At 54.3% G+C, this 137430-nt stretch overlaps 7 protein-coding genes across 18 annotated transcripts; 3 read left to right on the top strand and 4 right to left on the bottom strand.

Annotated features, from left to right (window-relative positions):
* Positions 1 to 8792: 8792 nt before the first annotated feature.
* FAM234A (family with sequence similarity 234 member A) lies at positions 8793 to 39912 on the top strand. Of its 4 annotated transcripts, none has more exons than XM_079945671.1 (13): positions 8793 to 8872; positions 28347 to 28394; positions 28711 to 29008; positions 35232 to 35351; positions 35588 to 35779; positions 36562 to 36692; positions 36922 to 37054; positions 37209 to 37338; positions 37687 to 37827; positions 38079 to 38154; positions 38292 to 38447; positions 38737 to 38839; positions 38927 to 39911. In XM_079945671.1, exons 3-13 carry the CDS (start codon positions 28744 to 28746, stop codon positions 39136 to 39138), a joined length of 1659 nt encoding a protein of 552 aa, XP_079801797.1. In that variant the 5' UTR covers positions 8793 to 8872; positions 28347 to 28394; positions 28711 to 28743; the 3' UTR covers positions 39139 to 39911. The 4 variants fall into 4 exon arrangements, with proteins under 4 accessions (XP_079801797.1, XP_079801799.1, XP_079801798.1 ...); XM_079945673.1 differs by lacking the exon at positions 8793 to 8872 and adding an exon at positions 8884 to 9124 and having other exon boundaries at positions 38927 to 39912; XM_079945672.1 differs by lacking the exon at positions 8793 to 8872 and adding an exon at positions 21741 to 21752 and having other exon boundaries at positions 38927 to 39912.
* A 164-nt stretch (positions 39913 to 40076) lies between these two features.
* On the bottom strand, positions 40077 to 50298 carry RGS11 (regulator of G protein signaling 11). Of its 3 annotated transcripts, XM_079945676.1 has the most exons (18): positions 50082 to 50298; positions 49618 to 49714; positions 49491 to 49541; positions 49238 to 49344; positions 48555 to 48606; positions 48375 to 48433; positions 48087 to 48163; positions 47840 to 47921; positions 46607 to 46675; positions 45646 to 45675; positions 45502 to 45563; positions 45270 to 45383; positions 45076 to 45191; positions 44895 to 44982; positions 44671 to 44809; positions 41787 to 41869; positions 41606 to 41708; positions 40077 to 40356 (listed from the first exon to the last, which is right to left on the bottom strand). In XM_079945676.1, the coding sequence occupies exons 1-17, from the start codon at positions 50142 to 50144 to the stop codon at positions 41606 to 41608; spliced, it is 1392 nt and encodes a 463-aa protein (XP_079801802.1). In that variant the 5' UTR covers positions 50145 to 50298; the 3' UTR covers positions 40077 to 40356. The 3 variants fall into 3 exon arrangements, with proteins under 3 accessions (XP_079801802.1, XP_079801801.1, XP_079801800.1); XM_079945675.1 differs by having other exon boundaries at positions 44895 to 45191; positions 45646 to 45693; positions 49217 to 49344; XM_079945674.1 differs by having other exon boundaries at positions 41606 to 41869; positions 44895 to 45191.
* Positions 50299 to 52555: 2257 nt separating this feature from the next.
* On the top strand, positions 52556 to 55047 carry ARHGDIG (Rho GDP dissociation inhibitor gamma). Of its 2 annotated transcripts, XM_079945966.1 has the most exons (6): positions 52556 to 52678; positions 53748 to 53927; positions 54005 to 54088; positions 54340 to 54416; positions 54498 to 54561; positions 54657 to 55047. In XM_079945966.1, the coding sequence occupies exons 1-6, from the start codon at positions 52606 to 52608 to the stop codon at positions 54854 to 54856; spliced, it is 678 nt and encodes a 225-aa protein (XP_079802092.1). In that variant the 5' UTR covers positions 52556 to 52605; the 3' UTR covers positions 54857 to 55047. The 2 variants fall into 2 exon arrangements, with proteins under 2 accessions (XP_079802092.1, XP_079802091.1); XM_079945965.1 differs by having other exon boundaries at positions 54340 to 54561.
* A 149-nt stretch (positions 55048 to 55196) lies between these two features.
* PDIA2 (protein disulfide isomerase family A member 2) lies at positions 55197 to 58195 on the top strand. The gene is made up of 10 exons (XM_079945964.1): positions 55197 to 55422; positions 56042 to 56248; positions 56318 to 56451; positions 56530 to 56667; positions 56750 to 56866; positions 56956 to 57081; positions 57159 to 57356; positions 57450 to 57570; positions 57643 to 57824; positions 57960 to 58195. Exons 1-10 carry the CDS (start codon positions 55212 to 55214, stop codon positions 58179 to 58181), a joined length of 1656 nt encoding a protein of 551 aa, XP_079802090.1. The 5' UTR covers positions 55197 to 55211; the 3' UTR covers positions 58182 to 58195.
* A 421-nt stretch (positions 58196 to 58616) lies between these two features.
* On the bottom strand, positions 58617 to 112197 carry AXIN1 (axin 1). 2 transcript variants are annotated; one of them, XM_079945962.1, is made up of 11 exons: positions 112070 to 112197; positions 107273 to 108233; positions 78427 to 78567; positions 75003 to 75099; positions 70242 to 70379; positions 66655 to 67181; positions 65965 to 66135; positions 63691 to 63936; positions 61870 to 61977; positions 60068 to 60235; positions 58617 to 59439 (listed from the first exon to the last, which is right to left on the bottom strand). In XM_079945962.1, exons 2-11 carry the CDS (start codon positions 108148 to 108150, stop codon positions 59313 to 59315), a joined length of 2601 nt encoding a protein of 866 aa, XP_079802088.1. In that variant the 5' UTR covers positions 108151 to 108233; positions 112070 to 112197; the 3' UTR covers positions 58617 to 59312. The 2 variants fall into 2 exon arrangements, with proteins under 2 accessions (XP_079802088.1, XP_079802089.1); XM_079945963.1 differs by lacking the exon at positions 61870 to 61977.
* A 10631-nt stretch (positions 112198 to 122828) lies between these two features.
* On the bottom strand, positions 122829 to 126754 carry MRPL28 (mitochondrial ribosomal protein L28). 2 transcript variants are annotated; one of them, XM_079946323.1, is made up of 6 exons: positions 126694 to 126754; positions 126026 to 126323; positions 125187 to 125339; positions 124732 to 124866; positions 124550 to 124636; positions 122829 to 123941 (listed from the first exon to the last, which is right to left on the bottom strand). In XM_079946323.1, exons 2-6 carry the CDS (start codon positions 126311 to 126313, stop codon positions 123834 to 123836), a joined length of 771 nt encoding a protein of 256 aa, XP_079802449.1. In that variant the 5' UTR covers positions 126314 to 126323; positions 126694 to 126754; the 3' UTR covers positions 122829 to 123833. The 2 variants fall into 2 exon arrangements, with proteins under 2 accessions (XP_079802449.1, XP_079802450.1); XM_079946324.1 differs by lacking the exon at positions 126694 to 126754 and adding an exon at positions 126654 to 126675.
* Positions 126755 to 128150: 1396 nt separating this feature from the next.
* PGAP6 (post-GPI attachment to proteins 6) lies at positions 128151 to 137371 on the bottom strand. 4 transcript variants are annotated; one of them, XM_079946321.1, is made up of 13 exons: positions 137128 to 137371; positions 133434 to 133611; positions 133160 to 133352; positions 132760 to 132887; positions 132291 to 132559; positions 131888 to 132207; positions 131401 to 131488; positions 131202 to 131325; positions 130648 to 130784; positions 130062 to 130240; positions 129847 to 129993; positions 128904 to 129020; positions 128151 to 128555 (listed from the first exon to the last, which is right to left on the bottom strand). In XM_079946321.1, exons 1-13 carry the CDS (start codon positions 137252 to 137254, stop codon positions 128259 to 128261), a joined length of 2304 nt encoding a protein of 767 aa, XP_079802447.1. In that variant the 5' UTR covers positions 137255 to 137371; the 3' UTR covers positions 128151 to 128258. The 4 variants fall into 4 exon arrangements, with proteins under 4 accessions (XP_079802447.1, XP_079802446.1, XP_079802445.1 ...); XM_079946320.1 differs by having other exon boundaries at positions 131202 to 131488; positions 132760 to 132854; XM_079946319.1 differs by having other exon boundaries at positions 131202 to 131488.
* Positions 137372 to 137430: the final 59 nt, after the last annotated feature.

Raw genomic sequence — 137430 nt, forward strand, 5'->3', positions numbered from 1 at the left:
GACCACAACAGTGAGAGGCCCGCGTACCGCAAAAATACAAAACAAAACAAGGAAATAAATCCCGTGTTTTCTTTCTAGCCGTGAAACTGGGAATGTATCCTTTAGCTACTCTCAGACTTTTTTTACACCTGTGAAAATGGTGCCTGTCACATGACTTGTGAAAGTTAAATGAAGCATGGAGTTCCTGTTAGGTTCTGTGACTACTACTTGGTGGTGGTCCCTGAGTTCACAGTCTGCCATCCACCAAGACTGCTCTAGCCCTGGCCACTTCCGAGACTGACAATGAGCCTCTGACACATGCGTACAGCGGACAGTAGGGGACCGTGATTCATACCATTGGAACTGCCCACATATCCAGATGTGTATTTGCTTGTTCCGACTGCAGTGCCCTCACACCCAAAGGTCTGCAGGATGCCTGATTTACTGACATGGAATCCTGCACAACTTTGTCTCATATAAAGAAATCCATTTTATGGTAAAGCAGGTCAATTATTTATTTCTGTGTAGCAAGCTGCTTCAAAACTCGGTGGTGTAAAACAAAAATGATTTATTATTTCTCATTATTCTGTGGAGTTCAGGCAGGGCTTAGCTGGGCCCTGGGCTCTCTGCTCTAGGTGATTTGGCTTGGTTCACAAAATTGCTTGTATGAAACTGGGCTGAGCAAAGATCCAAAAAGGCTACACTGATGATCTGGCCCCTCTGTGGTTCTCCATGTGGCTTCTGTATCTGTACATGACATCATAACATTCTGAAGTCTAGCCCAGCTTACTACATAGTATGGCAGCTGGCTGCCCCAGGGGAAGGAGTGGAAGCTGTCAGTCCTTTTAAGGCCTAGGCTGAGACCCCCAGAACTCTCCTTCTACCATTACCTATTGGTCAAAGCAAGTCAAAAGGTGGGACTGCCCTGGTAGTCCAGTGGGCAAGACTCCACACTTCCAATGCAGGGGACACGGGTTTGATCCCTGATCAGGGAACTAAGATGCTATATGCCATGCGGCATCGTGCAAAAAAAAAAAAAAGTTTGTGATTTAGTTAATAACAATGTACTAATGTTAATTTCTTAGTTTTGACAAATGTATCATAGTTATGTAAGATATGAACCCAAGGAGAATCTTGGGTAAGGGTATATGGGAATGTTTGTACTATTTTTGCAATTTTTCTGTAAATCTAAAATCTTTCCAAAATTAAAATTTATTTTAAAAATAGTATGTAGAAACAAATTCAAACAAGTTATTATCACAATAACTACAAAGAGATTAAATTTATTAGTTAAAAGAGAAAATCAAATAGGATTTCATGATAATCCATTTTTATGCTATTTAGAAGCAATACACTTGAAATACAAAGATGTGTAAAGGTTGAAAGTAAAAGTGTGGGAAAATATGTAGGCTAACACCAACATAAACAAAGCTGATATAGTTACAGTATAAGGTTTAAAGGAAAAAATATTAAGTATGGAGAAGTCATTGTATTGAAAAGGGTTTTGTTCACAGTAAGATTCAACTATTTTAATCTTGCATGCATCTAATCAAATAGCCTCAAAATATGCAAACCAGGGCTTCCCTGGTGGCGCAGTGGTTGAGAATCCACCTGCCGATGCAGGGGACACGGGTTCGTGCCCCGGTCCGGAAAGATGCCACATGCCGCGGAGCGGCTGGTCCCGTGAGCCATGGCCGCTGGGCCTGCGCGTCCGGAGCCTGTGCTCCGCAACGGGAGACGCCGCAGCAGTGAGAGGCCCAAGTACCACAAAAAAAAAAAAAAAAAAAAAAAATGCAAACCAAAAGATGACAGAACTGCAGGAAAAACAAATACACCATCACAAAAGTGGATTTCAATATACACCTTTTAAAGTGTTTTGACTAACACAACATTGTAAATCAACTATACTTCAATTTTAAAAAAATGTAGGGGGCTTCCCTGGTGGCGCAGTGGTTAAGAATCTGCTGTCAACACAGGGGACACAGGTTTGAGCCCTGGTCCGGGAAGATGCCACATGCTGCAGAGCAACTAAGCCCATGCGCCACAACTACTGAGCCTGCGCTCTAGAGCCCGTGAGCCACAACTACTGAGCCCATGCACCACAACTACTGAAGCCTGTGCGCCTAGAGCCCGTGCTTCGCAACAAGAGAAGCCACCGCAATGAGAAGCCCGTGCACTGCAACAAAGAGTAGCCCCCACTTGCTGCAACTAGAGAAAGCCCGCGTGCAGCAACGAGACCCAATGCAGCCAAAAATAAATAAATGTATTTTTTTTAAAAAAGAAGGAAATGTAGGGAATTCCCTGGCAGTCCAGTGGAGGTACTTTCACTGTAGGGGCCCAGGGTTCAACCCCTGGTCAAGGTACTAAGATCCTGCAAGCTGCGTGGTACGGCACCCCCACCCCCCCCAAAAAAGTAAATGTATAGTCTTAAATGCTTAAAATATTGTTTTAAAGGCAGTAATTTCATGACCTAACAAGCATTCAACTTGAGTTAGAAAAGGAAAAACACAACATGACTGAATAAAGCAGAAAGGAGATTACTAAAAGAAGACAGAAATCAACATAAAAGAAAACAAACATACAATAGAAAGGATCAACTGGGCCAAAAGGTGGTGTTTTGTTTTTCTGAGGTTTTTCTTTTGGCTGCGTTGGGTCTGTTGCTGCGCGCAGACTTTCTCTACTTGAAGCGAGTGGGGGCTACTCTTTGTTACGGTTCACAGGCTTCTCATTGTGGTGGCTTCTCTTGTTGCGGAGCACGGGCTCTAGGGCTCTAGGTGCACAGGCTTCAGTAGTTGTGGCATGCCAGCTCGGTAGTTGTGACTCACAGGCTTAGTTGCTCCGCGGCATGTGGGATCTTCCCGGACCAGGGATCGAACCGTGTCCCCTGAATTGGCGGGCGGATTCTCAACCACTGTGCCACCAGGGAAGTCCCAAAAGGTGGGGGGGGTTTTGTTGGGTTTTTTTTTTGCAGTACGCGGGCCTCTCACTGTTGTGGCCTCTCCCATTGCGGAGCACAGGCTCCGGACGTGCAGGCTCAATGGCCATGGCTCACGGGCCCAGCCGCTCCGCAGCATGTGGGATCTTCCCGGACCGGGGCACAAACCTGTTTCCCCTGCATTGGCAGGCGGACTCTCAACCACTGCACCACCAGGGAAGCCCCAAAAGGTGGTTTTTTGAAGAGACTAACAACATAGACAAACTTCTGGTGAAACTGATGAAAAAAAGAAAAGAGAGAGAGATAGCACAAAGCAAAGAATAAAATGGGAGTGTAACCACAATGAGAGAAGGAATTAAAAACTAAGAGAACACTATGAACTTTATGCCACTATATTTGAAGCCTTGTATTAAATGGAAAATTCCTGGGAAAATATAATATTAAGATGGACACAATAATAACAATAAAGTCAGAACTGCCATGTAATTGTTAAATAAACTAGAAGAGTAATTTAAAATCTTTCTCAGGCCCCTTGCAGCAGTTTGTGTGATGGCTGAAAAAGCATCTGAACTGCAAGAAGAGAATGATGATGGCCAGCAGGTTCATGTGATGCCTAGGAGAGACCTTGACAGTCCACAGGAGCAGGTAGGCAGAGGCAGCCAGCGTTGGTCCAACCTTCTCACAGTGGGGTCTTGCTACAGCTCTAGGAAGAGGAGAAAGAAGACCCCCAGAGAGGAGGAGACTGCTGACCATGGAAAAAACAAATAAAACACTAAGATACACTTAATAAAATTAAGTTCTAACTCTAAATATTACAATGTATGTGAAAGTACAAAGGAAAAAAACACACACTTGTATGCTAGGGAAAATTCTATTTTGCTTTCTCTAAATTATAATTTTTCTCAAGAGTCAAAAGGCTGTTATTGTGCTTCATTTTAAGAACAGCAAGTCAGAAACGTCAAAAATTTAAAGTGTCATCCATCTTGGGGCAAAAACCAGACTTATGCTATCAGTCTTTAAAAGCCTTAAGCCTGGATTTCCCCGGTGGCTCAGTGGATAAGACTAAGAAGTCCACATGCCGCAACTGAAAAAAAAAGAAAAAGAAAAAGAAAAAAAAATCCTGCATGTCGCAACTAAGAGCCAGCGCAGCCAAAATTAAAAAAAAAAAAAAAAAATGTTGCTCTCCATCTGGCTCTACAATGATTAGGTGACCAGCCACTGCAGTTGCTGACCTTCAACACACCCTGAAAGAAGTTCAGGGCCAAGATCAGGAACAAGGCCCTCTGTGCTCTGGGAAAACTGGCAGAACAGGCCTTCAGATAGGTAGGTATTTTCATTACAAAACTTTATGAACCCAATTTCTTGCATCTTTTCATACCTAGAAAAGCAGTAAAATAATTAACAGAGACATCTGCCCCTCATGACTAGCAGCAGTCTCTACCAAGATGTATGCTTGATTGCACATTACTCCCCTCACCAAAAGCATGTACATAATATATACTGACCCCGCCCCCCAGCCCCGCCCCATTCCAAAGTTCAGAGCTCACTGACCGGCTGTCTCTCCTGCTACAGTCCTCAGTAAGCCGCAAATAAAACTGAACTCACAGCTCTCATGTTGTGTGTGTGGTTTGTTGTGTTTTTTTTCAGTTGACATTACCCAGAACGTCACCTCAGTATCTGAAGTTTCCCTCTGTCCCCTCCTCCTCTAATAAGTTGGGGTTTTATGCACCAGCATCAAGGTATTAATAAATCTTATTTAAAAATTTTTCCTCAAAGAATGCATCAGGCCCACCTAGTTTTATTGGTGAAAGACTGGTTTTCTACCCAACTTTTTAAAGGAACAGACCATTCTAATCCACAACCCTTTCTGAAAAATATAAAATGATTAAATATTCCCCAATTCATTCTATGAGGCCAACAGTGGCCATGGCCCACGGGCCCAGCCGCTCCGCGGCATGTGGGATCCTCCTGGACCGGGGCACAAACCCGTATCCCCTGCATCGGCAGGCGGACTCTCAACCACTGCGCCACCAGGGAAGCCCGAGGCCAATAAAATCTTGATAGCAAAACTAGACAAGGATAGTAAAATAAAGTGCTGTATAATCCAACCTCACTCATAAACATAGAGCCAAACATTCTAAACAATATCAGCAAATGAAATCCAGCAACATGTAAAAGGATAATAGGCCATAAGCAAATTGGTTTAATCTAGGCATACAAGGATCAGTTATCTTTAGAAAGTTAATAGCATTTACCACATTAAAAGATTAAAGGAGAGGAAAAAAAGATTAAAGGTGAAAAACTGCATAATCATCACAAGAGATGCAGAAAAAAAACACTTAATAAAATTCAATGCACATTGATGATGTAGATGAAAAATTAACCAATCAACCTGAGAAAGAAATGAAACATTTTATCTGAGCCAAATTTGAGGACTATAACCCAGGAAGAGCAACTCAGAAAGCTCTGAGAACTGTTCTGCCCATTAGAAGTAAAGGAACAGTTCTTTAAGTTTTTTGAGACAGAGGGCTGTACATCAAATGACATATTATTGACAGTTTACATGATCCAGATCTAAGTGTCATTGTGGTAGGTCATGTGGTCCCGTACAAGATCAAGAAAGAATGTTATCTTTTAAGGAGTCCTCTTGTGGGTGCTAGGAGAACGCTGCTGTTTATGGCTGAGCAGGTATTTCTGCAGATGCGGAGGTTTGGTCGATGCATAATGCAGATATACAATGCACAGTGGTGGGGAGACAGGAGGCAAAGGGCAGAGAAGAATTTTTTATGATTAAATTTTTCTTGTCTTGCCATAAAATATGAATTTTATTTCACAACAATAAAAAAAACTCTTAGGGAATTAGGAATAGAAGGAAACATTTCTAACCTGTTAAAGAGTATCTACAAAAAAAAAATCCTACAGCAAATGGTCAACTATTGTAAATATTCTCTTTAAAATCAGGAACAGGACAAAGATGCACACTACTGCTTCTATTTATCAGCTCAGAATGGCAAGAAAAATAAAGACATAAGGATTAAGGGGGAAGAAACAAAATTGTCTTTATTCAGATTATATGATTATATTCCGAGAAAGTTCAAAAGAATCCACCAACAAAGTATTAAAGATATTCTTAGAATGGTTGCTGGTTAAAAAAAAATATGTAAATCTTTGCACTATTTCGATATGCCAACAATGGAAAATGTAATATTTTTTAAAGACACTGTTTTTTTTGACTGCACCTCACGGCTTGTGGGATCTTAGTTCCTCAACAAGGGATCGAACCCGTGCCCCCTGCAATGGAAGCACAGAGTACTAACCACTGGACTGCCAGGGAATGCCCAAGAAAATATTATCAATAGCATTGAAAACCGCAAAATGCCATCTAACAAAAGAAATAAAAATCTTACTGTAAGACATCACAGAAGGCCTAAATTAAGTGCAGAGAGAGTCTGAGCCCGTGTTCTTTTTTATTTATTTATTTATAGCTGCATTGGGTCTTTGCTGCTGCGCAAAGGCTTCCTCTAGCTGTGGTGAGCAGGGTTTACTCCTCGTTGCGCTTCGTTGCAGTGTGTGGGCTTCTCATTGCGGTGGGTTCCCTTGTTGCAGAGCACGGGCTCTAGGTGAGCAGGCTTCAGTAGCTGCAGCATGCGGGCTCAGTAGTTGTGGCTTGCAGGCTCTGGAGCACAGGCTCAGTAGTTGTGGCACAGGGGCTTAGCTGCTCTGCGGCATGTGGGATCTTCCCAGACCAGGGCTCAAACCCGTGTCCCCTGCACTGGCAAGTGGATTCTGAACCACTGCGCCACCAGGGAAATCCTGAGCCCGCGTTCTATGTAAGAAGATAAATCATGTCACTTCTCCAGTGTGATTTACAGATTGGGGACCATTCTACTGAAAAGCCCTACAGAGTTCTTTTGTGGAACTTGGCCTGATTGTGATTTTGACCGAAGAATGAATGGCTGAAGCTTTCCAGAAGAAAAATAAGGTGGAGGGACCTGTCCAACCAGGTATCACGAGTTACTATAAAGGTATTGTAATTGAGATTGTGTGGCACCTGCACGCCAGAAGAGAATGTAATGATCCCAGGAAGAAGCTGTGGGCATTAAAGACTTCCCTCCACTTCCCAGTGCTCCGGTAAAAAGCCCTAGTCCCCTGAGACTCTTCAGATAGTTAGGAGAAAGAAGTCTGTAGTAATTTGTCTAGTTAATTGCTGTGATTCAAAAGTATAATAACTTGCCTTATCTTTCTGAGAGGGTCAAGTAGTTTCAGGCTGGCTTAGGTGCCCAGGTACCCTGGGGCTGCCTGGGCCTGGAGAGATTCATCTAAATATCAAAATACTTGAGTCCAGAGGGGATCCTTTCAGGAGATGAGGAGGACAGATGTCTCTTTCCCTTTATGAACAGATGGAAGTCATTCCTCTGAATCCCTCACCTAGGGATGTTGTGTCAGTCCACTCACAAAGGAAAAATTTCCATCAGTTCTCAATGGGTTGGGTCGGGGGAGGCCTGTGGGAGGTGTGAGGGATGTTTCATACTTACTATTACTGTGGGGTAATTAACAAGAAACCTGGTTTGATGCAGAACACCTTGTGTGAGCATTAGGACAAAGTTATCAATAATGAAGCTGAGGACTTCCCTGGTGGCGCAGTGGTTAAGAATCGCCTGCCAATGCAGGGGACACACGGGTTTGAGCCCTGGTCTGGGAAAATCCCACATGCCGCGGAGCAACTAAGCCCGTGCGCCACAACTACTGAGGCTGCGTTCTAGAGCCTGCAAGCCACAACTACTGAAGCCCGCGTTCTAGAGCCCGTGCTCCGCAACAAGAGAAGCCACCGCAATGAGAAGCCTGCGCACCACAACGAAGAGTAGCCCCCACTCAACACAACTAGAAAAAGCCCGCGTGCAGCAATGCAGACAAAAATAAATAAATAACTTTATTTTAAAAAAATAATAGGGGCTTCCCTGGTGGCGCAGTGGTTGAGAATCTGCCTGCCAATGCAGGGGACAGTGGTTCGGGCCCTGGTCCGGGAGGATCCCACATGCCGCGGAGCAACCAACCCCGCGAGCCACAACTACTGAGGTCCGCGCCTACAGCCCATGCTCCACAACGGGAGAGGCCGCCGCAATGAGAAGCCCGTGCACCACAACAAAGAACAAAAGCAGCCAAAATAAATAGATTAAATAAATTTAAATAAATAAATAAAAATTAAATTAAAAAAATAGAGCTGAATTTTAAAAACCCAACAGAAACTCATGCATATACATTGTTTTTTAAAAAATATGCCAGATCGTTGGGGTAAAGAGGGACTAACTCAATAAATGACATTAGCACTCCTGGTTATCCAAATGGAAAAAAAAAAAATGAAGTTACCTTCTTACCCCATACTAAAGCTATTCCAAGTTGAATTAAGGACTTAAATGTTAAAATCAAAACTTTAAAAAAACATTAGGAAAATACGTGGGAGAGTAAGGGGGTAGGAAAGGATTCCTTAAACAAGACACAGAAAGTACTAACCATAAAATATTGGCACTTTTTTAATATTAAAGTGAAAAGAGACGCAAACCGAGATTTTTACAACACACGCCACCGACAAAAACTTAATATCCAATACAGGGCGCCAGGAAACAACACGAAAAGACAAGCCTTTCAGCAGAAACCTGGACCAACGACCAGAACAGGCACTTCCGGAAGAGGAAACGTCAGGCCAACGCAAGTAAAACCAACTAAAGATGTTCGAACGCGCTAACAACCGCGGAACCGGAGCGGACCGGCAGCAACCCCAAGGCAATCTGCGGGACTGTCACTACCGTCCGCGTTGCTCAGCAACCGAGCCGGCCGTGGGGCGGGGCCTGAGCGCGCTTTCCGCCCCGCCCGACCGGAAGTGACGCCGGGAGCGGGGCCGAGCAGCCTGGTGGCGGCGCGGGCAGCGGCTCTGGCATCCTCGGGAGGGCGCGGCGGCGGGTGAGTAGCGCGTCCTCTTCCTTCTCGCGCGTGCGCTCCGCGGCCTCGCGCGGGTCCACCTCTTCCCTCTCGGGCCGTGTCTCTCCGCGTCGGCGCGGGGCCCCGGGAGACCCCAGCCCCAAGAGCCCGCCCGTGCTCTCGCCCACCGCCCAGCGTTGGAGTCCGTGCGTGTCCGCGCCGCGCTGTGGGTGGAGGAGCTACGCGGGAGCCGGGCAGCGCAGCGGGTTGGCAGGACCGACTGCCGCAGCCTGGGTTTGTGTGGCGCTCAGTTCAGCCCCGCTTTCCCCCAAAGACAGGATTTAACTCCCATTAGGAACCTTCCCACCCCAGTTGGCTGCATAGGAGGCAAGCTAGCCATCGCTGCACTGGTTGCCTGGAAGTAATTAAAAATATACTAATACTAAAATAGTATGTCCATGAGCTGCCTCTCGCCAGGGTCAGGTATGCATGTCCTCTTTCTAGGACGGCGTCTGTTTGACGACTGGCTCAGTAATCCAAAGCTCAGCTGACGGTTACTCACCTATAGAGGTGATTGCTCCCTACAGCCTGTCTTACTAAGCAAAAGCAAAGCAGAGTTTAAAAGCGGGGAAGAACGCTGTCAGTCTGTGAGAGTTCTCACTTCCCCCATGACTTGATTGCCTGGGAGCTGACTGATAGGTTATCAGGGTATAGACAACTGCAAATACTTGCAACTCCGTGATTTCAGCTGAGGAGCTTGTGTGATGTGCTCACCTACCCCTAGGCTGCTAATGCTCTTCTGAGCCTCAACCAGATGGCTCCATTGCTCTCTTTGCACTTTCCCTGTGAGCCTGAAGTTACAGCAGCCTAGATGAACTCAGCAAGTACTGAGTGTCTGCTGGGTGCCAGGCATATAGCACTCATCAAGACAGAATTCCTGTCCTCAAGGAGCTTCAATTCTATGGGAGGATACAGATAATAAGTAAGATAAGTAAGCAAAATATGGAGCATGCTAAAGAGAGAATACGGATCAGGAAAGAGTGAAATGGAAATGACCCTGTTATCAATGAAGTGGACATTTATTTGGGCATTTTACCAGTTCTCTGAGTCCTTGTTGCACGGATTGGAGTGCTTTTGGCTTCAAGTGTCAAGCGTCCATTAAAACTAGATCAACCTCTGGAGGCATTCCACCTACTTTCACTTAGGAAAGTCCAGGGGACCAGAAATAGATGGGGCCAGGGGCTTAAATGAGATCATCAGGATTTAGTGATGGAGTGTGGGGGTCTTACTACCATCCTCTCACACACTTTCTCTTTGACCTGTTTCTCTCTATGTTGCCTTTCTTCTTCTCAGGTTCCTGCCTCTGCTCTACCTGCTTGTATTAGTTATCTGCTGCTCCGTAACAAATCAACATCAATGATGTTTTAATGGATTAAAACATCAAAAATTTATTACCAGTTTCTGTGGGTCAGGAATTCAGGAGTGAATTAGGTGATTATAGTTCAAGGACTCTCATGGGATTCTTTTTTTTTTTTTTTTTTTTTTGCCACTCCACGCAACATGCAAAATCTTAGTTCCCCGACCAGGGATCGAACCCATGTCCCTTGCATTGGGAGCATGGAGTCTTAACCACTGGACTGCCAGGGAAGTCCCAAAGGACTCTATGGGGTTACCACCAAGATATTGGCTGGGGACGCAGTCATTTAAAGTCTTGATTGGGACCAGAGGGTCTGACTTCAAGACAGTCCACTCACTCAAGGCCTCAGTTCCTTACTGGCTGGCTGTTGGCTGGAATCCTTATTTCCTAGCCACAGGGCCCACGTGCTCACATGTCGTTGTCTTCCCTCAGAGCAAGCGATAAGAGAGGAGAGAGAGGACGGTGGAAGTCACCATGGTTTTTATGATCTAATTTTGGAATTTTGCTGCTGCTCCTGCCATATTCTGTTTGCTGGCATCACTAGGTACTAAACACTCCACTTTTGAAGGGAGGCACATCAAAGAGCTTGTGAACATATTTTAAAACCACTCCTGTGGGAAAAGAGTGCCTATTCCTGTAATTCCAGTTGCAGTTCCAGATCTAGTATTCAGTTGGGTCCTAATCATGTGAATCTGATTAGTTAGCTAGCCCTGGGTAAGGAGCCCTCCCCAAAGTTACCAGAACCACACTAAGCTTGTGGGAAAGTGGATTTACCCAAAGAAAGCCCAGGTGCTGTTACAGAGAGAAGGAGTGGATGTCGGGTAGTCAAATTGACCCCTATGTCTGATACATGCTATCTATTTCAAATCAGTTAGAAAAGTTTACAAGCAGAGCATAGCAAGAATTGGACATTTATTCAGACAGGTGAATGTGTATGTTTATTTTATGCCGTGCACTATGCTTTGTCCTGGGAAGACAAAGGCAATAAACGAGTGATGCCCTCCGAAGTTCTTCACCATCTGGGGGTAGGTCTCACCAGTGGCTCAGTGGGTATGGAGCAGTGGTGGGCGGTGGGTGGGTGGGGGACTGGTTTGAGTGGGCTATGAAGGCCCAGTAGGAGTTACTGGTAGGTCAGCCTTGTGATGGGGGAACAGACGTTGGGTATAGGGTTTGGGAAGACATGATACTAGAGGTAGGCGATAGCCAGGTGGTGGAAATACCTGCAGGCAAACTCAGGTGGCTGAGCTTTGTTCTAAAGTTGTGAAGCGTCAGTCAAGAGTTTCAAGCAGGGGAATGAAATGATCAGGAGATATTAGAAAGATGTCTCTTGCAGCATCAAGGAAGGTTTGAGAGGGCTACAGAAATCCAGGTGAGAAGTTATAAAAATACGATCTAAAGTAGCGGCCGTTGAAAGGAGGGGTTCAACTGAAGAGATACGTCAGAATCTACAGGGTTTGTGGTTGTTGCAAAATTTACTACGTACCTCACCCGAAATCAGTCTTTAGAAAAACCACAAACTTAGTGAGTTTTGTTCCCACTCTGACTTTGTAAAATCCTTCATGGAGCTTAGGTTGTCTGGATGTAGTGTCCAAAAAGAAGAATGCTGATTCCTAAATGAATAACCAGGAAGCAGATATTGAGAGATCAAGTGGCATATCTCTAACTTTTTAAAAATTGGAGCAAATTTTTTAAGAAATTGGAGGTGGGGCATGGGAGAGAAGTGTGGTCTGTAGATGGAAAAGGTTGGCTCTGTGTTGGTAATTGTTGAAGCTGGGTCGTGGATGAATGGGGCTGGTGGTCTCTACTTTCATGAATATTTAAACATTTATGTGACAACAGGTTTTTAAAAAATAAAGGTAAATAAGTAAACTTAAGGCATATTTATAGGGTTGATCAAAAGTGATCAAGTAAGAATTATACTTTATCTTCTTAAGAGCTTCTGCTGTCCTTAATGTAAGGACAAGAAGAAACACTGATTTGTGGGGGAATCAAAGGAAATTGGATCTTCCTTAGAACTCATGAAAAAAGCTTACTCCATGTTATTTTACAGACAAACCTACAAAACTTGTTCTGTGTAACAGTTGCTTGTCTGAAATTCTGGTAGCCATTTCTCCGTAACTCCCTTTTAGGTGGTATGTGAGCTGCCCTCAATTACTCTGAAAGTTTTGCATCTCGTGGAGAGGAACTGTGTGCTGAGGTTCAGGTCCTAAGCACTGACCTGCCTGTGAAACACTTGCCTTTAACCGGGAACCATGCATGACCTTAAAATTTGTTCTCATTTGAAAGATGATTAAGGGCCTATTGTCTGTCTTGAGATTATTGTTTGGTGAAGAGAAGAAGTAGTTGTTCGGCTGTAAACGGCTGAACACTGTAGCCGTCATTGTCTGACTTTTGCTTTGCTCAGCCGAAAACCCAGTCTGCCCAGTTGGGTTCTGTGGGCGTCTCTCACATGCCTCTGGTTGAAGTGCTGTCAGAACACTTGGGCCACTGGGCCAGGACACAGGCCTCCTAACGTATAAGACATTCCTAAACCATTTGTATATGTCACAGCTGGCTTTGGGGACGAGCATTTGAGCACTCACACTATAAGATCGGTTTGTGGGGCTTCCCTGGTGGCGCAGTGGTTGAGAGTCCGCCTGTCGATGCAGGCGACGCGGGTTCGTGCCCCGGTCTGGGAGGATCCCACATGCCGCGGAGCCTGCGCTTCCGGAGCCTGCGCTTTCGGAGCCTGTGCTCCGCAACAGAAGAGGCCACAACAGTGAGAGGCCCGCGTACCAGAAAAAAAAAAAAAAAAAAGATCGGTTTGTGATTACAGGTCATGAGGTCTGTGCATCCAGACAAGCTCTTGAATGAAGAACTTGATGGGCCTTATCTCACCTTCTTGTCAAGGAATGGCTCCCAAAAGCTCTCTCCCGCGTTTCACTGACACTTAGTTTAACTGACACTTACTAAGTGTCTGTCGTTTGTTTAGCACCAGGGAAGTCCTGCTGCCCTAAAATAGCTCTCGGTCAGAGGCTGTGGGAGGAGTATTATGGGTGCTTTGAAAGAAAAAGTTCGAGTTCTCAGGTGGAAGGTGGCCTTCCTGGTCCGCGGTGCTCACGTAGGCTTGATGGTAGTCCAGCCAAGGCTCGGAGCACTGAGAGGGCCTCCTGGCAGGAGGACCATCCTGAGGGAAGACTTGAAAATCCGGATCCCTGGGAGTTCCCTGGTGGTACAGAAGTTAGGACTCTGCGCTTACACTGCTGAGGGTGCAAGTTCAGTCCCTGGTGGGGAACTAAGATGCCATAAGCCGCCTGGCACAGACAAAAAAAAAAAAAGAAAAGAAAAGAAAACCAGGATCCCTTACTGGTCAAATCACAGCAAGGCCAAGTGGACAACGGCGATTTGCAGATAAAACACATGCCCAGTGGATACATGACAAGATGCAGTATGTTTTGTCCAATGTAATTTCTGTCCTCTAGAAAAGTAACCCCGCTGAGTGTGAACTAGGGGTGAGAGCTCCCCAGTGGAAAGAAAGAAATCTGCTCCACTCTCAGCTGCACCTTCAGAGTCACCCTGGACCATATCAGTACACAGTCCAAGAGTGGTAAACTGATCTTTTCATGGTTTAATCCAGTGACAAAATCCTTTCAGTTTCTATTACTAACTGGTGAAGCTAGATAGTAAAGTTAATCTATAATCAGAGTCTTTTCCTAAGTATTCCTTACATATTTTCTCCATTTAAAAAGCTCATCTGCACAACATTGTAAATCAACTACACTCCAATAAAAATTAAAAAAAAAATAATAAAAAATTAAAAAGCTCATCTGCTGTTTCCTCCAAGCCTCTCCTCTGCCTGTTTAAATGTATTTTCTCTCTGTGTGTTTTCTAATTTGCAGGTACCTTTGATTAAAATAATGTCTACTTTGTGAAATTGTCACCCTAGTGAGATCAAGTAATACGAGAAGTAGCTATTCCTGTGTGAGTGGAGGAAGGTGTTCTCTGTCTGGGCAAATAGAAGTGGGCTACTCCTTCCGTATTCTGTCACAGAGCTGACTGTAGTACCAAGTTCTCAAAATTCTCAGCTAAAACCAGAGTTAAGATTTTAAGGCATCCAGTTTAAACTGAACAAAAATTTTACTTAGTTTAAACCAATTTTTAAAATACGCAAACTACCTTTCCAGTGGAAGTGCTTAATTTTCAAAGTCTGATCTCTTTGATTCGTTGTCCGAAAAGAATTCTGTAAAATTGAAAATTTAAAAATTGGGGGTGGTGGTGCATCTCTTATTAAAGTCCCCTGAAGTGATCTTTTCTCCCCCCCCCAAAAAAAAAAACTTACCAAATTTTAGTTTAAAAAGGTTAAACCCCCTACTTTCATAATATCTGTAGAATTGTCAGTTATTTGTTGGGGCAATTTTCCCTTTTCCCTCTGCCCTTGTTAGAATCTTTTTTTTTTTTAAGATTTACTTTTATTTATTTTTAGCTGCATTGGGTCTTCGTTGCTACATGCGGGCTTTCTCTAGTTGTGGCGAGCGGTGGCTACTCTTTGTTGCGGTGCGCGGGCTTCTCAATGTGGTGGCTTCCCTTGTTGCGGAGCATGGACTCTAGGTGTGTGGATTTCAGTAGCTGCAGCATGCAGACTCAGTATTTGTGGCTCGCGGGCTCTAGAGCGCAGGCTCAGTAGTTGTGGCGCACGGGGTTAGTTGCTCTGCGGCATGTGGGATTTTCCCGGACCAGGGATCGAACCCACTTGCCCTGCATTGGCAGGCAGATTCTTATGCACTGAGACACCAGCAAAGTCCCTGCCCTTGTTAGAATCTTTTTTTTTAACAGCATCATTGCTTATTTATTCTCAGTGTCTCACCTGTTAGAATCTTTATGCTTTCTTTATCCATCAAAAAAAGTTAGAGACATTTTTATTTTTGAATTTTCTGTTCTCTCTGTCTCAGTAAACTGTTCTCAGAGAAAGAGCTCTTGGAGAAAAAGGAGTTATTTCCTTTATGCAAATACTGCGTATTCCTGCCCCTCCAAATGTTAATTGTTACTGGGCTTTACTGTCCTTCCCCAGGAGGCAGGAGGGCAGGTTTGGCCTTGAGCAGACACACCCGCAGGTGTGTGGCCCTTTGAAAAGCTGTACACAGGGATTGCATGTTTATCTCAAGCAGGTTATTCTTAGACTCATACCTTTTACCCTAATATGTATCATATTGATACATTTTCTTTCTCATCTCTCACATTTTTCTTCATTTCTTTTTTGTTTCATTTTACTTGACATTTAAGTCAAAAAGTGTGCTGCATAGTCATCATTTCAGAAGCTCAGAAGTGGCAGGAGAAAATCCCAGTCAGTGACTGTCTGGAAATCCTGTAAACCAATTTCTGATCTCTGTCCTTAAGACCACGAGCTAGTTAGAAATGACAGAAAAGGACATTAGATGCAAATGAGGTAAAGATACAAGTCTCTTAACCTCAGAGTCTTTCCCTTTATTATCTTTTCTTCATTTGTTGTGTCCTAACAGCTTTTGTTTTAAGTGAAAACTTCATTCCTTTTCAGTACCTGGGAAGTGTGTTCCTTTAATTTTCTGTATATGTGTACAAATGTGCATTGTGTTTCCCTTAAGATCTGCTGCCCTGATGTTCCCCAGGACCCCTGTTCTCCAGACTTCTCACATTGAGTTTAGCTAACACAGAAATATGCGTTTTTATGCCCAGGTTGGACTTCCAGAAGCCTGTCTTTCCAATGGGCCTGTTACTTAGAGCCCATAGGCCGGTGGCTATGGGTCTTTTCTGTGCTGGCCAACGAGGAACTAGTAAACACACCTGATTTCAGGGATGTGCTTTATTCTAGGTTATGGTTGCAACTGCTTCATTGCTGTATTGGAGGCAAAAGACTTTTTTTAAGTTTCTATTACTTCTTTATGTGGAATTTAACGACAGCAGCTTCAATTTGAAACAAAAAGGAAAAAAGCCTGGAGTTCACAGACTTAGTGATTCGGCTTAGGGATAACCCTTTGCGTCTGCTGGGGTCAGGTTGGCACCTTGAGCTGCCTGTGTGCCTTTGGTGTGAGCCTTCTGCCACAACACCTGGGCTCAGGATCAGGCGTGTCCTCAGTGTTGGCGGCGCTGGGGCCCCGCCGTCGCCACAAGCGCTCCCCTGCTGTCCGGGCGGTCCTGCTCCCGGGCCCTCCGTGACCTCGGGCACCTGCGTGGTACTGTACATGTTCCCGGGTGTCACTGTACACGAGCAGCAAGGAACCACACGGACCTTTTCCCCACAGTGGGAAGGGAAGTGATTGCCGTGGGGAGTTTGCAGAAAGGCTGTAATTATTTTGAAATAGTGGCAGGTTGGGGGTTGGCTGTTCTTTTGGATGTCCTCGTAGAACTGCTCTGTGGTTGATGTTCTGCCAAGAACAAGCAGAACAAAACAGAAACAGTTCCCACCTCTGGAGCAGAAGCTTCATGATCGGGCGGTTCTGAGGTGTCGCCGGGCCCTGGGGAAGCTCTGACCCCCCTCCCTTGCTCAAAGTTTGTTTGTTTGTTTGTTTGTTTTTGCGGTACGCGGGACTCTCACTGTTGTGGCCTTTCCCATTGCGGAGCACAGGCTCCAGACGTGCGGGCTTAGCGGCCATGGCTCACAGGCCCAGCCGCTCCACGGCATGTGGGATCTTCCCAGACCGGGGCATGAACCCATGTCCCCTGCATCGACAGGTGGACTCTCAACCACTGCGCCACCAGGGAAGCCCTCAAAGTTTGTTTTTTTAAATTATTTTTAATTAATTTTTAAAATTTATTTATTTATTATTTATTTATTTTTGACTGCGTTGGGTCTTCGTTGCGCGCAGGCTTTCTCTAGTTGCGGCGAGCAGGAGCTACTCTTTGTTGCGGTGTGCGAGCTTCTCGTTGCGGTCGCTTCTCTTGTTGCGGAGCACATGGGCTCAGTAGTTGTGGCTCGTGGGCTCTAGAGCACAGGCTCAGTAGTTGTGGTGCACAGGCTTAGTTGCTCCACTGCATGTGGGATCTTCCCGGACCAGGGCTCGAACCGATGTCCCCTGCATTGGCAGGCGGATTCTCAACCACTGTGCCACCAGGGAAGCCCCTCAAGGGTTTTTATTATTTTTTTAAAACTGTTTATTAGGAACTAATTATAGACTCACAAGATATTACAAAAAGCTTGAAGTGCTTTCCCCTGGGCCTGGTGGTGACGTCCCTGGGGCTAGCGCATTATCAGAGGTGGGAGCTAGATGTTGGCACAGTGCTGATCACTGTGCCGCAGACCTGCCCCATTCCTGTTTTGCCAGTTCTCACACGGACTCCCTTGTCTGTGTGTCTGATGATATAAGAGTCTATCACATGTGGACGTTTGTGCAGCCAGCAGCACAGTTGGCACGTGGACCGACCCCCCTGACACGGGCCCATCCTCACTGCCCCTCCCCACCCGGCACTGCGGTCCCACCGCCTGCCCTTAGGGACCCAGCTGAGGGGGAGGATTCTCGAGGTGTCAGATAGAGAGGTTATCATCTCTCCCTCTGTCCAACTCAGTTTGTTTTTAGGTGAATAAAGTTTTGTTACTTGAGTTGGTTATGCTGGGTATGCCCTCCCTACCCAGCTTTCTCTCCTGAAGAATAGAAACCTTCCCTGGAGAAGGATCACAGTATCTTTCACCTATCTGTTATGAAGTATCTTTAACTTGGAACTCTGTTAATGATTAAAAGGAAAAAAAAAGAAATTATTCAGAGTAATGCAAGTGAGCCAGTGATTTCTGCGGGAACAGTGAGTGAAGTCCTTGCTCTTAGAGGGATGACGGGAAGCAGCACTTAGGACCAGTTCTGCTTCAACCTCCAGTCGGAAAACACCAGAGCTGGAGCGTCCCGAGCCGTCCCTGCGCTGGGACCCTCCGTCTGGAGGGCATTGTTGCCTCGCAGGAGCTGAAATGGCTGCTGTGTCTTCTGCCCTTTGGCCCTCGTCTTGCTGCCACCCTTCTGCATGAAGCCCGTCAAATATTCAAAGATGTTACAAAGCACAATTCAGTATTTCACTTTTTGTAATTTTTTATTACTGACCCCAGTATAAAAATAACGCTGTGAGGTCAGGCTTTGCCCGAGGTGAGGGCTGTGGCCATTGGTGTTGTTCACAGTGCAGTGTCCTGAGGCCTGGGGTCTGCGTGGCTCAACCCACAGGACTGGGAAAGCCCAGGTGTGACGTTTCCCCACTGCTTCTCTACGTTTGAGAGCTGTGTTTCTTTGGGGCCAGTTTGTGCTTGGTGTTGTCTCCAGACTTCTCCAGGGAGCTGGTGAGAGCGTGTAGTGGAGAGAAAGGGTCCCAGCCGAGGGGGCTGGGTTGCCCAGCCTGTCCTCGGAGGGTCCCCCTGAGAGAGCCTGGGGGCGGCAGGGCCTGGTGCCAGCGGCTGTGTCTGAACCAGACTGCCCCCACGGCCATGGGCCCGACGGAGCCTCAGCCACCTTGCATCCCTGGCGTCCACCCGTTTTCTGAGTTTGACTCTCTGGTCTCCCCATTCATTCTGGACACTGTCTAATCTCTTTCCAACAAATTCTCTTTCTGCCTACACTAGCTAAAGTGTTTTTGGCAAACAGGAACCTTGACTGGTGTAGAGAGGTTGGGTAGATGCCCGGGTGCCTCGGATGGGAGGGGGTCTCTGCCCGGGTGCCTCGGATGGGAGGGGGTCTCCAGTCCCAGCCCCTGCTCTAGACTACACCGCCACCTGTGGTGACTTAGATTAGATAGGGAATCATTCCTAAATTGTGACCTCCCTTTTAAACAAGTATCCCCACTGCCAAGAAAAAAAAAAGCCAGACTGGCTTTGGGTCACATTTGGTTATAAGAACCAGAAAAGGCTTCATAAATAAGATGGCATTTTCCATGGGCCTTGAGGAGTGGGTAGGGTTTGAAAGGAAAGGATGTTTTAGGTGGACTTAGACACAGGGAAGTGTTAGGATTAGGCTTTTCAGGGACACCGGAGGGTCTGCAACCCGTCATGGGGGCCACAGCTGTGGGGGTAGCGGGTGACAACCTCCCAAACACAGTTTTTTGATTTATGCTCTTTGGACACTTGAAGGGCTTACATGTAGGTAAAGGGATTAGATATTATTCCAAAGCACAGAATCTGGATCAGGGGACGGTTACAGGAGAGCAGATTTTAGTTCAGAATATGGCAAATTCCTAGTAACCAGGACTGTGCAGCATGTAGGGCTTGGCTCCATATTCCAGGAGTGGAGGTGTCCCCAGAAGGGACAGGAAAAGGCCAAGAAAGCAGTGTTCCCACTTCATTCATGTGCCACTCAGGATTGTGCCATACTCGCAGCATAACTACACAGTTATTTTTATTTAGTACTTTTCTTTAATCAACTCACTTTTTCTAGTTAAATACACTTTAAGAGAAAACACCAGAGAGGCCAGGGGCACAGAGCTGGAGGAGGGAGCCATGTCCAGAGTCCCCATGGCCTGGGCTGTAGCTCTCCCACCCCGGATTCTCACAGCTGTGCTGCTGCCCCAGAAACCAAAAACCAAAATAATGGCTGAACATATCCACCACTTGGCAAAAGATGTAAACCTACAGGTTCAGGAAGCTGAGCAAACCTTTAGCGGGATAAACCCAAAGAAACCCATGGCAAGACACATTGTAATTAAACTTCTGAAAACTAAAGACAAAGAAAATTTGGAAGTAGCAAGAGAGATTGACATCTTAGTTATGGGGAGAAACAATTCAAAGGACAGCAGATTTCTCACTGGAAACCGTGAAGGCCAGAAAGAAGTGGCATCATGTTTTTCAAGGGCTGAAAGAAAAGAACCTATCAAATGTCAAGCACTGAATTCTATATCTGGGGAATTATTCATCAGGAATGATGGAGAAATAAAGACATTATCATGTGAAGGAAAATAAATTGGTTGCCAGCAAACCTGCTCTAAGAGAATGACTGAAGGAGGTTCTTGAAACGTAAAGGAAATGTTAAGAGAAGCATTCTTGGAACATTAGGAAGAAAGAAAGAACAACAGAAAAAGCAAAAATATGAGTAAATATAATAGACTTTCGTTCTCTTGAGTCTTCTAAATTATGTTTCATGAATGAAGCAAAAATATAACACTGATGTGTAGATGTATGTAGAGGAGATATTTAACACAATTCTATTATACACAGACTGGTAAAGGCTTAAAGCAGGGATGTGAGGTCTCCACACTTCACTTGAACTAGGAAAATGCTGACAGCAGGAGACTGTGTTAAGTTAGGTGTGTCTAATAATGTCCAGATCAACCACTAAAAATCTTCAGCGAAACATGCTAAAGCACCTAGATAAATAAAACTAGAATTGTAAATAATATTTCCCTTATTCATAAAGTAATCCACAGGAAGTCAGGAAGAACAAAAGTGAGAAACAAAAAACAGAGAACAAACAACAAAAGGCAGAATAAAGGCCTAATATATGGATAATTTCCTTAAAAGTAAGTGGTCTGAAAATACAGATTTGCAGAGTGGATTTGAAAAAAAAAAAAAAAAGATCCAGGGACTTGCCTGTCAGTCCAGTGGTTAGGACTCAGTGCTTTCAGTGCCGTGGCCCAGGTTCGATCCCTGGTCAGGGAACTAAGATCCTGCAAGCCGTGTGGCACTGCCAAAAGAAAAAAAAAAGATCCCTGTGCTGTCTAAAAAAAACCTACTTCAAATGTATGATATAGGTAGATTGAAAATAAAAGCATGGAAAAAGATATACCATGCAAACATTAAGAGACGATAAGAAGAGCTATTAATGTCAGATAAGACTTTAGAGCGAGAATTACTTGGGGACGGGGGGGGGGGTATTGTGCAATGATAAAAAGGCTGAGCCACACAGAAAATACAGCAATCCTACATATGTGAGCAACAAACTACAAAGCTGCCATTTCTTTAAAAACTGAGTTGGCTGTCTGTATCCCCTGTTCCCCATCCGTGAATTCAACCAGCTGCAGATTGGAAGTATTCCAGGCGGAAAAATCCAGAAAGTTCCAAAAAGTGAAACTTGAGTTCAATGCACACTGGCAACTGTCTACATAGCATTTACAGTGTACTGGGTATTATAGGTTATCTAGAGATGATTTAAGGTGTATGGCGAGAGGTGTGTGTGTAGGGTTATGTGCATCCCATTTGATGTAAGGGACTTGAGCATCTGTGGATACTGAGGGACGACTACTCAGCAATACAAGGAATCAACTGTATTCATACAGCAGCAACACAGAGGGACCTCAAGGGCATTGTGTTGAGTGAAAAAAGCCAATTTCAAAGTTCACATACTATGTTATTGCATTTCCATAACATTCCCCAAATGACAAAATTTTAGAAATGAAGAACGGGTTGGTGGTTGCCAGGGGAGAGGGATGGTGGGTGTGGCTCTTTGTGGTGATGGAATATAGTTCTGTATCTTGATATACATGAATTTACACAGGGAACGCCATAGCATAGAACTACGACGTCGCTCTCCTGGTTTTGATACGGTTCTGCAGTTGTGCTGTAACCGCTGGGGAAGGCTGAGACGGGGCTTCTCGGTATGATCTTCGCAACTTCCTATAAAGCAGTAATTTCAAAATAAACAGTTAAGGAAAGAACCTTTATCAGTTACCGGAAGTCTAAGACCACTGTCACCATAAACGGAAAGACATCCGTGAAAAAATACAGAGATAACTAGAAATAAAAATATTCACCTGGCACCACCTAAATTGTCTTGTGTGCTGCCAGTGGTGTAGGACCCAGGCTTTGTGAAGCCCCCTTACGGAGGGGTGGGAGGTCATGGGACTTCACTGGAGGACTTGGGACCCTTCAGTGCAAAGAAACTGTGTTCCTTAGTGAAGTTCAGGTTCTCAGGATCTCAAATATAGACCCTCAACTCCTTGGGCAGCTCCAGGCTTGAAACACTTCGTTTAACAGGAAAAGAGGGCGCTGGTGAGATGCCTGAGGTCTCTGTGTCTGGAGAAGAGGAGCAGCAGCACAGGGAGAGGGTGGTGACAACGATGGAGGGAGTCGCCCCCCTGCGCCCCCGCCGCACACTGAGCCCCCAGCTTTACATGCACTACCCAAACCTTCCCAACAACCTAATAGGAAAAAGAAACTGAGGAAAGCCACAATCCAGAGGCAGAGCTCACTACCAAACCCAGCTTCAAAATCTGCTCTTTCTCGCCATCCTGTACCCTTACGTACATGCATTTAGGGTTCTTTTATTTTGGTGCTAATCTCTCTCTCTCTTTCTCTTTTTTAACCACCAAAGCATTTTTATTTTTGTCACTTGACAACGTACACAACAGTGGAATTGTACTATTACTTTGCTTGACTTCCTTAAATATTACTTAAGTAGGCATGTACGTTTAAGAAAAGTAATACCTTGAAGTATTCTGTAAACACAACCCCTCTCAATATGTTTTCCTGCTTTGTTTCATACATAAATAGCATTTTACAAAGTTATGAATAAAACTCTGAACTCTTATGGCCCAGAAGTGTGTGTAGATTCTGGAGCTTGACAAGATGTTCTCTTTATGATTTTATAGCTAACATACACTATTTTTAAAAATTGAAGTATAGTTGATTTATAATGTGTTAATTTCTGCTGTACAGCAAAGTGATTCAGTTATACATATATATATGTATATGCCTTTTTAAATATTATTTTCCATTATGGTTTATTATAAGATATTGACTATAGTTCTGTGTGCTATACAGTGAGACTTTGTTGTTTATCCAGTCTATATATAAAAGCTTACATGTGCTGACCCCAAACTCCCAATCCATCCCTCCTCCAACCCCCTCCCCCTTGATAATCACCAGTCTTCCTCTGTGATTCTGTTTCTGTTTCATAGATAGGTTCATTTGCGGCATATTTTAGATTCCACATATAAGTGATATCATATGGTATTTGTCCTCTCTTTCTGACTTCACTTAGTATGATAATCTGTAGTTGCATCCATGTTGCTGCAAATGGCATCATTTCATTCTTTTTTATGGCCGAGTGGTATTCCAGTATATATATGTACTGCATTTTCTTTATCCATTCGTCTGTCAATGGACATTTAGGTTGTTTCCATGTCTTGGCTATTGTAAATAGCATTGCTGTGAACATTGGGGTGCATGTATCTTTTTTTTTTTTTTTTGGCCTCACCGCACAGCTGGCAGGATCTTAGTTCCCCAACCAGGGATTGAACCCAGGCCACCGCAGTGAAAGCGCTGAGTCCTAACCACTGGACCATCAGGGAATTCCCTGTATCTTTTTTTCTTTAATAAATTTATTTTATTTATTTTATTTTTGGCTGCGTTGGGTCTTCGTTGCTGCACGTGGGCCTTGTCTAGTTGCAGCAAGTGGGGGCTACTCTTCGTTGCGGTGTGCAGGCTTCTCATTGCGGTGGCTTCTCTTGTTGTGGAGCCTGGGCTCTAGGCGCATGGGCTTCAGTATTGTGGCCTATGGGCTCAGTAGTTGTGGTTCACGGGCTTAGTTGTTCCACGGCATGTGGGATCTTCCCGGACCAGGACTCGAACCCGTGTCCCCTGCATTGACAGGTGGATTCTTAACCACTGTGCCACCAGGGAAGCCCCATTCCCTGTATCTTTTTGAATTATAGTTTTGTCTGGGTATATACCCAGGAGTGGGATTGCTGGATCATATGGTAATTCTGTTTTAGTCTTCTGAGGAACCTCCACACTGTTTTCCACAGTGGCTGTAATGTGTGCTGTTTGCAGTGTTTACCATGGGTCAAATGACTTATCATCACAAGTTACTGCACGAGTTCTGCCAACGACAGACCTTCCAGTTCACTTAGTAAAGATGCCATGTGTTAAAAAGTCAAAATGGGGACTTCCTTGGTGGTCCAGTGGTTAAGACTCCGTGCTCCCAATGCAGGGGGCGTGGGTTCAATCCTTGGTCAGGGAACTAGATCCCGCATGCCGCAATTAAAAGATTCCCGCATGCCACAGATAAAGATCCTGCATGCTGCAATGAAGAGCCTGCGCAGCCAAATAAATAAATAAATAGATAAATATATATATATTTTAAAGTCAAACTGGCCAAGAGACATCATTATTATTTATTTTATTTATTTATTTTTCTGGCTGCACCACATGGCGTGTGGAACTTCCCCAACCAGGGATCGAACCCAGGCCCCCTGCATTGGGAGCGTGGAGTCTTACCCACTGGACCACCAGGGAAGTCCTCCCATGAAATTCTGTTACAGGAACAGAATCAATACGCTCCTAAATTTTCCAAATTTTATTTTGAACCACCACTTTGATTAGTTAAAACTTCCAGAATAAAAATAATGACACACAAAAATGATCTTAGAAAGGCACACTTACCATTCCTGGCACAGAACATTTGATTTTTAGTTTTTGAATGACTGGAAGTCATTATTCCTTAAGAAAATATTAACGTATTTGTTGAAAGTGATTTATTAGGTAAGTGAAAATGAATCTTGCACATTGGCTGTTTCATTTTATATAATGAGTAATTTTTTAGGTCTTCACTTATAGGGTGTAAAACTTAGAAAAACATTCTCTAATATGCTTATGAGAATTAAATGATTCAAGCTACAAATAAATACTAAGCTAAGATTGAGGTGGGGATCCCATTGGCGATTTTATTTTATTATTTTTGTAAATTTATTTATGGCTGCATTGGGTCTTTGTTGCTGCGCGCAGGCTTTCTCTAGTTGCGGCGAGCTGGGGCTATTCTTCGTTGCAGTGTGCCGGCTTCTCATTGCGGTGGCTTCTCTTGTTGTGGAGCACAGGCTCTAGGCGCATGGGCTTCAGTAGTTGTGGCACACGGGCTCAGTAGTTGCGGCTCGTGGGCTCTAGAACACAGCCTCAGTAGTCGTGACACACAGGCTTACTTGCTCCGTGGCATGTGGGATCTTCCCAGACCAGGGCTCAAACCTGTGTCCCCTGCATTGGCAGGCGGATTCTTAACTGCTGCACTACCAGGGAAGTCCCCTCATTGGCGATTTTAAACGAGTTTCTCACAAATTCTTTTTGATCTCAGATCAGTTTATGACCTCAACAGATGTCTTAGTGGCTCATTCACAGTTTTAGAAGCCAACGTCTGCTGGTTAAAAAGGTGGCTCCTGCGGGGATGTTTATCACAACATGGCCCTGGACCAGGTCAGCCCGCGGGGTGCTGGTCTCGCGGGACTGCCTTGGCCCCTGCAGAGGGAGCTGGCCTCCTGAAGCCTCTGTCCGTCCACCATCAGGTCTGTGATGGGTCTTATTTTGTCCTCCCCTGCATGCGGGCTTGGCCAGACCGTAGGTGCTGACCTGACTCCCCAGCTGTGTTGCTAAGGACCGTTTGGAGAGAGTTTCCCTTTCTGCTTCTACATCCAGATGGGTGGTAGCGTGGGGAGGGGGTTCTCTCTGCCCTCACTGGGGGACCAATAGCATTCCTTGTGTTCCCTCCATGACGCACCATTGGTCTGACTTAACAAGGAAACCTGTGTAGCAGGGACTAGAGAATAGTTTGGGCTCATATTTCCTTTAATTTTCAGAGGTCAGGTTTATAACTCGATTATTCTACTCACATTTTAAAACACACTTTATGGTTTTCAGTGCACAGAATATTTCTGGAGGGAGCCGTGAGAAACTCGTGCCGCGCTTCTGCTCCTGAGCCTGGGGCTACGGAGGAAGGGCAGTTATGCTTCTATATCTTTCACACGTTGTATCACGTAAATTTATTGCTGACTTAAAAAAAAACCCAAACTACATCAGTAACTGTTTTGCACTGTCCTTGTTTCTTCCAAACTACATCAGTAACCGTTTTGCACTGTCCTTGTTTCTTAGCTTAGGGAGTGAAAGACTGACTAGGAAAAGGAGTGGTTTAACTTACTGGCTTGGGGTCATCGGCATTGGGGTTTACTTTACTAAGCTTGCCGAGAACTCCAAGGACAAGAACCCCCAGGCAGCTGGATGGAAGGAAGGTGCTCTTCCTCCCTTTTATTTGCTTTCCTCCAGGCTGGCAATGGGGAGGTGGCGTCTCCATGGCAGGGCAGGAGGCAGGAAGAATCTAGCCATGTGGTGGTGAGAGTGGGGTGACCACAGCAAAAGGGCAGACTCTTGGGCCAGCGCTTTTTCCCAGGTGGCTAGACCTGGGAGTCGCCTTCTGCCCGGCCCCACCCAGACAGGCTGATTTGATCGGGTGGTGAATGTGCCCAAGGTGAGGATCGTGGCTCAGGAGGGACCTCTGTGCTCACCCCACTGCGTTCACAGACTGCCTGGTTGCATTTCACCAGCGCTTTGCAATCCCCACATGCGCCTGCGTTTGTGAAAGCGGATTCCCTGTGCAGACCTGGTCTCCAGGTGTGCCAGCCGCAAACGAGGTCTGGGAAACAGGTTTGTAAGTGGGATGTGAGTGGTTGTCATTTTGAGCAGGTGCCCTCATGCTTGCACAGCCGTGGTTCAGAGAGCTTGAGTTTCTGGCCCAACGTTCTAAAGCTCTTACAAAAGAGAACTTTATAGATAGAGCTTTTAAAATCAGTAATTTTAGCATTCTGGTCTCTCATTCAGTTTTCTTTGCTTTGCTAAAAGAATCTACGCATGTTAAATATTTCACACTCCCCTCGCTGGGACCACAGAGGCTGGATGCGCCAGGTAGATCCAGGCTCTGCTGCCGGCTCTTTCCCGTCCCTCCCAGACGGGCCCCCACCTCCCGCCCCACGGGTAAGATGCTTGGGCTTGAGGAGGCCCCTGGTCATGAGTCCTTGTTTGATTTCCTGTGTCCAGCTCATTACCTCGACAGGCTCACCTTTTCTGACTGCAGGATGTTAAAACTCATGTCTCAGCACTAGGGGGAGGCACAGAGATTTGTTTGGTTTTCTTTTTAAATTGTAACATACACACAACATGAACTTTACCATTACTGACATTTAGTACACGCGTTGGGTTTTGCAGCCATTGTTACCATCCCAGAAGGAAGGCTCACCTATTAGCACTCCCCCCAGCCCCTGGCACCCACTTATCTACTTTCTGCCTCCAGGGATCTGCCTGTTCTGGACATTTCGTATAAATGGAGTCGTACGATACGTGACCTTCTGTGTCTGTATAATCTCACCAAGCGTCATGTTTTTGAGGTTTGTCCATGCTATCGCCTGTGTCAGAGCTTCACTCCTTTTCATGGCTGTGTAATAGTCCACAGTGTGGGCAGACCCCATTCTGTTTATCCATCACCTGTTGATGGATAGTGGGGTTATTCAGAACAATGAAGCTCAGAGCATTTGTGTAAGTCCCTGTTCTCGGGTCTCCTGGAAAAACACCTAGGAGTGGAGCTGCTGGGTCGGACAGTTGCCCCGTATTTGATCGTCTGAGGAACCGCCAGGCCGTTTCCACAGCGGCTGCCGTGCTTCCTCCTCACCGCTGTGCACGACTGTGTTTCCCAGGGTCTCTATCTCCTCACCCACCCCTGCCATTTTACATTTTATTACCAAAGCTGCTCTAGTGGCTGTGTACACAGGCTTTTAAGTGAATTATTTTTATTAAATAATAGAGAAAAACAGTTAAAGTCAGAAGGTAAAACGTTTATAGAGAAAACCAGCATTCTGTTGTCTCTTCCTGCCTCCCTAACCCACCCCTTCCCAGAGGGAGCCCTTCCCGCTGTCCTGGTTTTAACCACTGGCACAGCCTCCCTCTCATGTAGATGAGGCTTATAACCCACTCAGACCCTTTGATCCCTTGCACCCTCTCAATATAATTTGTGTTAGTTAGGACACTGGTTTGGCTGTTTAAAAAGGACCAAAATAACAAATACCTTGCCTTACGCCAGGCAGAAGTTTGTTTCTTTCTCGCACGATGAAGAGCACAAAGCTTGGTGATGAAGGTTTCCAGCCGTCAGGCCCACTCTGTCTGTGGTTCAACTTCAGAAGTGTTTTCCGTCTTATTTTCCGAGGTGGCCGCCCTGGGTTTCCTCCCCGACACGCCCAGTGCTGCCAGCAGGGGGGGCAGGAAGGAGGGAGGTCGTCCCGCATCCCCCCCACCCCCCCCAGCCCCGGCGTGACTTTATCTTGTTACCAATAATAATTAGCTTGAGTGAGCGCTCACTGTGTCAGATGCTGTTATAAGTGCTTCTGTGCATTTACTGCTTTAACCCTCAGAGTCTTGTAAACACTGTTTTCCTTTCACAGGGAAGGACACAGGTGCGGTCAGACCTTGCAGCTCGCTTGGGTCACCCGGTGAGTAAGTACAGCCCCCTCCCTGGGGGGCTGACCCCGACTCGGGTTGGGAGGCCGGTCAGAGGTGCCTCAGTTAATAGTTAATGTTTAATGCATGCTCTGCTGTAGTCTAGCCCCGCCAGCCTGCCCAGGTCAGCAGGCAGGAGCTGCAGAGCGTAGAGGGAAACCCGTCCTGCGTGCTGCCTCTGTGCACCCACTGCCCTCTGAGTTTGAGGCCTTCTCCAGTGGAGTCTGTGACACCCTTTCTTGGGCTGATGGGCCGCAGTCACAGCCGCCCCTGGGGCTCCTGACCACCTCTCCTGTGTCGCCACCACAGTGGCCAAGAGGTGAGCTTGGGGGTGTGCACACGATGACGGACGGCAAGGACTTAGAAGCCGAGATCCACCCCCTGAAGAACGAGAACAGGAAGGTGCAGGAACATCTGGGAAACCCAGCGGGAAAGGAAACCAGCGTGAAGCCGCCCCCGCAGTCCCGCCTCTCCCGGTGCCGGACGGTGGCCTTTTTTCTTTCGCTGTTTGTCTGCCTTTTCGTGGTGTTCGTGGTTTCCTTCATCATCCCATGTCCAGACCGGCTGGCGTCACAGGGGGTGTGGAGGATCGATTACAAGGCAGCAGGTGCGGGCGGCTTGTGGGGCAGGGGCGCTGAGTATCCCTGGGTCCCCTGGAGTCTGGGGGCCGGGGGCCGCCTCTCATGGAAACAGGAGCATCCTCAGGAAGGACGGGCGGGGGGTCAGGAAAGGAAAGTGGCCCATTTGGTTACTTTTCTGAATTAAAAAAACATAGTAAAACAGAGCAACTGGCAGAATAGATGTAGCGAAGACTGATCTAAATGTGAAAACCAGGCAGCAGATTTGTGGCTGGGTCTCCCTGACGTGCTCCAGCCGAGTTTCCAGTCCGCCCCACCGCAGTTGAGCACACTTGATTTCTCTCTCGTAAAATCTTGGCCTTATGGAAGCTGCTGAGTCAGCTTTCCTCTGGGCACTTCCCTGCCTGTTGGGAGTTGTGCCCGTATCGGCGGGCGTGGGTGCTGACAGCCTCGCAATGTTTCTTTGCACAGACTTGAAGCCCTCTCTGGTGGCATAAGGGGAATTTCTTGTTTAAGCCCCACTGACGGTCAATTTTGTTCAGAATTTGGTGCCTAATCTTGAGAGGGTGAAGTAATACATGTTTGTGTTTATTTTTGGCAGCTTAATTGAGATATAATTTATTATCATAATATTCACTTGCTTTGAGTATACGATTCGATGATTCTTAGTCAGTTTAAGACTTGAGCACTGGGACTTCCCTGGTGGTCCAGTGGTAAAGAATCTGCCTTACAATGCAGGGGACGCGGGTTCAATCCCTGATCAGGGAACTAAGATCCCACGTGCCGCGGGACAACTAAGCCCACGAGCCACAGCTACTGAGAGCCCACGTGCCGCAACTAAGACCCGACGCAGCCAAAAATAAATAAATAAATTAATTAAAGAACTATTATTTAAAAAAATAATAAAATAGAATAAACTTGTTTAAAAAAAAAGAGAGACTTGAGCACCTGTGCAGCTGTCGCCACAATCCAGTGTTTAGCACATCCATCATCTCTACACGATTCCTTGCCCGCAGGCCCCAGCCCCGACTCCAGCCCTGGAGCTGCCAGTGGGCTTGCCATCTCTATACACTTGCTGTTCCTGGACGTTTCGTGTAAATGAAATCATGTAAGATGCATCTTTGGCCTCTCTCACTTACATGAGTTCATCCATGTGGTAGTGTGTTCCTTTGTGTGGACAGACCAGAGTATTCATCCATTGACCAGTTGGTGAATGTTTGCATTGTTTTCAGTTTTTGACTGTTAATGAGTAACACTGCTGTGAATATTTGTGTACAAATCTTTGTGTGGACATATGTCTTATTTCTCTTGGGTAGGTTGCCAGGAGCAGAACTCTTGAACCTCGTGGTAAGTTTGTGTTTGACTCTTGTCACTGCCAGGCCTTCCCCAGAAGCTGCACCGTTTCATGTCCCCACTGGCTGTGTGGGAGAGGATTCTGGCTTCTCCACATCCTAGCCAACACTTGTCATTATCTTTTTTTTTTAATTAATTAATTTGTTTGTTTGTTTTTGGCTGCATTGGGTCTTTGTTGCTGCACAAGGGCTTTCTCTAGTTGCAGTGAGCGAGGGCCACTCCTCGCCGCCGTCACAGGCTTCTCATTGCGGTGGCTTCTCTTGTTGTAGAGCACGGGCTCCAGGCGTGCAGGTTTCAGCAGTTGTGGTGCACGGGCCCAGCTGCTCCGCGGCATGTGGGATCCTCCCGGACCAGGGCTTGAACCCATGTCCCCTGCATTGGCAGGTGGATTCTTAACCACTGCACCACCAGGGAAATCTCTTGTCTTTTTTAGTGTAGCCTTCCTAGTGGGTGTGAAGTGGTACCTAACTGCATTTATAGTCTGCGTTTCCCTGGTGACTAATGATGTTCACATGGGTTATTAGCCATTCTTACGTCATCTTTGGTAATTGTCTATTCAAATCTTCCGCTCACTTAAAAATATAATTGTTTTATTATTGAGTTATAAAAGTTCTTTTAACACAAGATTGTAAATCAACTGTATGTCAATAAAAAAATTTTAAGTTCTTTATATGTTCCAGGTACAAGTCTTTCATCACATATGTGATTTGTGAATATTTGTGACCCATCTGGGGCTTGTCTTTTTATTTTCTATAGTGTTTAGCATGGGTTTTGTTTTTGGGGTCTAAGAACTCTCTGCCTAATGTGAGGTCATGAAGATTTTCTCCTGTTTTTTCTTTGAGAAGCTTTAGAGTTCTCACTGTGCCGTTTAGGTCTGTGATCCATTTCGAGGTGGTTTTTTGTGTAGAGTGTTTGGTGGAAGCAAGTGGCAGGATTTCTAGAAATGGTCACACATGCCTCCCTCCCAGCAGGACCGTCTCAGAGGCATAAGGGCACCTCCCTGCTCTCGGCACTGATGCTGCAGAGCTCCCGTGAGTCTGGGGGTGGGAGGCGTGCATGTCGACAGTGTCGGGAACGTGGTCCTTCCCCCACTGAGTGGCCTGGCGCCTTTGCTGAAACGCATTCAACCATCAGTTGTGTTCTGTCCTTCTGCGTCCTTACACCAGTGCCGCATCGTCTTGATTTCCACAGCTCCACAGACGGAAGTCTTCCAACTCTATTCCTTTATTTCTCCTCAACATTGTTTTGGCTCTTTGGGTCCTTGGCATTTTTATAAAATTTTAGGAGCAGCTTGTCAATTTCTGTAAAAAAGGCTTCTTGGGTTTTAACAGAAATTGTGTAGAATCTATAAATTAGTTTGGGTAGAGTTGCATCATAACAGTATCCAACCTTGCATTCCCCGTGTAGGGAGTTTTACAGTGTTCAGTGGGCAAGTCCTGCACTTCTTTTGTTAAATTTATTCCAAAATGTTCTCTTTTTTTTTTATGAGTACTTTTATCTAAGCATATTTTTTAATTTTATTGAAGTATAGTTGATTTACAGTGTTGTGTTAATTTCTGCTTTGCAGTAAAATGAGTCAGTTGTACATATATATATTCTTTTTCATATTCTTTCCATTATGGTTTATCCCAGGATATTGAATATAGTTCCCTGTACTATGCAGTAGGACCTTGTTGTTTATCCATCCTATACATAATAGTTTGTGTCTGCTAACCCCAAACTCCCAATCCACCCCTCCCCCACCACTGAATATTCTCTTTGATGCTCTTGTGATAGGAATTGTTGTGTGAATTTAATTTTCAAGTTCCCTTTGGTAGTTTATAGAAACACTGCTGGTTATTATATGGACCTTTTAAATTGTGGCCTTGAACTCATTAACTAGACTAGTAGGGGTGTATGTGTGTATTTAGAATTTCCTACGTACAGAATCATGCAATATGCAAAAAAAACGAGAGAGAGACGGTTTTACTTCTTCCTTCCCTTTTATTTCTTTTTCTTGCCTGATTTCATTGCTCGAATCTCCAGTACAATGTCGAACAGATGAGGTGAGAGCAGGTATCTTCCTCCCAATCTTGGGAATAAAACATTACATGTTTCAGCAGTAGGTGTGCTAATAGCTGTAGGCTTTTTGTAGATGCCCTTTATCTGTTTGGGTTTTTATAATGAAAAGGTGTTGGGTTTTGTCAAATGCTTTTTCTCTGTCAGACAACTGTGTGGTTTTTGTCCTTTATTCTGTGAACCTGGCATATCACCTTGATTTTCAGATGTTAAATCAACCTTGCGTTCCTGAGGTATAACCCACTAGATCATGTTGTACCATCACTTCTTCAGGTTGCTGGGTCCAGTTTGCTAGTTTGTGTCTGTATTAGTGAGGGATATTGAACATAGCTTTCCCTCCCTCCCTTTCTTCCCTTTCTTTCTTTCCTTCTTTCATTCTTTCTTTTTTTAGATTATTAGCCCCATTTTATTTTATTTTTTTGGCCATGCCACACGGCTTGTGGGATCTTAGTTCCATGACCAGGGATCGAACCCATGCCCCCTGCAGTAGAAGCATGGAGTTCTAACCTCTGAGCCTTCAGTGAATTCCCAAACACAGCTTTCTTTTCTGGTGATGACTTTGTCCTCATAGACGTGGAGAGAGCAAGGGCCCTCTCTCGTCTCTCCTGATGGTGGGTGAAGCCTTCAGACTGCCCGGAATATGTGGGGTCTTATCAGAACCAACTAGGGTGTCTCACTTTCTGGCCCATCTCCCTATGTGTATCTCACCCTGGAGCTGGCTCCAAAGTTGGCCTCCCCTTGGTCTGCCCCGGAGATCACTCCTGTTTTCAGCCCCCCTGGCAGGAAGCTGCTGCTTTCTAATCTCACCCAGTGTGGTACCTGGCTGATGGAGGGTGAGCATGGGAGCAGCCCAAGGTGAAAGGCCCCAGATGTCCTCTGTTCCAACCCACGGCTCAATAGTGTTTCTTAAATCAGTGTTTCTTGATTTAAGGTGTGCCTTCAGTCTGGTTCCAGTGTCCTGAAATGGGTGCTTTTGACAACTTTGCCTCATTTTACTGTTATTTTTGGAAGAGAGGATTTGTTTGCCAAGCTCTTCACTCCATGATTCTGGAAGTCTTGTGTCTGGTATTCAGTTTTATTTTTAATTATGGTAAAATACACATCACCCAAAAATCGCCATTTTAAAGTGAACAAATAAGTGGCATTCAAACATTCACAACGCTGCACTGACCATCATCACTCTTTTCAAAACCTTTATCATCTCAAACAGATATTCTGTGCCCATCACTCTTTTCAAAACCTTTATCATCTCAAACACAGCAGCTCCCATCCTGCCCTCCTGTCCACCCTCAGGTAACCTCTGTTCCACTTTAGTCTCTAGAATATGCCTGTTCTAAGTACCTCACATAACTGGAATTGTCTGTCTTTTTGTGACTGGCTAATTTCACTGAGCATAATGTCCTCGAGGTTCATCCATGTTGTAGCGTGTTGCAGACTTCATTTCTTTTTATGGGTGAATAATACTCCATTGTATGGATGGATCACATTTTGTTTATCTATTCTTCTATCCATGGACACGGGTTATTTTCACCTTTTGGCTGTTGTAAATAATGCTTCTTTGAACATTCATGTACAAGTAACTGTCTGAGTCCCTGCTTTCATAATTTTATTTTTATTTTTGGCTGTGTTGGGTCTTCGTTGCTGTGCACTGGTTTTCTCTAGTTGCTGTGAGTGGTGGCTGCTTTTCGTTGCGGTGCGTGGGCTTCTCATTGCGGTGGCTTCTCTTGTTGTAGAGCACCGGTTCTAGGGGCCCGGGCTTCAGTAGTTGCAGCACATGGGCTCAGTAGTTGCGGCACGCAGGCCCCAGAGCATTTGGGCTTCGGTAGTTGCATCACGTGGGCTCAGTACTTGTGGCGCACAGGCTGTAGGGCACACGGGCTCAGTAGTTGTGGCTCGCAGGCTCAGTAGTTGTGGCACACAGGCTTAGTTGCTCCGAGGCATGTGGGATCTTCCCGGACCAGGGATTGAACTCGTGTCCCCTGCATTGGCATGCGGATTCTTAACTACTGCGCCACCAGGGAGGTCCCCTCATGGTTTTGGTCTGCATTTCCCTTATTACTAGTGATGTTGAGCATCTTTTCATGTGTTTATGGACTATTTGTATATCTTCTTAGGAGAAACATCTATTCAAGTCTTTTGCCCATTTTTGAATTGGGTTGTTTGCTTTGTTGTTGGGTTGTAGGAGTTCTTTGTATATTCTGGATATTAATCCCTTATCAGAGGTATGGTTTGCAAATATTTTCTCCCCTTCTGTGGTCTGTCTTTTCACTCCCTCGATGGTGTCCTTTGATGAAATACAATTTACTTATTTTTTTCTTTTCCTGCCTGTGCTTTTGGTGTCATATCCAAGAAATCATTGCCAAAACCAATCCCTATGTTTTCTTCTAAGAGTTTTACAGTTTCAGCTGTTAAGTTTAGGTCTTTGATCCATTTTGAATTCATTTTTGTATATGGAGTGAGGTAAGGGCCTCATTTTGTTCCTTTGGTGTTTGATTTTAAAGCATGTAGTTTATCATTTGAGTCCTTGAATGAAGGAAGAGGTAGCCCCTGTGAGTGTGGACATGTGGACTCCAGACCCCAGTCTGATTGGGGAGGGACTTGGCCCTGAGCAGAAGGTGTGCAGAACGTCCATTTGTGATGCCCAGGTGTCCTTAACAACGGACACCCAAGTGATGAAGAATTGCTGCTGCTCTGAAGGGGTGTGGGGCTGCCAGCCCACGAGGAAGCAGCGCTTCCCTGTGGTTGCTCCGTGGGCAGCTGCACCTGGCACTAGCCCCACGGCGCCCAGAGTGGGGCGCGTCAGGCCTGGCCTGGGAAAGTAGCTGGTGGTTTCCTTTTCAGTTGCCTATGACTTTCTGGCCACAGAAGACGTGAACAAGGACAGGATCCAGGATGTTCTCTTTCTTTATAAAAACACCAACAGCAGCAGAAGCAATTTCAGCCTCTCCTGTGCTGATGAAGGTAATTTTGTTTTTACCCAAAAAATGAGCTCCCTGCAGGAGGAGGAATCCCCTCGCCCTCTCGGTTTTGGGGGAAGCAGTTGGTGGAATTTCTGGGAACTTTCATGTCACTCACCTTCCTCACTGGGCTGCTGACCCCATGGGGTCAACACCAGGGATCCAGGGACAGAGCCCAGGGCAGGGCCACAGCACGAGGCCGGCACGCTCAGCCCTGCAGACCTGGGTCTCTCCCTCCAGGCTTTTCCTCCCCCTGCACCTTCGTGGCCGCTGTGTCGGGGGCCAACGGCACCGTCCTCTGGGAGAGGCCCGTGGCCCAGAACAGGGCCCTTGTGGAGTGCGGTGTCCCCCAGCCGAGGGGCAGCGGGGCGTCTTCTGCCTGCATCATCCTCGGCAGACCTGGCCCTTTCATTGCGGTAGACTCGGTCACAGGTAGGCTGCTTCCTGTGTCCCCCAGGCCTCCGCACACGGGTCCGATGCCAGGATGCTCTGAGGAGGGTCAGCCCGGGCTCTTGTGGGCGGTGTGGCTGGATAGGAAGGAAGGCACGGGTGGGAGGGGGACGCCCCATGAGGAGTCACACTTCACTGTCGTCCCCTCCTAAGTCCCGCCTGTGCCTGCGGCATGGCACCTGGAGGGGGTGGGGGCATTGCTGATGCCCGCTCATTGGGCAGGCCCCGGGGATGGGGTGTGTGGGCCTGGCTAGCTCGAGCCCCGAGACCTGCCTTAAGGCAACAGGACCTGGTCCTTTTCCGAAGCCCTAAGGAATTCTGTGCCTTGATGCTAGGTTTGGGGGTAGCAGCACTTCCTTTGTAAGTTGTGGTTTTAAGAGTAGGGAGGAGAATAAAGAGCAAGCTGGAAATATTTTGAGAAGAGAAGAATCTGACTAAACACGGGCGTGGGCAGATCATACTCGGGTCACATGCTGTCAGGTCAGGACCTCAGTCCCCGGGTCCGTCCACAAGGCTGCACTTTCATTCTCGTCCTGTGCACGGGGCAGAGGCTGCATGTGTGACCCCAGTGGGCGGCAGGGAGGCCAGGCCCTGCCCATCTGAGGGGGAGGATCTGCGTCAGCCAAACACTGGAAACAGGATGAGAAGAAAGGAGGGGGCTGTGCTGCCCCAAAGCGACGCTGCTGACACGTGCCTGTGGGCGCCAGGCGGCTACACGCATGTCTTTTTCCATGGCAGCACACGGGCCCTGTGCTTGGTTTTAGGGGAGACCCTGTGGAGCCATCCCAGCAGCTTCGGGGGGAACGTGTCCGTCCTGAGCCCTCTGCTCCAGGTGCCTGACATCGATGCTGACGGGGTCCCAGACCTGCTGGTCCTCACCCAGGAGGAGAACCAGGTACAGCTCTCGTTCCAGCCACTGGCCTCCCCCGCTGCCCCGAGCTCGGGTGCCTGCAGACCCAGCGGGCACTTCTGGGCCCCCCAAGAGTGGCAGAGAGTGCGCTTCCCACTGGTGCCATGGGCACAGCTCTGAGGATGGTGCGGGCGGCCCCACGTCTCCTGGCATCAGACACTGTAGGTTCGACCCAGTGGGTGGGCCTGCTCCCCTTCTCCTCCGTGTGCTGCAGGTCAATGGCTACGTCTATTCAGGCGGCACCGGGCAGCAAGTCGGCCCCCCGGGCAGCCTGGGTGTGGACGGGACCAGCGGCTCCATCCTCTATGTCACCAGTGCAGGTGCCCACTACGTCCTCATCCCCTGCGGTACGTGGCATCCGCTGCCCCAGGGTGGCCTCCCTCGTGGGCCTGCTGGCACCTGGGAGGAAGCAGGTGTGGGGCTGGTGGCTCCCGCTGTCGTTCCAGGGACTGGAAGTCATCACCCGCTGACAGGTCACGCAAGGCTCTTCTTTGTTCACAGGCACCTCCCTCTGCAGCCACTCAGTGAAGGGCCTGTATGAGAAGGCCACCGGGAGGGAGAGCTCGCTCAAGAGCGACCCCCTCTGGGAGGGCAGGCTCAACGCCACCTCCCGCAGGCTGCAGGAGCACAGGTCGGGGGTGTGGGCGCCTGTGCGCGGGGCCCCGGGTGCGAGGAGGAGCCGTAGGGCGGGCACAGGGCCCTTACTTTGTGTCAGGTGTCTGAGGTCGTCCTGGGCTCAGACTCAGTAAACCAGCAAACAGAAGACAAATAAAAACGGGGGAGAAGATGGCCCCCCCGCCCCCGGGCTCACTGGTCCCTGCATCCGGTGAGGGCCTTCCTTGTAGTTTGAAACTGGAGAAGTAAGAAAGATGAGGCTGAGCCCTGGGAGCCTGAGGGAAACAGCCCGGCAGGCATCGCTGGGGAGGGTCCCGTCCCCAACCCTACCCGGGGCCCTATCCCGTCCCTCCTGCCCATGTAGCTCGGGAGCTGTCCGCTACCTGATGAACGTTCCGGGGAAGGTGGGTGAGGACCTGCTTCTTGTGAGTTCCGAGGCCTGCGTGCTGCTGGACGGGCAGGAGCTGGTGCCCAGGTGGACCCTCGGTGCAGCCCAGGTCCTGAGGTATGGGGTCCTTCTCCAGGGAGCTGGGTACCCCAGCGTGTCCCCCCACCCCCACCCCTGGCAGCCCTGGGGACAAGGCCCGTATGCTTCTGCCAGAGGCCACTGCCTGTCACCTGGTGCTACCCTGCCCTTGGGGAGGAGAGTGAGACCCCCTGGCGTCAAAGCTCCGGCCCGTGCAGGTGCGGCCGCAGCCTATCCCAGGTGTCTCCTTCAGAGGCCCGTGTGAGCCCTCCTCTCCACTCTCCTTCCAGAAAACCCATCCTCGGCTACTACAAACCCGACACCCCAGCCATGGTCATTGAGAACGGGACCGGCTCCGAGAGACAGGTTGCGGCACTTGCTCCTGGGTCTCACCTTTGCCCGTAGCTGAGGGAAGCTGGTCTGAGCCATAGGCTGAGCGGGGACCAGAGGCTTCGGTGAGCCGCCCTCTGGGACGCAACCCTGTGCTGCCCCTCCCTCTGCAGATCCTGCTCCTGGACCTCAGCTCTGGGGCTGTCCTGTGGAGCCAGGCTCTCCCAGGCCTCCCCAGGGACCCGCGGTCCGCCAGCCTTCCCACCGCAGACCACCGCTCCGCCTTCTTCTTCTGGGGCCTCCACGAGCTGGCTGGTGCCAACCAGACGGTACAGTCTTGGGTCCTGGTTTGTGGCATGGGGTGGAGCCGGTGGCTGGGTGAGTGCAGATAGATAGAAGCCATGCAGGGTGGGCAGGAAAAGGGGGTCTGGGCTTTCTGGGAGGAAGTGGGTGCGAGGGGTGGCAGCTAGAAGACAACCGAGAAGGGTCAGGGTCAGGTGGGGAAGAGGGGCGGGAGGTGGGTGTTTTGTGGGACGCCGGCGGACACAGCTCTGGGTGTGGTCCCAGTCAGGAGCGTCCAGGAGGGTCAGCCTCATGCCCCCACTGCACTCCCTGCAGGAGCGCGGAGCCGCCGGGCACCACCTGTACATGTTCCACCCCACGCAGCCCGGAGTCCTGCTGGAACTGGCCAACATCTCCACCCCTATTGTCACCTTCCAGGGTGAGTGTGCCCCGCATGGGCCCGGGCCGCCAGCCATGGGAGGCCTGTGCTGGCTGGTCCCGGGACCTGATGGCCATGTCCCCACAGTGGTTCTGCTTGAGCCGAGCCGCCACGCTGCCTACATTCTCCTGACGGGCCCGGCCAGCCCGGATCCACCCGGCCTGGTCTCTGTGGCCAAACACAAGGTGCGGGACCTCATCCCGAGCAGCAAGGTAGTCCGCCTGGCTGAGGGTGGCCCCGACAGCGACCAGGCCGTCAGGGACCGGTTCTCTCGCCTACGGTACCGGAACGAGGCCTAGACGTGGTTTGGCCAGAGCCCGAAGCGGAGGTGGCTGCCGAAATTTCACATCCTGGGAAGTCAGCCCTTCACTGGCTCGGTCTGCACGCCGACTCCCGACCTGGTGACCTGGCGACGCTCTCCACTGGGCCCGTTACCCCAGGGACGTGCCAGGGCCTCTCCCCTCTCCCGCCAGCATGCCAGGTCCTCACTCAGGTCCCCACTCCGAGCCCCACCCAGGTCTCCCTGGGCAGAGCCTGTGCTGGCAGCAGCTCACCCTCACTCCTCCATGCCTGGCCAGAGCCTTGGCTGCAGAATCCCCTCCCTCTTTCTGTCTGAGCCTTGCCTTCTCTGCACTGTCTCCCTGGGGTCGTGGAGCTCAGAGGGTGGTGGGCCCTGGTGGCTTGACGCAGGCCTACACCCTGGTGTGGTTGGTGGTAACTCGCCCTGGAGAGCCCATGACAGGGCCCATGAGGAATGGGTCCTGGGAGGATGTGACAGATGGGCTGCCTTGAGCTGTGAGGGTCCCGAGGACCTGGCCCCAGGATGTGCCCTGGGGTCAGCGTGCACCCCTGGGTACACACTGGAGCTCCTTGTCCCTCAGGGATCCCTGCACCCCTGGGTGTAGCCAGCGGCCCCTCCTTCCTGGTGCTTGGACACCCCCCCACAGTCGGTGTCACCTGATGCAAGACTCACCTCTGTGCCTTGGTCACCCCAGACCCGCCTGGTGCTGTGGGACACAGCCGTGCCCGGACAAAAGCAAGCAGCCTGATGACCGCGGGTGCCTCGGGAAGAAATCAGAATAAACACTGGTTTTGCACTGTCTGGAAAGCCCCATGTGTGCCTGTGTTTGTCTGCTGGATCAGTGGGAAAGGCTGCTGGGGAGGTGAGGCCAGCACCCACACCACCCAATCAATCAGAGGCTGGGAGCGTCCAGCACGGCCTCCAAGTGCATCTCAGGTCTGTGGTTCCCGCCCTGCTCACCCACAGCAGGCTAGGGCAGCCTGTGGGCACTCTCCCACCCGGGACAGGCAGGGGGTCCCCCCCAGCACCTGTGTCCTCCAGGACTGAGCTCTGGTAGCCGCCCAGGCAGCAGGAGCCCAGGGGGCTTCAGTGAGACAAAGGTTTGGGTTACCAAAGTGATGGGGGCTGTTGTGGAGAATCCTGCAGGAATTTCCTGAAGGCGCTTACGTGTGACAAGCCTGCTTCCAGAACCAGGTCTGTTTCTCCTTGTGAAGGCCTGGGAGGCAACAACAAGGCTGAGGTTGAGGGGTTGGATTCCGTGTCCCTGTGAGAAGCCACCCGGGCCCAAGGGCCCAGGTCTGGGTCCACAGCGGAGGATGGAGGAGCCGGCTCTGGGCAGGGACCAGCCTTTAGGTTCCAGGATGATGTGCAGGAGTTTGGGGTCTGGGCCGCCCCGGAGACAACCTCACCAGTGCAGCCTGGACTTGTAAATAAAGCCTGCACTGTGCTCCCTGTCACTGTGACGTCATAGGGCACAGCTGACCCTGGAGAGGCTGGGTTCAACACCAGACAGCCTCCTAGACTCTGTGCTCACTCTCCCCTGGAAGACTCAGGCATCCGTGTGCCACCAGAGCACAAGCTCCCCACTGTCTCCCCAAGTCTGCAGCCTGAGCCCAGCCCAAGGCCTACAGACCCCACACAAGGGATCCTCCACCCACTGCCTCTGACACCTGAACTTCCTGTTGTCCTTCACCACCTCCCTCACCAGTGCATTCCTCACCCACATGCCACACGTGCGTGCACACCCACCACAAGCACATCCACCACATGTGCACCCACCACGATTCGGACCACAGCAGGACAGGCTCGGAGTGAGGACCCAAAGGTCTTTTATTTCTGCGCTGGGAGCGGGAGGGTGTGGGCAGCCCTGAGGGAGGGGTGGCGCTGCCCCAGCTGAGCCAGTCTGGCTGTACTCCCAAAGGAGCAGCTGAGTCTCGGGGGGCCCTCGGAGTGGGGACTCCCTGGTGTCTTTCCCCAGAGGCTCTGCCGCCCTGGCTGTGAACCAGGGCTGGCTGTTGGAGGAGCAACGATGCTGGAGCCATCTCTGTACAACACCGGGGAGAAGCCATGGGCCTCGGGTGGCCACGGAGGTGGAGAGGCCACGGCCCAGTGGGAGCAGCACCTCCCCCTGCATGCCCACGCGCCCTGCTGGAAGCCACCTGACTATGAATCTTGCCCGGGGAGTCACCAGCGGGGTGGGAACCGGCGTGGAATGCCAGGTGTGCTGCCATCTTGTCTCAGTCCAGGGCACCCCTGCCCTGGGAATCAGCACCCGAACAGCCCCTTCTGGGGGAGGGTGTGACAAGGGGAAAGGTGGAAGCCACAGAGGTCGGTGCCCCCGTAAGGCCGGGCGCTCGGGTTCTGAGGGGACTCCCGCGCCAGGGAGTCTCAGTGGCTGCAAGGACCCTGGGCAAGAGGAGTTGATGAGGGCAAGATGGCCCCATTCTGCCCCTGCCCAGGCCCACCTAGGCCTCCCCGTCACCACCCGAGGGCTCCCTGGAGGCAGAGGCAGGAAGGAGAGCAGGGCTGGGGCTGGAATGGCGCGGCTTCCGCATGAACGGGAACACCCTGTGGAGACGAAGGGGCCTGAGCACAGGGCGCCACCCCCGGCATCCCACCTGCCTCCCTGGGCACCACCTGGCTGACCGTCGCTTGGTCTCCGGGGGCACCACGGCCTCCGCCAGCAGGTCTTTGTACAAATCCGACTTCAGGAACCTCGGGTAGGAGTCCTGCAACAGACAGCATCTGGGCCTGATCCCTTCCCACTCCTGGTCTCAGCCAGCACTGCCCAGGCTCCTCCAAGGGCGGGGCCCACAGTGGACTGGGCCGGAGCAGCCTCCCCAGACCAGCCCAAACCGGGTCGGGCTCAGGGAGACGAGCCCCCAACCACGCAGGAGCCCGGTGCCCACACGGGGAGTGAACGTGGCGCCTCCTGCGACAGGGAACCGGTGTCACTAGTTCTTGCAGACGCACAGAGTGAGGCTGGGCATGTGGAGCGGGACAAAGGCAAGGTCGACAAATCCACGGGATTCAATAAAGAGGGACAGGAATCTACGAACCCAGGTGCTTATGTTTTAAAAAGAAAAATACACATTTTAAATTGTTAACTTCTGGTGGAGGGACAGGGGTATAAACAAGATTTAGTTGAATGTACTTTGTAGATTGGATTTTGAAGCTGTGTAGATATTTTATGTAATTATAAAATAAATAAGCAACCCCCAAACACTGAAGGGGGACAAGTGAAGCTGGGCGTCCAGCGGGCGACACCACCCTAGCCACACGTAACCGAGTGTCCAAGGGGCGTCTGAGGGGCTGTGGACAAATGACCGAATAAACAAACAGTAAACGACTCTCAGTCACTGTGAATGGTAGTGTCGTGCTGCTCAGCTGAGCTACTGAGTGAATCTCGAGAAAAAGCAAGTGAGTGAGTATGTTGGCACCACTGAAAACCCAGATGTTCAGTAGGGGAATGAGGAGAGAGAGAGAGAGGCCAAAGAGGTTAAGGAAACTCTATAATCCTGATTCCGAATTAGAAATATCAGTATGAACTCCTGGTATGTTTTATTTAAAACACGTATTTCCTGATTCTGTCCACTGAAAGTCCTGGGAACCATGACCACCCCTGGCACTATGACGGGTCTGATGTGCAGGTCATGGTTTCTGAACACCACCCCCGAGGGAGGGCTGAGGGCCCGAGGAATGGCTGGCTTTAGGTCTGGAGTAGGACAGCCCCTTAGAAAGCTAGGAAGTACCATAGATTTCGGACACGTCACAGGACTCAAGAGCAATCAGCCGGAGAGGGTGGGACCTCTGCACATCCCATGAGACAAGGACTGAAAGGGATTGAAACCCATCAAATATGGTCAAAACGTGAATTTACAATGGTATTAAAAGCATCCGAACCTCACTGACTACCCTTGGCAGATACCAGGGGTCCAACTGCTTATTTTGAAAAGTGGTACTTAAAGAAGGAATCAAGGGACTTCCCTGGTAGTCCAGTGGTAAAGAATCTGCTTTCCAATGCAGGGGACGCAAGTTTGATCCCTGGTCAGGCAACTAGGATCCCACATGCAGCAGGACATCTAAGCCCACGTGCCACACCTCCAGAGCCCATGCGCTCTGGAACCCGAGCGCCACAACTAGAGAAGAGAAAACCCACACGCCACAACTAGAGAGAAGCCCGTGTGCCACAATGAAGACCCGATGCAGCCAAAAAAATTAGGAAAAAAAATATTTAAAAATAATTATGTTTAGGACTTCCCTGGTGGTGCAGTGGTTAAGAATTCACCTGCCAACGCAGGGGACACGGGTTCAACCCCGGTCTGGGAAGATCCCACATGCCGCGGAGCAACTAAGCCCATGCGCCACAACTACTGAAGCCCGCGCACCTAGAGCCTGTGCTCCGCAACAAGAGAAGCCACCACAATGAGAAGCCCGCTCACCGCAACGAAGAGTAGCCCCCGCCCGCCGCAACTAGAGAAAGCCCGCGCACAGCAGCAACAGACCCCAACGCAGCCATAAATAAATAAATAAATATGTTTAAAGGAGGAATCAAGCCTCGGTCCTGCCTTTCCTCTATGATCGGTACCACTGGGCCAGCAACGAGCAGAGAGAGGAGGCGTCAGAACAGGGAGGCAGTGATGGGTTAGAACATCCCATACCCTCATGAAATCATGGATCTGGGCCAGACTGTCAAGGCTGCTTTCACCACAAAAGAGAGAGAGCTGGACTGACATCCCTCCTGAGTGGAGAACACATCGGACACCACCTCTGAAGTAACTATTCCCGACCAAACCGAACCAACAACAACAAAACTGAAAACAATGTGATCAAGGAACACAGTGTCCACAGAAGCTGGAGAAAGGAGCACGGATTCTCCCCTGGAGGCTCCAGAAGAAACCAGTCTGCTCTCACCCTGATCTCAGCCCCGAGACCCCATCAGGCTTCTACACTCCACAGCACAGAGAATAAGCAGCAGCGGGAAACTAGCCTGAGGTCACATGGGGAAGGGGACGCGACTGGCCACTCGAGGGCATTGAGTAAATACTGCTGGTGTTTCGTGTGTGATGCTGGCCTCTGCAGCCATGTTGAACGGGAAGCGGTGGCCGTGTCCTTTAAGGGAACTTCCTGCAATACCTACAGACAGGAAGTCTGGAAATGGCTTTAAAGTCGCGGGGCGGGGTGGTGGTGTGTGGTAGGCCACTGGACAGGATGGACCGTGAGTCCAGATGGGCCCCGAGTCGACAGTTTGTGAAGGTGGGCTGTAGGTACGTGGGGATTCGTCATTTACTTTTTGTTCATATTTGACCTTTTCCACGTTAGAACACTTTACAACCACGGCTGGACAAGCCCTGCAGCTGCCCTGAGCCTCGGTTTGCTGCTCTGTAAAGCGCAGTGTGAGCTGCGGGACTAAGCTGGCAGGAGCCACGGGGAGCAGGTGCGGACCAGCCTCTGAGCTGTGGCCACTGAAGCCACCTGACACTGGCTTGGGGCGGGGGGGGGGGGGGGCGGCGAGGGAGGAGGCGCCTACCTTCTTCATCAGCATGTAGATATGCAGCTGGGCATCGTCCAGCACATGGCGGTGCGGCCGGCCCAGGCCCACCAGCGTCCGCTCCATCGTCCGGCTGTCAATGTTGACCCAGCGGGCAGCACCGGGGGCCAGGAACTGCCTGGCATGGGAGAGAGGAGCCCCGGTGGGTCTGGGCCATTTGGGCTGGCCGCTGCCCGCCCCCCGCCCCACCCTGCGGCACTCACTGGTACACGGCGTCCACCAGGGCGGGGACCTGGGCCTGCCCTCCGTGGCGCAGCTCCTCACAGGCCTCCCAGAAGCTGAGGTTCTCAGCTGGGGGTCCGGGCACGGGGTCAGGCCCACCCCATGCTGGTGGAAACCTGGGGGGGGGGGCTCGAGCAGGGAGCAGGGGCGGGGGCTTCTCACCACTGAACTCTTTACTGAGAAAGTCCATGAAATGGGCCCGTCCCACAGGGTCTTCCAAGAGTTCCCGGAAGCTGAAGGCCCACTGCTCCACACGGAGCCTTGTGGGCACGGCCGCGCTGGGGGAGGGGCGGGTGGGTCAGGAGCACGAGGAAGGCAGGGGCACACCTGCAGCTCCTGGCCCACCCCGGGCTCACCTGGGTGCATTCATGGCCCAGTAGGTATCGTTGTCTGTGACCCAGGGGTTGCTGGGCAGGCACCCCGACATGATGGGGTCGTGCGGCCCACGCTGGCTGCTAAATTTCAGGTACCTGGGGGTGGAGGGTGGTGCCAGGGCCAGTGCAGGGAGTGCTGTGGGGACGAGGGCACTGGAGGAGGGGTTTGGGCTCTGGGCTGGGGGTCTCCAGCCACCACCCCCATCCCACTCACGCCTCGAGGCAGACGGAAGACTTCACCCGGGCCCTGCCCAGTGCCTTTCGTAAGCACTCGACCTAAGATGGGAGACCTGTGAGGGGCGCCGGGGCTGGGAGCCACCAGCCCACCCCTCCCCTCCCTTCTGCCCCCAGGACCTACCTCCCGCCTGTAGAAATCCACGGTCTTGGTCTGGAAGGGGCCAGTGGGCTGCAGTTAGAAGGCAGGTCCCTATAGGGACTGACATCCCACCCCTGCCCTGCCCTCCGGAGCCCTGGCCTCTAATGCAGGGGTCTGACTTTCCAGGACGCCTCCTGGGGCCTCAAGTCTGGACGTTTCGGGGTGTTCACCAAGCCCTCAGGTGCTCAAAGTTGCCTTGAGTTTCCCCAACTGTCACTATTTCATGTTTTCAAATGTACTGAAGGGAAGGGAGGGCAGACAGCACCCTCAGGATGCTTGTGGTGCCAACCTCTCCTCTCAGCTATCTGCGTGACTTTGCTGGAAATCACAAACCTGTGACCGTGAACTATGATTTTGAAGTCAGGAAGATGTTTTCTCAGAAAAGTACTAGATGACTCCGCTCTATGTTTTGGGTGTCGTGGGATCTGACCGAGGACTCTGCTGCTACAAAGTTCGGACACGTGTCCTGGTCCAATTCCATCCAGTTTGGAGGCTTTGGAGGCGCATGGTTCATTCGGCCCTGGTTGCTCGGGCCCGTGGCCCTGCTCGCCACCCCTCCAAGTCCCCACAGACCCTGATGCTGCCCTAGCCTGGGGGAAAAGACCCCCTCCCCCCATAGGGTCTACTGTACTTACTTGCACCCAGGGCGGCAGGTGGGAGGTGAGAGAGAGCGAGAGTTAGCAGGGGGCTGGGAGTCGGGGCAGTGAGCTGGGGAGCAAAGCAGGAGACTTGGAGTGACTGAATCATGGGACATTTGGATGGACAAGTGGACAGGTGGGTGGGCAGCCCCCAAGCAGTCCCCTAGTGGTGGAGTGGGTGGAGTGGTGGGGTAAAGTGGCAGGGGGGGAGGTGGAGGGGTTAAGGGAGGTGGGGGCACATGGAGCGGAGGGCACTGTGCAGGGGTGGGGAGTGGGCTGGGGGTGTGTGCATGCAGGGTCCTCACCATCTGCACTCGCCCAGCAGTGCAGGAATTCCGCTCTGGACCTTGCTCCAGCACGCTGGGGACCCCGGGCTGCAGAGGGGGGATGAGATGAAGCGGGGGCACAGCTCAGGCAGGCTGCTGAGACCCTCCTAACCCCATACACTGAAGCTCTGCGCCCATGTCAGGCCCTAATGTGGAAACATGCTCAGGGGAACTCGGGACCTGTATGCTCTCTGCCCATCCCCACCCCAGGGCACCCTCCCTGTCTAGCCCACCCTGGTCCCCTCTCCAGCCCCTCACCCAGCTCCTGGCTCCTAAAGCGAAGTCTGTGACCTGCCCCCAAGCCCTTGTTCTTCCTCGCCTCAGCCAAACTCACCTCCGAGCTCCTGGCTGCTCAGGCCAGAACCCCAGCCCTACCTGAGACAGCCCCTCTGGCCGCACCTCGTCCTGACCACCCCGTCCCCAGACACACATGCCTCCCCGGAGGCCACGGGCGCCATTACTGGTCCCTCCACAGGACCACCGCCGGCCCTCAGCCCACTGCTCAGCCTTGGCCACACCCACTCCACCCTCAACGCCTGAGACCCCGTGACCCTCAGGTGGAAGATTAAGGGTCATTTTCCCAGAGGCACTACCCACACCTGATGAGGTAATCAGGCCCCTGGGTTCCTCTCTGTTTTTCTTCGTGGAGTATTTTCCCCCGGAGCTTCTATTCAGGGTCCGCTGTGACTGCCCCTCACAGCACACATCTGTGTCTACTGGTCTCTCCACTGCCCCGCACAGTAGGGGGACCTCAACCCACCTGCCAGGCCCACGGATCTGGGTAAGGCCTGACCCAGGCCAGCACCCCAGAAGCTCTTGGCCTATGACCTCAGTCCCTCATGCTGCAGCTGAGCCTGCCCCCACTCACCTCCCCCAACCCCAAGGGCCTTCAGGTGCCCTCACTCACCACCACACACCCCCCACCCCCACCCCACCCAGGGCCTTCAGGTGCCCACATTCTGCTTCCTTAGACCCAGAGAGAAGCTGCTGTGTCCTAGTCTGTGGGTGGGGGCAGCTCAGGCCTGGCCTTGTGACCTCTGGGTTCTCATGAACCACAGAAAAAGAACTTCCTGTCACCTGACAGGATCCCTAAAAGCATGTCCTTCCCAGGGGTCAGAAAGCAGGTCCTCCTCAGCGAGCACCTGAGGAGGCACACTGACCGCTAGCAGGACTCCGCTGCTGTCCAAGGACCACCCCCCACAAGGGGCTCACCGGGGGCCTGTTCACCAGCCAGTACGTCTGCTCCTGGCATGCGATGACCAGCCTGTCCCCCTTCCTGCGCTGCTTAGCTGCCCTGGGGGGGGGTAGGCAGAGCTGGGGGGACACTGTACCCACCACCTCACCCCCCACTTCAGGCCGAGGCCTGGGCAGGCAGCCAAGCCTGTGTGTGCTGTTTCTGGTCCCAGGGCTGCCAGTGCCTGGGCCGGGGGCGTGCGGGGCATGCAGGGCGTGGTCTCACCACAGCTGCTCTCTCGCCTGCATCACTACCAGGTCCCACGTGTGGCTGATCTTCCTGTGCAGCTGGTCATAGTGCTCCTGCGGAGTGTTGAGGTCTCCAGCGGGAAACTCCCTCCGGTGCCCAGCTCTGGGGTGTGGACTTCCCACCTCCCCTCTGAGACCACCTAGGGTGTTTGTGCTTGTGTATCCACATCACCCTGGGGTCTGGGCTGTGTGCTCTAGGGCCACAAGTAGGGACTGGGTTCCTCTGGCTGGATTCAGCCTGGGAGGGGTGGGGAGGGTGTCCCACCTTTTCGTGGTCAAACAGGCCCCCCCGCTTTCGGATGTTCTTCTTGGCCAGGTAGATGGCTGGAAGGACAGGGCACAGGTTGCAGAGGAGCAATGTCAGCTCCCCCTCCCCTGTGGCATCCCACCTGCAGCCACCAGTCCTGGGAGTTTGTCCCTGGCTAGCCCACCCCTCCTCACTCACCATAGTCCAGCTCAGCGGCTGGCCACAGGGTGCTCATCCAGAAATAGGGCGTCTGGTGTGGTGCAAGGACAAAGGTATCTGTGACCTTCTGGGCCTTCCCCGCCCCAAGAGTCATCCCCACCCTCTCAGCTCCCTTGGGAGGAGACTGGGCTGGCTGGGGGGTATCTTCCCACTGTCCCAAGGCTCAGCTGACCATCCACCATTCCGTCCACCTGGACCGAGCTGCGCTTGGTTCACTGACTCTGGGCTCCCTGCCCAGGCCCAGGAGGTAGTTGTAGTGCTGGGGGGGTGGGGACTGAGGGCAGGCCCTGCCAGGGTCCCTGGTGTGGCCAGGGAGGGCAGGAGGGGGGGCTCCATCATGATTGAGGACGCACACTGAGGTGCAGGGATCCTGTCCTTAGGCCCCTTCTTCAGGGCTGGGGCCTAAGGACCCCGGGTAAGCTGGTGGAGTCCTCTGCAGGTACTACCCCTTATGGGGCCCTGCTAAAGGTCCCTCCCCTTAACTTGGTCTTTCTGTCACAGGGACGCTTCCAGTCCAGGCCTTTTGGGGAGGGGGCAGTGGACCACAAGATCTGCAGTGACATCACAGGTCCTGCTCCTGCCCCAGCCCCACCCCTTCCAGGAGTGTCTGCCAAGGCGCTGCCTGGTGGGATGGGTCCTACCTGCTCCCAGTTGAGCCTGACCTGAAACCTATAGGGCGTTTCATCCAGCCGGAGCTCGAGGTGGCAGGGGTCTCGCAGTGGGTATAGGTAGCCATGCCGCACTAGGAGGGTGCCCAGGTGCAGGGCCTCTGGGGAGCAAGGTGGTGAATTCTTAGTGGGGGGAGCCGAGCCGGGTCCCCCAGCACAGTGGGCTTGGCCCCAGCCCTAGGCCATCAGCACAGCGACCCCAGGGCCGGGTATGGGGTGCAGGAAGAGCAGCGGGCTGACCCCTTACCCTCCTCTGTGATGCAGTACTTGTGGATCAACCACTCCATGATGTCGTTGCCTGCATAGCAGAGACTGGGGTAGGGGGAGGCCGAGGCAGGGCCGGCACACCCCGCCCCACCCCTGCAACACCTCACCAGTCACTGCGTGAGGAATGACGGTGATGAGCAGGCGCTGGCTCCGCATCTTCACGCCCTGGTCGGGGTCCTGCATACTCACGACCATCCGCTCCATCTGGGCAAAGGAGGTTGAGGGCCTGCGGTGGCCTCCTACCCCACCCCCATATCCAGATGCCCCGGAACAGCCCGGGATGCGCCGGATCAGTGTGCTTGAAGGAGATTAACGCTCACTGATGGTGGGATTTCAGGCCGTGGCTGACCGCGGAGGCGAGGGGGGGCGCGAGCGAGCGGCGACCCCAACCCCGGGGTCTCCGCCGCCCCACCCCGCTCACACAGTGCCATCGCCTCAGACCCGCGTCCACACTCGCGCGCTCGCGTAGTGTCCACACTCGCGTGCACCCGCACTCACTCCTCTCCTGCCCCTCCCGGCCTCGCGTGTCGGGAAATCGGGGGGCGGGGGCGGGCGGGATCCCGGCACCCACCTTGCTCAGATGCGGCCTCTGCGCGCGGCGGAGCCCGCCGTGGGACGCGGGGCCGGCGGCCATGGCTGAGGCAGGCCCAGCGGGGCGAGGGTGTCCGGCCGCCCCGCCCCGCCCCTCCCCTCCCCTCGCCTCCTCTCCCGGGCCGCCGCCCCGCCCGCGAGTTAACCCTCCGCAGCGCGGGGTCTGGGGTCTGGGGACGCGCGTCCGATCATCCACCTCGAGCAGGATCCCCTCACGTCACGAGAAACCGAGGCCCGTGCCCGCGGGAGCTTGCCTGGAGCTTCGAGAGGGGGCTTGGACCCACCCGGACAGCGTGGGGGGAATCAGCCTCTGCTGGGACGGCGGTGGGGGAGGCTCAGAGGTGGGGTGGGAACTCAGGGAAAGGATGGGGACTCAGAAAAGGGGAGAGGGGACTTGTGGGAAAGGAGGGCTGGGGTGGAGGATAACCGTTTAGGGTCACTGTAACCCCTCCCCCATACCCACCTCCTGTGTGGCGCCCCAGGATGTGGGCGACCAGTGGTTCAGGGGCTGTAAGGTCTGGGTGAGGGGTCGAACTGCCCTAGGAGTGTGTCCCTGCAACTGTGACACTGTCCCTGCCACATGCAGGTGCTACCGGGCTGGTATGACACTGCGTGGCTGCATAGGTGTGCTGGGCGGGGGCCCTTGAGGCCTGGGGAAATATGGCAGGCAGCTCACTTCCCCTCTGCTGCACCGATGATGCCTGGGGCACCAGTTGGGGAACAGACAGAGACCCCACCCGGGTTACCCCGAAACTGTGGGAGACTGTGGGAGGGGGCTTTACTGGGAGAGAAGGTCTCAACACCTGCCCCCCAAGATTCGTGGGCAGCCTCTGGGCTCAGGGCCCAGCCTGGCCGTTTCTCTCCCTCCTCCAACAGCTTGGCCACCCACACCCCTTTTGTTGGGGCCATTTTAAAGTGGTGCAAACAGGTCTATTTCTGATTTTTAGGTGCTTGGGGCAGGGCAGGATGTCGGGGTTAGCCTTTGGCCAGAGCCTCCGACATGGCCATCTGAACCCATTTCCAGTGCAGGCAAAGCCATGTCCAGGCTGAGCTGGGGCAGGGGTACTGGAGGGGTGTTCTACCCTTCCCAGGTGCCATTCTCCTTTACATGCCAGTGAAATTCTCTCACCCAGCCCCACCCACACAGGTGGGGTCAGGCTGGCACCAGGCCTGGCTGTCCTCTCTTCATGGATGGGCTTCTAGAGAGGCTGAAGGCCCCCAGAGGCCAGAGCTATCCCCAGCCTGGGGACAAGTGGCTTCCCTGACCACCCCAGGGAAGGGGCAGCAGGATGTGACCCTAGAAGGGCTGGGCTCCAGCTGGGGAGATCCTGCCTTGGAAAGACTGTGGGCAGGTGCGGCTCCAAGGGGGACAGTCCCCACCCTAGCACACGTGCCTCCCGCACCCACGGCCTGCTGGCCTCCTTCTCAGATAGGGGGCTCCTTTGGGCCAGGGCAGATCTGATCCTTGGGTGTCCTCAGAAATGGGGGGGCGGAGGGGTGTAAGGAAGCAGGGGGACTCTAGCTGGTGTTCTGCCTCCCCCTCCACTTTGACCCAGCTGTCCCCAGCCTCAGGTCCAGCTCACCCCTGCCCCTGCCCCGCTGACCCCCATCCACCTATCACAAGGTCTGTTTAGGCATCAAGACCAGAGGCCCCTTCTGTGCGCCCCTCTCAGCACTCCACCACCCCGTTCTGTTTCAGATCAGTGTCCTTTTCTCCCCAAGGACGGGGGCCTCTGAGCATAGAGCATGCAAAGACACCTCCACCCCCCGCCATGCTCACACAGCCCAGTCAATAAACACTGGAATAATGGCTGTGTCTCCAGACTGCACCTCACTGTGTGTGTGGACACTGGCCCCTCCGTGCTGATGCCTGTGAACCTCTGGGGTGCGGGGCCAGGAGGCTGTGCATACACACACAGCATCCCCCACCCCACAAGGCTGGGCAGACTCCAGGAGTCCCCTCTGCCCAGACATAAATAAGCTCCAGCGGGGGTGGGAGTAGGGGGAGGGTGAGGGACTGTCGGGCCCCAGGTGCGGCCTGCGCTGCCTGCAGGTAACGAGAGCCTGGGGACTTGGTGGGGGGGACGCACCTGCTCCACTCGCGCCCCCAGCCCCACCAGCCCCGCCCAGAGGGCTTCCCCAGAGACTCCCCAGACTCCGGGCGGCGCCACGGGGTGGGGCAGCCCTGATGGCCAGAGCCGGGTGCAGGCGGGGCGGGATGCTGGGACCGTGACTGCGGCGGCTGTGCGGGGTCCCAGTGCGCCCGCGGCGGGGACGACCGAGTGCCGGCGCCAAGCGGGCGACACGCGCGTCTCTGCGGGGCTGCGCGGGGTCCGCGGAGCGGCTGGGGGCGCGCGGCGCGGGCGCGGCGCTGGGCGCGGGGGGCGCTCCCGGCCGGGATGAGCTCACCGCAGTCGCGCCGGGGCTGAGCGCCGAGCCGGGCGGCGGCGGGGCGGGCGGCGGCTCCTCGGCGGCTCGGCGGCGGGGCCGGGCCGCGGGCCACCATGCTGGGCCTGGACGCGTGTGAGCTGGGGGCGCAGCTGCTGGAGCTGCTCCGGCTGGCGCTGTGCGCCCGAGGTGAGCGGGCCGTGGCCAGGGCGGCCACGTGGGCGGGGGGCTCAGCCCGGGGCGCGGCGGCTTCTCCCCCGCGGAAACTTTGGGGGCGCTCGTGGGGACCTCGCGGCGGGGTCCCCCGGCAGGGCTCTGGTGGGGGTGGGGGGCTTCGTCCAGGCCAGACACTCATGGGGCAAGGGATCAAGAGTGGGCGGGTCTGTTTGTGAAGCCAGGGTAGCAGGGGGGCCCTCTCCCCGTGGGAACCTGCCCCTGAGGTCCCATCTCCCTTGGGTGGGGCTGGGGCTCCTTCAGGGAGGGTGTGGATCCCGGGAAAGACTGGAGCGCAGTGGGCAGGGACTCGGAAAGACCCTGCCCCAAGGCACCATGGGAGCTTCTCCTAGGACTGTGGGAAGGGCTCAGAAAGACCCCTGCGTTAAGGCGCCAGGGGAAGGGGCTTAGCTGACTGGGTCTGGAGGCACCTGGGGAGGTGGCCTCGGAGCATAAGTTGAGGGGTTTAGAGAGAACCACCCCTACCCTTCAGGAGCATTATGGGGAGGAACTCCCAAGACTGTGGGGAGGCATTCAGGGAACGCAGTCCCTGAGCAGGGTGGTGGGGACCCTGAGAGGTGTCCGAGAGCCTTATGGGAATATGGGAAGAGGCCTAGGGCACTGGGGACCCTAGAGAGCAGCGAAAAGGCAGAGCCTCTGCTCTAGAGAAGACCTCAGCGGTCACCACTCTGTAGTGGTGGACCCTATCCCTTGGGGCTGTCCCCCATTTGGGGTCTTCCTTCCCCCTACAGTCAGGGAGGGGCCTGGGATGAATGGGTGGGGCAGGAGGATGCAGCTGGAGCCTCCAGGGATCACCTGCCTCCATCTCTTGGGAGGCTTCTCCACTCCCCAGGCCCTTCCCCAAGAGGCTGGGTTTGGGCGCTGCTCTGCATCTTCTCGGCCCACCCCTCTCCCAGAGCTCTCACCGGACTCCTGTTAAGTTCCTTCCTTTGGGCAGTGGGAGGTCCAGCTGGCCAGACGGCAGGCTCCAGCAAATGCCAGGTCAGCTGGCAGCAGCTGCTCACACACCCTCCCCGACCCCCAGTCCTTCTGACGGACAAGGAGAAGGGGCAGCTGCCGCCAGATGAGGTGCTGGATGAGGCCGTGCCAGAGTACCGGGCCCCGGGGAGGAAAAGCCTCCTGGAGATCCAGCAGCTGGACCCGGACGACGAGAGCCTGGTTAATTACAAGCGGGCGTTGCTGGGGCCTGAGCCGCCTGCCGTGGGTATGCCTATGCCCTGGGCTGGGGTGGGGAGGGTGGGTTAGGGTTAGGGCACCTGTACACTTCTGGTTTCTCTTCAGACCCAAGCCTGCCCAACGTGCAGGTGACCAGCCTGACACTGATGTCTGAGCAGGCCCCAGGGCCCATCACCATGGACCTCACAGGTAACTCCCAGGATGCCTGGTGCAACCCTGAGCCCCAGGCAGGGACCTCACAGGTAACCCCCTCCGCAAAATACAAACTGATCTTTGGGGTAGAGACCTGGGCTCGTTGCCATGTACCTCTTAGGACCCCCCCATGCCCAATCCCAAGTACTCAGACCTAGACCTCACAGGTACAGGCCCCCCATGGGGGCTCCTGGGGCAGGGTCTCAGCCATCACAGGAGTTCACACTTAGCTGCACTTTCCCTAACAGGGGAGTTGGCTGCGCTGAAAAACCGGGTGTTTGTCCTGAAGGAGGGTGTTGATTACAAAGTGAAGATTACCTTCAAGGTGAGGGAGCTGTCACGAGGGACACCAGCCAGCCACAGGCCCAGCCCCCCCAGGTTCCCCCTAACACCGTCTGTCCTTCAGGTCAATAAGGAGATCGTCAGTGGCCTCAAGTGTCTGCATCACACCTACCGCCAGGGCCTGCGAGGTGAGGGCTGCGTGGAGGGGGCAGCCCAGGGGGAAGGCTCGGGGTGGGGGCCAGTGGGGCAGAGGGCAGCCCCTGACACCCTCGCCCTCCCCCAGTGGACAAAGCCGTCTACATGGTGGGCAGCTATGGCCCGAGCGCCCAGGAGTACGAGTTTGTGACTCCGTTAGAGGAAGCGCCCCGGGGCGTGCTGGTGCGGGGTGCCTACGTGGTCACGTCCTTCTTCACCGATGACGACAGGACCCCCCACCTGTCCTGGGAGTGGGGCCTCCACATCTGCCAGGACTGGGAGAGCTGAGTGCCCCCTGCCCCAGGGCTGTGTTCCCACTTGCGGTCCTGGTCTCCCCCACCTCTGTCAGTCGCTGCAAGGGACCCCTGACCATTCCCCGGCCCCCTCAGTGGCCAGACCCCCCTGCCCTCTGTCCTGTCCCGGGATGTCCCCTCCCCAGGCCTGGCACTGTGCCCTGAACAGTCCTATTAAACGTTGCTCTGTCTTGGTGCCCTCGGTGTCGCCTGTCTGCCTCCCCGCCCCCGGGGTGGGGGGGGCCTCCCAGCCTTATCTTCCCTGCAACCAGGCTTGCGTGCCACGTGGCGGCAGCTGCTTGGCCCCCCACCCCCTTATCTGCCCCTGCCCCGTGGGCCCCGGCACTGCCATGGACGGCCAGCTCCTGCCAGTGCTGCTGCTGCTGCTTGGGGCCTCAGGCCTGTGGGGACAGGGGCCAGGGCCCGAGGGTCCCTTGGAGGAGCCCCCTGAGGAGGAGCCCCCAGAGGAGGAGCCCCCGGAGGAGGATGGGATCTTGGTGCTGAGCCGGCAGACCCTTGGCCTGGCCTTGCGGGAGCACCCTGCCCTGCTGGTGGAGTTCTGTGAGTGCTTGGGGCCAGTGGGGCTGGGAGACCCGCAGGGGCCACCTGGGGGGTTCTACCCCCCCATGCCAGGGCCACTCGCCCCCACCGTGCTCCTGGAGCTCTGTCAGAAGATACCCGAGGCACATCCCTGGGGCTGAGCTGGGCCTGGGGGTCCAGCCTCACAGTGGCGAAGGGCACAGGTGCAGGGGAGACCCACGGTCATTGTCCTTCTACAAACTCTTCCGTAAAGGGCCAGCTAGCATTCAGGCTTGCACATTCTTCCGGGTTTTTACAAGCTTTTCACACGTGAGAGCCATTCTTAGCCAGCAGGCCTCAACAGGCAGATGGCCGGGCGCCGGCCTCAGGGGGCGGCAACGGAAAATTCCTCCTAAATTCAGTCAGGACAGTACTGGCCACTGCCTCCCCAAGCTGGGGGCCTTGAGGAGGCTGGTCTGCGGCGCTTGGGCTCCATGTGGCCAAGGCTCAGGTGGGCCCCTGATGAGGGAGGTGTGGACAGGACATGCTTGCTCCCTGCTGGGCCTGACTGGCCCCAAGGTCGGCCAGCTCTGGCCGGGCGGGAGCAGGGGCTGCGGCTGGGGCCATGGAGGCCTGGGGCACTCATGGTCCTGTCCCCCAGACGCCCCGTGGTGTGGGCACTGCAAGGCACTGGCCCCTGAGTACAGCAAGGCGGCTGCCCTGCTGGCAGCAGAGTCGGCCAAAGTCAGGCTGGCCAAGGTGGACGGGCCCGCGGAGCCAGAGTTGGCCGAGGAGTTTGCGGTGACAAAGTACCCCACGCTCAAGTTCTTCCTTGACGGGAACCACACGCACCCGGAGGAGTACACTGGTGCGGGGAGTGGGCATGGGTGGGTGGGCGGGTGGCAGGGCTGGCCCAGGCTGACGGGAATCTCTGCAGGCCCCTGGGAGGCCGAGGGCATCGCTGAGTGGCTGAGGCGGCGGGTGGGGCCCAGTGCCACGAGGCTGGAGGATGAGGAGGGCGCTCAAGCGCTGATAGATGCCCGGGATGTGGTGGTCATTGGCTTCTTCCAGGTGAGCTGGTGGCATGAGGGCCGGGCCTGGGAGCAGGGTCTGTGAGGCCAGTCAGCCTCATAGGCTCGGGCCCCTTAGGACCTGCAGGACAAGGATGTGGCTACCTTCCTGGCCCTGGCCCAGGATGCCCTGGACATGAGCTTTGGCCTCACCAACCAGCCTCAGCTCTTTCAGAAGTTCGGCCTCACCAAGGACACCGTGGTCCTCTTCAAAAAGGTGGGTCAGGTCCAGAGTCAGGGCGGAAATGGGGGTCGGAGTCAGGGCGATGGCTCCTGCTGACCCACCCGGCACTGTCCAGTATGACGAGGGGCGGGCAGACTTCCCAGTGGATGAGGAGCTGGGCCTGGACCAAGGGGATCTGTCACGCTTCCTCCTCACACACAGCATGCACCTGGTCACGGAGTTCAACAGCCAGGTGAGTGGGGCTGGAGGGCAGATGCGGGTGGGAGCGGAGGATGGGAGGCGAGCGCGGGAGCAGCCCATGAGCGCCACTTGCCCCCGCAGACGTCCCGTAAGATCTTTGCAGCCGGGATCCTTAACCACTTGCTGCTGTTCGTCAACCAGACGCTGGCCCCCCACCGGGAGCTGCTGGCGGGCTTCCGGGAGGCAGCTCCCAGCTTCCGCGGGCAGGTACTGGCTCAGCCCACGGGTAAGGGGTGAGGTGGCAGTGGGGAGGCGGGGCGCCTACGCGGACTCCCTGCTGGCAGGTGCTGTTTGTGGTGGTGGATGTGGGTGCCAGCAACGACCATGTGCTCCAGTACTTCGGCCTCAAGGCCGAGGAGGCCCCCACCCTACGCTTCATCAACATTGAGACCACCAAGAAGTACATGCCTGCGGACAGGGGGCCAGTCACCGCCACCTCGGTTGCAGCCTTCTGCCACGCAGTCCTGGGTGGGGAGGTCAAGGTCTGCTGCTGGACTGCCCAGTTGGGGGGTGGGAGTGGGAGCAGCGGCTCTTGGGAGAGACCCCCCAATAAAGCACCTGGCCGGTTCTCCCAGCCTTATCGCTTGAGCCAGGAGGTCCCCCCCGACTGGGACCAGCGGCCAGTCAAGACCCTCGTGGGCAAGAATTTCGAGCAGGTGGCTTTTGATGAAACCAAGAACGTGTTTATCAAGTTCTGTGAGTGCAGAGGGCAGTGGGCTAGTGGGCAGCAGCGACCCTGCTGGCTGTGCTGATGCCTCCCTGTCCTAGATGCCCCATGGTGCACCCACTGCAAAGAGATGGCCCCGGCCTGGGAGGCACTGGCTGAGAAGTACAGGGACCACGAGGACATCGTCATCGCCGAGCTGGATGCCACGGCCAATGAGCTGGAGGCCCTCCCTGTGCACAGCTTCCCCACCCTCAAGTACTTCCCGGCGGGGCCCGGTCGGAAGGTGAGGCAGGACCCCATCCTTGGTCTGGGCTCAGTCTAGGCTCTTCAGACCTCGGCTGGAGATGCGGCGTGGCCTCGGAGGGCTGGCCTTAGACCCTGGACGGTGTGTCCCCCAGACCCGCCCGTCCTTCCTCAGGTGATTGAATACAAAGGCACCAGGGACCTGGAGACCTTCTCCAAGTTTCTGGACAGCGGGGGTGAGCTGCCTGCAGAGGAGCCCACGGAGGTGCCCGGAGCCCCCTTCCCGGTGGGTGTCTCTGTCCCAAGGCTCCAGGTCTCTGGAGGAGTCCTCTGGATGCGTGACTGTGACATGGGCTGGGCTGGGCTGAGGGTGCAGCTTCCAGCTGGGTCTCTATGACCCTTTCCAGGAGATGCCAGAAAACACCACGGAGCCCAAAGATGAGCTGTAGTTGCACCGCGTCAGCGCCCACCTGGGGAGCCGTGTCCCTTGGTGCCCATGGAAGCTGTGGGCTGTGAATAAAGAACTCTGGTCCTGGACTGTGTGTGTGGTTCCTGAGCAAGGCAGGCCCCCTGGCCCTTGGTTTGGGCCCAATCTCAGCCTCCTGGGTCCTTCACATCTTGGATGGAAGATGGGTCCCTGGCTCAGGTCTGAGGCTCCACTGGGGCAGAAAGGGGGAGCATGGCATTGCTGCCGGCTTCAGGCCCACTCTCTCTCCCAAGCTCTGCTAGCGTTGCTAAACGGCACCCCCTCCCCGCCACAGAGGCTGGCCTGACTTCCTTTGGTGGCTGGGAGACAGGGCACACATCCCAGGAGCCAGCCGAGGGGCATTCCCACCAGCCACATTGGACAGGTGCAGTCCACAGCCAGGGAAGATTCAAAAATGGTTTTATTTCATTATTATCCAAGTACCTTTGAAAAGATAATTGTACAAGTCAGCGCATGAAAAACGGGCTTGGGGCAGCCCCTCCCCGCTGGCCCAGGCCTGAGAAATGTACATATTTACATGGGCCCTTAGGAGGAAGGGGCCCGGGACCCGCTGAGCCCACGCTTGGGCCTCGGTGCTCCGTCGCCGGGTCCACACAGTGAGGCAAGAGACAAGCTGTGTTGAAGGCACTCGGTGACATGTACAATGGACAGAGGCCCCACAGGGCCCCCTGCACCCCGGCTCTGGGACAGGCCTGACCAGGGCAGGCCATGGCGGGCGAGTCCCAGAAGGAGAAGCAGAGCCTGTGGGGTGAGCGCCGGGGGCGTCCGCGGTTAGCAGCAGGGGGCCGCGGGGGAGGGTCTCAAGGCGGCCCCATGGTGGGCTCCCTGCTGGGTGGGCTCTTGAGTGTCCTGCAGAGGAGTGGGTGGAAGCCTGTGGGACCCCAGAGGGACCCCCCGCCCTCCTGGACACAGATGGACCAAAGGGGCGGCAGCTGTGAGGCGGGCAGCACCTGGCCTTCCGCCAGCAGCCGTGTGTCTGCCACACTCTTGCAACCCGGCACAGGCCCTCGTGGTGCGCAGCGCGGAGGCCAGGCCCGCCCGTCAGTCCACCTTCTCCACCTTGCCGATGACCTTCTCCTCGAAGACGGGCAGCACGGCCCCATCCTCACGCACCTCCTCGAACACCACACCGCATTCGAACTCGTCGCTCACCTTCTTGAAGTAGTATCTGCGGGTGGGAGGGGCGGTGAGGGCGGCAGCGTCCGGCAGTTTGGCGGCCGCCCCTGACACCTCCTGCAGGGCACGCGAGCCGGTTCTGCCCGGTGCCTGAGTGCCGGTGCTTGACACGTGCAGTGACCACATGCAGGGTCTCTGCCCCGGCCTCTAGGTGCTGTGGGGGAGGAGTGGGTGGGCGTGGGGTTTCTGTCCTCTCCACTGGGCTAAAGCGCCTGCACTCGGCCCAAGGCCCCTCCAGTGGCCACAGCAAACCACCCAGGCAGGCCCACAGTGGGCTGACTCCAGCCGAGACCCCATGGGCCCCACCCGACCTACAGAGCCCAATGAGGAGCCTGCAGGGGCTGGTCTCAGGCCGGCAGGGCTGGGCAGCCCAGGGCAGACCTGTGGAGGATGGTTAGGAGGCTGAGACGAGGCCGACTCAGGTCACACCAGCACAGGGATCAACAGACCCTCCAGACCCCTTGCTCGGCCTGGAGCCCTCAGTCACTTGAGATCACCCATGCCCCATCTGTCGTGGGGCTCACGCCGACAGCCCGTGGCCAGACACGTGGAGGCAAGGACTCAACGAGGCACGAGCACACAGCACTGTCTCCTGAGCTGACCCCACCAATGCCTCTCACCTGTAGTTGCCTTTCTTGGTCAGCAGCTCCTTGAACTGGCCCAGGGTGACCGCACGGCCCCTCACCAGGGTCCGGTAGGGGATGGGCTCCCCACAGAAATAGTAGGCCACGACGATGCTGTCACACGACTGGGCACTCCCACCGCCTGCCTTCCTCTGCGATTTTGTCCTGGGGGGCGGAGAAGCAGCGGTGACTGCTGGGCCCCAGGCACCCCAGTAAACGACAGAGCAGGGCCTACAGGGTGGGCTGTGCCACGCTCAGAAGTGCCACACATCCACAGGCCCCGATGCCCAGCCCACCCACATAGCCACGTCCAGCCCCGGGGGGCTCACCCCACATGGTGCCTCAGCCCAGGTTTCCAGTCCTGTGCCAGCCACAGGCCCTGACCCAGGCGGACAGCGGCTCGTCGCCTGCCCGCCAACCGTCCGACCGGCGCCTCGGCCTGCCCACCACCCACGAGGCCCTGGTCTCACTGTGGCTTGAACTGCCTGGCGGGCAGCACCCACTACCCAGACCACGTGAAGTTGGGCGAGCAGGCTTCTCAGAGCCAGAACCCACAGCAGATGCCTCTGCTGGGCTGCATGAGACAGCCAGGCCACAGAACCCGCCACAGCCACCGCCTCGAGGCTGGGCTAAACTGCTCATGTCCTAGTAAGGCCTACAGCCCCAAACTTCAGAAACACCTAAGGCCAGGGACTGGACGAATAGAACTGTGACGGATCCTGACACGGATCTGCCTCATGGCAGAGAGCTTGTCACGAGACCATAAGCAGCAGCCAGCCACACTTCCAGAGACCGCTGAGGCCAGCAGCGCCTCCTGCCCAGGCTGAGGCAGCACCCGTCTCCTCCAGCGTCCTGTCCTGTGACCGCTCCAGAGCTGCGCCGGTGGAGCCTGGCACAGCCCTTGCGCTGGCCAGCTGGGCGTGTCAGTGTCATGTCAGGAAGGCCACCTGAGCTTACAGCAGGCTCTACTCTCCCTGGGGACCCCCCCACCCCGGTGCTCCTGGGCACAGAGCAGGCTGTCACCTCAGCTGTGTGGCCATCCACTGCCTGAGCCAGGCTCCCAGCGCCCGCTTCCCTTCCCTCAGGCCTGCAACCTCAAGCCCAGGCTGTCCTGGGAGCCCAGCTGGGGTTCCTGTGGGGTCCATTCTCTGCAGAAGGGATGCCGAGTCCCTGCTTCTCCAGGGGCCACTGGAGGAGTGACCTATGGGGAGGCCGTGAGCCCCTCAGCACACTCAGCCGGGTGTGATGAAGTACTGTCTGGGGTCAGCCCGGCAAGGCTGAGGTGGGGGCCCCTTCCTTCTTCTCTGTCTTGAGCAGAAGTGCAGGGACAGGGTGGCCAGCACTGTCTACATATGGCCCTTGGCTCCCCAGTGCCCAGCCTGGCCCACGCATGCCCAGGGAGACGACCCGCAGGTGCCTGTGGTCCACGTGAGAACAGAGCCCGCTTGCTGTGCACAAGTGCCCGGGGCTGACGCTTCCGGTCAGCAGTGCCAGGGGAGTCAGGGCTGCAGCCCTGAACCCATCAAGCCAGGCAGGTCGCTGACCAGCGAGTCCCAAGGCCTGGTGGGGACGTGAGGCCAGAGTGCGGGAGGCGAGTGGACCTCCTCTCTGGCCCGTTGGTCACTTGTCACCACGTGGACGGTCAGACGGTTCCTTTGACAGAGATACACTTGCAGACCCAGCTCTTCAGGTGCAGTGCCTGAGCTCCCATCGTGGGTACAGCTGCGCCACTGCAGCACCTGGCCGGCGGTGCAGTATGGCTGGGCAGTACCGGGAAGACCCGGGGGGAGCGCACGTACTCTGTCTCGGAGAGCTCCAGGTCGGACACCGCTGGCACCACGCTCAGCACGGGCGTGCACGCTGGCCTGACACAGGAGCGCCCCCGCTGGATGACCTCCTGCACATACCTAGGGAACAACGGCGTCAGTGAGCCGCATGGGCCTGGGCAGGGCCTCCAGCAGCAGTTGGCGGTGACCACAGGAGACCAGCGGGAAGACGGAGCAGGGGCTCCCAAGACGCTCTGTCACCACAGATGAGGCTCCCACTGTGTGCAGCGGACAGGACACCAAAGCCCTCCTTGGGTTGTGGAGCAGGGCGGGAGGATCAGGGCTCCATCAGGATGAGTCGAGAGGCCGATGCTGCTTCCATCCATCCAGGGTTCCCAGACCCTCATCTGGGCAGAGCCTCGGGCACCGGGAACATGCTGGGGTCCTGTCACTTCATGCACACTCAGAGGAGCCTTCGCCTTCCAAGAGGAGCTGCCCTGGCCTCCTCCCTGGGGTGCAGCTCTTCCTACTCGGCACTCGACACAGACCTGGGCTCTGGAGCGCGGCCGCTGCTCTGTCTGAAGGGGACTCGCTGCCTGGCAGCTCCTCTCCCAGTGGCCTTCCACCCCGGGGGCGATGCTCTGTGGCCCTGACACAACTTCTACCTTCACCGGCCTGGGTGGAGGTCACCCCACGAGGGGGGCCCAGCTCTCTGGTCTGTAGCCATTTACAAAAGGCCCACGTGCCCTAGACTGACCACCGTGGAGGTGCCAGAGCCGCCCATGTGCTCAGCTCAGCATCACCAGCCAGACAGGATGTGCCGCTGGGCAGGGCCTGTGAATACTCACAGGAAGAACAGACAGCGGGCAGCAAGGATGATGGGCCAGGAAGCCCCTGCAGGGGGTCCTCACGGCAGCGAGGGTGTCCACACGCCCTGGCCCCCACGGTGGCCCCGCTGCTGCCCCGCTGGCCTCCAGCTTACAGGCTAGCATCAGGCGAGGCCACCTGCACAAGCCTGCTCCCCGGCTCTATGCTGACGAGCGAGATCACGGGGTGTGAGACAGCTAGGCGTAAACATGGTCACCTTCAGTGACCCGGGGGATACATGCGGGCTTCCAGCTATGCCCAAGACGGACGCTGGGCAGGGTCTGCACCCTGACGCCAGCTTCCCCAGAGCAGCACGGACCCAAACACGGTGAGGCCAGACCCCAGATGCCCAGCTGACCGAGGGCAATGGGAGCCAGTAACATCCAAGAAAAACAGTGGCTGCAGTTTGATGACCACACTCTCCAGATTTCCAGGCCCCTCAGAGACCCTGATCCACCTGGGAATCCTGATGGGTCAGCAGGCCCGGGAAAGTGACCTCAAGGGCCGAGCTGCAAGGACCCAGCCTGGAGGGACGACCTGTCCCCCATAAAGGGGAGGCCTTCCTGGCCCCCTGGGGCCACCCTGGCCCTGAAGGCCAAGCAGGGCACAGTGAGGAGGGCTGTGGGGCTGGGGTCTTTCCAGGAGAAGAGTTTACACCCACACACATCTCAGCACCAACGTCCTGCCTGCACATGACATCGGGGCTCCCCTCCATGTAGCTGTGAACCACATGTTTCGGGCCCCCTTCGTGGAGGCAGCTGGGAGCCCCCAGGACCACCCCCTCCTGGCTCAGCCAGCACAGCAGCCAATGGTCATCTGACTGTGACCTCCAGCGGTCCCAAGGTAAGGGCGAGTGAGCGCATGTGCAGGGCAGTTGCGACACAGAAAGGGCTCCCCCTCCCTCCCCAGAGGGACAGTGTGATGACCACCTGCCCTCCCAGCCCTCGGCCACACAGCAGGCAGCCCTGCTCTCCCGAGGTCCCGTACCTCTGCCTCGAGGGCGCCTTGCTGGCCCTCTTCTCCTCCTCCTCCAGGCGCCGGCGGGCCTCCTCCAGCTGCGTCAGAGGGTTGGGGGCCGGGTTGGGCGGCATCGTGGGGTCCTGGATGAAGAGATGCGAGGGCTGCACGGAGGTCCGGAGCTGGGCGCTGACCCAGGGGTGCACGGCCCCGGGGCGCTCGATGGACAAGGGCCGGGAGCTCTCGTGGGCCTGCTGCTTTTTTGTCCCGGACGACCTGTGGGGCCAGAGAACAAGGTGAGCAGCGCCCACACCCCTCACGGCCCCCTGCACCGCGAACGTACAGTCCTTCCTGGAAACTTGTGTATTGAAATATAAATCACATCCTATGTGAATACTTTTTTTTTTCTGCTTCCCCATGAAAACTTCTTTTAAAGAAAAGTTTTCAGTGTTATTGAAAAGTATTTTGATATTAAAATAAGTGCTCTTTGTGAAAAACCTGAAACAGTCAGGAAATTCAAAGAAAAAAATAAATGTAATTCAGCAACAGCCACTCTCGGTATATTCAGTGTATTTCCTTCTCCATTAAAAACACCTGACACAGGGACTTCCCTGGTGGCACAGTGGTTAGGAATCCGCCTGCCAATGCAGGGTACATGGGTTCGAGCCCTGGTCCAGGAAGATCCCACATGCCGTGGAACAACTAAGCCCACGCGCCACAACTACTGAAGCACCCGTGTCCTAGAGCCCATGCTCCACAACAAGAGAAGCCTATGGCAACGAGAAGCCTGCTCGCCGCAACTAGAGAAAGCCTCTGCGCAGCAACGAAGAACCAACGCAGCCCAATATAAATAAGTTAAAAAGAAAAACAAAAATACTTGATGTAATTAGCATAATTCTGAACATGTGATCTTTCCTGATTTCCCCCTCCACATGACATCACGCTCCCCATCATCAGACACTGAGAATGTGCTTTACATTTGTGTGACCTGCCATCACTCAATCACTGAATGGAATTCAAGTGAAAACATCTGCCTCTCTCAGCTAGGCTGGAGGCCTCAGAAAGGGGGGCTTAGCCCCAGGAGCAAAAAGGAGGGAATCCCAAGAAGGGGCCCTGGGGAGAGTTGGTTGACCCAGTGCCCTTGTGATGCCAGAACTGCCCAGGGAATGTACCCCAGGGGGAGGTGGACTCCTCCTAAAAAGTCCCACAAGGCCGGCCACAGGGAGACCTCACCCCGTCCCCTACCCCTCACTCCCTGGCCCCACCTTCCCCCCATTCTCCCCTCTACGGGCCTCACCTCCCCTGGGCCCACAGATCCCAAGAAGTGCCTGGTGGAGACACTGCAGCATCAGCATTTGACAGAACCTGCAGCCCAGCCAGAGGGCAGGAGCCTTCCAAACCCAGGAGGCTGTTTCTAGACTCTCACTCTTTACCCACAGAAGCCCTCCAACCCTCCATTTGGGGTTGGGGGAGCAGCCAAGGACACAGCCAGTCCTTGTGAAAATCGCAAAAGAGAGAAATCCAGAGAAGCCAAAAATCCATCCCCACCAGAGCAAGAGAGGGGCTCCCAGAGAGGCCCCCCACCAGGTCAGGCTCTGTGACTGCAAAGGGTCTGCACACTGGCAGGGGGCTTGTTCCAAGGTTACGTGGACCTTGGAACATGTTGCCACGGGAACAAGGGACCCGTGTTACCAATGACCTGCCTCCCCTACCTCACACACACCACTCGGCCCTTCCCAGGAAGGCCCAGGAACAGCGAGGGCCAGGGAAGTCCGCCCATGGGCCGACCCCACCAGCCTCAGGCCCCCCGCCCAGCCCTGTCCCCACCATGAAGGGGACAGGGGTGACACTGAGACCGACACAGAGCTCAGAGGGATGCAGACCAGATGAGAACTGCCGCCGGCAGCCGGAGGACAAGCAGGTCAGGCCCATAAGGTTCCTTGTGCAGGCCCTGCCTTAGCTCCTTCTCAAAGGAGGGCAGCCACATGGCAGGAGGCCCCTCCCCGGTGGGGTGGGGGGGGCTGCAGCAACTTCAGACTGACCCCACCAGTGGGTACTCCTGCCCAGGACACTGAAGCTCATTGACGACCCCCACCCCATCACAGGGTCCCCACAGGGAGGCGTTGACCTCATGCTCCCATGGACTGGACCTAATTCCAAGGAATTCCTGCTTCCATGGCATGTGGCTTGCACTAAGACCAGCTGCTCAGGATGCTGGCAGAGGGGCGCTAGAGGCTGGCAGGGTGGCTCTGGACGCCTGCGCCCACAACCGCACAGGGCCCACGCCCCCACACGGCTTCTCACCCGTGGCCAGCCTTCCGGTGCCTGCTGATCTCCTTCTCGCCCTCGATGATCCACTGCATGATTTTCTGGTTCTTCTCTGCATCCTCAGAGGGGCCTGGTGCCTCCACGCTGGTGCTCTTCCCCGACTCAGCCTTCTTGGAGTTTCTTTTGGAGGTCATGCTTGCCTTCCCGCTGCAAGAGCAAGACCCGGGTCACCTGCTACTTCAGCTGGCCCAATGCTGGACAGCTGGCCCAGACCCTCATGGCTATGGGAGGGTGGCCTGGAAGGGCCCCTCCCTGAACGTGGGGCCTCTGCACTGGCTCTGCGGGCATGAGTGGGGTTGTTTTGGCAGACTCTATGGTGGGAAGGAAAGGAAGGAAGGTGTCTGGGCAGCATGGGCCGGGAGGGTTGGAGCCAAGGTGGCAGCATCCAGGGCCTGGCCACCCCTCCTCACCCAGACACTGCCCTCCGAAACAGGTGCATCTGACCTGACCATGCTTCAAGGCTGGAGCTCCAGCGGCCAGTGCACCCAGGTGCCTGCTGTCTCTGTGGCTGACCCTGATTTAATGACTTTTAAAGGGGAATCCTGGCTTGAAGGCTGAACAGAGGCCACAGTAGATACGGCCTCTCGCCTTGACCCCTTTTTCCTGGAGACACACACAGCCTCACTGACACAGATGCAGAAGGAGGGAACCGCCGCCAACACTCACCTGTAGGCCAGGCTGTCACTGGTGGTGGGGGCGGCGCCCATGCTCTCCACGTGGCTTCGGGGCTTGGCCGCGTGGCCGTGCAGCTCTGGGCCCCACGCGAAGCTGCTCTGGACCCGGCGGGAGGCCTCGGCCTCGGCAGGCTCCTTGGGCCTAGCTGAGCCATGGTGGCCGTGGTGGTGGCCGTGTCTGTGGAGGTGCAGGCCAGCTGTGTCCAGCTTCGCCCCCGACTTGGGCACGTGCTTTCCATGCCCGGGCACTGTGCCTCCTAGCGCTCCCATCTTGGGCATGTGCGCACTGTCCGGGGAGCGGTGGCCGGGCCCTGGTGACTGGCAGCCCGGTGTCCTCATGACTCGCTGCACATGCTCGTCCAGGATGCTCTCTGGGTTCTCCTCGTGTGCATCCCGCAGCCCCACACAGCTCACATCCGCATAGCGGGGTGGGAAGTGGTGCCAGGCCGGGGCTGAAGGCAGCTTATGACTGGCCCCTGGGGGGCCAGAGGACACATCACCATCCTCACCTTCTTCCTCCTGTGGGGACAAGGCCACATGTTACCTCTCGGCACTGGCCGCACTGCGGAAACCCCACGCTTGGGGAGACAAATCACAAGCAAGCAAAGGCCAGGAGCCCTGAGCCTGGGATGAGACCCTGAGCCTGAGGTGAGGTGCTGGAGGGGCCGCCCGACCCAGAGCGGCCCCCAGAGCCCCTCCTGTCCCTGCTGAGTCCTGAGCAAGTGCAGCTGGGCTCTGGGCAGTCTGCACGGCAAGACGGTGCAGACGGATGGAGGCTGGGCTCACCACCCGAGTGTGGCGGGTACGCGGTGAGGAGGGGCACAATGCCAGTGCCGCGGAGACCACTGGGAATCCTGGCACTGGTTCCACTTTCTTTTATGCTTATCAATAAAAATTTTGTTTTTTTTTTCAGTTGAGTTTTCCTATTCCTCAATCTTACTGCCATATTTTCCATCATATTTTCAAAGGGAATGTTGCCCTTGTACAGAAGAGCTCTTGGTTTTTGCTTACCTTGCTATTGGTGTCTTAATAAATTCTGACATTAAACTAACAGAATTTCCTTTGACTCTCTGAGAATTACCATAACCACATCCATAAACATAAATATTCGATCACTTTAATTCCAAAAGATACTGGTCACATTTATTTTCTTGTCTTATTGACTTGTCCAAACCAGAATGCTGAGTATGTCTGGTCATAACTGAGAAAACGGGTGACTAAGCCACGCTGCACTTTAACACAAAAAACCTCCGGGAGTTCACCACAGGACTCACCACTGCAAAAGTACCTAAATGTCATTCGGACATGCCGTCAGCTGTGGGCACTGCAACTCAGGATGGAAAATGGCACTGAGGAGGACAGACAGGGAGAGAGGGATGGATGGAGGGGGAACACACACCCTGTGGGCACAGATGGGAGCTGCCCTGGCAGAGCCTCAGACCGCTGGGCTCCTGCACCCCATCCTGTGTCCCCATCCCGACCCCTGTGCTTTGCAGGGATGAGGGGCTGGGAGACTCCTCGCCAAGTCTTCCCCAGGGCACTGCACTGTTGACACTATTCACCTAGGGCAGCAGAGAGCAAGAGGGAACCTCCAAATTCCTACGGATCTGACATCTAGTTTTTCTTAATAGCTCTGCATGTGCAGAAATTCAATTTTAGAGCTCTATAATATTGATATTATACATTTACATAACCACTCAGCTGCTAGTATTCGTTTTTTTTTTTTTGCGGTACGCGGGCCTCTCACTGCTGTGGCCTCTCCCGCTGCGGAGCACAGGCTCCGGACGCGCAGGCTCAGTGGCCATGGCTCACAGGCCCAGCCGCTCCGCGGCACGTGGGATCCCCCCGGACCGGGGCACGAACCCGTGTCCCCTGCATCGGCAGGCGGACTCCTAACCACTGCGCCACCAGGGAAGCCCGTTTTATTTTGTTTTTATTTTCCAAGTTTTACAATGAAAATAAGTTATTAAAAAATCTGTAGGATTAAAAAATCCCTCCCTCCCACCCTCCCTATCCCACCCCTCTAGGTGGTCACAAAGCACTGAGCTGATCTCCCTGTGCTATGCAGCTGCTTCCCACTAGCTACCTATTTTACGTTTGGTAGTGTATATATGTCCATGCCATTCTCTCACTTTGTCACAGCTTCCCCTTCCCCTTCCCCCTGTGTTCGTTTTTTCAGAGCGGGGTTGCAGGAGGCGGAAACCATGCCCCTAACTGTCCCTTCAGCTCCTCCGCAGGCCTCACGGCCTGAATGAGAGCAGCTCAGCCAGCGCAACCCCCAACCCCAGCCCTGCCGGCCACTCCCTCCCAAGCAGTGAGACCAAGTCACGGGAGCCGGCAGGGTGGGTGCCTGTCGGGTGACCTCGGGGGCTGCGCGAGGACAGCTGGTCAGCTCAGGGGAAGCCCTCAGGCCATACCTTCTCTGCTGTGAGGGCCGTGCCGTTGCCATGCAGGCAGAAGAGGAGAGTGAGGGCCAAGCAGGCTCCCTAAGGCTCCTCGCAGCACAGCCCTGCCCGCCAGCGTCTCACTCTCAGGGCTGCCTTCTGGTGCTGTGAGGGGTCCCAGGTTCTGACATGCTACGGGAAACCTGCCTGCTGTCTCCCCACAGGGGAAGATGGGGGAGCCAGGCCCCCTGTTTCAGGGCTGGGCATCACTGGGAGCTCTGGAGCCGGGTGCAGGCGGCAGGAGAGGGGAACTCCAGGTGTGACCACGTGCCAGGCCCCATGTCCACCCTGATGGCAGTGCCTCCAGACTGTTGTACACACGGCCCACCCGGGGAACGTGGAACTGAAACAGCAGGGCCCTCCCAAGGGTTCTGATGGGGTCCAGCGAGGGCTCAGGTCCTGTATATTAAATAGGAAGATCGGGTGGAGAAACAACTCCTTCAGGAAACGTCACATTTTTGAGTTTCAGGTATTGGGCAAAATATCAAGAAGAGAACAGATTTCTGCTCTAAGAGAAAAAGCAAAGGCCCGTGGGACACAGCACTGAGGCCCACAGAGTCCAGGGGGGACTGGGCACAGGGAGGGCGTGTGAGAGGCACACCTGTCACTAGCACCTCTGCACGGAGGCCCTGAATGTGTGGAAACGAGTCTTGTAGAATGACACGCCCAGGGCAACAAAAGCAAGGTATCTCTGGCAGTTATGGGCAGAAAGGTATTAAACCAAATAAATTACAAATATTATGAAACTTCTTAGCCTCCAAAGTTCCATCAAACAAGGCTGCAGGTCAGAAAACAAGACAAAACAGAGCCTGTGTCCAGACCTAAAAGCCACTCTGCACTCGGAAGTGACAAGTGGGAGCCTCCTGCCCCTCCTGCCCATGTGAGGGCATCTCAGCTCCACGTGGCAGGGAGGGCACTGAGCAGGATGCAGGCCAGGCCTGGGTCCGCGAGCAGGTGTCATGGGAGAGCTGCCCATAAGCCCCCAAGTCGGGGTGGAGCATGATCCAGTGGGGCGGGGAGGTGCTAGGGGGCCCTGGTGGGAGCAGCTCAGGGCCTGAAGTCCCCCTAAACTCTACCGAGTGTGGTCACACACTTCAGTGACCCTGCGTGGTGCCCTGCCATGGGACCCACTCACCATCCGGACGCGCTTCAGCCGCTCCTCCAGCTTCTCCTCGGCCTCCCGCGTCCGCTGCACAGCCTCCAGGCGGTGGATGAGCTCTGCGGCAAACTTCTGGGGCTCCACACGGACTTCCTTTGGCATTCGGTACGTGCGCTGCAAGGAGACACTGCTGGTGAGCCGTACGTGCAGTGTGGAGCTGCTCCGCACCCGGGTGGCCCTGCCACACCGCAGGTGAGGACAGAACATGGGGCCTGCATTTTATCCAACCCAGAGCTGACCCAGCAGTGAGAACGAGCAGACACCACCACTTCCCACCTCGCATGACCCCGGATGGAGACACTGAGCAGGCTGGGAGCTGCGTCCCCAGGACAAAGGCCACCCCGGCGCCCTCAGCCCAGGGGCGCCTACCCCGAGAGCTTCTGGCCCGTCCCAGAGAAGCGCTTCTCGTGACTGCCCAGGCTGGGACCCAGGGCAGCTGGGGCCATGGCAGAGGCGTGGCAGGAGAGCTGCAGCTGCGAAGACCACTGAGGACAGGACGAGCCCACGGGCCAGAAGGGCTGGCCGCTCCCTGCAGCGCCCGCCCTGCACACAAGGGGGCAGCAGTGCCTGGCACTCAGGTGTGTGTGGACCAGGCTCTGGACTCTGATGTTGGGATGAGGGACACAAAACACTGGGTACAGGAAAGAGTCAAGGGAGAGGGGGGATGACAGACGGCTCTTCCTTTCAGAGAACATAATTCCGCGATGCAGTTTACAACAATACACTGGATAGCTTTTTCTTTTGCGGGGGTGGGGAGTAGCTAGCTTTAATGTGAAATAATTTCAAATCCAAAACAATTGCAAGAAGAGTACGAAGAACTCCTGTGCACCCTCACCTGGACCCCAGCCCACTGCCACCTGCCACACTTGCTGTAACTTTCTCCCCTAGACACAGGCACACACTTTCCTGAGCCAGCAGAGAACACTGCACATGTGACGCCTGCTAACTCCCATACGCTTTAGAATGTATTTAACAAAAACCAAGGACAATCCTGTACCTAGCTACAGGACAATTATAAAAAAAAAAAAAAAATCCTGATACAATATTCTTATCTAATCACAGATCTTATTCCAATTTCACCAGTTGTCCCAATAAACGTCCTCTATAGCAAAACATGTTTTAAAAATCTAAGCCACTGAGGTCTAAGTGAGGGAGGGATGGGAGCGGCAGGAGTGCTGCATGAGGAGGCTGGTGAGGGAGAGGGGAGACCCAAAGGAGGGAGGGCCTGGAAGGGCCTGGGGACAGGGTGGCGCACAGGGGCCCTCTCTGACCTCTGGGTGGATAGTGGCTATGTAGAACCCTGGCCTCCAGACAGAAGCAGGCGAGGCAGGAAGCCGTGGGACAGGGGTGGGAGCCTGGGTGGAGCTGGTGCCCACACAGCCCTCCCACCAGGGGGCTCTGGACATGGTCTGGATTTGCACACCCATTCCTCATCTACAAGACAGGAGTGAGAACAGTTCCTGGTTCCTCAGAAACATGTAAAATTAGGGAAGAACGTGACATCAAGGGCTCAGAAACAAGCCACTGAGGCTGATGCTGACCACGACAGGCTCGAAGAGGCCTGGACACAGGCCAATGCTTCAGAGGCGGAGAAGCTGGTGCCAAGGGCCAGGCAGTGCCCAACACCAGTCAGAGGTTTGTCCTGGAGCCAAGAAGCCCATGCCCAAGAAGGGCAGTCAGGGTGCCCAGCACTTCTAGAAGGTCCTGAGAGAAGGTGGGCATGGATGATGAGCCCCAGACGACTGGGCGGTGGGACGGCCAAAAGGCCGGGCCCTGGAAGGAGTCCTCAACAGCGGGCGTTGGGACAGACCACAGGGACCTGAGGGCAGCCCGGCCCCACCAAGCTGGTTGGTCAGAGGCAGGAGAGCCGGGGCAGGGAGCACTGAGCCAAGAGTGCTGTGACACCAGCACGACATCCAGATGGTGAGAGCGCACGGTTCTGACCACACAAGAGCAGAAGGAAAAAGTTCTTGACGAGATCCAGCGAGTCCATTCTGGAAAACAGCCTCCAAACTGTGCAGCTGTGACTCCAAAAATAGGAAAGCTGTCAGAAGTTACAATGATTATCAGATTCATGGAAGAACGGTAACCTCTCCAGCTTTGAAGAAATTTAAAAAAACCACAAAGGAAAATATTTCAAGTAAATAAAAATGTGAAACTTCTGAGGAATATAAAAGGCCAACAAAGAAAGAAGAGGCTCCTCTCTCAGCCTTAAGGATCTCAGGACCAGACACTTCACATGTGGAGAGCCACAGGCTCCCCCACATGCCGGCACCTCTCTCCCACGACAGTCACCCACATGCGTCCCCTCCACTGGCCTCCCCAAACCCCCGTGCATCTCGCAGCGAGGAGCACTGAACACAGTAGACCCCCCGAGAAATGGCAACTCCCAAAAAAGACATACAACGGCAACAGGAGTCCCAGCTCCCTGGACCCACCTCCGCCCACCACCCAGCATCCGGTCCGACAATCAAACAATGTGCACGGGCTCCCGGGGCACCAGCCACAGAAGACATGTCGCTGGCGAACAGAGGCGCGAAGCAGCATTCTCTTCCCGTTGGCGGGGAAGGCGTCCACGTGAGTCGTGGTGGATGAGGCTGAAGTCCCTTCACCTTGAACCTCAAACCACATCACTGAACAAAACTCGGCTGCACCTTCTGCCCCGAGCACATGGCCAGGCTGAGCACAGCTGCCGACCAGCCCCCGACCAGCCCTCGCCCTGGCAGGGACTCCGCTCCCCGTGTGCAGACAGCCGCACCCCAGGGAGGACTCCCCCGACTGCAGGCCACTCACGGTGTTTCTCCTCTCACCCCCATTTACCCGGCAGGGCCGTTCTCTTGAATCTGGGCTCAAGGTGCAGGGCCAGGAAACACAGACCCTCAGGATGCAGGACTGCCCGCCAAGGGCCTTCCGGGACCCAAGGGCACTGCTGTTCTGATTCTGGAAGCTGCTCGGGCGGCACGTGGGCTCTGGGCCACCCTGTCCTCTCCGCCCCTCTCAGTGCTGCACGCAGACAACCCGCCCCCGTGCTACTCCAGCTCTTTCTGTAGGTTTTGTCTAACACTTCGCTTAATTTTTCAAATTAAAAAAATTTTATTTTGGAAAAAATCTCAAACTTGCAGACAAGTTGCAAGAACAACATGAAGAACATTTTTTCTGGATCTGACAGCAGACGGCGTGCTTCCTACACGCAGGGACTCTCCCACACGAGCATCTCCAGCCCCGACCCGCCTCCCTGGGCTCACCCTGGAGGGTGCGGTGGCCTCAGCTGGGTCCACATGGGATTCTCATGACCCCGTGACCTATGAGAGTTAAAGGGCAGTTCTTGTGCAGGATGGCCCTCGGCTCAGGCTATGTCCTCGCAGGGGTAGCTCTGGCGTCCTGTTGCGGACGTAGGAGCCCAGGCAGGTCCTTTCACAAAGCAGCTTTCTCCCCCGGGAGTATGTGGTCTGTGAGGGGACACTGGGGACGATGCTGACACCCTGCTCATCAATGGGCTCGACCCCCCCCGTCACGTCAGCATCCACGCACGGACCCCACTCCACGGCACTGACTGTGACCCTTTCCATGTCCCCTCACACCCCTATTTTCCAGGACACAAGATGCTGGGCACCTCCTCTGTGCCCCTGCCCAGCCTGGTCCACAGAGCAGAGAGAACACGTGTGGCCACGGCCTCGGCTCAGGCCCAGGCTGCTCCAGACATGAGCCAGCTCAGCGCTCCCCAGGAGGCTGCCCACAGGCAGGCACACGCATGCGCACACGCGTACATGTACACACACACGTGCACACACAGCCCTCATAGCATCTTCCACTTGTCCCTAAGCAGACACCATCGGTGCCTGGTTCAGGCGCATCTGTGCCAAGGGGTAGCTGGGAGGTGACAAAATGCCCTCTTCTCAACCGTATCACTTTTCTTATTTGGAAATTAAAGCATCTACAGAAAAGTGAAAAGACTCTAACCAAGGAATCCTGATGGAGGGCAGGTGTGTGCAACAATCCTGAGATGCATCTGCTTTCCCTGCACAGAAACCGCCAGGAAGACACGAGTCACTGTGGATGCACCAACGCGACAAGACCACATCTTCCCTGCAAGGTCTTTCCCGCTCCAAGTCAACGCGTCCAAACGAGAACAGCTAATCCCTCCCGTCATCAGCAAAGGAACTCTCTGCCCAGCCCCACCCTGCACTGGGCTCTCTGAGGGTCCCCAGTGCCCACGATCAGGAGAACCACTATCACCTTGTTATTTTTATCCAAGAGGTGAAGTTGAGGCAGCTTTGAAGTCAGGACGCCCCACAGTTCAGCCACAGGCGGCCGATGCCTTGTTTCATCCCGAACAAAGCAGTGCTCATGGGTGCTCAGGACGGGGGCACTGCCACGCTGTCCCACAGAGCCGCCGGCCGCCAGTCTGGCCAGGCCTGGGCATCGAGCCAGCGACAGGCTCCGAGCGGTTCTCCCACCTCCAGGAGAAGCATCTCATTTAACACGATGGGAAAGGCTGTGAGGAGGGCAGTCCCTGCTCATCTGTACCGACTGTGCAGGCACTGCCCCCTCCAGCCACAGGGCGAGAATGCGTGTGACCGTGTGCCGTGCCTGGACCTGAGCTGAGCTCCTCGGAAGCCAGGCCAGTGCCACAGCAGCCTGGTCAGAGTGGAGAGAACGGGTGGGCACGGGTCCAGGAGGGCAGGTGAGCCCCAAACTCGGAGACGGGGAGGGCGAGGGCTGTGCAGACGAACTTACAGGAATGTGAGGTAGAGGCACGCGCCCGTTGACCTGGACGCTCTCCTGCATCTCCCGGCGGTGCTGCTTGCGGATCCTGTAAGGTGGGACTCCATCCCTGTCCAGGAGAAAGAGACAGTCCAGAGTGAGCACAAATAGAATGGCTCAACCAAGTTCGGCTGAGCTGGCTTTATCTGGAGCAGGGCCAGCACAGCCTATTTTTCTGAGGTGTGATGGGCTAAGAATGACTTTTACATTTTTAAAGCAGAGGAGGAACATGGGACAGAGACTATTCGTGATCCTTTATGGAAAATGTGTGCTGACCCCTGCTTTACTGCCCAGGCAGGATATGGTGTGCCTACCTGGAAGGGGTGCTCTAAATGGACTGGAAACATTGGAGGGCTGCAAAATCAGTGGCCAAGACAATCTAGATACTGTTGAAAGAGATTTCCAAGGTTCCTATATTCTGCTTTCTTCCAAGGTAAATTGGTAATGCAGTGTAATCTCTCTGTCAAATGCTCAAATTAGCTTCCTTGATGTAAATTTTAGTTATAAACCCTTTTGAAGATTATGATAAAAATAAAAATTAAATTACATACTGTTGGGACTTCCCTGGTGGTGCAGTGGATAAGACTCCACACTCCCAATGCAGGGGGTCTGGGTTTGATCCCTGGTCAGGGAACTAGATCCCACATGCATGCTGCAACTAACAGTTCACATGCCACAACTAAGGAGACCGTGTGCCGCAACTAAGGAGTCCTGGAGCTGCAATTAAGGAGTCCACCTGTTGCAACTAACACCTGGAGCAACCAAATAAGTAAATAAAATTTTTTTTAAATTACATACTGTCTTTAAAATAACGAAGCACTTATTCAAGAGAAGTAGCAGATCCAACACATGGCTCACTGCACACGTGCTGTCCCTTAAGAACTCGGCAGCTCTCTCCTGCCATTTGAAAGCTACTCCGGGGAGCACAGTGGCCAATAGGAGCCTTCTCTGGTCCCCGCTTCTGTCTCTGAAGGACTCTGCAGCGTGCTGCCACCTCCGACAGCTCGAAGAGATGGCCCTCCCAATCGTCTGCTACTGAAATACTCTAGCCTCCCAGTTGTCCGGCAGGTGCAGTGAACGTCTGTGCCAGTGATCCTAACCCCTTGCATCCTGCTCAAGCACTGCCCACAGGGCAAGTGCTGCCAGAGCAGTGCTGTTTTCACTGGACACCAGGATGGGAACACGCAGCCATGACAATTCTGATCTCACTGCATCGACTGCTAGAGCGCCTAGCAAAGGCACCAAGCACGCAGCACTCAGCGTGTCCTGGCCCCATCCCAGGCAGACACACATCCACAGCTCTGTGGCTTTGTGGGCGGGCAGGGCTGCACCCCAGGCTGGGTGGAAAGGGTGCACTTAGGTTCAGAGCAGGGCAGAGAGAGGCTGCGGTGTACCCGGGTGTCCCTGGCTGTCAGGGTCCCAGGCAGTGCCACAGTGCAGATGGCTCAGCAGTCCAGCAGGGCCAGGCTGCTCCAGAGGACAGGCATCAGCGAAGAAAAGCGTCAAGTACATCTGAACGCTCTCACATGTCCCAGGGCTTGTTCAGGTGTCCCAAGCCACCAACTTGTCTGTTTCTCATGTACTCTGACAGGGCACCTAAAATCCATACGCTTCTGAGGATCAGGCACCATCCTCAGAATCTATGCCCGAAGTCAATGGACTAGGAAGCACTTCACCAGGTGGAGGCGACCCTGAGTTGCCATCAGAAATAATTTAGATGAAACACACGATCCTATTTTTTGCCTCATATACATTCAAATATCTGCCACAATTTTACATTCCTAATTCTCGACTATGCCTACATTTCTGAGTCTCAGTGTAAACCAAGATGAATAGAACATCAGGGAAAAAATATTAAAAAATTTTTAGATCTTCCCTTTAGCAAACACATGTCCTTTTCTTGGAGAGAATTAAGAGACTAATTGTCATTGCAGTAACTGAGTTTTGGGGAAGAGGAAAACAGATCTCGTGCTGTCAGCTGCTCCCGGGGGTCTGAAGGGCTGCAGTTCGTTGGAACCCTTTTATGTGATACTTCATATTCACGGAAGGTAGTGTTTGAAACCCCAGTAATTTCAACTAAGTTGTTAAAAACATGTCAACATTTTATACTAAAGATTCAAGACAAAGGAGAAGGTAATGATGAATGAAAAATGGCCCACAGAGGCTCAACCTGACGGGATGACGCCTCCACCATGTGGTCACCAAAGGGGAAGAGAAGAGAAAGGGCACCAGGTGCACACAGCACGGGGCTGTAGGAACCTGCTCAGCGACCCGTCCCGTCAGCGGCCTGACCCCCCATCCCATCCAGCAGCCTGCCCCATCCCGTCCGGCGGGATGCAGCGTGGAAAGCAGTGCAAAGACACAGGCAGCACAAAGCGTATACCGAGAAGACGGCCCACAGAGCAAGACCTCAACGTGGAAAGGCCTGCTCACCTACAAAGACGAGCTCGGCAGCCTTTTCCTCTTTATTTAGACCTATCTGACCTCTAGACCCTAGCCAGGGCGGGGGCAGAGTCCCCATGACCCGCTGAGAGCAGCCAGGGCCACAACCCCACATGCTCTCGTGGGGACAAGACACCTGCGGATGCGGCCACGGGCCCACACCTGCTGGCTTCACACCCAAAGGTTGCCTCCTGCCCTGGGCCTGGGCCCGGCCAGAACCTTCCCCTCGGTGGCGGTCAGATGGCAAATGGCGTACGACCGAAAGCTGGGCGAGCCTGACACTCATGGGTGGTGGATTCAGGGCCCCACGTGACCCAAGCAGGCAGATAGGCAACACCCTGATGTGACATGGGCATGGTCTGACACAATCAAACTTCTGACGCACGCCTGGGTCCCCAAAGTTATCTGCTGAACCAAAGAGAAAGGTATCAGAAACAAGCACTTCCCCCCAAGGGAGGGTTTTCCCTGGAGAGGACGATGAAGGAAGCTGTCACCATCAAGTGACACAGAGGCTCAATGTGGCTCCTGTGGCCCCTGGTGGCCACCCCTGAGCTGTCGGGCAGAACAGAACCACACTGAGGGGACGACAAGCACTGCTGAGCAGGTGAGACGGCTTCCAGATTAAAGGAGCGTGAGCACAGAGCAGGATGGACCGGAGACGCCCTCGGGGACGGCCCGCCTTGGCCGCGCCTCCGACGTGAACACCAGAGACCCAGAACCTGGGGCGCCAGCCCAGGCAGCTCTGAGGCTTTCCCTCTTCCAAAGGTTCCAGCAGCCTTGGCCTGGAGGGAAGCAACTACAACAAACTTTGGCTCCAGTTTGTTTGCGGATTTCTAGCGACACTCCCTGCAATGCAGATGCACTGACACCCCACTGGGGAGGGCCCCAAAACAGCTTCTGGGGAGAAGGCCCTGGCTGCCCCTTAGGGGCTGCTCTCCCAGGCAGGGGCACTTACACGCTGCTGTCGGTGAGGGACAGGCTGTCAGCATCGCTGGACAGGCTCTGCTGCTCACTGTCGTTGGCGCTGGTTGCTGGGGCGAGGGCATAACCGGAGTTGACATAGTAGGGGTTGACAGGCTCCCGCCAGGATCCATACCTGCCAACAAAGAGGCACGTTAGCAGCTGCCGGACAACATCCTCGTGCATTTATCCACATTTTCATAATCATCTGATATCCCACTATGTCAACTGCAGACGCAAACAATTCAGAAGACGGAGCAGAAAGGGCTGGCGTCTCCACCCTGACTCCCACCCCGCTGTCCTTCCCAGGGAGATGGGCATCTCCCACATCTTCCCTCCACATGAGGCAGACGTGTAAGTGAACACACGGAGCGGTATTTGGGTTGGCATTTTTATGCACATAACTGGAAACGGGGCACGGCTGCTCTGCTCTCCCTGCTCCTACAGAGCGCTGCCCGCAGACTCGCTAATCAGCCGCAAAGCCACCCGACCCTGTGGGCACAGCCGCAGCACCGGTGCCACGGCCCCCTCAAGAGGACCACGGAGTGGGCCAGGACTCCCGTGCACTGAGAACTGCCACAGGACGGATGAGGGGGATGGTGGGTGAAGGGACCTGTGGGTTTAACAGTGGCTGTCTCGATGCCCCACCGGCCACTTCCTCCCAGGAGCAGTCCAGCACTCCCTGGGTGGGACCCAACACCACTTGTCATGTGAATAGCCAGAAACTGACACCTGGGTTTAGTCTGCATTTCCCTGGTTGGTGGTCAGGCTGGAGGTTTGGGTGTCACTTAAATTCCCTCCTCTTTACCTGTTCATACCTCTGTCCATTTTCTATTAGACTGTTTATGAGTTTCTTAGTGATTTACAGATGCCTTTAAATATTCTTACTATTAACCTCTAGTTATATACGGGAAAAATATTTTCTCCCTAAATGTCACTTTTTAACATTGTTTATGTTGATCTTGATATTACAAAAGGTTTTTATTTCTGTGAAATCAGATTTACCAATCTTTCCCTTTATAGATTTTTCTGTATCTTACATAGGCCAGCTTTCCTCATTCAAAGATTACAAATATATTCTTCTGTTTTTCCTCAAATGCTTCAATAGTTGTTTTTTTAAAATTTAGATCTCTACCTGAAATATGTGTGTGTAAAACCTACCTACTCCCTTGCATCAAAATGGAGAGCCAGCCGTTAGCATTAAGTACTGCACAATCCACCTTGTTCTGAATACTTTCACACCTAACTCCCCGAACACATGAATCAATTTCTGGAGTCTGCTCTGCTCTGCTCATCCCACGACGGCCCTACCGGCCCTTCGCTGCTGCTCCCCACACTGCCTCCTCTTCCCAGAGCCTCCCTGGAAGCAACGCTGGTCAGTCCCCGCGGGCTGCCGAGGGCTACGACGTGCTGGAGGCCCATCGAGCCCGTGCAAACGCCCCTGGCTCCAGCCTCACTCTGGTCAGGGCGCTCATGAACAGCAGCTGCACTGACTCCAGGGACATGGTAGGAGTCACCTCGTCCCTTGGACTTGTGTCCTCGATGCGGGAGGAGAAGGGACCACAACACTTCTAAACTGACGGAGCCCCGTGTGGACGCCCACCACCGGAAGAACAGAACTTCTGGAAGCCCTGGTTTGTGCTGTGCACACACTCAGGAAAAGGCACCTTTCCATCTTGGACACCTGTCATGCAGCACACGTGGGCCAGGCCGGGCAGCGCAGCTGGAGAGGAGCGGCCCACCTCCCCAGGGGCCACAAGCACAAACAGTGCAGCCATGGCACCCCACCTGTTCTGCCACTGAGGCCACGGTAGTGCATGGTGATGTGGCACACAACTCTCCCGCCAGCTCAGGATCAGGTGCTCTTCATCCCCACACCGCAGGGGGACACTGCAGAGGGTCAGTCACCACGCACCACGGTCCTTCTGACCCACCCACGGCAGCCTGAGGGCATCCCTGGAGCCCACTAACATGTTCTGGCCAAATGAGGGCAGCGTCAGCGTCACAGAGGCTTATGGGAAGGGATGGGGACACGTTCACGGACGGGGACCCGCACGCACCTGGTCCTACATTTACGCTGACATGGAGCAGACGTCTGCAACGTCACGCTCTTTCTCAGGGACACTGCTATTCCTCTGGTTCTTTAAAAACAAAACCGCCAGTGCTGTCACCATTAACAGCCACTGTGCTGGAACTCAGATCACAGGGAGCGCTAAGCTGCTCTTCAGTGTCCCCGTCACGTCGTGGCCAGCACCCCGCACACCCATGAGGGCAGGACCAAGCCTGCGACGCCAATGCACCAGGGCCGTCTGCTCCCTCCTGACAGGTCCCAGGCACATCTTTCACGCGTATAGAAAAACCAGCTTTGAGGCGATAAGCAGGAAAAACATGGATCCTTTCCACGGCCTCCAGTACAGAGCAAACCCCACTATGTACACAGCTCCCAGTCCAGAACAAAGGGAAGCAAAGGGCTGTCGAGAGAGAACAGAAAGGAGGGAGACCAGCGAGGTGCTGACCGTGGACAGGAAGGCTGGCTCTCAGGACAGAGGCGCTGCAGGCTGCCGCGCGACAGAGGAAGTTCTGGGAAATATCACTCGGGGGACGCTGGGCTGCTCCCCACAAGACGGCCAGGAATCAGAACCCAGATGTGGCATCCAGGGAAACCTCCAAGCTCTCTGTAGTTTCCAGTCCTCGGAATAAAAGCCCGCCGGGGACCGTCCGGCCTCCCTGTCGCCTGCTCTCTGGGGTTGCTGCTGGCAGGATTTTGCTTTCCATCCTTTCACACTCAACCCTCCTAGATCCTTTTACTTTTGTGTGTCCTTTGTAAGCAGCTAGCCTTTTCAAGTTCCAGTTTGACCATTTTTCCTTTTAATTGCTTCCTTTGGTCCTGTTGCATTCAATGTGGTTACAGAGAGTGGATCCACCATCTCATTGTTTGCTTTCTGTTTGTCACAGCTGTTCTATCTTCTTTTGTTCTTTCTTGCCTTCTTTTGGAATATTTTTTATTTTCCATCTCCTCCCTCTAACAAAGTAAGCCTTTTACTATTCTTTCAGTGGTTCCTTTAGAGATTATAATAGGTACCCTTGATGCATCAAGGTCCAATTAACTGCATTTTACCTGTTCCCAGGCAACACATGGTCAGAATTAACTCCACTAGGGACAGTCCAATGGTTAAGACTCCGAGCTTCCACTGCAGGGGACACGGGTTTGATCCCTGGTCAGGGGACTAAGATCCCGCATGCCCCCCAAAAATAATTAACTCCACTCACCTCCACACACACACATGTGCTGTTGTTATCCTGGATTTTAATTCAGTGTAATGTCTTAAATCCCACAAGACATCATCAGTATTATTTTATCCCACCAGCAGTCACCTAGAGTTACCCACATACTTGCCCTTTCCCTCCTGCATTGGGTGTTTCCACCTGAGAGCATTTTCTTTCTGCCTGAAGAACACCCTTAAGTATGTCCTTTAGTAAAGGGGCTGCGGCTGACAACTTGGTGTTTGTTGGTCTGAAACTGTCTTAATTTCCCCTTTATTCCTGAAGGGTATTTTTACTGGGTTGGAATTCTGGTTGGTAATCATTTTCTGTTTCTAGGGAACTTTGTAAGCTTTTGGTGGGAATGTAAAATGGTACAGTCTCTGTGGAACACAGTGTGGCAGCTCCTAAAAATTAAGAGTCACCATATGATTCAGCAATTTCCCTTCTTTGCATATAGCCAAAGGAATTGAAAGCAGGGTCTTAAGAGACGTCTGTACACCCAGGCACTTTGAAATGTCACTCCTCATCATCGACCTCTCCACCTCCCGCAGCTCCTAGGAAGGTGAGGTGGTGCCGGCTGTTGCTGCCCCCCCTGCCACACCCGCCCCAGGCAGGCTCTCCTCCAGGCCCAGCGCCTGAGGCCAGAGTGCCACATCAACCCACACTTGGGATGCACAGCGGACAGACACGCCACAGACCAAAAACAGCAGGCAGCGCAACCCTGACATGGAGGTCGAGCTCGGACCCCGTCCACTGTCCCAGGAGTGGCCTCTAGAGCTATTCCTATGTTCCAAGATGCAGGCCACAGCCACACACTGACTGTCGTGTCTTCAGCCGCCTTCAACCTGGCTCCTAGTCCACCTCCTTCCCGAAGTGACATTCTCAAGAGCCTGGGCCAGTCGTTCCACAGAATGTCTCACGTGAGATCTGCATCTAACATTTCTGGCAGAACGTCACAGAAGCGATGTTGTATCACCTCAAGGAAAACCATGGGACTTCCCTGGTGGCGCAGTGGTTAAGAATCTGCCTGCCAATGCAGGGGACACAGGTTCGATTCCTGGTCCAGGAAGATCCCACATGCCGCGGAGCAACTAAGCCCTTGCGCCACAACTACTGAAGACTGTGCGCCTAGAGCTCGTGCTCTGCAACGAGCAGCCACCACAATGAAAAGCCCGCGCACTGCAACAAAGAGTAGCCCCCGCTCGCTGCAACTAGAGAAAGCCCGTACGCAGCAATGAAGACCCAACGCAGCCAAAAATAAAAATAAATAAAATAAAATAAATTTATAAGAAAAGAAAAACACCATGCCGGTTGGTCCCAATATTGGTGGCAAACCCAGTGCCTGCCAAGTGTTTCCACTCTAAATCTATTACTTTTCCTTTGTAATTAAGAGGTAATTTGTGGCGGAGATACTTTGAGATTATATACAAATCCTGTTCACACCCATCACTTGATCTGTATTTATCAGTTGGCGTCCTATGTACCCGAGCGGATTTTTATTTTATCCAGTGGATTATAATCCATTCCTTCCAGCTCTGCTCTTCCCAGAGCCCAGAGTCTGTCTGAGAACACTCCCCCACTCCCAGCCCCAGCCCTGACAGATTTCCACCAAGGAGGTATCCGTAAACCTCCTTACCTGGATCCCCAAGGCTTCCTCCTCCACATTTTTTATCACATTGTCTTGTATTCTTGAGTGCCTGATTATTTTTCATTCAGTACCTGGTTATTCTGGATGGAAAGCCAGACACTGTGTGAAAATCTTTCTAAACTGGCTGCCTGGGATGATGCTTTCTTCCCTAGAGCGCAGGCATTTTACCCTGGCCTGTGGCTGGTGCACTAGGAATCCAGCCACCTTAATCCAAAGTCAGGAACTGAGAGAGTCCGGGCTGGGCTGCAGGCTCTCAGAGGGTGGGGGGTGGATCCTGACCACGTGTGGGGCACCTTCCTCCCACGCAGGCCCCAGCCCCCTGGAGCCCAAGGACCAGCCACACTTTCCAGACTGTCTCCCTGGGCTCCCTTCTCCGATGGGCCTGCCATTCCTTCCTGCTTGGTTAGCTCTCCAAAGGCTTCAATATGATTACAAAGAAAACCAATTCCCAGCGTTTCTAGCTATTCTCAGCAGTTTTCCCTGAACTGTGTGGTTGTCCAATACTAGAAGTGTGATTCCTCCATTTATGGGAGACCTCCTACCCCCTGGAAATCCTCTGGATGAAAGAGGATTCCTAACTTGCACCACTCCCGGGAGGAATGTCGATTAGACCTCTCTGCTGGCCCCACCACCTGCAGCCCAGCCTGAGTGCTCACCCCACACAGCCCCGCAGAGCCCAGAGGGTGAGGCCTCATGGAATCACTTTTTCACCTTGGTCAGCATCCTTCAGCAGAAGTCTTGTGATTTTTTACTCAGAAATTCAGGCACATACTGCATTATGCTTCACGTTATGCTCCTGCTTGTTCTGGCATAAAAGTAATGCCGTAAGTGGCTTACCAAGTCTGCTGAGCATTCCAGAAACACACTCAGATTCCTGTCCTGCAGCAGCTTCACACGCTCAATTTGAGAAGCAAGGCTTCTGGTTGCCACGGCGAGACAGTCCCTGTGCCGCTCGCCTTCACATTGGTCTGGAGGAAACACCGGAGACCAGATACTCCACTCCCTAACTCTCTCCTAAGCAAGGTGGGAGGTCTCTGATGGGCCAATAAGGTGCAGTTTGCTTTTCTTAACATTGTAATTTGGCCACATACAAGTGCAGTCGCCTCAAGTACCTCCTAGAATTTTACTTGTGATTCTACTGGCCCCTAAAATCCCAAATCTGCCTGTGGGACACTGGTCCTTGCTAGTCACTGGGCCTTGGCCCACACAGAGTTGCTAACTGTGGTGTGCGGTGCCCATCTCTCCTCCGGCAGGTGGCAGCTTCGGAATGGCGCCTGGCACGCGATGCATTCACTTGCCGACGTGGGGACACGGCCCAGCTACAACCTGAGGTTAAGCGGGAAAGGCACTTGTCTCCGTGCCAGGTGCCACTGGGAACACAGCCAATGAAACAGTGTGGGACGGGGCAGGGATGTGAACAATGATTAAGGTCATTTCAGACAAAGAAAATAAACAGAGACCAGAGGAAAGACGGAGCCTACGTGGCTTCCCCGACCAGTCAGACATGAGGCCCACTCAATAGTGGGCCTTAGCACAGCCCTGGGAGCCCTCCTGGCCCCCGTACCCAGCACCCTGCCGCCCACTTCCTGACTCTGGATGCTGGAGTCGTTTCCAACCGTGGCAGCCTCATGTCTCAACCCACAATCCTTCTGCTCAGTGCCACACGTGCTGGAACTGGCAGGGCCCAACCCCCAGAAGTCACATCCATCTTCACCCAACACCTACTCCTCACTGAGCTCAAGCCTCACCATGTCCCAGGCCCGCATCTGCATGCGGGGGGCTGGCCTGGGCACTGTGGGGGTCCCTGCTCACACGGAGGTGTTGGGGACGCACCACTGCACACTGTTCACAGAGGCCTGCAGTGGGAGCTGTTGGATGGGAGGCTTGCCACGTGGCCAGAATCACTACCCCAAAGGGACAGCAAGTCCACTCCTGAGAGCACTTCCTCCATCAAGACCTTTAACTGATTAAAGGTCACACCTTCTGGACGAAACAAACCATCCCAAATGTGACCGGCATACCACCTGCTGAAACAGCATATCTATCCGTGCACACACTCGTGGTCCTCGGCATTAAGGAAAACCTGCTTTCCTCCTGCCCACGGGGAGGCAGTTGGTGGTGCAGCCACCTGGTCTTTAAGGCAAACGTGCGCTGCTTCCTCGGCCCTGCACCCCTCGCCACGCTCACCCCGCTCCATTTCTGCACGTGCAGCCCCGCAGCACTTGGGAGCTCAAAACCCTCCGGGCCATGGAAACCTTCCGGGCCTGGCCACTTCAGGGTCTGAGGCCAGGGGGCCTAGAAGGGCAGAAGTGTGACGGAGGGAGGGGACTGCCGCGCTGCCCAGGGTCCCCACCCTGCCCATGCCACTCTCTTCTCTGAAGAGACCATCCACCGTGCACACAACGGTTACCACGGGAACCGCAGCACTGGTCCTCAGTGAGCAGAGGCTGACGCCCACTCGTACCTTGGCCCTTCCTCCCCGGCAGGTCTAAGCCCTCCACCTGCCTCTCCCCAGCCCACAGGCCACAGCTGCCACGTATCTTAATTCCTACACTGCAGTGCCTCCAATAGTGCTACGTAATTCATCCAGACTCTGCAGTTGTTTCCAACTGAAGGGCTGGTCAGAAGACCCTGATTCTGGAAATAGGAATCCCGCCTTCCTCTGTTTAGGGGAGCAGAGGGGGCAGTGTTGCTTCCTTCTCTGGGGTCTCCATCAACTCTTCAAGGTGAAAGAAAATCCAGAAACCTCTTGTCTCAAGGTCTGGCCCACGCTCACCCCATCACTCACAGACGTGGTGTGAGGAGAGCTGCGGCTCGGGCTTGGCCCTGGTGAGCTCGCCCCGCCTGCCGGACCCACCTGCCCGTCGTCGTCAGCAGGAACCGGCCCCACTCCGCCTTCGGCTGGTTCTGTGACCACGCCTGGCTTCCACACCTGTAAACCGAGGAGAGCAGACCCAGAATGAGCCCCACAGGCCCACGCACATTGCTAAGTGGGAGCGGGCGGCCTCGTCCTATGAGCAGGAGGGCAGAGTCCTGCTGCCCTGGAAAAGCATCAGGAGAAGTGGGCTCTGGTTCCTGTCCTCTGTTTTTAAACCCACAGAAAATAGTATAGTTATGGAATTCATGGGCAGGAACCACAACGATGCTGAATGAGTGTAAGAGAACATGGCTGACCTTCCCCACGCTGCTTCTGACAGAGCTTCTCTCTCTCTAAGCAAACGCGAGGATTTAACTTTCAGAATACGTAATTCATTTGTATATTCAAACATAAGAAAGGTTAAAGGTACACCCCGGTGAACAGCGGGGTTTATCATCCCCATTTCAGAGGATGAGGGGAGCTGCCATCTGGTTTGCTCGGCCGGCCTGCAGGAACACGGACGCTGCGTCCCCTGTGCTCCTAAAACCCTGGGTCCCTGAGAGAAGGCACATGATGTCTTGCACACAATTACAGAGCGCAGTGTGAGGGCTTCTGACACGCGTCCACCCTGTGCGGCCGCCACCATGACCAAGAGGATGAGTGCGTCCACCGCCCCCAGTTTCCTTGTGCCCCTTCCGATCCCCTGTCCAGCCCCACCCCCACCCATCACTGTGTTCTCTAGAATCTCACACAGGAGCACACGCCCCCTCTCATCTGCTTCTCCTGCTGGCACATGGATCCTGCAGTCCATGCACGTCGGCCCTCTCATGCTGAGTGCTGCCTGAGGATTGGGGTGCTGCAGCGCACCCTCCACCGCCCGGTAACCGCTCTCCTCTGGGGTTGTACGGCTCCACATCGGGCCAAGGCCAGCGCCCACCCTTCACTGCACCAGCTCCAGCGGCAGGGAGTGCGGTCTATAGAATCACGTGGAGGGAGGGCACCCAGACCAGAGCTCTCTCCCCCCCACCCTCTGGGAACCCAGCACTGAAGGAGGAGCTCCCACCCAGACCCCAACAGACATGCGGGGCTCGCCCCGCGTCCGTCCCCACCCATCAGAAGGAAGGCAGACAAGGCAGCTCCTGAACAAGGCCACTTGACCCCAAAGCTCATCTTCTCACATTATAGCGCCCTCGAAACCACAGAAAAACGACCAAGACAAAGGCACAGATGGCAAGGACACTTCCTCATTTCACTTGTAAGTCCAACTTTTTTTCCCACGTCACGTGGCTCACGGGATCTTAGTTCCTGGACCAGGGATTGAACCCGGGCCTTTGGCAGTGACAGCCCATGTCTTAACCACTGGACCGCCAGGGCCCAATCTGCCCTCACCACCACTTACCAGCTACTAACCTTGGGCAGGCTCCTCCCCTGCAAAGTGGACCTACAAGGGTCGCCTCTTTGAAAGGAGTCCAAGCATCCTACAGAACAGCACAAACAAGGCGATGCCGAGGGCCAGACTATGCAGAAGGCCCTCAACTCAGACGGGTCCCCACGCTGTCCTGCACGGTGCCCCACACAAGGAACAGGACAAGGCTGTGTGGTAAAGGCTGCAGGTCACAGTCAAATCCCACAATTCCACCTAACTTACTGTACGATGCTTAACAAAGCATATTCAAGGCTCTGAAGTCAGAAGAACATCATACTCAACGGAGGCCAAGCACTCCTGACTTGAAAGATTCACAGAGAAGAAAGCTGGGGCGGGGGGGTCCACCTGTTATAATTTCCTCTTTGCCACAAATCTTTTATGTAGCTATGCTACGCAAACCAGTAACTCTTTGTAATAACTGTTGAAAATTCACAATGTGGGTGAGGTGGATTATGGAGCCCATCTTCCCAGGGAAGATTACACGTGTCGAGAAGACTCCGGAGGGATCCACATAGAACAGTGCTACCTGTGAGCAGTGGGGTATCAGATCGTTTTTCACTTATCTGTATTTCTCAATTTTCCTGCACCAAATATATTTCTTATATAACTTTGATAATAACATGTCCCTGGATGTTTATTGCTGCAGAGCAGTTGTTGGTATCTATGGAACAATATATATGAAGACCACTTTGAAAATTATAAAGCGCTATACAGAAGTCACATCTGGAACTTGCTAACGAGAGCTCAAACATGGTGACAACCAAACCAGAAACCCCGTTCCTCTCTGCTTAGTGTAAACACTGAAAATTTAAATCAGCTTTTCTCTGCTCACAACCACTTTCTCAAATGTCAGCAGAAATCTCTTCAGGACCTGGACTTACACAAATGTTTCATATCAGATTTTTAGGTTACATGGATTTGATGAAGAGGAAGTTTATGTGGTAGTATTTTTTTTTTTTTTTTTTTTTTTTTGCGGTACGTGGGCCTCTCACTGTTGTGGCCTCTCCCGTTGCGGAGCACAGGCTCCGGACGGGCAGGCTCAGTGGCCATGGCTCACGGGCCCAGCCGCTCCGCGGCATGCGGGATCTTCCCGGACTGGGGCACGAACCCGTGTCCCCTGCATCGGCAGGCAGACTCTCAACCACTGCGCCACCAGGGAAGCCCTGTCCTTTACTTTTTTGTTCAAACAGATTCATGGTGAAAATTAAAATTTCAAATTTCTTTTAAGGAACTTTTAAAGAGTAACAGTTAAGTAAAGAAAGGCTTAACAGTTGGAAAAATTTTGTTTAGCATAGTATTAATTGGGTGAAAAAGGTGTAAATTATGTCAAAATGAGAACGTGATATAATTAGAAATAAAGGGCTGAAGGATATTTCCTTCAGTTAAGTAGTGTAACTGGAACTTTTTACTCTTTAACATGTCTTTTATAAATGCATGGTTAATAATTTTATTTGTTGTCAGTAATTAATAGCTTATTAACATTTTCCTCACCTCTGATAATGAATCTTAAATTACAAAAAAAAATTGTCTAAAAGCTTTAACTTAAAAATGAAACTAGATATTGAAATAAATTTGATACTTTTTTATAAAAAAAAACAAACAAATGTTTTCATCTGTTTTAAGGCACAAGATAGCTACCAAGGAAATGAGATCTTTTAAGGGGCCAAAGCATGAGAAAAAAAAGGAAAACAGACAGGCAAGTCAAACATACGGTCCCACTTTTCCCCTTGAGGTTCTCAAGCAATGAATTCCAAGCTGAGAATGTGAAAACTTCCAGAATTCTTAAGTGGGTGTTCCAAGTGCACCAAAGATGTGGGCCCTGGTGAAAACCTCAGGCCTTCAGTCAGGACCCCAATGGGCTATATGCTAGGAGAAGGGATGAACCTGAAATAGACCAGCCTGCCCAAAGACTGAAGTCCTGTGTTCAAATCAGATTGGTTCCTGGCTGGAGTAAAGTGACAGGTCCCCACACTAAAGGCCAGTCAGAAGCAAAAGTAAGCCCTCACTGGAGAAAATTACGATCAGGAACTTCAAACGATCTCTGAATTTTTCATATACAATGTCTGGTGTTCAATAAAAACTGCCCAGCATACTAGGAGACGGGACCAACTGACTCAAGAACAAAAGAAAAACAGACAACAGAAACAGAACCACAAAACACCCCAATTTTAAAATTACAGGACATTAAAATATATGTGATTAATGTGTTCAGTAAGTTAAAAGACAAGCTGGAGAGTTTGAGCAGGGGACAGAATATTTAAAAAAAAAGAATCAAATGAACACTAAAACTGAAAAATATAACAAATGAAGTTAAGAACTCCACAGACAGATGTAACAGTAGACTACACACAACTGAAGAGAAATTAGTGAATGGTACATAGGTCTGGAAAATATGCATACTGAAGCATGATAAGGACAGAAACTACTGAAAAGACTTAAAAAGAAGAAAGGTATGACACATGAGTAACTGGAATCCCAGAAGGAGAGGAGAAAGAGAGAATACAGCAGAAGCAATATTTGAAGAGCTAATAACTGAGAACTTCCCAAAATTCACGAAAATCATCAAGCCAGAGATTCAAAAAGTACTTCAAACCCCAAGCCAGATAAATAGACATGATAGTAAAACTTCAGTAGTTTTACCAAAGACACAGAAGAAAATCTTTAACGGTGGCACCAAAAAATGACAAATTACCTTGGACGGTGCAGCTGTAAGACTAAGAACCCACATGCCGCGGGCAACTAAGCCCGCACCACAACTACTGAGCCTGCACGCCGCAATGAAAGATCCTGCACACCTCAACAAAGATCCCGCATGCTGCAACCAAGACCTGACGCAGCCAAATAAATAGATAAATAAATACATACATACACATACAAAAAAAATAAACAACAACTGCATAAAAAGCAATGGGGGAGTACATAACTTGTTTTAGTTTAACCTTTAGTCTTTACATTTTCCGGTAAGTGACAAAAGAACCAACTTACACTCAAATAGGTCAGGGATGCATGCTGTAATCTCTAGAGGGACCACTTAAAAAGTAGTAGTACAGGGCTTCCCTGGTGGCACTGTGGTTAAGAATCCGCCTGCCAAAGCAGGGGACACGGGTTGGAGCCCTGGTCTGGAAAGATACCACATGCCACAGAGCAACTAAGCCCGTGCACCACAACTACTGAGCCTGCGCTCTAGAGCCTGCAAGCCACAACTACTGAGCCCGCGAGCCACAACTACTGAAGCCTGCGCACCTAGAGCCTGTGCCCTGCAACAAGAGAAGGTACTGCAATGAGAAGCCCACGCACCGCAATGAAGAGTAGCCTCTGCTTGCCACAACTAGAGAAAGCCCATGCACAGCAAGGAAGACCCAACGCACCCAAAAGTAAAAATAAATTAAAAATTTTTAAAAATAGTAGTACATAAATGTAGAACAAGCTAACAGAGGGGGGCATTTGAATAACAAAAAAAATTTAATCCAAAAGAAAGGAGAATGAGGAGGAACAAATAAAACATAAATACTAAAAGATAGCTTTAAGTCCAAATATATTGGTAATTATTATATATTAAATATAAATCAACTAAATATGCCAATTAAGAGTAGATCATCTGGGGACTTCCCTGGTGGCACAGTGGTTAAGAATCCACCTGCCAACTCAGGGGACACGGGTTCGATCCCTGGTCCAGAAAGATCCCACATGCCGCGGAGCAACTAATCCTGTGCACCACAAATACTGAGCCTGCACTCTAGAGCCCATGAGCCACAACTACTGAGCCCACATGCTGCAACTACTGAAGCCCGCGTGCCTAGAGCCCATGTTCCGCAACAAGAGAAGCCACAGCAATAAGAAGCCCACGTACTGCAACGAAATGTAGCCCCCACTCGCCACAACTAGAGAAAGCCCGCGCACAGCAACAGAGACCCAACGCAGCCAAAAATCAATCAATCAATAAATAATTTTTTTTAAAAAGTAGATCATCTGGATTTTTAAAAAGCTATCCATATCCACCTTATAAGAGAAATAACTTAAATATAAGAATACAGAAAATTGGGACTTCCCTGGCGGTCCAGTGGTTGGGACTTCACCTTCCAATGCAGGGGGTGCGGGTTCAATCCCTGGTCGGGGGGCTGGAATCCCACATGCTTCACGGCCAAAAAACCAAAAAACATAAAACAGAAGCAATATTGTAACAAATTCAATAGAGACTTTAAAAATGGTCCACATAAAAAAAAATCAAGAAAAAAAAAGAATATAGAAAATTTCAGAATTCCGGGGCAGTCCAGTGGTTAGGGACCTGCACTCTCACTGCTGAGGGCCTGAGTTCAATCCCTGGTCGGGGAACTAAAATCCCACAAGCCACACACTGCGGCCAAAAAAAAGAATACAGAACATTGAAAATAAAAGACTGAAATCTCTTCACGAGAAAAAAAATTTTTTTGTAACTACATATGGTGACAGATGTTAACTAGACTTACTGTGGTGACCATTTCACACTACATACAAATATCGAATGGTTATGGTGTACCCCTGAAACTAAGAGAATGTATGTCAATTATATCTCAATAAATAAATAAAAGATTAGAAAACACATAAATCATGCAAATACTTTTAAAAGAAAGTTGGGGTAGCTATACCAATATCAGACAAAGTAGATTTTTAAGCAAAAAGCAATATTAGATATAAAGACATGTTATAATAATAAAATGGTCAATCCACAGAAACAAGTAACAACTCAATGCGTATGCATGTAAACTATGGACTCAAAACACACAGAGCAAAACTGGACAGAAAAAACAACAACAGACAAATCCACATTCATAGTGGGAGACTTCAACCAATAAATTCAGCCTCGACATTCAACACTAGTGGCATATTGAAACACATAAGCCATATCTTGTTTCTGAATCCTTAATAAAAGGAATCAGATAGAATTTCTCACTTGATCTGATTTTTTTTAAACTAGATTTCTTTATCAAAGGTGGGAGGCCAAAAAGGGTAAAACCAATGCAGAGGTAGCTCCTGGCTGTGACATGAACCACAAGGGAAGCAGCGGCTTCCTTGAGATAAAGGTCAGGGGTCTCAGGACGGGGATGTGAACGCTGTACTCAAGGGCACAGGCGGGCGGGTGGATTCCGCACATCTTGCAGGTGTTTTCTAAGAACTCGAGTCATTTCTTTCAGTACATATTTATCAAGAGCAGACCTGCAAGACAGTATCTTAAGCCAAGGACAAATAAGACTAAGACACAGTCCTTCTCAAAGGGCTCTGAGCTGTTTAAAGCTCAATCTGAAAGCCATTTCAATGTGCTTTTACCATCTCCCACCAGCACAACTCAGGGTCCCCAACAATCTCCAGGCTGCTAGACGTAAGGACACCAGCCCCCATCTCACATCACCTATCAGCAGTGCCGACGGCTACTCAACCCCTCTTTCTTGGTGCACTTTCTTCATTTGGTCTCCAAGACCCCATACTCCGCTGGTTTCCTCCAACCTCACTGCCAGGTCTCTGCAACCCTAGGCAGTGGAAAGCCGCCAGAGGCCTTCTTGTCTCTATCTACGTTCGCTCACTGGGGGGGTCACAACAAGGCTCACGGCTCCAAATACCATCAATACACTGACAATTTGAGAGAGACCAAAGCAGAAGCCGCAGTCTCAGAAATGCCAAGTCACCTCTCTGCGCTCTCCTCCCACCCCTCGCCCCTCGGCCACTCTGCCCCAGCTAGGCTGCCTTTCCTACTTGCTCTTCCCTCGTCCTCCTCCAGGTACACGGTCTGTGCTCTCACCTTCTTCAGGCTTTGCTCAAAAGTCACCCTCCAGAATGAGACCCTCTCTGGCCACTCCTGTGAAAATGGCTCCCTCTGCCCCAACTTAAACTGCACCATCTGAAATGCTCAGTATTTTAGTTGCGTTCTCATCTTGTATCTCCCCCTGTTAAAAGTGTAAGCTCCACAATTGGAGGGATTTTTTTTTTTTTTTTTTTTTTTTTGTGGTACGTGGGCCTCTCACTGTTGTGGCCTTTCCCGTTGCAGAGCACAGGCTCCGGGCGCGCAGGCTCAGCAGCCATGGCTCACGGGCCCAGCCGCTCCGCGGCATGTGGGATCTTCCCGGACCGGGGCACGAACCCGTGTCCCCTGCATCGGCAGGCGGACTCTCAACCACTGCGCCACCAGGGAAGCCCAATTGGAGGGATTTTTATCTGCTTTGTTCACTAGTGAATCTCCAGCTTCTAGAAGAGTATATGGCACATGGAGGACACTCAATGAACGAATGAATCTGTATTTCTGTCAATTCTCCTTTTAAAGGGGCAGCTGTATTGGGGCCACACAGAGTCATCTTTTCCTGTCTGCTCAGACACAGCTTCTCTTGGTCATATGTGGACCGCTGTCCTTGAGCCCCCCTTTTGTTCTCCAAAACTCCAAAACACCGATCGTAATAGTCTGCTGAGAACATCCAGTTATTTTACCAGCAAAACGAGTTTATTCAGGAATAGCAGAGAATTGCAATTCAGGACGACAATGCTATAGCAAAAACTACAGGCAAGTCCAGCAAACAAAAGAGAGGAGTGTTACTTTATAGAGAAAAGGAGGAAGCTGAGAGGGGTGCTTTGAACCAAAGTCCCTTGGAGGAAAGCAAGAGTTCAGGGTGGTGATGGATTCCTATTGGCTGAGCTGCAAGGGTTCCAACAGGCTGGGCTTGGCGCTGGGCAAGAACTCTTCCTTCCTCCTGCAGGGGCAGTAAAGTAGATACCTCCCTGCTGGGAATGCAAGGTACCTCTCTTCCTGCACGGTCTCTAACTGAGGTGGAGTGTAGGGCATCAGAGCTCCCCTTCTGGACTCCAGACTTTAAATGAGGTTTCCTTTATTCAGTTTCACAAGTCCACTGCCAGCATAGGGATCAACTGTCCTCAGATGAACAGTCCTCAAGAAGATTCAGTAAGAAATCCAAGAATTACACAAGAATGAGATACAGCATCCATATCTTCCCCAAGACACCAACCCTTCAGCCGTGCCTAATTCAGGCAAGCTTAACACACAGAACAAATGTGCTCCTGACAAGTTATATGTATGCATATAATTTTTATCCACTGAATAATCTCAAGGGTACTAAAGGCATCCCAAAGAGAATTCTCATTGAGAAAGAAAGAATCGGACTTCCCTGGTGGCACAGTGGTTAAGAATCCACCTGCCAACGCAGGGGACACGGGTTCGAGTCCTGGTCCAGGAAGATCCCACATGCCGCGGGGCAACTAAGCCTGTGGGCCACAACTACTGAGCCTGCACTCTAGAGCCCGCAAGCCACAACTACTGAAGCCCATGTGCCTAGAGCCCATGCTCCGCAACAAGAGAAGCCACTGCAATGAGAAGCCCACACAGCGCAACAAAGAGTAGCCCCCGCTCGCAGGAACTAGAGAAAGCCCACATGCAGCAACAAAGACCCAACTCAGCCAAAAATAAATAAATTAAATATAAATAAATTAAAAATAAATAAACTCTTCCCAAACTGACATGAGTTAAAAAAAAAAAAAAGAATCCTTCCACAATGTTACCACCTACAAATTACATATTTTACAGTCATCACATTAGATCATCGCTAAACAGCAGTGCTCCACATCTCCTTTTCCTTCACTGACTTCCCAAAGAATTCTCATTTGTATTTAAAATAAGTTTTGCAAACTAGGCCCAGCTCTATAACCATAGGAAAAAGGAGCAGTCTTTCTCCCACATATGCAGGACTTCTTGACACAACCCACCATGTCTCCCTACTGAGGGGTGGGTACATGATGTTAATGTGAAAGTTAATACACAGAACCCTCACTTAAAATGGAGATGGGGGAATTCCCTGGCAGTCCAGTGGTTAGAACTCCATGCTCTCACTGCCAAGCACCCAGGTGCAATCCCTGGTCGGGGAACTAAGATCCCACAGGCTGGGCAGTGTGGCCAAAAAATAAATAAATAAAAATAATAAAATGGAGTTGGGAGGCCAGGAAAGGGAGCCCTCACACCCTACCATCATCAATTGCAGACCCAACAGGAAGAGACATACCTTTGCATCTCCAACATGAAGAAGGACCACCCAGCAGGACCAAGAGAGAATTTCTCTTTGCCTGGCAACAGCTCAGCCAATGAAAAGCCACTGTACTCTGAACTCCCAGTTTCCTCCAATGGGCTCTTTGTTTATAGCAGCCCCTCCCAACTCCTCCTTCTCCTGTATAAAAGAAGTTCCTCTCCTTTGTTCTCTGGACTTGTCTGTGGTTCGCTATAGACTGCATGTCCCAAATTGCAATTCTTTGCAATAAACCCATTTTCTGGTAAAATAACTGGCTGTTATATTGTTTTAGGTCAACACCAGAAAGATTTTTAAATGCTGATCCATGAACAATTAAAAAAAAAAAGATGATTTCGTCTTTTTAGAGTATATATTCAGAAAACAAGAGCAAGAGAAATTTAGTAGAAAGAGCTGAAAACACAACAAAAGAAAACAAACAGAAAATAGGAGAAGAAGAAACAAGATTTAAAGGATCATTCCAAATGGTCCCACATCTAAATAACACAGGCTCCAAAATGAGAAAAGTAATGAGAAGTATTTTGACAGGGACTTTTTAAGCCAATGCAACATAAGGGAAGATTTATGTCAGAAAATCAAATGAAAAAATTCAACAACCATAACTTTAAAACACACACACACAAAAATGGCACAAGAAAGAAAATGCTTGGTCCAACTTGGCTCAGCAATGAAAACTCCAAATATGGATGTAAACCAAACCCAGAATGTGTTAATAATCAGGCCAGGTGGTGGGGAAAGGAGAGCATCCACAGAGACTGGCTCAGGGCAGATGCCCCAAGGACAGCAGTATGAGCACATCACTCAGAAAGGGGGGTGTGATGGACTGAGAGTCTACATCCCCCAGATTCTGATGTGGAGGCCCTTACCCCCCCATGTGGCTGTATTTGGAGATGGGGCCTCTAAGGAAGTCACATGGTTAAATGAAGTCATGAAAGTGGGGCCCTGATCTGACAGGATCATTACCCTTAACCAGAAGAGATGCTGGAGAGCTGTTTCTCTCTCCACACAGACACACTGAGAAAAGGCCATGTAAGCAAACCATGAGAAGAATGGAATGAAACCTACCTTGCCAGCGCTTTGGTCTGGGACCTCCAGCCTCCAGAACCGTGAGAAATAAATGTCTGTTGTTTAACCCCCAAGTCTATGATATTTTGTCCTGGCAGCCTGAGCTAATACACTAGGGTAAGACACAGTTGGAAGCGGCCATCCTGGAAAGGCCAGAGGGTCATGAGACTGCTAAATTTAGTTATCAGCCTTTTAGCATTATTGGAATTTTTCCTTCTCTCCATTGTTTCAATAAAAATTAAAATTAATTAAAATACTGGTATAGGGACTTCCCTGGTGGTCCAGTGGTTAAGACTCTGTGCTTCCAATGCAGGAGGTGCGGGTTTGATCCCTGGTCAGGGAACTAAGATCCAGCATGCCACGCTCAATGTGGCCAAAAACACACAAAACAAAACAAAACTGGTATAGCAGTGCAAACATTAAGAAGACCGAAGATCATACTAAAAGGAAACATTTATATGCATCCTTTTAAAAGAAAAAATATGCTGTTGAAAAACTGCACATAATTCACACCCTCTTGTGATATATCTTTGTATATATTTTAATAACATACTTTCGAATTACAAAGGTTTATGTTTTATAGGAATTTGGAAAATGTCGAAAAACAAAAAGAAGAAAATAGAAAGCCTATGTTCTCTAACCATGCAGAAAAAAAATCCCTGTGCAATCAATCCTGCTATTAGACATTCAAGTTACTCTAACTGCTGGCTATTACACGCAACATTCTTTATGATTTTTTTTTTTTTTTGCGGTACGTGGGCCTCTCACTGTTGTGGCCTCTCCCGTTGCGGAGCACAGGCTCTGGACGTGCACGCTCAGCGGCCATGGCTCACGGGCCTAGCCGCTCCTCAGCACGTGGGATCTTCCCGGACCGGGGCACGAACCCGTGTCCCCTGCATCGGCAGGCAGACTCTCACCCACTGCACCACCAGGGAAGCCCTATGATTATTTTTAAATATTTGTTCAAGAGAAGACACTGGCCCTACAGACTAAAAATGAGCCGGTGATCCAGAGAGGGTCAATACCAGATAAAAGCACGTTAAAGATTCGAAGGGCACAAGGCTGGATGAGCAGAGGGCCAGGGAATGGGAGCCTCCTGCTGCTGGGGGCTGAGAAGGGTGCCCACCCAGCCACACAACGCAGGGCTCACCTCTATCCATCATCAAAACTGGAGGAGTTTGGTCCAAACTAAAGAGCTGAGTCCAGTTGCTACAAAGAGTTTCACCAGTTCTGAGAAGGCTTGTGGGCTGAGGCTGTAATCCACCCAGGGGAGGGGTGAGGAGGGGTGAGCCTGAAGCCCTTCACATGCACGCACAAGGTCCTGTGAACGGCCTCTTTGAAGACTGCGTTTATTTTCACAAAATCAGACAGCCAGCCTGAGTTCCAGGAAGGGACTGAAGAGATTTACTGAGTTGTTTCCTCAGAGCAAACACTTTTTGGAATTAATGAGCTCTGAGAGGACACTGAGTGGCTCACAAAAACGTGCATTTGTACTGATGTGACATGGGGGAAAAATAAAGCAACGATTTTCTTACACACACACACGTACTCGGCCTCAAGCTGGACTGAAGAAAGAATTATTAGACTGCCTTCCTTTCCTAAATGAACAACCACTACTTGGCCAAATTCCATTATTTCTAATGACTGCTGGGTAAACTGGTGTAAATGAAGTCAGGATTCTAGAAGAGAATAACAGAGCCAGTGAGTATGAATCAAATTCCAGCCTCTGTGACGCTAACTGATGCACAAACCTGCGAACTGGCTGATCCCCCAGCAGCTGATGCACAGAAGACACACGTGACCAGCCGCCAGCCCAGCCTCCCCAACCCAGCGGCCAGGCGGCAGAACCACGGGCGGCGTGGGCCTCGCAGACCGCTGTCTCTGTAGGCACTTCCCTTTCATAAACCCACCAACGTGGAGCCCCAGACAAAGGGGCCTCTCTATTCCAAAATTCTTCAGGCTGACAGCTAACTGCACTTCCCGGACTTTGTCGAAACATGTCATCAAAGACTACAGAGTTTTGGGGCTTCCCTGGTTGTCCAGTGGTTAAGAATCCGCCTTCCAATACAGGGGACGTGGGTTCAATCCCTGGTCGGGGAACTAAGATCCCACATACCGTGGGGCAACTAAGCCCATGTGCTGCAACTAATGAGCCCATGCGCCAGAACTAGAGAGAGGCCCGCGCACCCCCTGCGCTGCAACGAAAGATCCCACGTGCCGCAACTAAGACCTGACGCAGCCAAAAATAAATAAATAAATGAATAAATAAACAAACAAATATTAAAAGAAAAAGGCTGGGCTTCCCTGGTGGCGCAGTGGTTGAGAATCTGCCTGCTAATGCAGGGGACACAGGTTCGAGCCCTGGTCTGGGAAGATCCCACATGCCGTGGAGCAACTAAGCCCGTGAGCCACAACTACTGAGCCTGCGCGTCTGGAGCCTGTGCTCCACAACGAGAGGCTGCGATAGTGAGAGGCCCGTGCACCGCGATGAAGAGTGGCCCCCGCTTGCCACAACTAGAGAAAGCCCTCGCACAGAAACGAAGACCCTACACAGCCAAATAAATAAATAAATAAATAAATAAAAAGGAAAAAAAAGAAAAAGGCTACAGAGTTTTATATGACTAAAACAGAGAAAAAATATTTTTTGACTCTCCTGTAACTAGTTTAAAAACTTTTATTAGCCAGCCTCCCCCCCCCCCACTGATAGGCATGTAAAATGCTCACAGTGTGCTGGTACCACAACAGGGTCTCCCGTGGACACGCTGTGTCACAGGAGCCTGGGGTGCAGTCCAGGGGCAGTGGGAAGTCCCCGCGTCGTGGAAGAAGGAAGAGCGTAGTCAGATCTGCATCTAGAAAGGTCCGTTTGGGCACTGTGGGGAGAAAAGACTGAGGCAGAGGCTCACCCAGAAGGCTCTGCGTGTCCAGGAGGAGGGTGGGGGGGCCGGAGTGCAGACAGCAAGAGGCAGAGGGTTCAGCATACATTCGGATGGGGAATCACGTGGACCACGTTGACCTGGTAGATGGTGGTGCCACTTCTGGAGGTAAGGATGGCCACGAGAGGAGCAGGTTTGGGGTGGGGAATTAACATGCCTCACTCTCAGGAAATATGATTATTAAAATCGGGATGTGTCATTCGCTACTTTGAAATCATTTGTAACCCAGATACAAATTTCACCAACATCTAGCAGACCACTAAGTTCAGATGATGATGAAGAACCACACAAGGATGTGAAACTCCCTGGGCACCTGCTGTGTGCACTGAGCCTGCTGTGTGCGGGCACCCCTAGGGGTCAGCTCACAGAACCTCCCTGACAACGTCATTGGGCAGGCCCTTACTTCATTGTCCCCATTTTTACAGAAAAGCTCAGAGAGGTGAAGCAACTTCCCCACCATCACACAACCAGGAGAAGGCTGACCCAGAAGACACAGCCTGTGGAAAAGTCACCAAGTGAGGGGTCCTTAAGTGAAACCACTGAGATAAATGTTCTCCCATTCAGCCAGCAAGGGGAATGGGAAGATTTGTAAACTCCTGTCTTTTTGTTTTTTCAGTTGCGCCACATGGCTTGTGGGATATTAGTTCCCTGACCAGGGATTGTATCCAGGCCCTAGGAAGTGAGAGCGTGGAGTCCTAACCATTGGACCGCCAGGGAATTCCCTGTCAACTGTCTTGAGAGCCCCACAGCTGCACACTAGGGCCTGTCTGAAAACATCTCCAGTGAACAACCTTGGGATCTGTTCAGTTAAAGGAATTCATCCAGTTGGACAAGTTACATACCTGGAAGGTGACAAGGGACTGGCAGCAGGGCCATGCTCTCTTCCCTAGCTTTGTGCCCCACATTTAAGAGTGACTAAAAGCACAGCAGTAGGAAGAAAGAGGGGGAAGGCCACAGGGAGAGCCACACTTTACAAATGAGTCACCTTCCATCACAAATGACCTAAAAATTCAACAGTGAAGAGTATTTGCTGAAGGTCAAATCAAACAGGCTCACTATTAACGGGACCAGTGTCCTGAGACCCCCACCACCAGGGCCACCGCCACCCTTTGGACTGGAGCCCCTTGGCAGCCAAGTGCCAGAGTCACCGCCCCAACCCCACCCGCTGCACTGGAATGCCAACCAGAAACCCCAGATCAATCTCACTTTTCCACCTTCCACATGAAACTATACACATTTGGGTGCTTCCTCTTTTTACATTTCCTTTAAGCCATTTACCAGAAATACAGTTGATAAGGCAACAAACAAGTCAGGTAGTTCCTCAGTCTGGAGAGGAAGGGTTAGTCACCCACCCTTCAAAGGACCCACAAGTCGCTGAGTTATTCCTGCTACAAACACCATCTGTGCTCCACTCTCCGGCCACGGCCGCAATGACCAGCCCTGACCAAGAGTGCCTCACTGGCTGGCCCACCAGGAAGCCATAAGGAAATATCAGCTGGACCCTGTCCTCAGGGAACTTCTCAGTGAGGGAGGTAGTGAAGAGAAATGGAAAGCATCTGCTGCTGTTAGACATTAAAAGCAGCAGTGAGGGACTTCCCTGGTGGTCCAGTGGTAAAGAATTGTCTTCTAGGACTTCCCTGGTGGCACAGTGGTTAAGAATCCGCCTGCCAATGCAGGGGACATGGGTTCGAGACCTGCTCCAGGAAGATCCCACATGTCGCGGAGCAACTAAGCCCGTGCGCCACAACTACTGAGCCTGCGCTCTAGAGCCCGCGAGCCACAACTACTGAAGCCCGTGCGCCTAGAGCCCATGCTCTGCAACGAGAAGCCACCGCGATGTGAAGCCCACACACTGCAACGAAGAGTAGCCCCCGCTCGCTGCAACTAAAGAAAGCCCGTGTGCAGCAACAAAGACCCAATACAGCAATAAAAAATATATATATAAAATGAATAAATAAATCTTTTTTAAAAAAAGAATTGCCTTCTAATGCAGGGGACGTGGGTTTGATCCCTGGTCAGGAAGCTAAGATCCCACACACCACGGGGCAACTAAGCCCACGCGCTACAACTACTGAGCTCACGCTCCTCTACGAGAGAGCCCGTGTGCCGCAAACTACAGAGCTCATGCGCCCTGGAGTCTGCGCGCCACAGCTAGAGAAGAGAAAATCCACACGCCACAACTAGAGAGAAGGCCCACGACCCACGATGATAGCCCACACACCACAACAAAAGATCCTGCATGCCTCAACTAAGACCCGATGCAGCCAAAAATAAATTAAATAAATAAATATTTTTTTAAAAAAAACAGCAGCGATATAGACAAGGTCCTACTGAAGAGCATAGGGAATTGTATTCAATATCCTGAGATAAACCATAATGGAGAGGCTTCCCTGGTGGTCCAGTCGGTAAGATGCCACGCACCCAATACAGGGGGCCCAGGTTCTATCCCTGGTAGGGAACTAGATCCCACATGCATGCCACAACTAAGAGCCTGCATGCTGCAACTAAACATGCCACAACCAAGAGCCCACATTCTGCAACTAAGACCCAGTGCAGCCAAATAAATAAACAAATAAATATTTTAAATGATAAAAAATAGGAATCCCCTGGTGGCACAGTGGTTAAGAATCCACCTGCCAACGCAGGGGACACGGGTTCGAGCCCTGGTCTGGGAAGATCCCACATGCCACAGAGCAACTAAGTCCGTGCACCACAACTACTGAGCCTGCACTCTGGAGCCCGCAAGCCACAACTATTTAAGCCCGTGCTCCTAGAGCCTGTGTTCGCAACAAGAGAAGCCACCTCAAGGAGAAGCCCACATACCACAACAAAGAATAGCCCCCACTCATCACAACTAGAGAAAGCCTGTGTGCAGCAATGAAGACCCAATGCAGCCAAAAATAAATAAATAAATATATTTTTAAAAAATAAAAATAAAAATTGGGTTGCCTTTAAAAAAACATAATAGAAAAGAATATAAAAAAGAATGCATATTTTGGGACTCCCCTGGTGGCACAGTAGTTAAGAATCCACCTGCCAAGGCAGGGGACACAGATTCGAGCCCTGGTCCAGGAAGATCCCACGTGCCATGGAGCAACTAAGCACGTGTGCCACAACTAGTGAGCCTGTGCTGTAGAGCCCGCGAGCCACAACTACTGAACCCACGCGCCTAGAGCCCGTGCTCCGCAACAAAGACAAGCCACAGCAATGAGAAGCCCACGCACCGCAACAAAGAGTAGCCCTCGCTCGCTGCAACTAGAGAAAGCCTGTGCACAGCAACGAAGACCCAACGCAGCCATAAATAAATAAATAAATTTATTTATTTAAAAAAAGAATGCATATATATGTATAACTGAGTCACTTTGCTGTACAGCAGAAATTAAGACAACATTGTAAGCCAACTGTACTTCAATTAAAAAAAGAGAGAGAGGGGTTTCCCTGGTGGTCCAGTGGTTAAGAATCCGCCTTCCAATGCAGGGGACGTGGGTTCGATTCCTGGTCAGGGAACTAAGATCCTGCATGCTATGCGGGGCAACTAAGCCTGCATGCCACAACGAGAGAGAAGCCCGTGCGACGCAACAAAGAGCCCGCGAGCCGCAACGAAACTCCCGCGTGCTGCAACTAAGACCTGATGCAGCCAAAAAGAAAGAAATAAATTTTTTTTTAAAAAAAAGAGAGAGAGAGACAAAAGAAAACCAGCAGCAATCGCTAAGCACAGGTGGTTGAAGGGCTGAAGATGGCTTGACTCAGGCCTGACCAACCAGGTCCAGCACAGCCCCTGGAGGCCAGGCCAGGCCAAGCTTCTGAGCCTGCTAATGTCTTACAGACCCTGGTCCCCCAGGCCAAAGCATTAAGTATATAAACAGCCAAAACACCTTCAGAGGACCCTCTGCCAATTCACACCAAATTTAAATGGTGCGTATGAACCAACCAAAGTTATGTTCAAAGTTCCACTGAAAAAGGGCAATAAAGACTGTGAAAGTCTTCCACACAAAGAATAGAAGAGCAGCAAGTTATTCTGTGACCCCTCAGCCCTGGGCTCTTTATCCTAGTCACCGCAGGTGACTAGGATAAATGCAGAAAAAGCCAGGGGCATCCCTGTTTTCTCAGTTTTGACAAAGACCCACATAAAAGGCTCATTTACCATCTCTCAAGCCAGCGATCTGAAAAGATCTGAAAAACAGCCGTGTGCACACATGTGAAGCAAATGAGGACTGTTGCTCAGGCCTCCCGCCAGGGAACAGGGAGCCTGGACGACACCAGTGAGCACAGTGGGAGCAGCCTCCTGGCTGACACACTCCTCCACGCAGAATCAATGCTGAGAGAAGCACCTGCTGCTGCAGGAAACACATCCCCTGAGCTGAGGTTCCCACCCGGCTCCTCCTCCTGGCAGCGGGCATTCACTAGCTGCCTATTCACTACCCACTCTCCTCCTCCCTTCCCCGACCCCAATCTTCCCCTGAAGGACCACTCCCCCTGCTGGGGAGTGGTGATGCTGTTTGAATGGGGCACCCCACTTTTCTTCTGGGGTGGCCCTATTTGGTGTAAGCCCAAGAGCAGAGCCTCAGCCCTTGCACAGTGATTATGCTGGAGTGGGCAGGACACACTGGCACACAGCACCCCCAGCCACTCAGGGCAAACTGCAGAACGTTCCTTCAGTGGGAAGCATCTGTTTACAAAACAAGGGAGCCAACCTGAGAGCGAAGCTGGCCGCAGGAAGGCAGAGGCAAAGAAGCATTCAGAAACGGGACAGTTTCTTACAAAAACGAACGTAATCTCAGCATATAATCCAGCAATTGTGCTCCTTGATATTTTACCCAAAGGAAATGAAAACTCACGTCCACACAAAAACCTGCACACAGGTGTTTACCGCAGCTTTAGTCATAACTGCCAAAAACTGGAACCATCAGGATGTCCTTCAGCAGGTGAATGGATAAGTAAACTGTGGTCTATCCAGACAATGCAATATTATTCAGTGTTAAAAAGAAATGAGCTATCAAGCCACGAAAAGACACTGAAAAACCTTAAAAGCATATTACTAAGTGAAAGAAGCCAATATGAATAGGCTACATACTGTATACTTCCAGCTACATGGTATTCTGGAAAAGGCAAAACTGTGGAGACAGTAAAAAGATCGGTGGTTGCCAGGGGTTGGGGGCTGGAGAGGTTAAACACGCCGAGCACAAAGGAAACTACCCTGTTTAGAGTGATAGATACAAGTCACCGAGAGGGAACCCTAATGTAAGCTATGGACTGTAGGTGATTAGTGTAGGCTCATCAGCTGTAACAAATGACCACCCTGGTGGGGGATGGTGATAGTGGGGGAGGCTGTGCATGTGTGGGGGGAGGGGTATATGGGAAACCTCTGTACCTTCCTCTTAATTTTGCTGGTAACCTAAAACTTCTCCGAAAAAAGAAATAAGTCTTTGAAAGAAAAATGGCTGGAGTCCGAATCAAACCACATCTGAAGCTGGGCCTGCCTCTGGACTTTTCACTTACCTGAGCCAACCAATCCCCTTCAGTGTTTAAGCCGGGGTGGGCTGGCTTTTCTGTGACTTTCACACTAATGCATCCTAACTGCACACCCTTGCAGAGCACGTAGAATGTGCTGGACTCCATATCCTGCTAGTGCTGATGAACAATGACCCTGACACAGGGGACTGTCCACCCGCACAACCGCAAAGGCAGCCCCCAGAAGGACGGGGTCTGAGCACAGGCAGGACTCGTGAGTGCCAGACTCCCACGGCCACCAGCAGCTCCACGAGAGGCAAGTTAAAAACGAGCATGTACGAGTCCTTACAGCAACATATTCTATTAATTTGATAGTAAAGGTTATTTATTACAAATAGAGCAAACCAAAGAGAAAAAAAGCAAAGTTGCTGCTATGACCGGCCCCCGACTGAGAACTGAAAAGTGTGCAGACTGGCTGGTTGGGGGAGGGGTGGCACGCAGGAATTTCTAAAATTAGAAATCAGAATTGAGCTCAATTTGTTTTTCCCTGCAGCCCAGGCCTCAAATTTAATCCCATTTTTAAACTGTTCTAATCAAATATGACAACTTAAAGGTTAGGTCTGAAAAGCTGTGTCAGTTACTAGCCTTACCTATCAGGATAATTTTATAGTATATTCTGCCCTAAAAAGATTGCTAAATCAATAAGGTTTAAAGACAGTGTGAGCAAAAGGCCCACAAAAATTACCTAAGCAGTGTATCTTCAATCACATCACTTAAAGGACATTTAAACCTTAAAAATGTTTAATCCTGTGTTTTATCAGCAAGTGACCAATTTCTCTGCCACAGTAAGCCTGAAGAAGTGATCTGCGCTTTTACTAACTCCATGGGAGAGGCCCAGCACTTGGGGATGTGCTTGCAGACTCTTGATTAAATCAGCAGGGCCACAGGAATTCCAGGCTTTCAAAGTTTCACAGGCAGGAGTATCCAGAACCAGCTACAGGGAAATGAGTGAGAACCGAAGTGCCCACTAAAATCGGCAACAGGCTCCAACTTGAGACCAAATAAACTTCCAGCAACCACAGAAAAGAGAACGAAGAAACAGGTTTCCAAAGTGGTAACAACTTCCCGATAGCACCACTCCACGCCTCCAAAGCCGCATATGTGCCCACGTGCAAAGACTGTGATCACAACTTCAGAATGCTGGGAACTGAATACACAACAGCACAACTCATTTTCTTGGCGGGAGAAAGGTCCAATCCTGGAGCCACAACCACTTTGGAAGTTCCCAAAGTGCTCGGACAACTTGAAGCACATCAGCCTCCTCACCACCACCCCACCCCCCGACCTCTAGGAAGAACCTTATAAGACAGTTACAAAATGCAATGATCCAGAATTCTCTGCGTACTGATGCACTGAAATGTCCACTCTTCTCTTTATTCAGCCAAAAGGATTATGTCTGCCAGGTAAACCACCTTCTGTGCAAGAGGACACAAATTTTACTGCTAAAGGGTAAGGTTTAGGGACTCCCCTGGTGGCACAGTGGTTGAGCGTATGCCTGCCAATGGAGGGGACACAGGTTCGATCCCTGGTCCGGGAAGATCCCACATGCTGCGGAGCAACTAAGCCCGTGTGCCACAACTACTGAGCCAGCGAGCCACAACTACTGAAGCCCACGCACCTAGAGCCCGTACTCTGCAACAAGAGAACCCACTGCAATGAGAAGACAGTGTACTGCAACAAAGAGTAGCCCCCCCGCTTGCCGCAACTAGAGAAAGCCCGCGCGCAGCAACGAAGACCCAACGCAGCCATAAATAAATAAATAAATAAATAAATTTATTAAAAAATAAAAAAATAAAAATAAAGGGTAAGGTTTAAATGTCATATCACTTCTAAGAATTCCAATGTTCCTAATGACTTACAAAGCCATATATTTTAGGCTGTTCTTGATAAAAGTGCCCTCAAAATACAAACATTAAAAACATCTAATGACAAACGTGAAGGCATCATGAGTAAAGAGTAAAACCACAATTTGCCCCAGCTCCAGGAGTCCACCCACTTTGGGGCTGAAGGACAAGACCTTTCCCTGCTAGTTCTCCAGGTCTTGGAGGTGAGCACAGAAACGGAGGCCTCGGGTCGGACTCACCTGAACTCTCTGCCTTCGCTGTACCGTCTACTTGAGGAGGCCCTCGGGGCGGCGGTTTCCAGGAGCAGCTTCTGCGTGAGCCTGCCAGGGGGAGCAGGGTCTCTGCCATCGTCTTCGTCTACGTCTTGGTCACATTTCCATTCCTCATCTTCGTTCAAAGTGGGTAGGTATCCAGGTACTCCCTTCCCTGTCCCCGACCCGGAGCTCTGGTCACTGCAGAGCTTTGGGCTCTCCGAGCCTGTCCTCGTGTACTCCAAATAAATATCGGACTTGAGGAACGAGGGGTAGGTGTTCTCCTCCATGGTAGACTGGATTTCCGTCTGGGCCTGGTCGAACATGGCAGGATCAATCTGCTGCTTCATGATGCAGTCCTTTATGAAGCTCTTGGTGGCTGGCTTGGTCTGCCTGGACACAATGCCATTGTTATCGAGGATGTACTTGCGGTAGATAGCTCTGGCCAGCTTCAGCCTCTTCTCCTCATTCGAGTCACAGGGCTCCAGTTTCCTAAAGCCGCTGCAGGCAAACCAGAAGTCCAGGAGATCAGCACAGTCCTCCTGCTTCAGAAAAGTTCTAAACAGGTTTATCCCGTCTTGATCATCCAGTAGGGAGTGCAGCGACTCGGCCCACTTCAAGTACGGAGGGGTGGGCGAAGCGCTGCCCTCAGGCTCGTACCCCAGGTCCAGATCTGAGCGCCTCGGAGTGGCTGTTGAAGTCTCACCTTTAATCCCGGCACCTTTCCCAGAGCAGAAGCTGTGGCTGATGGGCCTGGGGTCCGTGGACACCAGTTCACCCTCCTCACCAGGCACTGGGGGTCGGGGGGCATCTTCGGTGAAACTTGCTCCGAGGTCCAAGGGGAAACCCTGCTCTTGGATATTCATTTTGGGACTCTGTGCGTCAATGAACAATGAGCGCTGCACCCTAATACATCAGTACTTACAGCTCCAAAGTGAATCAATCTGTCCTGTTGAAACCATTAAGAGGACAAGGATTAGGAAAGGTGGGTCCATGGAAACATGACCACAGAGGTTTTCTCAAGACAAGACTCGCAATGATGCCCTCCCGCTCGAACTCAAAGCCAGAAATTCAGTTTAAATTTTCAATCTTTTGTCACAAAAAAGATTTGTACTATATTAGAACAATTTCTGGAAACTTTTCCAACTACAGGAATGCCTCTGGCACTAAGAAATGAATGTCCAGAACACAGAGAGCGCCACTACCCTCAAGTGTCATTCTGTGAGAACAAAGAGAGACTAGCAGCCCATCCCAGCTACAGAGCTGCATGGCCAGTCCCTCTCCTCAGGCTCCAGGAAGGCAGAAGGACTGGAGGAAAGAGAGGTGCTTCTGGTCCTCCCAGCTGTATAAACCTCACATGAAAGACGAGGATGTGTATCTGAGTAGAACAGGGTCGCTGTGATACTCAGATATGGCACATCACTCACCAGAAGGCAGGCGGTCTGCTCTCCACTCCACACTCTCCAGGCCCACAGCCACTGTGCTTCCTGCTGCCCCATTACTTCACACTTACTGTGCCTCACAACATATGCGAACACACAGCAACTTGTTCCTCTAAGTCTCAACACGCCCAAAAGAGCAGTTAACCGTGGGTCGTTTTCAGCATCTTCAAGTGAGTGACCAAAGGACATCACTCACATGCACAGGCACAGGGGCCTTCTCACGCTGCCAATGATGTGGACAGTCTTTTTTTTTTTTTGCGGGATCTTAGTTTCCTGACCAGGGATTGAACCTAGGCCCTCAGCAGTGAAAGCACGGAGTCCTAACCACTGGACCGTCAGGGAATTCCCGTGGACAGTCTTAAAAACGCTTCATCAGAAAGCTGCTCTCGACTTTAAAACCTTGCTTAAAAGGAAAGTGTCCTTCTGATAGCAAATGACAATTGAGTACTCTGAGGAGCAGAGAAGGTATAGAACAAACGAAATCCAAACACACTTAGCCAAGGAAGCATACAGCTCACATGATTCAACTCCATAAAATGAAAAACAAATTACCCACCCTCTTAGAGGTCAGGTGACTATGGGTTTTGTTTCTGCTGTCAGATGCCTGTCTTGTATGAGGGAGGACTGTCCTGGACCGGACACTGCCATGGTCTTTGGTCTTCCCTGTCACTGAGCCCACGAGCTCAGGCTACACCTCCCCACCTGGCCTGCTGGATGTAAGTGGTCTGCCTAGAAGGAGACTGGAGAGAAGCATGACAGATCCAAATGCCTAAAGCACTGAACAAGCCAGAGGGAGCAGAGTGAAATCCTAAAACCTGGTACAAACACAAGGCGTGGATCTCCCCAGCCACCTCTCCACACTCTGGGTCCTGGCCTGCATGTAATCTGCCCCGGTACCTGCATTCTCACACTGCACACACTTCAGTTCACCTGCCAGCAGCTGCCAACAGCTAGAAGCATCTAGAGATGGAGGATGGGTCACAATTATTGTTCTGCAGCTAATGACTTTGTATGAAAACTACAGTGTAGGCTGCAATCTCAGCCTCGGCAGGAACAGCCTGCTCCTTCGTCAAGGCCCACGGGCTGTGACACTCTGCTGCTCGTGGACCACTTCAACTGCAAAGTCCTTTTTTTGAGTCCCATCAACACGGAATGAGCACCTTTGATGTCTCCACACCAGTTCATGGATGTCTAGTGTCCTCCTGTCGGGGACACCATCTCAGGAGAGAGGACCTGCACCTGGTGCTCTGAGCCTTACAGATGGAGATACTCTAGTTCACTAGCCTTGAGAAAAAACCAAGTCACTGCGTTCTAATAGGAGGCTAATGACAGGTCACTGTCACTTATCTCTTAAAGTGCTTATGTCTTCCATGTAAATGATTTGTAGCAGCCTGATTTAAACATTTTCTGCAGGGCCCACAGCATCTAACACAACGTCTTGCAACTAATGGGCACCAATAAACACCTAATTCATTAACATTAAGGAAAACAACACTTGTCATAGACGCCAAATGTCAGCTCTTCACAGGTGCTGAAATAGCAGCAAATTCAAGATCTAGCCCTTTATTATAAAAATGTGCTGTCTTGGTAGCCTAACTTTTGATTTGTGTGAACACGTCCCCCTAATCATTTAAATTATTTTTTCATAGCCCAGAAGAAACATTTCTTAAACTTCACATATATTTTTGGCTGTCAAATGACAGAAGACCTTTGGTGTCCCTGGAAGCACACGAACATCTCTCCAAATTACTGCTGTTATTGAAACGTGCTCCAATTACCAAAATATCTGGGTTCCCACGGAGAAGTACAGCAAGCATTCAGTGTGCACACACATACATACCACAGATAAAGCAGTTACATTAATTCAGGTTAGAGTCAAACGCCCACAAACACGGAATCTGGCCAACAGCCTGTAACCACCATCAGTAAAGGGATTCCATAAAAGGAATCCACAACTCTGATAACTCATTTAAAATCACCTTCAGTCACTGCCTAGGTGCACCCTCTGGGTACCATGGCAGCCAGCTCAATGCTATACGTGTGTGTATATTTATTTATTTTACTCAGATAGAACTTTAAAATTTTTGATTTATGTGGAGTGTGGAAATAATAGAGCATGATTCTGACATATTCCCAACTGTCCATTAATTAAAGTCTTGAAGGGTTGGGACTACTGTTTTACATGTAATCTGTTCCCCCACCACCTAAATCCTCAATGACTAATGTAACCCAAAAAATCCACTTAGCTTTTCTGAAACTAGAAATCCAAGAAACATCAATACCTGCTGAAAAATCAAACAGAAACATTGTATTTTGCATGCTTTCCCATCCTTGTCCCTGAATAGAAGTTCCTAAAACTGAAACCCAGATACTGCTATCTTGGGAGGTCAGGTTTAGACTGTGTAAGTTCTCCAAAACAGGGCCTGGTCCAAGTACATCTGAGATTCTTCCTGAAGCAGCAGAGAACGTTAAGTACAAGCAAGAAGGAGGGGCTGAGATGCACAATAACTCTTTATTAATTATCTTAGAGATGGGCTGAGAAAAATCCCCAAAGGACTAATGTATTTTTCTCTTCTGTCCTCGAGGCTGAGCTGTAAGTTTCACTGTCCTGACTATACAGCTCTGGTTTCATGAGCGACTGAATTCCAAAATGTAGGGCAGAGGTAGATTCTAAGATACACACCCAAGAGAGAGTTTTGGGGGCGAGGCATCAACCTGAAAGAGTAAAGCCCCTCAAGCAAGCCAAACCACAGCAGAGACCCAGACTCAGGCACCTCTGCCTCAGAGAGTGCCCTCCTTGGGTTTCACACTCACTCATTTCTACTTTTTGCTGGGGGAGGGGAAGGGACACTCCACTGTCCTGCTTATCTCCAGGATCTCTCTGCACCCCACCCACTGTGGCCGAACATGCCCCAGACCCACAGACCACAGCACTTCAACCGGCACCATCCAATCAAACACATCAGCTGCAGACCCTGGTCTCTTCCAGGAGGACTCCCCATTCCTTCTCACAATCCTGAGTATTCCTCACCCCCTTCAGCTCACCTACAGCAAGTGGCTGCCCCTTCTGAACCAAATCCCACTCTTCCCCATCCACAGGCTCCAGAGTCAACAGACCTTGCCTTCTGCATCACCTGCTAGCATCCCTTCCTAGACACACCCGACCTCCCAAGAGTGGACCCACACACCTTCCTCACACGCTCCAAGCCCGCACAGCCTCGGAGCCCGCACACCCTCCAAGCCCCTCTTCCGGGTCCCGCGCCTGGCCCGGCCTACGCGGCCTACAATGGGCGCCGCACAGGCCCGCGCCCCTCAGGAATGCGCGCCCGGCCGCAATACTCACCCGAGCGGCGGCAGCGGCGGCGGCGGGGCCCCGGGACCGGCTCCCAGAGCGGCGCGGCGCGGCGCGGCCCATGCGCTCAGCGGCGACGCGGCGGGCGGGACCGGGCGGGGGCGCGGCCCCGGGCGGCCCCCATCGCAGCGGCGGCGCGGCGGCCCGGAGGCGGGCGCGGGCAGGCCGCGGGGGCGCCGCCAAGGCCGGCCGCCCACTCCCACCGGCCTGCTCCGCGAGGACGCGGCTCCGGCCCAACTCCGGCCGGTCCGGTGGCGGCGGCGGCGGCGGCGGCGGCGGCGGCGGCGGCGGCGGCGGCGGCAGCCGCGATCGCTTCCCCGAGCCGGGAGCCGAAGCTCACAGCGCCGAAGCCCAGGCCGGAGCGCCCCCGCCGGCGCCGTCCGGAAGTGCGGGGGCGGGGCCCGGAGCGTGAGGCGGGGCTTGGAGCGCGGGGGCGTGCCAAGAGCGTGGGGGAGGGGCCATGGGCGTGGGGCGGGGCCAGGAGCGTGGGGCGGGGCCGGGAACACCAGACGAACCCCGAGAGCGGTGACAGAGCGAAGCACTGTGGTGGGCGGAGCCTCTAGTGTGGAGGCGGGGCCGGAGCGTGGAGGCGGGGCCAAGAGAGTGGCAGCCCGGCCGAGAGCGCTAGACGGAACCGGAGCGCAGGGAAGGGCGAAGAGCGTAGCGGGTGAGGTCGAGCGTGGGGGCGGAGCCTCGAGCATGGAGGCGGGGCCTGATGTAGAAGTGGACCCTGAGCGTGGAGGCGGGGCCAAAAGCGTCTAGGCGGACCCGAGGCGTGACGCAGAGCGTGAGCGAGTGGGCGTGATCAAATGTGTCGGTTGGGGAGAGGCCGTGGTGTGGACGGTGCCAGGACGCTGTCAAGGGTGACCCGGGAGGGGGCGCCGGAAACTGCGCTGGGCCCCTGGGGCTGTGTGGTCCGGGAGGGTGGCCCGAGCACCGAGCAGATGGGCGGTCCCCAGGCGCACCGCGGGCGCACGCCAGGTTGCAGCCCTTTTCTGCTGCCCACACGGTGTCCACCGGCCCAGGGCTCCCCAGGTCGGCACCCACACGCCCGACCCGCGCCCAGCCGGCCTGCCACAGCCTCGGAGGGAGCTCCCTGAACGGGAAGACCCTCTCAGGAGGACGGCCACCAACAGCCCACGGCACGGAAGAAAGCAGGTGTCCCGGAGTTGGGCTGTTGGAGAGCACAGCCCGGCTGACTAGGAACTAAGCCCCTGGTGACATCCAGCCTCTTTGTCCCCCTGCTCCGTGCCTGCTGCCCCCCAGGCAGCCAGGACCCTGAGAAGGTGGGCGTGGGCTCTGCCCTCCCTGAGTCCCCAGCCCATCAGGACCCAGCCAAGACCAGGGCACACAGTAGGCATCCAATAAATGTTGGAAGTCACTTGGGCAGGGGCCCCAACCTCCAAAGAGCTGTGGGCGGGACTGGCTGAGGCCCCACCCCAACTGGTCCAGCCTGCCTCAATTTCTCCCAGGCACCATCCAGCGTCCCGGCAAGGGCTCCACTTCCCATCACTGCCCCGTGGGTCCCACTGGCCCAGGCCAGCCTGAGAGCAAGGGCTTCTGGGTGTCCTGATCCCTGCACCCACTACCCTTCTCCCCCTCGCTGTTTCCATGGCAGCCCTTGCCTGATCTGCAAGCCCAGCTGGCTAGCTCCCATGTTGCCCACCCACCACCAGCCCTTCCCAGAGGAAAAGGATGTGGGTACCAGGAATTGATTACTGCCCCTAAGGAATTGCTTCTGCCACTCCCATGATCACCCAGGACCTCATCCTCCAGCAGTGCCATATCAGACCTGGCACCTTGAAAAATGCTCCCGACAAGCTCCAGGGCATGGCTGTACCCACATTATAACACAAGGAAGTTGAAGCTTAGGCCACACAGGGACCTGCTCACCTCCTCCCGGCCCAGGGCTCCCCAGCCCCTCATCCATCCCACACTAGCCTCAGCGGCCCTCACCTGGCCTGCTCTCTGGAGCTCTCGCAACCTTCAGGGCTCTTCCCTGGGTGCATTTGGTCACTTGCCCATCTTCATGCTTCAATTATGCTGCCCCCCCAACTCCCCAGTTCACCTCTAATGCCACCACATCTTCTCCTGATTCACCCTTGCTGCCCATCCTCATCCCTCATAGCTCCCAGGCAAGGGGAGAAGCCCAGGCTTGGGGCACTCTACCCACCAGCCAACCTCCTACCCAGCTGCCCACTGCTGGCCCCTGCCTGGGGTGAACGGCACAGAGGCATCCCAACCCCCAGCATCCAGCTTCCCAGGACTCAGCACAGCCTCTGACGCCCAGGGTTTCATAGGAAAGGGGAGCAATGAGGGACGAAGGCCACCAGGGAAGAATCCCCAGCCTGCCAATGGCCCAGGCCACCACCCAGGGCAGGCTGGGCAGGAGCAGGGGCTATGGGTAGGGACAGCACATCAGAGGAACTGCACTGCTGAACTCACTAGAGTCCTGGTGGCAGGTGTCACTCTCACCCACATCCAGCTGGGATGGCCCCAGGCCTCCCAGTGCTGGGTACAGGAGATGTCTTTGCAGCCTCCCCCTGACCCTGTTCAGCCACAGAGCCTTAGAGACAGAGTAGGTGGCCATCATGGCACAACAGAGTCTCTGTGGGGTGCAGGAGTCCTCGGTGGGCCGAACAGACATCAGGACCTCCAGGACACTGGTCCTCAGGCTGTCTTTCCACTCCCAGACACGGGCCCCCAATGCTTGCCTTGGTTCTGCAGAGCTGCTGCTGTGGCCAGGCCAGGCTCCCAGGGTCGTGTCCACATCCATCCTCCTCCTGGCCCATGGTGGCAGATGTCCCCAGGCCCTGGGACCAGAACAGGGCCCTCGTGCCTCTGGCTCCTCGGGGCCCTCGCCCTGTGGGGACAGGAAGGGAGTCAGAAAGCCTGGAGGAAATGCTGTAGCCCTGCTTCAGGGTTGTGGCTATGGGCACTCAGGGAAGGCTGGAGCAGGGTGGCGGTGGGAGGAGCCCAGAGGAGGGAGCTTGGGGAGGCTCTGAAGAGAGGGAGGCAGGGAGGGCAACCCTGGGGGCCTGCACTGGAGCAAGGGTGACCTGGCAGGGGGGCTGCGTCAGCCACCCAGAGCTGAGAGCAGACACAGAGCCATGGGAGCCTCACTTGGGAACAGGGAAGTCCATGATGGAGCCCTCTTTTCCTACAGAAGTCCTTTAAAATGCACCCCTCCCTGGGGGCAGGAGTCTGCCACAGGAGGCTTTAATGTGATAAACTGTAGATGACATTTGTTCAGGCTTTCCAGGAATGAAATAAAAAACTTAAGAGCAGAAAGTAAATCATTTTCTTCAACTGAGACATAAAAGGAATATTTGAAATTGAGTGAGCTCTGAAGCCTTACAGATGTTTGTCCACTTGGCTGGGGGAGACCACTTACAAGAATTAATCCTTGGGAATCATCCAAGATGCACCAAGGTGGTATGTTGAGGGGCGTCCAGCATGGCGCCATGTGTGGGGGATGAGCCCCGCAGACAGGCTACTGCACGTCAGATCCGCACAACTCCTGACTACCAGGAGGGGAGGGCAAGGAGGGGCTGTTCTGAGTCAGGCTTCTGGAGGGAGTTGCAAGCTTCAGGCTGAGCCCCTTCTGGGCTCTGCATTTTCAGCTCTTCTGCCTGGCCCCAGGTGTGCACAGTGGGAGTGCGCAGTGGGCAGGCAGGTGAGGACCTGGAGAGGGAAGCGGCCTTGGCTCATCAGTTCTGACAAGTGCAAGTGGACTTCCCTTCTGAGAGGCGGCCCCAGCCACAGAGGCCAGCCACCTTCCTGGCCATGAACCTAGACTCCTGGGCTCCATGTTTTGTCTTGAGTGTCCTTTTTCCATCAGTTCTGAGCTCAGGGAGGAGGGCCAGGTGTTCCCCCATCACAAGTTCAACAAAGGATGTGGAGACATGACACCAAGGGCGTGAGAGACACCACCAAGTAGAAAGGCTTGGAGCCCATGCACACGGTACCCACTTGGGTGGACGCAGAGAATGTGCCTATAAAGGCAGGAACTACCCCAGAGCATTAATACCGGTCATTGCTGGAGGGCAATTAAGGCAGGCTCCAGTCTCTTCACACATCAGGAAGAAGGTCTACAACAACGTTACTGTTGAGATCTTAGGAAAACCAGGAAGCTCTGCAGCAGGCCATCGTCCCATCAACGGTCAGTATGAATTAATCCATCAGAGTGAGGCCAGCCTCAGGTGAGGATCCTGGGGTATGGGACAGAGCTGACCCATGGGGCAGTGTCAGGCAGGGTGTGACTGCCGTGGTCGCCCCGAGTCGGCCTTGGGACCAGCAAGAAGGTGCCACCTTGAGCTTCCTGGGCTGGCCAGCTCCATGACCACCCTGGGCTGGGGCCTCCCAGGGCCCCGACTCTGCCTCAGGCAGGTCCCCCACCTCTTTCCACCTGTGTCTGGCTCCTCTCACCCTTCCCACCTGGGGGCAGGTGTGTCCTCCAGGCTGCCATTTTGCATCCCTCTTGTTGCCTGGAGTTCTCTTGCCAGCCTGCAGCCGAAGCTGCCGCAGACAGATGCCCAGGAGCAACCTCAGTCCCAGTGCCAAGCTAGGGAGGTGGGGGGACAGGAGCAGGGCTTTGCTTCAGACAAACTGGCTTCAAGGTCACCTCAGTGGTGCAAGACACTTTCTGACCCCGCTGCTCTCTGTCATCCAGTCCTGGTGGCCCCTGCTCCTAGGAAGCACTTCATCCTGCCCTGGCCTCTTACAGGCCAGGAGGTCCCACCCACAGAGATGGAGAGCTGAGCACTCTGCCATTGCCGGTGCGGGCAGTACGCTCACAAACGGGCACGGTGGTCACCTGCTTGCTCCCGCTCGCTCAGAGCCCGGAGTCCCAGGCCCCGCAAGCCGGTGGTATGCTTGTCTCAGGGTCCCTGCACAGACCACTCACCCAGCAGACCTGACACAGCTCCCCTCATGCCTGCCGGCCCCCAGGAGTCAAGGGCAAAGCCCCAAAGCCAGCACACTCCATGCCAGGGTGCCCTCTACACACCCCCAACTCAGGTCTCACCCTGTGTCCTGAGGGGGTCCTGTCAGTCCAGGCTGAGGGGCACAGCAGGGACACCTTTCTGCACTGCCTCTCTGGAGGATTCTGACTGCGAGGGTGTGTCTAGTGGGCTCAGGGATGGAGGATGGGCATCGAAGTCTCGATGGCCAAGATGGCTCCCACCAGCCACAGGGGCTTGGGAAAGAGGAGGGGTGAGCAACCCACCCACCCCCAACCCAGCACCTCCCCAACTTGGGGGCCTCAGCATCACCCGCCCAGCTCCTGCCTCCCTGGACACTTAAGCGTCTGCCTGTGTTTTGGGCCGGCCAGAGACTCTGGGCACCTCCTCGAGCCAGAGTATCCTCCTTAGCAAAGTGAGAGTCCCAGCGTGATCCTGCTAGCCTCAGAGGTCTGTGTGTGACCCTCCATGAATGGGCCCAGGCCACGAGATGGAGCCCACGCCGGCTGTGGTCTCAGACACATCACAAACAGAGGACTGGGCCTCCTGGCCTCGCCCACCCCCAGTGCTATTTCCCCAGGAGCACTGGTGTCCACATGGAAGGGCCAGGTTCCTAGAGACCTCGGCCCAACTTCTGGAAGCAGCAGGTAAAGTTCCACCTTCCCAGTCAGCCTCAGGCTACTCCCCTTCTGGTCTTGGGGCTGCCTGCCCGCCTGCTGCACTGACCCTCACGCCGGGCAGACTTCCCCTCTGTCCTCTCTGTCCCTGTCCTGGCTGCCCCATCCCCTAAGGCCTCTCCCGGTGCTGTGAGCGCTCACATCCATCTGAGGGTTATTGTTTCTCCTTCCACCTGACACATCTCATTCCACCCCCAGCCCCCACCCCGGCCAAGTCCCCATAGTCCTGGGGACCAGGGCCACCCCTCGAGCTGATAGCTAGGGGCCTTGGTGGCGGGAGGCAGGGAAGTGCTGCCCCAGGTGGGCCAGCTGCCCCTGTCCCCAGCCTACCCCTCCAGGTCTGCCTCCGCCACCCACCCTCCACTTTGCCATCCTTCGATGTCTCTCTCGGCTGCCTAGGAGCCCTGCGGCTGCCGCGGACCAGTTGTAAGTATGTGATTATGTATGCCGGGTCCCTCTGGCCCCTTTGTTGCTGCAGAATCTGTCATGGCAAACAAAAGTGCACTGGATTAGCCACAGTGGATTAAAAGATTTGCTTCTCAGAGTTTACCTAATAACCTAACAATCGCACTGACGGAGGCTTTGAACCTCCGAGACACACTCGCCAGGCCATCTGGGAGCCCTCAGCCTCTGCGGGCAGCAGGACGGTTGGGGTGATTACAGGCAGCCTCCGCCCGTCTTCACACCCGGCTCGGCCGTGGCGGGCCTGAGCGCTCGGCTCCTGCCAGGCCCGTCTGGGCCCAACGTGGAGACGAGACCAGACTCCGGGAGAAGAAAATGGAGGCTCAGGTTGGGGGCCAAGGCCCAGGCAGGACCTCCTTCCAGAGGGCCCGCTGCCCAACGCCAGGTGTGGGTGGTGGGCACCAGCCCTTGCCTGCATGGGCCCACCCCCCCAGGGGCATCCACACGTCACACACAGCAGCAAGGACACTGCAACATGGAGTGCGGCCATGGCCGGCAGGTGACACTCCGGGCTCCACCATGCCATGGCGCACAGCCCCACGGCCAGCGCCCCTCAACGCGCGTTCCTGCACACACGCGTGCACACGCGCACACACACACGAGCGCGTCCCTCTTTGATCTCCAAAGGACACTCCATTTACAAGCTCTTAATCGCAGCTGCCTTTTCGGGCCCGTCCTCTGAAGTCCCGAGTAATGGGATTTGGCGCTTCTGATCCATCTTGGGCTGACCACTCCCCGTTATAGGTGGACGTTTTTTCCTTTTTTTCCGCCTTTTTTTTTCTTCTCGAAAAAATGCTTCTGAAATCGCACTGCCTTGACATGCCTGTTGCCTAGCCCTGGGAGCAGTGGCCGGGCAGCTGTTACGCCCAGGGCCTCGGCCAGTTGGGGGTCTTTGATGCCGCCTCTACGTGAAATCTGCCGAGAAAGACCCACGAGAGCGATTTTCGGACCTCGGTGCACTGGGATTCATCCTGCCTTGCGCCGTTTCCTTTGTCTCTCTTCCCATGACCCTTCCTTGGGGTACCTGGGGAGAGGGGCCCGGGGTGAAGGTGCAGAGGGTGGGGTGGGCTGAGGGCTGTGGGCTCAGCCACAAGAACAATGGGCAGCAGGGAGCACGTCCACCTGTCTGCCTGTCTGCCCGTCTATCCGTGCGCCCACCCAGCTTACCTCACCTGCCTGGCTCCGTGTGCCTGCTCCCGCCCCACCGGCCCGCGCTCCGCCATGCTGGGCCTGGCTGTCCGTCCGAGCACTCTGAGCCACTCCAGGAAGCGGGTCCCTGCTCTTGGACACTGTGTGGCTGCAAGGAAGAAGCGTGACTCTAGGCTGCAGCTCGGGCTCCCACCGCCGATTGGCTGAGGCAGGGACCAGATGACGGCCTCGGAACCCTATGGTAGCCATGGCAACCAGCCCCTTTAGACACCGCCACCCCCGAGCCACTCCTGACTGCGGAGGGAGCAGGCGGCACCGCTGGTGGGCCCGCGCCAGGGTCCCCTTGGAGGGTCAGGTCAGACGTGGCTGGATGGTTGCTGCTCCTGCACCAGTTGTTGGGTGGTTTTTTTTGTGTGTGTTTCATGCACGTCCAGTGTTAGGGGTCCCTGTCCCTCTCTTGGGACATGTGCTAGGCCACTCCATGAATGCCCTTCCTGATGCCCTGGCAGTGGCAGGAACAGTGTCCTTGCAGCCCCTACCGAGAGGAAGACTTCAGGTCAGGCTTGTCCCAGGAGCTGAAGGCCAGGCCCAGTCTGGTGAGAAAATCATGTGTGAGGGCAGCAGGAGGAGGAGCAGGAGGAACTCCCCACCCCCAGGAGGCAGATCCAAGCTCTCCTCCACCTCAGACCCCACAGGGCCTCCTGGCCTCACCTCTGCCTGCCAACCCCTCCACAGCCCTCTCCTTAGTCCTTTGGACACACAGACACACACAGCCCCAGCATGGCCCTGCTGCCCCACAGACCTTGTGTCTCCACCCAGTAGGACCCTGGGACACTTTCCAACCCTGTATCTTTGCACCCGCTCTTCCTGTGGCCTGCCCCAGGGTCTGCTGGCCTCAGTGAGGCCTTCCTTGATGTCTCAAGGCCACAGCTATTCAGCAAGGGCACAATGCAGCATCACTCCGAGAACTGGCCATCCTGGGTGTTGCAGGACAGAGAGCAGCCCAGAGCCACCCCCACCCCATCTCCATGACAACCCCTGGCCTTTCAAAAAGCCTGTGGGGTCAGCACCTCCTGGTCAAGGCCCCCACATAGGGCACCTCAGAGCCCTAGGAGGCCCAGCCCCACCTGCTGAGCAGAAGATGGAGGAACACCTGCAGGGCTTGGAGAAGCAGGTTTGGGCCTCAAGCCCCCAGGAAGAAGCCAAGGCTGAGGCAGGCCCCTGCAGAGGCCACTGCCAAAGCCAGAGGGACCCAGGAGTAAGGGGGAGCACGGAACAGGAGTCCAGAGTGGTCACATATCTGAGGGAACAGGCACAGGGCAGGCTGGGCTGGGCCCAGAGTCACAGGGCACAGACGCTGCTTGGCCAGCACCCTGAACTTGTCCTGAACTCTTCACACTGGCCTGGCCACACCCCAAGCTGCCCAGTCATGGGGCTTCCACCCCTAGCCTTGGGGCATCCCCTGCTGTGCTGGATGCCATGCGCAGACAGATCTTGTCCAAGGGCAAAGTGGGCTGGGTCACCTGTGGGTGGTAAAGGGGCCAGGGCCTGAAGCCTCATTCCGGGGCTCAGGGTGAGCAGGGGAAGACTCTGGCAAGCTACGGCACAGAGTGCCAACCTGCACAGGGCTGGTGCTGCTGGGCAAGTTCTCCTGACCCAGGGCTCCAGCTAGGGGGCAGCCAGTGGCGGTGGGAGGAGAGGGGCTCAAGGGGGCAGCAATGGATGGTGAAGGTTGAGGTGGGTCCCAGTGCGTGTGGATGGGCCCCACAGCAGCTCCCTTATGCTCCCAGCACCCTGACAGGGCTCCAGTTGCCCTCTGCACACCTGCCACCCTGCAGACCCTGATAGTGAGGGGTCAGGCACAGAGCCCTAGACTGAGCCCTGCCCCTCTCAGCCTAGGTTGTCCCCTCTCTAGGTAGGGTTGGTCCTTTTGCCTGCCCTGGGACACAGGGACAGTGGAATCAGGCAGTGGACACAACAGGGCCTTGACACATCACGGTGTTGACGGCCATGCTACTGTCAAGGCCTCCAGTGCTGGTCCCGAGGGCCCGTCCCCAGTCCATAGCCATAGTGATGCTTCACCCTCCTGTCCACAGCCCAGCATGGAAGCTGACTGGTTGAGCTGTTGTCATAGAAACACACAGGAGGGTCGACCCAGCTGGTACAGACAGCGGCATGGCCTGTTTGCTGCCATGGGTCAGTGCAGGGCAGCTCATGCTTCCATAGGTTTGACCTTGATCAGCACAACCCCCTGCACTGCACCAACCCAGGGTTCCGATGGGCTGCAGGGCCTCAGCCAGGGCAGAACTGGAGCTCTGACAGAGCAACAAAGGGGCTGTGGTTGAGAGGTGTGGTTGACGGAAATGAAGGCAGCTCAGGGGCCTCCGCCTGACCAGGGCCGGGAGGGTGGGACACGTGGAGGGCAAGGATGTGTGGCTGATGGGCAGCTCAGCTCCTGGCTCCATGCTTGTGGATGAGTGCAGCCCTTGTGTCCTCTCCCCACTCCCACCTCCCAGACGAAACCGGAAGGTCTGGGTTATTGTTTTCTTGGGGCTGGGGAGTGAGTTTGTCACTCAGTGAGGGCTTCTGAACCTTTCCTGAGTCAAGGATTTTTGTGAGAATTTGATGAAACTGATGCTGCACCACCAGAAAAATGCTCATGTTTTAGTTCTGGGGCCAGGACCACACTCAGACCCCCACCTCAGTCCAGCCTCAGGCTATGCAGGGGGCAAGTGACCTGCTAAGGGCATGCCAAGCTCCTCCCAGGAGCCAGCAGAAGCCAGCCTGGGCCCACCAGTGCTGACAGGGAGGCCAATTCCACCCTCCATCCACCTCTCCCCTCCCCCGTACTGCTCACACCTGGCCCAGCCCCCACCCTGCTCAGGCCACAAGCCCTATGCCAGCGCCAGGTCCCTCAGTTCCCTCGAGGCTCCAGGAATGGCACAGGTACCCCCTCAGCCTGTGGTCTTAGTTGGGGCGGGAAGGAGCAGGCAAGGGAGGGGTACCTGAGTCAATATCAGTGAACTGGGATGTTCTGGGTATGCATTGCAGGGGTACCCAGGCCACAGACTGGGGGTGGGGGTTGGGGGAAGGGGGGCGGGGCACAGAAAGGGGATCCTGAATGTGGGAGGGAACCAGGAGGTGGAAGCTGGGGAGACTGGCCCACCCAGAGCACCAGCAGTCTGTGTGGTTCAGACAACTGGGCTGGGCGTTGCCAGCCCACAGAGCCGGGCCAGGCGTGAGCTGGGCATCATCAGCTTTTGGTAAAATTCTTAAAAAATTAAAAGGGTCACAGAACAGAGATGAGGACACGTGGGGTCTCAAGGCGTCCCCGGAGGAGACTGGGACTGGTGACCTCTGGGGCATTCCCCCCAGGGCTCTGACCCAGAGGCAGCCCCCAATCCTGGATGACATCCTTACAAGCCATGGAGCCTCCAGGGCCCTCCTGCAGCCGTGCCCACTGGCCAGCTGCATGCTCCCTATGGCCTCCCGCCCCATAAACACAGCCCAGGTGGCAGCACTTCCAAGGCTCCCTCAGGGGAGCCTGGTGCCCCTCAGTCAGTTGCCAGGACCAGGTCAGAGGAACCCACCTGTGTCCTCCCAAAGAGACCCAAATGGGTCTCAGTGCTCAGGACTTCCAGGTAGGGTCAGCAAAGAGGGTCATGCCACCCCCAAATCTCAGAGCAGGAAAGGCCTCAGGTGCCTGGTCCAGTCTCCCACTGGGGGCCACATCCCCACCCAAGTTCAGATCTGGGTCAGCTGAAGAGGGAACATCTGTGTCACAGGCCCCGCAGGCCATGTCGCTTCTGTCTCCTTTTGGACCGTGACAGGGAGGTGCTAACAGAAGCTCCAGACTCAAGGCCTTCCCTGCGAGACACTGGCACCAGCAGCACCTTCTGGGGCCCCTGCACCTCCCAGAGCTGGGGGGGTGGTGCTTGCCACCCCAAAGGCAGTGCTGGTGTGGACACCATACAGCCACTCCCAGAGCCAGAGCATAGCACCAGGTCTCTGCTCTGGAGAACATTCCAGGCAATGTGCCTTGAGCAGGAGCGAGCACAGTCCTACTCTATCCTAGGATGCCTCCCACAATGCTGGGTTCTCCCAGAGAAGAGAAAAGCACCAAAACCTTACACACCTAGGGACCACCACCCACCTCAGCTGCGTCCTGGGTCTCTGAGGCATGGGGTGAGTCTGATCCTCTAAGCAAAGCAGCACACACACAGCCCAGCTCAGACTTTACTCACACTGTCCCCCGAGGGTGGTGACCTGCCTTGGCAGGGCCTCCACTGCGGGGCGGGGGGGACAGACGCAGCGAGAGGGCCCCAGGCCTCTGGGGATCCTGGGACAAGAGACCTCCTGGGGCCTCCACAAAGCCCACCCCACCCGGGAGCTGCACGGCCAGCACACACGACCATGGGTGGCCCTCACCACCACCCCAGGCTCTGTCCACGGTGCCAAAGGGGGCGGGGTGCTGAGCCTGGCTGCCAGGTCCAGGTCCCATTGCGGCTACGTCCTGCTGGCTCTCTTCTGCATCACTGCTGGCTCAGATAGCGCTTGCTGCTGAAGCTGCTCGATCAGCTCTTCCACGTAGACCTTGAACAGAGGAACGGGGTCCTAGGGAGACAAGGCAGGTCACAGTGAGGCGCTCTGGGGAGGGTGGGGATCCAGCTCCTGACCAAACACCGAGAGGAATCGAGCATGAGAGGACCAGGCCCCTCCGGCTTGGCCACGGGGTCAAGCAAGGCTACTTGCCATCCGCTAGCCCCCAGCCCAGAGGACAGTGCTCTGTTCGTGGGAGAGGGGCTGCAGGGCCCTTGGCTGCAGAGACTCCGGGCAGAGAGAAGGGGCAGCAGCTGCGACAGGCCCCCTGTCCTGGCAGCTATCACACGCTCCAGGCTCCTCTAGGGGACAGACACAAAAGGCATCAGTGCAGTACTGGGCAGACCCTGGGGAATACTAGGTGGCCACAGAAATCGATGGTGCCAAGCATCCAGCTCTTATCCATCTTCCCATCCACGAAACCAGCCAGCGGGGGCAGGAGAGAGTCAGGACCTGGAGGGGAGGGAGTGGGCCACGCGGAGACCACAGCCCATGGCTCCCGCTGGGCAGCAGTGCCTTCCCAAGCCCACCCAGTGCCCCTGTCAACGCACCCCAGGGGCTGCTGCTTGGCAGCTGTGCCCACTCCTGAGAGGGCAGGGCAGCTGGTGCCCACACACGCTCACCTTCTCTTCCAGGAGCCTCTGCTTCTCCACGGCCTCGTCCAGCGTCAGGCCAACCCACTCGGCTTCCGCCTCCGGGATGACAAACGCCTGGGCAGATAGAGATGGGCTTGTGGGTGAGGTCAGGGTCAGGCAGCCGGCCAGGGGGCCCACGAGGAGCAGTAAGTAAAGGCTGGAGCCCTGACCTTGTACTTGTCGTAGATGGCCGCCCTCCTGTTGGGGTCATCTGGGTGCAGCTGGGGGTCCTGTCGGGCGAGCCGCAGCAGCATCCCTCGCTTCAGGTCCATCCCAAACTTGGAGCACAGGTCCTCTTTCGGGGTCTGGCAAGAGTCTCTGCATGGGGCCAGGTGCTGTGGGCAGGGCCCTGCCCACCCCACCAGCCGGCCCTTCCAGCTTCCTCCCCAGCAGCTGGCAGCCCCCAGGCCAGCCTGGTGGAGCACTTTAGGCCAGGTGGGCAGCCCCAGCACCCAGACCAGAAGCGAGGAAGGTCTAAGAGCAGAGAAGGAGACAGCTGTGCTTCCTTGGCCACATGGGCAAGATGGCCGTCCACAGTGATGACCTCCCACTGGGGCTGCCCAGAAAGGGACATGGTCTCATTTACATCTCACAAGGAACCCCAGCATGGTGCAGATCTGCTTGCCTTGAGAATGTAGAAGTCAAACCCGTAGGCCTCGTCGATGAGGTCCAGGGTGCGCATGGTCACGGTCACGGTGAACCTGGTATCCAGGATCTCACTGTAAAGCTCACGCTGGAACAGCTGCGGCTTCCACACCTTCTTCACCCTCTTGGAGAGCTGAGGGGGCAAGAATCTTGGTGAGCGTTGCTGCTTCTCCCCACACACTAGAGTGGGGAGACTGGGCATGTGGAGTTGCACGAACCAGTCCCCACCTGGGGACCCAGTTGCCCACCCAGAGGTCAGCTTCTCCCCAGACCCTGCCCAAGTTGCTGGTGTTTATTCCAGACACACCGCACACACAACCATAACTCCACGGTCCACAGGTCATCATATCCCAAACCAGGGACCAAGGGGCCAAAAGCAAAGGGAGACTCTAGCCTAGGAGGTCTCAAAGACATAAGCCCCCTCCTCCCCCCTGCCTCCCCACCAGAGGCAACACAGCTCAGGGAGCAGACTCAGGAGACCTGCTCCCAGGTGAGCCTCTCAGCCTTCCCAAATGCCAGCCCTGTAGGTGTCACAAAAAGTAGGGAAAGTATGGCGGTCAAGCTGACAGGTGACCTTAATCCTCATTCTCCATCTCTTCTCCCCACTCAGGGCTCCTCATCTATACACTTAATCTGGCTGCCAGAACTGTGACTTTTTACTCCTGAGGACACTCTTCAGATGGAGCTGTGTCTCCACCAGACTATAAGCTCCCTCTCCCCGAGGGGTGGGGGTCCCTTTCACTGTCCAGGTACTTCCAGAGCCCGGAGCAAGGCAGCGAGGCACAGGAAGTACCGCTCAAGCCCGTCCTGCTCACCCACCTTGTCGTTGTTGATGTATCTGTGACCCTGCACCCAGCCCTCGCCGCCCCAGAGCCCCAGCTGGGACTCCGGGGGATAGTGAACGGGAATGGGCACGTCCTCCACGCGCTCCCGCTGCCCGTTCTTGGGGTTGATCTTGATTTTGACCCCGTGTGGCCTGTAGTGAACGGGAGTGGGCGTCCGCGCCTCCTCCAGGGAACGCAGGTAGTGCTGGGGCAGGCGGGAGTAGATGCCCTCCCGCAGCCGGAGCTGCTTCCACAGGCCGACTGGGACCTTGTGCAGGGGCATCGCGGCGAGCCTGGCAGGAGGCAGGGACCACCGTCACGCGCGCCCGGCCGGACGCGGGTCCCGACCCCCACCCCCGACTCCAGCCCCCGGCGCCCCGCCCCATTCCTACCCTCACGCGCCGCCTCGACCCCTGCCCCATGGCCCCGCGCGGCCCCGAGCCCAGCGACGTAACTCCAAGCGGCCCGACCCCTCCCCGACTCCCGCCCCCGGCCCCCAGCCCCATCCCGACCCCCGGCTCCGCCTCCGTGCCCCCCGCGCCCGGCCCCCCGCGCGGCCCCAACCCCGACCCCGAGCCCCCGCGCGGCCCCGACCCCAGCCGCGTAACCCCGGGCGGCCCAACCACCGCAAGTCCCCAACTCCACCGCCGGGCCACCACCTACCTAACCGAGTCCCGCTCCCCGGCGGAACCGGAAATTGTGTCGGGGCACCTTGCCCTCCACTCGCCGCTGACTGGCTGCAAAGCCGGTCGGTCTACACCCACCTCGTCCCGCCCCCTTTCACGTCTTTAGGGACCGTGGAAAACTCGCTGCGGAAACGGCGGCAGCTGCAGGCACCGTCAGCAAGTGTGGGCCCATTTCCCGGGAGCAGGGACTTGTCATTCTCGGTCCCACCTCCCCTCCTCCCGGAGGAAGCGCAGAAAACAATGTAAAAACTCTTTTGCCGTGAAACATCATGTAGAATATTAAATTCACCAATCACAGTGCAATCAGAGCTACAGAAAAATACGTCTTAAATGTCTTGAAAAAATTCCTCCCCAAAATACTGTATATAAATATTTCCGCTTTACAAGCCTAGAGAATGCTCCAGTGGCCAAGTGCTGGGTGACTGGGGGTGCGGGAAGCCTCCAGGGAGGCCGCAGCCTGGACAGGACTCAGAAGGGAAGACGCCAGGGCCAAAAGATGGGAGAGTGCGTGCCCCCCACCCTGGGCTCAGCAGCCCTGTCCAGCACCCTCACACAGACAGCAGCCCCTTAGGGAGGGGCAGGGCACTGCTCCTGGGGCAGTCAGCAGCCCTTACCGTGCTTCCACCACAGAGGAAGGAGAAAGGCAGGGCCAGGCCTCCAGGAGCCCCCTCCCAAAACGTGTGGTTGGGCCAGTGGGGGGCGGCAGCCATCACCTTCTCTCCTGGGAGTAACTCAAGGAGATGCTCCCTAGACAGGGCCCAGGAACCCAGGGGTCAGTGGGACACAAAGATGGGACAAGGTGTGTCCTGCAGGCCCAGCACTCCCAGAGCAGCTTGGCAGCCCCCTCCCCAGGAACCTCATCTCAGGGGCCTGCAGCTCCAAAACTGAGAGCCAAAGGGAGTGAAGGGGGAGGGCTGGACAGCCAGAAGTCAGCCTCCCCCATGCTACCCATGGCAGCTGGCCCTTACGGACACCCCAGTGACATCAGCTCCCTGGTAAATGTGGTCACTCCTTCACATGGCAAATGTATTAGCAGGGGGCATCCCCATGCCCGTGGCAGGCTGGCATTCAGGGGCACAAAGTGTCAATGAGCCAGGGATGGCATAGCTCCCAGCCTATGGGGCAGGGGCCCATGGGAGGTGGGCTCAGGCCTCCTCGGCCCACCTGGGTCTCTCATACCACAGCCTCACAGGGGAATAGGGCAATGGGGGACTCTTACACTATATCTCCCTCCAACCATCCCCAGGCCAGAAGAACTCAGAACCTGACCCCACATGGTACCTGTGGTCTCCAGGCAGCCAGGCCCAGGCCCCAGGGGCCACTGCAGATACCAGCTGGGACCTGCAGAGTGACCGAGTCAGCTGGCAGCCAGTGGGCACAAGGGAGTTGGGGGTGTGGTCCTCTCCTCAGGAGGAGAAAGCAAAAGAGTGCTCAGGGCAATTTTATTCAGTTGGAAATGGATCTGGACAGGGTCCCTCTCCTTTGGTCCTGCCCCTGGCTAGAGAGATCATCAAAGCTGCAGACGTCCCCAAGCTGGCTGTGTCATGTCACTGTGTACAGCTCGTCCCGGTGGTTCTTGCAGATCTCATAGTGGCAGGTGAGCTTCTGGGAGCAGGCCCAGGGCTTGGTGTGCTGTTCACGTGGTGGCAGCAAGAAGGCTGCGCTCCCTGCCAGCAGCATGTGCCAGATGCTGTGGGTATAGTAATAGTTGTCGCTGGTCATCATGGAAGTGTAGATGGTGATGGCCACAGCGGCCATGGAGATGCCGGGCAGGAGGTAGAAGACCCAGCGTTGCCAGGAGGGGGGGTAGCAGTGGCGCCGGCGCCCGCAGCGGTACACCTGGAGAAAACCACCGCACGAGTGTTGGCACAGGGGCTGCAGCCACAGCTCCCAGGGGCCTGCCCTGGTCTGGGAGTATGGGCTGCTTGGAGGGGTTCAAGGGCACAAAGATCTATGGGTTCCTCAGGCCCAGGCCCTGGGCATGAAGCCACACTGAGCCCCTGTGGGTGCCACTGGCAGCCCTCAGCAGATCTGGAGGACTCAGACCCAGGACTGAGAACATGGCCAAAATGAGGGACCATGCTCTCTCCTCCCAGAGTAAGGGTGTATGGAGAGCCCATGCTCTTTTACCCCAATTACCAGGAGAGGGAGCCTGGGCAGGACCCCAGGCCTGCCCTAGTTCCTTACCCACATGGTGACCATGACCACAATGGCAAAGAGGCAAGGCCCCATTGTGTTCCAGGCGGCCCTGCGGTCCAGCTGCAAGGACATGGCGAAGACCAGAGCGCCCAGGAGAAACAGAACCTGGGCAAAACACAAGGACGATGGCAGGGTCACAGGAGCCCTAGGCCTGGTTTGTCTTTAATGGCACAAGGTCCAGCAGGAGCAGGTGGTTTGGGCCTGCTGGTCATCCCACTGTCCCTACTGCCCCCCAGCACCTCTGCCAGTCCCCTTGGAGCAACTGGCACACCCTGCCCTGCTCTGCTGGCTGGGAGGGAGGTGCCCCTCCTCCAGCTCCTGTATTGCTGGGATCCATCAGTCCCAAGGGTCCATCTACAGGTGGATTTCTAATGTGTTCTGTTTTGGCCGCGCTGCACAGCTTGTGGGATCTTAGTTCCCTGACCAGGGATTGAACCCACGCCGCCCTCAGCAGTGAAAGCACGGAGTCTTAACCACTGGACTGAGAGGTAATTCCCCACAGGTGAATTTCTGGGGCACAAACTTGGGCAGGCAGGGCACCAGGGCACGCATCTCCATCAGCCAAGCCCAGCTACAGCAGAAAAGTCCCTGAAGTGTCCTCAGCACCAGGGACTCCAGGAGCACAGCTGGGTGCTTCTCAGGGAGGTCTGGTCCAGGGTTGGGTCTCCAGACCTCCTCTCTGAATGGGGCCCTGGGAGAGAAACAGGCCTCGCCCAACCCTGCCCACCACCTTCCTTTCCTGGCATCCGCCGAGCAGCTGACACAGTCCCTTCAAAACTGGAGGCAGCCTCTTCCAGCAGGCGACTGGTCAGTACAAGAGGTTTTGAAGGGCAGCGGCCAAACCCCCTTTCTGGTGTCTCCCTCGACACGCTGTGCACAAGGGCTTCCACCCACCCAGAGCCCAGACCCCGGGTATCAGGAAATCGCTCACGTATTTCAGGGCAGCCTTCAGCCGGGCCATGCAGAGGACGGTGACCCAGATGGACACTCCAGAGCCCAGGAAGTCGCAGTACTGCAGTGTGTCATAGTTGAGGATGCACAGCACCGCTTCACCCGGCTGGTCGCAGGCATGGTAGAACTGTGGGGCCGGGCGGTGAGCAGCAGCCCAGGTCCCCCTACCACCCCCAGGGGAGCAAGCAGGCCTACCGTGGAGAAGAACATGGTGTAGGCGTAGACGGAGGCCTCCACCAGGAGGGAGCGGTGCACGGAGATGGCGATGGGGGCCAGGAACACGAGGTTGCTCAGGGTAAGCAAGAGGGCGGCCGCCTTCTGCTGGGCCGCCGTCTGGGCTGTGCTGTTGTCTGTGCAGCTCCACCCACGCCAGCCTGTGGGCCAAGGCAACGCAGGGGGTCTGAAGCCGGGCAAGTCGGGCAGGCTTGGCAGGGGGCACTTTGGAACCTCAGGGCCCGCCCCTCACCCAGGGCCCTGCAGAGAAGCCCCTTCCTCACCCCTGAGCAGGCCGGGACAGGTGTGGGTAGGTGTGGGGCACATGTGGGTAGGTGGATGCCAGTGTGGGTAGGTGGGGGCAGGTGTGGGCAGGGGAGGCCAAGATCAGAAGGCAGTACCATCTCTGGAGGTGCCTCTCTGTGTCCGCACGGGGGCACGGTAGGGGTGGGAAGGGGGCATCTGTCCTTGCTCTTCGGGGGCAGAGCTGGGATGGGCTCCCAGAGGAAGGCACAGGGCTGGGAGGCCAAGGGCACGAGTGGGGGGAGACATCAGGACTGTCCCTCACCTGCCTTGCAGCTGCAGCCCGCATACAGGTAGCCATGTCTGCGCAGCAGGAGGCACTGGCCGTAGGGTCCACAGTCATTCAAGCAGGGCACCAAGTTCAAGGTGGTCTCCACGAGGACCGAGGCCTGCTCACACTCCCTGCGAGGAAGGGGCCATAGGAAGGCTGGCTGCTGAGGTCTGCCGGTCAGTCCCCCACCAGTGCTCCCAGCAGGGTCTTGGACACATGAATCCAGAGTTGAGGCCCCCGAGCTCCGAGCCCTGGAGGACAGCAGCCACAAGCTCTGCGAGGCCAAGATGCCCCTCTTCTTCCCGCTGCCCGAGTACCAGCCTGTCTGGGGCTGTGTCCTGGACCAGTCCCCCTGCTTGTGTCCGGACTCTCAGAGCTGCCACAGGAAGAGTGGCCAGGTGGAGGTGGGGAACCCTTTAGAACTCCCAGAAGTCAACTGACCCTGCACGGCTTGCAGGAAGTTGGGTCAGTCCCAAACTGGGATGCGGGCAGCCCTGTCCATGGTCCCGAGCGCAACCATGTGGCCGGCTGCCCTCAAGTTTACTTACTCAGGTCTCTCAGGGCACATGAGCTGCAGGGAGAGGTACCAGTTGTCTGTCTCTGGGTAGGGGATGATGAGGTTGGCCGTGGGAGAAGAGGCACTCAGAGACAGGGGGTGGCCCTGGAAGAAGGCTGCAGGGGAGGAGGAAGGCCTGGTCATAGGGAGCCAGAGGGCCTGCTGGTCCCTGGGCCGGATGCCACCTATACCTGTGGTGCAGCTGAGCGAAGCGTTGAAGCTGAGCAAGGGTGAGGCAGCAGTCACACAGGCTACCACTGAGGTGTTGGCAATCGCAGTCTGGAAAGGAGGCCATTCAGGGTCAGGCCCTGGCCTCCACCTCAAGTTCACCCCTGGTGCTGGGTGCTGTTCTCTGTGGCCCCCGCTGGCTCAGGGCCTACCAGGACCCTTCCTCCCCAAGCCTGCGGCACCCAGCTTCTGACCCTACCTGCAGCCCTGGGCCTGCCGACGGGGACCTGCTGCCCCGCAGAACAGGCCTTCTGTTTCTCAGATGGTGCCTGTTCTGGCCCAAGGCGTGCTGGGCTCACTTTGTTGCCCGAAAGGCCACCCCAATCCCGTCTCCGTGCCAAAGTCGGCACAGGGAGGCCTGAGCAGCATCACTCCCCCCAGGCAGGTCTGAGCCCTGGGCCCTGAGCCCTGATCCGAGCCGGGCCTCTAGGAGCTCTTGAACCAAGGTACCTTGTTGACCCGCATGGAGATGGTGAGGGAGCCCCCGCTGTCCATGCCTGTGTTGAGGTTCAGCCGCATCACCGAGGGCATGTCCGACTGCACGAGCACCGAGACCCTGTCCAGGGGCTGGAAGCGCACAGATACCACGTCCACGTCTTCCCGCAGGACGGGGAAGCTCCTGAGGCAGAAGGAGCCGCCGCCCACCCTGCCCCTCCGGTCCAGGTCCTGGTAGCTGGGGGTCGGGGGCAGCAGACCAGTGGAGGCGTTGCTGCTTTGGTTTGGGCTGCTCTGCAGAAGGTGCTGGAAGTTCACACTCCACGGCCTGCAGGCTGTCAGGATCACAAGGGGCTCAGCTGGAGGAAGGCCTGAGGGCGGAAGGCAGGGGGTAGAGCCATCTCCCCGCTCAGCCCACCTGTGAGGGCAGCCACAGCACTGAAAGCCACGGACACCCGGGGCCCGGCAAGGCTCTTGGCCGTCACTTGCAGCCACCGGTCCCAGGGTGGTGAGGGCAGCAGCAGGTGGCAGGCCTGGGTGGGGCCGCTGCAGGTGAGCACCTTCTGGAAGTTTCCAGGCAGGGTGGCCAAGCCCACGGTGAGGCGCACAGGGCAGCCCAGGCTCCCATTGGACGCACAGCCCTGCAGCTCCAGCCGCAGCTCCTGGGTGTACTCGGGGACGAAGACCCTGCAGCCAAAGGGATACGGCCTCACTTGGGCTCTGCAGCTTCAACCAACCTCCCCATATACTTCACCCTCAGAGTGGTAGCCAAAGGGCGCGAGACACCTAGCCCCCACTTCTTAGCACGACCCAGAGACACAGACCCACTGCTCTTTCACCCACAGTGAGGACAGCAGTACCACCCACTCCACCCAACCTCCACTCACTTGAGGTAGCTGGGGTGGGAGAGAAGGGTCTGTGGAAGAGGCACGTCAGGCTCCAGGATGGAGACCTCGACCACTCGCACGACCAGCATGTCAGGCTGGAAGATGTAGGCACAGGTGGGAACAAAGCCCTAAGGAGAGAGTAGGCACAGGGGAGAAGGGGAACCAGGAGGGGGCAGCAGGGCTGGACCAGAGAGCCCTAGGGTTGGGGGAGGTGAGGCTGGACCAGAGAGCCTGTGGGGAAGGGTGTCAGGGCTGGACCATAGAGCCCTAGGGTGGAGGGGCAGGGCTGGGCAACAGAGCCCTGAGCAAAGTCTGCCCTGGGGAGATGAAAAATAGGGACTGGCCATTCATGCACTGTGGGGTCCTGCCCACCCCCTGTCCCTGGAGGGAGCCCCCTTACCTTCACCTCAATCTTATGGGATGAAGGGGGCAGGTGGGCGGCCACAAACCAGTCCCCGGGTGCTGGGTGGGAGATGTTGATGGAGGCGTTGCTGTGCAGCATCTTGAGGAAGAAGGAGGGCTGAACGGAGGTGTTGTCAGGGAAGCTGGTGCCCAGTGGGTTGATGACGGGAGGGGCACCATAGCGGAAGTACCTGGAGGCAGGGAGAACAGGGCAGGCTCAGGTGTCGCCCAGGCGGCTCAGGCGGGGGTGGGGGCAGTGGGCGGGCACCTACACGGTGATCTCCACATTGGTGCAGGTGGGGCCACTGCCCCTGGACACCTGCAGCAGCCAGCGCAGCAGCACTGTGTCTGGGGGTACCCGGAAGTGGAAGAGCCTGGCGCTGCCATACCAGCTGTAGAAAGCCAGCTTCTGCGGGGCCTGCGAAAACTGCTCCGACACCAGCCTGGCATCTGCGGAGAAGGCGCTGTCAGCCGGGCCAGGGTGCCCAGGATCCCCCTCCCCTGGGGAGAAGATGGAGGCCCTCATGCCTGGCCTGGGCCAGAGAGAAGGGGCGAGGGAAGCCATGGAGCCCCTGGGATGCCTGGCATGCCCACTCTGACCTCGGAAAGGTCACTGCTCCCCCCCAGCCCTTGGCAAGGGCCCAGGGCTCAGAAGTTTTCACTCAGGCATCACGTTCCCACTCACGTGCACACATCCATCTTTCTAAACCCCTCCAGCTCTGCCAATGATCTCTAGCTCACAGGCTCAGTCTCCCACAGCCATTCCTCTGCCAACTTTCCCCAGATCTCCACATCCCAACCACCAGCCACCCCTTATCAACAAGGCCCAAGCCACCCAACACCGATCACCCCAACGGTCTCAGACCTTAGAAGCAGGAAGAGTCCCACTCAGACGGCAGCTCCTCTCCACACTGGTCACAGCCCCCCTCCCCTCCCTCCACTGCAGCCCTGGCACATCCAGGGCTGAGGGATGGAGTCTGAAGGGCACAGGAAGTGGTCAGGGTGGGACCCCCCCAACTGCCCTGGGCACTGGACGCCAGGACACTCTCCCCCACCTCCTCTGAGCCTCCTTAGCTCCAGCATCCTTGATCCTGGTTCCACTGGACAGGCCAGGGAGTCCAGGTCTGGAGGCTGGCCGCCTGCTCAGGCCATGATTTGGGATACAGTTGCACCAGAGCCGTCACCCCTCCTCACCCAGACAGGAAGCAGGCAGAGACCCTGTGGGGAGGGGACCTAGGCTGGAATGGCTACCCCCCAGCTCCAGTGGGCACAAGCCCGTGCAGAGTGGCCCCAGCCCGGGGCTCCCCTGCGCCCCAGTACTGGCAGTAGCTCCCAGGCCCCCACCTCCGTGACTCGCCAGCTGCCCTCCCCCACACACTCCAAAAGTTTGCACTTGCAGCCCCCTTTTGTCATGCCAGCCTTTCCCAGACCAGCTCTGAAGGTCTGCTGGGACTGGGCACAGAGGCCTGTGGCCCCAACCTGGATTGGGACCCTCCTGGGAGTGTCCGGCACAACCTCGGCTGGAGCATGTGTCTGGGGCCCATGGTGTAACCACCTGCCCCATGAGTGGGTGAGGGTGCCCACTCAGACCCCCCCTCTAGGGCCTCCCAGAAAACAGGCATGCTCTGGTGCTCTCTGTGTCCCAGGGGTGGCTGACAAGGCACCTGGGCTGCATGGTAGGAAGCGTGGCCCCAGTGGCCCCAGCACCAGCTCAGGCCTTGTTCTCCGCGTGACCTTGACCATCCCTTCCCCTCTCTGGGTCCTAGCTTCCTCTGAGTTGGCTGAGGCGGACAGCACCTCCCTTTGGCTGCCCCTCCCTCCATGGTTAATGGATGTTAAAGTGCTTTAAGAAGAAAGGCATTGTGGACACAGCAGGGTGTGGTCTCCCTCTCCTCTGAGCTGGGTACCTCCCCCTGCCCCACTGGGAAACTGGCAACTCACACCACCCCAGCAGCAAGCCCGGGCCCTTCCAGGTGGGCCAGGTGAGCAGGTAAGGGAACCAGGTGAGCAGCTGGCTTTCCTGCCAGCCTCCTGACCCTGCCATGGAAACACCCTGAGAAAAGATAACAGCCCACTTGCAAAGCCAGTCTGAGCTCGGAGGAGCCTGGTATGGGGGGCTGGGCAGGGGTAAGCATCACATAGGACACACTCCAGGCTTTCCAGGTCTACTGGCCACCAAGTCCCAACTGCCAACTGTGGCCTGAGTGCCAGGAGACTAGCAGCCACTGAGCTAATACAAACTTTCTCCTGAGGCTGCTGCAACCCTCCCCCCCCACCCCAGGACCACAGGACCTTAGAGAAACAGTCAGCCAGCCCACCAGGCACCCAGCTTCTAGATGGGGCCAGGCAGGGGAGGTCCCGCTGCAGTGTGCAGCCCCCTGACCAGAGAGTGTCCAGGTCCTCTGGCCCCTGCCAGCCCTGGACACCTGCAACCCAGCTGGTGGCTGTGAAGTTTCAGCAGGTGCATGAGAGATAAGAGGGGTCACCCTAAGACCCAGTGGTCCCCACTCCCAGGCCACACAGCCCCTCCAGCACTGCACCCCCAGCTCTGCAGCTCTCCATCTGAGCCAGATGTGGAAGACACATTTCTGATATCAGGGAGCACCAATCACATGCACACCTGCTCTGCCCACAACCCCCTCCAAGGACACAGGGCTGGGGGTAGGAGAAAGAAAGTCTCTGAGCCTGTCCTGGGAACCCTAGTAAGGGCACCCTGTCCCACATCCTCCAAACCAGGACAGGCACACAGTGCGGAGACCCTGCCCACCCAGAGACGCCAGAAGCCAGGATCACACAGAAATCAGGATCACTTCAGCAGGCCTGGGAGGTGAGCGGCTGCCCCAGGTTTTCCATCTCCATAAACTCTTCACCAGTGACCCTCACCTAGCCCTGATCCCGGAAAAGGAGGAAAGGAGAAATCAAGCATGACTTTCTCATCTGTACCCGATGGAGCAATTTCATCAGGGGCCCATCTCGGGGAAACTGCCTTTCATTTCAAGCTGTGCCAAGCTCAGAAACCAGAGGCACAACCCTCAAAGAAACAGGAGCTTGGAGAAGCAAGATTTCAGAGAAGGGGGGATGGGCTGGGAGCCAGCCCCAGGCTGTGCTGGGTAAGCTGCCTACTGCCCGGTGGGGTATCTGGGCCCTCCCAGCCCCACCAGCCTGCCACCAGAGAGCCCAAGGCCTCAGGAATCAGGCAGTTTACTCAGCATCCTCAGGTATCCTGCAGAACCCCAAGGACAGCACCTTCTGCTCTAGCCACCGCCTTGGGCCTTTGTCAAAGGGAGTGGAAGTTCCCAGACAACACAGAGGTGCCCATTTCTCAGAACCACTCTGGCCTGCTAGTGTCCTGAGGACGACTGGGAGTCTAGCCTCCAACAAGCAAGGTCAGCTGTTGAAAGTGACCGCAGTAGGGTGGTGGTCACCTTGGGAGGAGTGGAGGCATTACACCCACCCCAGCTGCTACTCTAGGATCTAAGCAACTTTTTCCCAACTCTGGCCCTCTCCCAGACCAGATGAGGACCCAGGAATCCCACGGCCCAACGTTTCTTCCCAGGGGCTCTTAGCTCCCCCCCGCAGCTCTTGAGGTCCCAGAAGAATCCCCCTGGGCCACTTCACCCCCACGTCCTGGTGTGCGAGGCTCGTGCCCGACCAGAACCCGTTGGGAGGAGGAGGAGCAGGAAGGAAGGGAGGACTCGCTCCAAGGGGACCGTCTGGCTGAACCCGGCCCCGGGGACAGAGGAGGGGGCGCGGGTGTCCCTTCTACCGCCCGCTGTCACACTCGGTGCCCCGCAAGGGGCCGCCCTGCGCCCCCAACCCAGGGTGGGGACCTGGGCCCTACGTCCGCGCCAGGTGAGCGCACAGGTGCCCCCAGGTGACTCACAATCCCGGCCGCTCCCCCCACTGTTCCCTCCGCCCCCCAGCCCGAGCCCCCGGGATGGCGCCCGCGGGTCCGCGCTCGCTCACCGCTCTTTTGGCCGTCGCCGGCGGCGGCAGGCGGGGACCGAGCGAGCAGCAGCAGCAGCAGCAGCGGCACAGCCACCGGCACCACCGCCACCAACGCGCCCCCGGTCCCGGTCCCAGCCTGGCGCATGGCTCCGCGCTCGGCCCGGCGCTAGCCGACCCGCGTACCCGGCCGCCCACCCCCGCCGCCGCTCGGGCAGCCACGGCCGCCACTGCGGCCCCAGCCGCCGCCTCTGCCCTGGGTTCCCATCGTCCAGGCCGGTCCCAGCCGCCGGCGCCCCGGGCACTTCCGCCTGAGAGGCCCCG

The sequence above is a fragment of the Stenella coeruleoalba genome (assembly GCF_951394435.1).
Source record: "Stenella coeruleoalba genome assembly, chromosome: 15".
Taxonomy (NCBI): Eukaryota; Metazoa; Chordata; class Mammalia; order Artiodactyla; family Delphinidae; genus Stenella; species Stenella coeruleoalba.

Coding starts and splice junctions, on each gene's coding strand:
- PGAP6 (XM_079946319.1), bottom strand. CDS start 137,254: ATGCGCCAGGCTGGGACCGGGACCGGGGGCGCGTTGGTGGCGGTGGTG. Junction 131,489..131,887: donor TCTCCATGCGGGTCAACAAG/GTACCTTGGTTC, acceptor CCTCCTTTCCAG/ACTGCGATTGCCAACACCTC. Junction 129,994..130,061: donor ACACCATGTTCTTCTCCACG/GTAGGCCTGCTT, acceptor CCGGCCCCACAG/TTCTACCATGCCTGCGACCA.
- PDIA2 (XM_079945964.1), top strand. CDS start 55,212: ATGGACGGCCAGCTCCTGCCAGTGCTGCTGCTGCTGCTTGGGGCCTCA. Junction 56,452..56,529: donor TGGTCATTGGCTTCTTCCAG/GTGAGCTGGTGG, acceptor CGGGCCCCTTAG/GACCTGCAGGACAAGGATGT. Junction 57,357..57,449: donor TCCTGGGTGGGGAGGTCAAG/GTCTGCTGCTGG, acceptor CGGTTCTCCCAG/CCTTATCGCTTGAGCCAGGA.
- MRPL28 (XM_079946323.1), bottom strand. CDS start 126,313: ATGCCCCTGCACAAGGTCCCAGTCGGCCTGTGGAAGCAGCTCCGGCTG. Junction 125,340..126,025: donor GATACATCAACAACGACAAG/GTGGGTGAGCAG, acceptor TTGCCCCCTCAG/CTCTCCAAGAGGGTGAAGAA. Junction 124,637..124,731: donor CCATCTACGACAAGTACAAG/GTCAGGGCTCCA, acceptor CTATCTGCCCAG/GCGTTTGTCATCCCGGAGGC.
- FAM234A (XM_079945670.1), top strand. CDS start 26,767: ATGTTAAATATTTCACACTCCCCTCGCTGGGACCACAGAGGCTGGATG. Junction 35,352..35,587: donor CCTCTCCTGTGCTGATGAAG/GTAATTTTGTTT, acceptor CTCTCCCTCCAG/GCTTTTCCTCCCCCTGCACC. Junction 36,693..36,921: donor TCACCCAGGAGGAGAACCAG/GTACAGCTCTCG, acceptor CGTGTGCTGCAG/GTCAATGGCTACGTCTATTC.
- AXIN1 (XM_079945962.1), bottom strand. CDS start 108,150: ATGAATATCCAAGAGCAGGGTTTCCCCTTGGACCTCGGAGCAAGTTTC. Junction 75,100..78,426: donor TCCCTCACCGACAGCAGCGT/GTAAGTGCCCCT, acceptor TCTCCTGGACAG/GGATGGAGTCCCACCTTACA. Junction 67,182..70,241: donor GGCTGAAGCGCGTCCGGATG/GTGAGTGGGTCC, acceptor TTGTCCCCACAG/GAGGAAGAAGGTGAGGATGG.
- RGS11 (XM_079945674.1), bottom strand. CDS start 50,144: ATGGCCGCCGGCCCCGCGTCCCACGGCGGGCTCCGCCGCGCGCAGAGG. Junction 45,192..45,269: donor TGGGCCATGAATGCACCCAG/GTGAGCCCGGGG, acceptor CCCCTCCCCCAG/CGCGGCCGTGCCCACAAGGC. Junction 41,870..44,670: donor TCTACATGCTGATGAAGAAG/GTAGGCGCCTCC, acceptor TGTCTGTTGCAG/GACTCCTACCCGAGGTTCCT.
- ARHGDIG (XM_079945965.1), top strand. CDS start 52,606: ATGCTGGGCCTGGACGCGTGTGAGCTGGGGGCGCAGCTGCTGGAGCTG. Junction 52,679..53,747: donor GCTGGCGCTGTGCGCCCGAG/GTGAGCGGGCCG, acceptor CCCGACCCCCAG/TCCTTCTGACGGACAAGGAG. Junction 54,562..54,656: donor CTACCGCCAGGGCCTGCGAG/GTGAGGGCTGCG, acceptor GCCCTCCCCCAG/TGGACAAAGCCGTCTACATG.